General features: G+C 46.2%; 4 protein-coding genes across 9 annotated transcripts; 2 read left to right on the top strand and 2 right to left on the bottom strand.

Moving 5' to 3' along the window:
• The first annotated feature begins 695 nt into the window (after positions 1–695).
• PCBD2 (pterin-4 alpha-carbinolamine dehydratase 2) lies at positions 696–59305 on the top strand. Of its 5 annotated transcripts, none has more exons than XM_044227235.1 (5): positions 696–866; positions 4009–4140; positions 51501–51581; positions 52808–52951; positions 59148–59305. In XM_044227235.1, the coding sequence occupies exons 1-4, from the start codon at positions 783–785 to the stop codon at positions 52901–52903; spliced, it is 393 nt and encodes a 130-aa protein (XP_044083170.1). In that variant the 5' UTR covers positions 696–782; the 3' UTR covers positions 52904–52951; positions 59148–59305. The 5 variants fall into 5 exon arrangements, with proteins under 5 accessions (XP_044083170.1, XP_044083176.1, XP_044083161.1 ...); XM_044227241.1 differs by lacking the exon at positions 59148–59305 and adding an exon at positions 54232–54258; XM_044227226.1 differs by lacking the exon at positions 59148–59305 and adding an exon at positions 53419–53602.
• Positions 29797–30639, bottom strand: LOC122891497 (60S ribosomal protein L11-like). The gene is made up of 2 exons (XM_044227206.1): positions 30354–30639; positions 29797–30118 (listed from the first exon to the last, which is right to left on the bottom strand). The coding sequence occupies exons 1-2, from the start codon at positions 30637–30639 to the stop codon at positions 29871–29873; spliced, it is 534 nt and encodes a 177-aa protein (XP_044083141.1). The 3' UTR covers positions 29797–29870.
• CATSPER3 (cation channel sperm associated 3) lies at positions 51528–86938 on the top strand. 2 transcript variants are annotated; one of them, XM_044227184.1, is made up of 8 exons: positions 51528–51581; positions 59148–59301; positions 78410–78649; positions 83069–83251; positions 83924–84064; positions 84382–84501; positions 85372–85529; positions 86459–86938. In XM_044227184.1, exons 1-8 carry the CDS (start codon positions 51568–51570, stop codon positions 86562–86564), a joined length of 1116 nt encoding a protein of 371 aa, XP_044083119.1. In that variant the 5' UTR covers positions 51528–51567; the 3' UTR covers positions 86565–86938. The 2 variants fall into 2 exon arrangements, with proteins under 2 accessions (XP_044083119.1, XP_044083129.1); XM_044227194.1 differs by lacking the exon at positions 51528–51581 and adding an exon at positions 57097–57218.
• Positions 86939–102471: 15533 nt separating this feature from the next.
• On the bottom strand, positions 102472–107653 carry PITX1 (paired like homeodomain 1). Its single transcript, XM_044240806.1, has 3 exons — positions 107488–107653; positions 105015–105247; positions 102472–103016 (listed from the first exon to the last, which is right to left on the bottom strand). The coding sequence occupies exons 1-3, from the start codon at positions 107651–107653 to the stop codon at positions 102474–102476; spliced, it is 942 nt and encodes a 313-aa protein (XP_044096741.1). The 3' UTR covers positions 102472–102473.
• Between the last annotated feature and the right edge of the window lie 9271 nt (positions 107654–116924).

The following is a 116924-nucleotide window of genomic DNA, read 5'->3' as shown; positions in this document are numbered from 1 at the left end:
TAAAAAAAAGGTGCAAGTAAATATACTAAAAGCCAGTAAATTGTATGTGACATGTCAAAAAAAAAAAAGGGGCAAGGAAAAAAAGAGTAAGAATAAAATACTAGTAAAATACATACATAAAAGAATCCACCTCTTTGGGGGCGGAATCCTGTGACTGTCTACGTTCATCACCGGAGCGCGCATTGTGCGCTGCTCTTTAGCGAGCATGAAGAGCCGAGTTTCCAGACTGGGCCAGCACCGATGAAGCACCGTGCCCGAGGCCTCAGCGGCTAGGCAGGCCCAGCAGCACCCACGGCTCCCTGCCTTACATGCCCAGACCCGAGCTACTGTGGTTCTCTGCCCTCCGCGAGCGCGGAAGGGACTGGTTCCCACCCACCCACCGGAGCCCATTTCCCCCCGTGCCCGCCCGCAAAGTGCCGCCACCGACTCGGGCTCTTGGCCCCACCGCCTAGCAGGGACCCAGCACCGACTGTCCTCGAGAGAGCGGCGAGCCGGAGCCCGGACACCGAAGAGCCCACCGGGGGTTAAACCTAAGCACGCAGGCGGAAGAGCGGCCGGCGCGGAGCGGGACCTGAGAGCGCGGGAGCCTGCGGCGCCCGCCCGCCTGCTGCCAGCACGGTCCGCGGCCCTGAAGCTCCCGGGACCTTCCGGGGCGGGCCGCGCGGGCGCCTGCAGGACCAATTGGCCCGCGGCCGGGGGCCACCCGCACTGCTCTCGGCTCCCGGGCGGACGCCTGCGGGCTGCGGGCAGGCAGCACGCCGGACAGCCCTGGGCCGGCGGCCATGGCGGCGGCCCTAGCGGCGCGGGGGGCGTCGCGGCTCCTGCTGGCGACGTTGCGGGGTCGGGGCCGGAGCTTCTCTGCCACGGTGAGTGCCGGGGCCCGCGGTGCGGGAGGAGGGCGAGGCCCCGCGGCGCCGGCTGGTGGCCGTGGGGGAAGGACCCGGGCCGGCCCCACAGTGGGCCCGGCTTCCGGTGTCGGACCTCGGGGAGCCGCGTTCGGACGCCGGGCACCTGCCAGACGCCTGGCCGGAGACAGGGGCTCCGCAGCATCATCGTTTGTCGTTGTCTGCGAAGCTGCCTGCCGGAAGAAAACCAAGGACGAGTTTTGTGTAAAGAAAGTACAAGTAGCTGCAAAGCTGTCTGACGCTGAGGGTCACTTGAAGTGACTAAAGGCGCGGCGCGCTCGCCGAAAAGCCGCTGGCTCAGCGCGGAGTTAGCTCACTTGTTTTGCTGAGATGTTTGGGAGGAGTTAGTAACAAATTATCGTATTTGGGGGAGGCAAATCTATACTTCTTTCTTCTTCCGCGGGGAGTTTCGTCCTTTTTCTGGCATCAGAAATTAATATATTGGGATACATTAACTGAGGGGAAGCTTTAACACGCAGCACCACCTAGTGGGGAAATGTTGTATCAAATTTCGTGTTTCATCTTAAGAGGCTGGCTGGAGCCCCTTTGCCCTTTGCAAGTCTTTAATAGGACACATTGAAGATAGCTCGATGGTGGAGGAAGCTGAATACTGTTTCGTGGCCACTAAGGTGAGAGCACGAGTTCTGTGCTTACTGTCACCTAAGCGTATCCCAGGGTACACCTGTACCCAAGGTGCTGATGATTAAGTAAAAATATGGGGTTCAGAGGAGTGAACAAACAGGATTTGAGAGGCTGCCACGTGCCAGGGTCTAATGCTGGGTGCCTTCACATTCAAGATCTCCTTAAATTTAACTCTCTCAAAAAAATCTCGGGGCGCCTGGGTGGCTCAGTCGGTTAAGTGTCTGCCTTTGGCTCAGGTGATAATCCCAGGGTTTTTGGATTGAGTTCCATATTGGGCTCCCTGCTCAGCAGGGAGTCTGGTTCTCTTATCCCTCTGCCACTTCCCCTGCTTGTGGTCTCTCTCTTTCTCAAATAAATAAATAAAACCTTAAAAAAGTGTCGACAGGTAGAGGTTGTGATGCCCCCACCATAGACACGAGATACTGGTATTGAGAGAAGCTAAGTGGTTTGTTCAGCATCCCCATAGCTGAAAGTAACCAAGTGAGGCCTTGGATGAAGTTTGTTCTCTCCAAATCCTCTCTACGTTTGCCTATCCCCATCCCCATCTCCCACAGAAAAAAAAAGAAAAAAAAAAGCCCATCATAAAGGGTTCTGCAGAAGGTGTGTCTCCAAGGGGATCATTTGTGTTTCGTAGATGAAGTTGCTCCATTTCACAACCCTGGACACGGTCCCTGTTCTTGGGCAGACACCTGTGGTAAGCACAGAGCCCGTACCGTTGCCCTCTTTGGGGATGTACATGGCAGAGAATGTGGAGGAAAACAGCGCAGGGGCTGTGTTTCACTCACTCCAGGTGACTGCTGCACTGCCCACAGCATGGTTAAGAGTTTTCCTGGCAGCTACTCAGAGTGGACACATAATTTAATTTCTTTTCCATACTTTCCTGAGTTGTCTTAACATATTTAAGTGACTAATAAAATTTAGATTATTTCCTATAACAGGTCACGGTAAGAGTAATGGATGTTTTGGATCTTAATAGTTTAAGTGCTTTTGATAACAGGTCTTCAAATGTTTTTATTTAATTAAGAGGGTTTTTTTCCCCCCCTCTTTTTTTTTCTTACATTAGTTATGGAGAAGGGTGGTTGACCTAGCAAGGAAGAGAGACAAGAAAATTGGTTCATTAGCAACCTTTTTTCCTCTTCTTAGAATAAGTTGTCCTTTTTTTTTTTTTTTTAAGATATTAGTTATTTATTAGCAAACGTGCACCAATGGGAGAAGGGGGAGAGGCAGAGGGAGAATCAGGCTCCCCACTGAGCAGGGAGACTGGTGTGGGGCTTGATCCTAGGACTCTGAGATCGTGACCCGAGCTGAATGCAGATGCTTAACCGACTGAGCCAGCCAGGTGTCCCAGAATAAATTGTCTTAAAGTAGTTTTACTTATTCTGCCGTTTTACTTACTTTAATGTCAGTGATGAACAATTTCAGGGTTTCTGAAGTGGGAATGAGTTGTAATTTCATGGTAGGGGATGCAGCTAAGCCCCCAGTTGCTGTTTGATGAGGAGCCCTTTATAATATGTTTTGTCTTTCTGGGTGACAATCCCTTTCTTACCTGAGCCTTCAGTAGCCCTGCAAATAAGTATGATCGGAGATATTGGTTGGCATTTATGCTGGAGCGAGAGCTAAGCTCCTCTGACTTCTGCTAGAGTGTCCTCTCCTTTCTCTGGCCATGATGTATAGAGTTCTTTCAATTAAAAAACAAATTTCATGGGAAGTGGGGGCATGTTAGCCAACAGGACTCTGGGTTTGTGAGTTTCATCACCAGGGTGAGTGTGGGAACAAGGTGGACAGTGCTCTGGCCAGACTGGGGGAATTTGTCTTACTGGTATCCTGGAAAAACTCACTGTACTAAGGCAAGGGCTTTTTGCCTGTGGTGCAGGGGATCTGTGGACCCCCAGAAGTTATTATCCAAAATCCTGTGTTAAGTGTGTGATTGTGTTTTCCCCCCTGGAGGTTAGTTTTCATCAGAAAGGGGATAGTGCACCCAGAGAGTTAAGAGCCATGTGAATAGGCAGTGAAGAACACCAAGGTGTGTGGGACTGTCCAAAGAGCAGTGGACCAGGAGTATAGAGCCCTGAGTTCTAATTTGGGACCTGACAGCGGACTTGCAGGGTCTCCTTGCATGGGTATGCTTACCGTATTTCCCACATCTGGGCATGCTGGCCATTAGTAATACAGTCATGGTAAGATGACCAGTGGTAACGGCTGATGGTTGTATCTGTGATAAACCAGAGACACAGAATTGTTAAGTGTGAGGCAACAGTAAGTGTGAGACACCTTAGCATGGAGGCAGCTTATTTTGTATGGAGCTAGCCTCGTTGTTTATTTTTTGAGAACAGAGGAATCCAAAATGGTCACTGATTGTTGCCCTTAAGGTATTTTTCTGCATCTCTCATAAGGGAAAGGGCTATGTATTTGAGTTTGACTGAACCTCTACATTTCAGGTATTATGTGTGTTCTTTTATAGGCAGCAGATGCTCACCATTTGACAGCAGAGGAGAGGAACCAAGTTATCCTTGACCTGAAAGCAGCAGGATGGTCAGAATTACATGAGAGAGATGCCATCTACAAGGAATTTTCCTTCAAAAATTTTAATCAGGTAAATATGACATATCCTTGCTAGTACCCTGGTCTGTCTGTGTCCTCTCAGTCTGCAGCTCTTTAATACTACTGGTGGTCTGGTCCCGTGTGTATCCTTAGGAAGTCAGTGACAGCTGCACTGTCCTTGGGGACAGGTGCTGCCATCCAGCTGGGTGAGTCCCAGCTCTAGGGGAAGGGAGAGGTTTTTGTCATCTGGAAAATCAGATTCTGAACCCTCTGGTTTGGTATGGGTTAGGACATTTAGTTTCCTTTCAAAGTTTAAATAACATTAAAAGGATGTGTGAGTTTCTTGTGTGCGTCAGAAGAGGGCTTGAGGAACAGCAGTAGAGAAACATACACCTGCTCCACTGATTTCCCCCTACTTTTCTTGGATGCTTGTCAAGTTTTTTTTCTCTGTGTACATGTATTTCATTCTCTAATTCAAGCCCCAAGCTGCACGTTTTTCTCTGATTGGCTCGTTTTACCCCAGCCCTTGCAGCTTTTCTTAAAAGCTGACCTTCCCCCTTGAAGACTCAGCTTTAACAAGGTGACTGTTCCATTAGAGCCCCGCCCTGTTTAGAGAGTCATCTCCCATGACTTACCCTGCAGCTCTTACCCCACAGCATTTGTACAAGGTCGGTGCTTTTGACTATTTCATGTTTGTTCAGTGAGTTTGGTAATCCTCTGGACAGATTTACTGTTTTTATTTATATTAGGTGTCAGCATCTAGAAGGCAGAGACCATGTTTGCTTCAATAACTCTCTATTGTAGCTAACACAGTTCTGGATACAAACAGGCATTTGATAAATGCAGACATTGATTACAGTGTTTGCTAGTTTCTGGAAGGGTGTGTGAGGACCAGGTTTCCACCAAACAAACCTTCGACATGTTTTCCTAGGAAATGCCGTTGGCTCCACTGAGCTGCATGCCCTCTTCTGCTCTCCATCCATCTGGCTGCCAGCCTTCTGCTTTCAGTCTCCAGCTCCTGAGGAGACCTAGACCAAGCCGGCTCCCTGTCCCTGCTGCCCCATGTGCTCGACAGCTCTTGTCAGGGGCTTAGCACTCTGTGGCTGGTGGCAGCGAATCCCATTGGTACAGTAAGCTCGTGCATAAGCTCTAGGTAGCATTTTCCGGGCTTATTAAAATTCTTACATGTGTACAGCCTGACTTCTTTAAGCCTGGGCTAATTTATTGGGCTTGAACATGTGGCTTAAAGTATTTGAGTAGCATTGCCTCAGGCTCTGCCCAAGAGTCAGTCATCCAGCCCCCGCTAACCCTGTGCTTGGGGCGACTTTCAGAAATAGGAGGAAAGAGAAGCTGTGCAGGGCATCCTTGATTAATTGTAATACTATTCATTGGGACGTTTTATTAATTTGACTTAAAAAAATTTTTTTTTAAATTTTCTTCATTCAGCTTTTAGGAGAAAGAGGCAGATGACAAGAAAATCAGGGAGTGTATTCAGAGAACGAGCCCTGAGATCATCTCCTGGGGTCAGTTTTCCAGCTGGGTCTCTTAGGGCTTCTGCATGTCCAGTGGCCGGTAATTGCAGCTGATGTCGTGACACCTGTCATTGCCCACCCGCCCAAGATCACCAGGACCACCCCTGGGCTTCCTGGAGCAGGTGGGACTGAATTGCTTGTTGCAGCAAGAGGGAGACTGAGCGTATCAGGGAACTGATGGTGTTGGGAAGATAGTTTGGTCTGGCTTGGACACTGTCAGGAAATGGGCAGTTCTGTGCTTCAGTATTTTAATCCATCTTACCTGTAGGGAGGGTAGACTAAAGTGGGGCCAAAGCTGAAGTGGGCAGAGAAGCAACACTCACTCATTAGCTGGGAGAGGGGGCACGTTTGGTGTTTTGTGGTGTGGACAGGGTTCATGTTTTGTCTGTGTTCACTTAACCTTGTACTTGGTCTTGTTTTTGTTTGAATCCATCCTGCTCGTGGAGTGGCCTTGACTGCTGTTCGTGTGTAACCTCAGGGCCTTGGTGTGCCTGCCAGGCCAGCTCCAGCTCTCAGAGTTACCTTTCCCTTTTTCACAGCCGATGCTTACAGTCATGACCCTCTCTTCCTCATAGATGCTCACTAACCTTTTATTTAGGACAGAAAAGATCCCTCGTCTTTATTATAAAACAATAATAGGAAACGCTAAAATAGGATGTTGTACATTAAGAAAATGTCCCATTGCAACTTCTTTCATCTAGTGTTTATTTTCTAGTCTTTTTCCTCTGATAGAGTTTATCCACAACATAGTACTTTTCATGCAGTAATGGTTTTAAAAACCAGCTTGACTTTTATTGTAAAAATGGTATTTATTCACTCACCAAATATGTATGAAGCATCTTCACTGTGCCAGGCACAATTCTAAGCTCAGGTAGTTCTGTTCTAGTGCAGAAGATAGACAAGAAGCAAATGAGTAAATGGCAATGAAGAGAAACGTAGGATTCCTCATATATATATACATATATATATATATTTAAGATTTTATTTATTTATTTGTCAGAGAGAGAGAAAGAGAGAGATAGCGTGAGCGAGCACAGAGTAGCAGGCAGAGGCAGAGGGAGAAGCAGGCTTCCTGCCAAGCTAGGAGCCCGATGTGGGACTCGATCCCAGGACACTGGGATCATGACCTGAGCCGAAGGCAGCTGCTTAACCAACTAACCCAGGCGTCCCAATTCCTCGTATATTTTGAAGAAAGAACAAACAAGACTTGCTGTTAGATTGGATATGGTGCGGATGGAGGGAGAGTCAAGGATGATCCCAAGGTTTTGAGTCCAGTGGAGGAACTGAGGGGCAAGGGAAGTAATGCGTAAGTAAAGGCAGGAATTAAAACATTGGCACTTGTAATCTAGCTGGTAAGGAGGGAGGTGGGGCTGTGATGTGGGAGATGGTGAGGCAAGAGGTGGGGCAGTCCATTGGTATAACCTTCTTAGAAGGTAGTTGGGGAGTGTGTATCCGCTTTTATTTTTATTTTATTTTTTAAAAAATGATTTTATTTATCTGACAGAGATCACAAGTAGACAGAGAGGCAGGCAGAGAGAGAGGAGGAAGCAGGTTCCCTGCTGAGCAGGGAGCCCGATGAGGGGCTCGATTCCAGGACCCTGGGATCATGACCTGAGCCAAAGGCAGAGGCTTTAACCCACTGAGCCACCCAGGCACCCCCCGCCCTGTGTATTTGCTTTTAAATTCTTTTTTTTTTTTTTTTTAAAGATTTTATTTATTTGTCAGAGAGAGAGAGGGAGAGCGAGCGAGCACAGGCAGACAGAATGGCAGGCAGAGGCAGAAGCAGGCTCCCTGCCGAGCAAGGAGCCCGTTGTGGGACTCGATCCCAGGACGCTGGGATCATGACCCGAGCCGAAGGCAGCTGCTTAACCAACTGAGCCACCCAGGCGTCCCGTGTATTTGCTTTTAAAATGCACATACCCATTGTCCGAATCTAGAAATTTATCTTCTAGGTATTATCCTGTGTGTGTGCAAAATGGATAGTGAGAATGTTAGCCTAGAATTTTCTGTTGTGAGGAGGCATTTCCATGTGCGTAGGCACAGTTCCATGAGGCCAGGTCTCTCTTGGTGTGGTCTTGCCCTTAGCAAGAGTTGGGGAGGCCCCATGCCCCTTGTGTTCCTGGCAGTGGCAGCACCTCTCCTGGCCTCAGCTTTGGAAACTGGAGGGAGCTGCTGTCCGAACTGGTCACCTCTTTCCCTTAGCGGAGTTCAGCCCACACTGGATGTCAGTATATATTTTTAAAAGTCTGAGCTGAACATACAGCTAAAAATTCTGTTCTTTTTTATCTTAATAGGTTATGGACATTTACTTAAAATAATTCTTACTTAAAATAATTCTTCAGGAGGAAGGTTGCACTTGCTGGGTGTTACTGTTTTTAAAGGGCTTGCTAATGTAGTATGTGTAATGAAATGGTGTCACAAATTTGCGTTAGAATTCATTTCTCTTATCACTATAGGCAATGAACCATACCTTTTAGAAACATTTTTCATGGGTGCTTGGGTGGTTCCGTGGATTAAGTGTCTGCCTTCCGCTCAGGTCATGATTCCAGGGTCCTAGGATCGAGCCCCAAGGTGGGCTCCCTGCTCCGTGTAGAGGCTGCTTCTCCCTCCCCCTCCTCCCGCGCCTGCTCTCTCTCTCTCTTTTTTTTCTCTCTACCTCTCAAGTAAAATTTTAAGAAAGGAAGGAAAGGAGGAAGGAAGGAGGGGAGGGAGAAAAATTAGTGACCCTGGGTGAGAGACCTAATTCTCAAAGCTTTGGGTTGTTCTAGGTTTCACTATAACAATAAGTAGCCAGCAAAAAATACAGTGGAACTTTTTTTTTCTTAGTGGTTTTATTCTAGGATATGGTTAGTTCCAAATGGTCCGCATTCATTTGATAGCTCAGATGGGTGCAAATATTTAGAGGCTGTAAGAGCAGAATTCCCAAGGGGTTCTAACAGTGTTGGTGGCCGCCAGGGCAGAGGTTGTGTGGCCAGGAGCTACTGAGTCTTCCTGGGGGAGGTGTGGAGGGTCGAGGGGCAGCATGATGGGCACGGCGAGGCTCCTTGAGCCATCAGAGCATAGTGCTGCCTGGACTTGGAGCCACAGGTGTCTGTGCTTGGAGTGCTTGGACTCACACAGGGTGGGCTTGGCATTTGTGAGGGTGTTTATGAGCGCTAGATGCTTTTCTTCTGTTCTTGTAGAGTTAAGGAGGGAGAGGTCTCTCAGAGACAAACTGATTCTTAGGTGTTTGGCAACTGCAGGGTGCCTGAATGGAAAGAAGAAGATGTCTTCTTAGAAACGTGGGGTACATGTCTTATAAAGGTAAATTGTATTAGGTGTTATGGGTCGGGTCAAGTGGGAAGCTTCGAATCAGGTGCGGTTTGAAGCTTTGGAGGTAGGTACGGAAGAAGGCTCTGGAACCCAGGAAACAGCTATCCCAGATGCCAGCAGGTGGAGCCCTCCTGGGCAGGAGCTCTGAGTGGCTGTGCAGCAGCTCAAGCCCCTGGGGACTGTTCCTGTCTGTCTCTCCCTGAGGGATGCTGAGCCTCCCTTGTTCAGGGTGGAGAGGAGCGAGTATCGGGAATAGGCCAGAAGCCGCCATGGGACACTGTACCTGATTTGGTATCTCTTGGGTGAGTGAAGAATTCCAGGAGAAGGCCACAAGGAGATTCCAGTTGGTAATGGAGAACACTTTTTTGACTCAGGAGAAGGGGACGCAGCCTTGCCACAAGGACCTGGGATTCCCTGCATTCCCAAAGGAGCTCCTGTGCCGGCCAGGGCTGCCTCCAGTGGACTGGCCCTTGAGGCATTTGATTTTCTTAGAGTGCTCATAGGAACTGGTTTACCCTCAGCCCATTTTGACCTACAAAAATGGCCCTTTTCAACTGCATAGCTGGTCTCAGGTATAGCTTGCAGGCAAGGCCCGAGCTTCATTTGTTTGGCCGCTTGTTCTTCACGTTGTGGTTGCTGTAACTGTTGCTGCTGAGAGGGTGGGGCGCGGGGAGGGGCCCCCTGAGTGGCGGGGCCGTGAGGGTGGGGTGCCAAGGAACACCATTTCGTGCATCTAGCAGCAGTAGCACCATATGTGAGTTTGGGGTTGGTAAAATCTTTCCCTTCCTGTGCCCTGGAGCTCCTGCTGTAGAGCTGTTGAAAGTTACTGTTGCTCACTTACTTTATAAAAATGTTTTATTGAGGAATTTGATAATAGGCTTATGGTTAACATTTTGAAACACTTAGTGAAGTCAAAAGCTCAATACCAGAAGAAAGACAACTGTTAATGAAAATCTTAACAGTCCTCAATGGGACACGGCTCTCAACAGTTCTCGTTGTGGAAGAATTAATTCAGGTTTCATTGTTCATTGTTGTAAGCCAAAACTCGGTGCAAAGTTCTGAGTCAGTAATGCAATAATAGAAATGTCACATCTGAGTGCTCTTCAAAGTGGAAACGTACCCTGCTTGTTGAAGGTAGGGGAACACTCCCAGGAGGGTGTTCCCAAGGCTGATTCATCATGTAGCTTAGAGAGTGTCCTTTGCTGTTACCATAGAGGCTCCTGTCTGTGTGTCTGGGAACCAGGTCAGGTGAAAACCTGTATGCTTATTGCACACGGTGGCCTTGGCGTCACTCATCCCCACTGATGGGCTCTGTGGCTGCCGTTGACTTGAAACCTCAGAAAGCATCCTTCGTTGTCACTGGAATGGAGAGCAACACATCTGAGCAAACTTTACCTAACGTTGGAGGAGCTAATTAAAAATACCTACGTGGTGGGGCACCTGGGTGGCTCAGTCGGTTAGGTGTCTGCCTTCGGCTCAGGTCATGATCCCAGGGTCCTGGGAACGGGCTCCGCATCGTTGGGCTTCCTGCTCCCCGGTGCTCTCCCTCCTTGTGCTTTCTAGCTCTTTCTTTCTCCCTCTCAAATAAATAATAAAATCTTTAAAAAAAAATTTTCTGTGTGGTGTATTCATGCTGGGCTCCCGGGAGTTGTGGGCAGGTGATGCTCGTGGTGTCGGGCGGTGGCTGGGACAGCAGTGTTGGTGTACTTCAGAGGAGCGAAACTAGAGACTAATGTCATTGGGCATCTTGCTTCTGCTGTTTATCTCATAAAATGGGTTTAGGCCCTATGTGTATTTGTGAAAACACATGTAATGGACAGACAAGGGGAAATGTAAAACAGGTGTCCAACACGTAAATATGGCGCCACGGTGTGGCGTGAAAACACTGGGGCTGCTACCCCGGCCTTTCATAAAAGTGGACTTGCAACTGCTTCGCGTTTTCTTAGTCGTATAGTAAATCTTCTGTTTACAGAACGTAGCCAAAGTATTCTGTGAAAGTCAAACAGCCAAGAAATAGAATTTCCTCAGCAGTCTTTGTCTTGCCCTTTTACAGATGGCGTAAAATCAGGTGTGTAAAAAATAAAAAGCAGTTTGAGCTGACGTGAAAGGTATTTCAGATTTATGCTTTGCAGATGATATTGGTATGATTAATGCATTCATTGCTTTTTTTTATTGCTTTTCACAGATAATGTACATGATGCATGGAAAATGTTGTGGGTTTAAATCTTTGCCAGCTTTAGACTGTGAATATCAACAGATGTTATCATATAAGTACTATAGTTATTATAAAGTAAAAAATTTTTCGTGAAATGCATTGACATAAATTTCATTTATGTAAATTGCTTTCATTAGTACAAAACCTTAGCGTAGCCGTTAGGGTTTGTGAAGCACTTTAAATGAGATTAACTTGGTATAATGTGGTCAGAAATGGGTTGCTTTAAATTTAACTGACAAGAAAATAACACTCAAAAGTTAGCAAATTACCGAGGCATTTGTTTTCTGCCTGCATTGCTGGGACTGCTTAAATAGGTTGAATATGAATTAATAACAATGGACTGCCGGCTCAGTAATTACAGAAAATAATTTAAAGGAGACCTCAAATAATAACTTCAATGTATTTTGGTCTTGCTCTTTTCTGTTCTGTTTTTCTTGAGCTTACCAGCCTTTTGCTTCAATACAGCCATTGAAAACAGTGTCCATGTTTGCAAAGAGTTTTGTCTATAGAGTTTGGGCACATTAGGGCTGTGATGTAGAAACTTATATTCACTCTTTCAAAGTATGGATCTTGGGTATGTGAAGGAGCAGCCTCAGCAGCTGGTCATCTCTACCTAGCAGCAAGTAGAATGGTGCACTACTGTTTCTGTGGCCGGGGGGGTGACCAGGTACCCTCTGCTCCCAGGAGGGAGTCAGCCCCCAACTGTGGACAGGTGGGAGAGGAGCTTCTTCCATGGCTTGGAGGTCTTTGTGTTCTACTCTTTGCCCTACATCACTGTAAACAGAACAGCACGTCGTCTCCCCCATTTTGCAGATAGTTTACTGTTGTATTGCCCTTCCGATCCAGGCTGGAATGGGCCATTTTAACTAGTTCACTGAATTTCCCAGAAGGACCCTGAACCAGACCGAGACCGTGAGATTGCTTGCGGTCACTCTGGATCATGTCACAGTGGGTGTCACACTCACATCTCTGATTCCTACAGCAACATGTTTTGATACCACAGTGACACAGAAAGCTGTTTTGTTTTTACCTTTATTTTTTTTTTTTCTAGGAGATACCTTTTTTCCAAGGACTACCTGTTGGATTACTTTCTACCTTAAAAGGGTTTGACAACACTTCCCTGAGAAAGGCACTATTCACCAGCTAAAACAAACAAAGCTGTACTTGTTCAAGAGTAACCCAGGTATCACTGTTGAGCAATCAGGTCATTGAATTGTATTGTTAAAATCAATCTTATCAAAACAGCCATCGCCGCTAATGAATCTGTTTGCTCCTATGCCCTCAGCCGGCAAGGCAGGATTGTGGCCTTCTACTGTTATCATTCATCTGATTTCCAGTGCCCTGTCCTCACCATTGCAGCCCTGGCTGTGGACGCATGCCAGGCACCTGGAGAAGATCCAGTTAGGGCTGGGCAGGGAGCTATGTGGTCTTCCCACTGAGAGCCACAGAGCCTACCTCTGGTGGGATCAGGGAATGTAGCGTCGTCTTTGAGCTGGTCACCCCTGAGGGTCTAGCTCTACTCTGAGCGTGGAAGGAGGATAATGTAAGTAAGGTACAGGGGCGCCTGGGTGGCTCAGTGGGTTAAGCCGCTGCCTTCGGCTCAGGTCATGATCTCAGGGTCCTGGGATCGAGTCCCGCATCGGGCTCTCTGCTTGGCGGGGAGCCTGCTTCCTCCTCTCTCTCTCTCTGCCTGCCTCTCTGCCTACTTGTGATCTCTCTCTGTCAAATAAATAAATAAAATCTTTAAAAAAAAAATGTAAGTAAAGTACGATTCCATTTCTGCACCGAAGACCTTCTAGGTTTTTGGGTTTTTTTTGAGATTTGATTTTATTAATTTTTGAAAGATTTACTTATTTATTTTAGAGAGCACAGAGGGGAGGGGCAGAGGGAAAGGGAGGGTCTTAAGCAGACTGCACTCAGCGCAGACCCTGATGTGGGGCTCAGTCTCATGACACTGAGATCACAACCTTAGCTGAAGCCAAGAGTCAGACAGGCTCAGCTGACTGTGCCACCCAGGCGTCCCAGATTTTATTTTATTTTATTTATTTATTTTTAAAGATTTTATTTATTTATTTGACAGACAGAGATCACAAGAAGGCAGAGAGGCAGGCAGAGATAGAGGAGGAAGCAGGCTCCCTGCGGAGCAGAGAGCCCGACGTGGGTCTCGATCCCAGGACACTGGGATCATGACCTGAGCCGAAGGCAGAGGCTTTAACCCACTGAGCCACCCAGGCGCCCCCCAGATTTTATTTTAAAGTAATCTCTACACTCAGTATGGGGATCGAATTCATAACCTCAAGATCAAGAGTCACATGCTTTCCTGATTGAGCCAGCCAGGTGCTCCAGGACCTTCCAGTTTTATTGGGGAGGTAGCACATATGAATTATACTAGATAGTTGATTTTTTAAATTTTCATACTGATGAGGCACTAAAATGTGAAATACTAATAAACGGAAGGTTTACTCTAGCATGGCTGCCTAGAGAAGGGAAGTTTTGAGTTGGTCCTTAAAGGTCTGACAGGTTGGTATTGCCAGATTAGAAAACATAATGGAGGATCCTCAAAAAATTAAAATAAAACTACCATATGTTCCAATAACATATATTGTGGGACTGTATCCAAAGGAAATGATCCAAAAGTAACTCAAAGAGGTATAGGCACTTGTTCAAGCACCATTATTTACAACAACTAAGACATGGAAGCAACCTAAGTGTCCATTGACGAGTGAATGGGTACAGAAGTTGTGGTCTATATTATATGTGGGAAACCCTAAAGATTCCACCAAAGAACTACTAGAACTGATAAATGTATTCAGTAAGGTTGCAGGATACAAAATCAGTGTATATACAGAAATCTGTTGCATTTTTGTACACTATAATGAAGCAACAGAAAGATTGAGAAAGCAATCCCATGTGCATTTACACCCAAAATAATAAAATATCTAGGAATAAACTTAGCCAAGGAGGAAAAGACCGTAGTCTATAGACTATAAAACACTGATGAAAGAAACCGAAGATGACACCAACATATGGAATGATATTCCATGCTCATAGGTTGAGAGAACAAGTATTATTAAAATGTCCGTACTACCCAAAGCAATCTGTACATTTAATTCAATCCCTATCAAAAGACCAACAGCATTAGGGGCAACTGGCTGGCTCAGTTGATAGAGAATGTGACTCTTGATGTCAGGGTTGTGAGTTTAAGCCCCACATTGTTTGTAGAGCTTACTTAAAAAACAAGAACAACGGCAGCATTTTTCAAAGAACTAGAACAAATTTTAATCCTCAACTCTGTATGGAACCACAGAAGACCCTAAATAGTTAAAATAGTCTGGAAAAAGAAAAGCCTGGAGGTATCACAAGTCCAGATTTCAAGTTATACTACCAAGCTGTAGTAATCAAAATAGTAGGGCACTGGCACAAAAATAGAAGTGGAATAGGATAGAAAGTCCAGAAATGAACCTGTGATTATATGGTCAATTAATTTTTTAAAAAAATTTTATTTATTTATTTGACAGAGATCACAAGTAGGCAGAGAGGCAGGCAGGGGGTGGGGGAAGCAGACTCCCTGCTGAGCAGAGAGCCCGATGGCGAGGCTCCATCCCAGAACCCTGGGATCATGACCTGAGCCGAAGGCAGAGGCTTTAACCCACTCAGCCACGCAGGCACCCCTGGTCAATTAATCTTTGGCAGAAGAGGCAAGAATATACAATGGGAGAAAGACTCGTCAACAAATGGTGCTGGGAAAACTGGACAGCTAAATTCGAAAGAATGATACTGGACCACTTCCTTCCACCGTATACAAAAATTAACTCAAAATGGATTAAAGACTTAAATGTGAGACCCCAAACAGTTAAAATCCTAGAAGAGCACAGGCAGTAATTTCTCTGACATTAGCCAAAGCAACACTTTTCTTGATGTGTCTCCTGAGGGAAGGCATATAAAAGCAAAAATAAACTATTGGAACAACATGAAAATAAAAAGCTTCTGCACAGTGGAGGAAACTGTTAACAAAACTGAAAGCCTACTGAATGGGAGAAGATACTTGCAAATGACATACCCTACAAAGGATTAGTTTCCAAAATACATAAAGACCTTATAAAATTCAACACCCAAAACCAAATAATCCAATTAAAAATGGGCAGAAGACATGAACATACATTTCTTCAAAGAAAACATCCAGATGGCTAACAGACACATGAAAAGATGCTCGGGATCACTCATTGTTAGGGAAATACGAATCAAAACTACAATGAGATCTCACCTCCCACCTTTCAGAATGGCTAAAATCAACAACACAAGAAACTACAGGTGGTGAGGATGTGGAGAAACTTGCACTGTTAGTGGGAATGCAGAGTGGTGCTGCCACTCTGGAAACAGTATGGAGTTTCCTCAAAAAATTAAAAATAGAACTACCCTACAATCAAGTAATTGCATTACTGGGTATTTACCCAAAGAATAAAAACACTAATTTGAAAGGATATCTGCATCCTTATGTTTATTGCAGTATTATTTAAAATAGCAAAGTTATGAAAGCAGCCTAAGTTCCACTGATAGATGAACAGATAAAGAAGATGTAGTACATACCTGTTATAAATTGTTTGTTTATAAATGTGTATGTATATATATATACATACACACACACACACAATGAAATCTTATTCAGCCATAATCTTGCCATTTGGAACAACATGGATGGCATTAGGGAATATAACACCAAGTGAAGTAAGTCGGTCAGAGAAAGACAAATACCATATGATTTCACTTATATATGGAATTTACAAAACAAAACAAATGAACAAAGGAAAAAAAGAAAACAAACCAAAAAACAGACTCTTAACTTGAGAGAAAAAACAGATGGTTACCAGAGGGAAGGCAAGTGGGGGAGTGAGGGGAATAGGTGAAGGGAATAAGAGTACACTTACTGTGATGAGCACTGATACATAGAATTTTTAAAAACTGTCTTGTTTATTTATTTATTTATTTTAGGGGGGGGTAGAGAGTGGGCACTGGAGCAGGGGGAGGGGCAAAGGGAGAGGAAGAGACCCTTGAGTAGACTCCCTGCCCAGTGTGGAGCCCATCGAAGGACTCTGTCTCACGACCTTCAGATCATGACATGAGCTGAAACCAAGAGTAGGTAACTTAACCCACTGAGCCACCCAGGCACCCGTACCCTAGAGTTATTGAATCACTATATTGTAAATCTGAAACCAATATAGCACCATATGTTAACTATACTGAAATTAAAATAAACATTAAAAAAAAGATGTGGTATATATTACAATGGAATATTATTCAGTCGTTAAAAAAATGAGGAAACCCTACCACTTGAGGACGTTATGCTAAGTGAAATAAGTCAGAGAAAGATAGATACTGTATGATCTCACTTATATGTGGAATCTGAAAACAAAAGGACTTACATAAAAAGTGATCAAGGCTTGTGGTTACCAGAGATGGAGGGTGGAGAAAGAGGGAATTGGAGAAAGGTGGTCAATAGGTACGGGAAAAAAGAAAAAGTCTGATAGGTTTTTTTGAGTGAAGGGGCTAAGGAAGTATGTAGGTCAAGGACGGGGGCGGGGCACGTCTTATTTATTTGTAACCTGTTGGGGAAATGAGAGCCCTAAGTGTGGTTCAGTGAGATGGACTGAAGATTAGAAAGGTGGGTCCTTGTGGTGCTCTCTCTCCTGAGTTTAGTGTTTCAGGTTTAGAGTATCTGAAAACAAACTTACCTTTCTTTCCTCCAACTTGCTTGTTACTCTCAGCAGTGCCACCATTTTCTTGAGCACCTTGACCGAAAAGTGAAGAACTATCTTGGTTATCAGTTACTGAGAACTCAGTGTCTTTCCCCAAGATTGTGCTCTAGTCTGGGTTCACCTTGTCTCCCCCTTGAGTTCCTGTGTAAGCTTACTTACAGCCTTTTACCTCCCTTCGTGTGTTGGTGTCCATGTTGCTTTGGTGTGACGAAGTTGGTCTCTACTCAGAAAATCCCATTTCCTTCCTATTTTATCTTACAAGACATCATCATCATCATCATGTTCTTCTTCTTTTTTTAAGATTTTATTTATTTACTTGACAGAGAGAGACACAGTGAGAGAGGGAAGATAAGCAGGGGGAGTGGGAGAGGGAGAAGCAGGCCCCGCCGCAGAGCAGGGGGCTCTGATGTGGGGCTTGATCCCAAGACTCTGGGATCATGACCTGAGCTGAAGGCAGCCTCTTAATGACTGAGCCACCCAGGGGCCCCAAAACACCATCTTCTCAGAGGTTTTCTTTTCTTTTTTTAAGATTTAGTTATTTGAGAGAGAGAGAGAGAGAGCATGTGAGGGTGTGCATGGGGGGTGGGTGGCTATGGGCAGAGGGAGAGAATCCCAAACAGACTTTCTGCTGAGCGCAGAGCCCAACTCAGGGCTTGATCTCAGAACCCTGAGATCATGACCTGAGCTGAAGCCAAGAGTCAGATGCTTAACTGACTGTGCCACCCAGGCTCCCCTGTTCAGAGGTTTTCAGAGCTGCCCACAGGCTGGCCCTTAACCCTACCTCTCATAATTTCTCTGCCAGAGGCCTCTTTAGTCTGTTAGAGATTAGAACTAAGAGGTCACTTAGTCATCCTCACTGAAGAAGTGGGGAGACAGGTTCAGATAGAGGGAGCAGGAAACAGTGGCAACGCTGGAGCTGGAGCCAAGACCTCGAGCATCTTGGTTCATTTCTTTCCTACCTTTATTTAAGCTGTTCTTCACCTTCTTTATTCCATCCCACCTATCTTTTTTTTCGTATGTCTGCATCTCACCCACTTCCAGAAAGTTTTTCCTGACATACACCCAGCACTAATAAGCTATTACTTAGTCTAGGCACTGTGCTAGACCCCGGGGGTGCAGTGATGAGCAAAGCAGATATTGTCTCCATTTTCATGGAGCTCACTAGAAATTGGAGAGGAGGGAGAACATAAATAAAGCAATGACTGTATAATTGCAAGTTATGATAAGTGCCATGAAGGAAAATCCTAGTAGCTAATGCTTAATGAACACCTAAACCTTGGGCCAGGCACTGTTTTGTAAGGATATTATATGTGTTTATTCACTTAATCTTCACAAAACCCTGTGAACTAGAGACGGTTTTCCTCATTTTACAGATTGGAAACTGAGGTTTAGATTAAGTGACTTGCCCAAAGCCCCACAGCTAGTCCAGTGGACTTGGAACTTGACCTCAGGCAGTTCCCAATCACTTGCCAACCATTTGCCAGAATGGATGCTGCACCTCCAATAGAAAAGACTGTTATGAGAAAGAATAATGGTTAAGACCTAATTCACGAAAGTTCTCTCTAAGGAACTGAGAAGCTGATGCATTTTCTCCCCCCTACTACTTGGTCCCTTGAGGCATTTTATATGCACAGATGTATTACATTCCTGGGAAAAGAATCCTGGGATTTTCCCTCCTATGTTTACTTCTTGATTCTCAGTGGTCCATGATGCCAGCTGAGGTTGTCAGTACAATGAAATCAAAAGGATGAAGGCAGGTTATTTAGCCTTTTTTTCTTCCTTCCTCTCTTTGTAGGCTCCACAGCCAGCATGGATCCCAGCACTGGGCTTGAACTCAGGACCCTGAGAACCAGACCTGAGCTGAGATCAAGAGTTAGAGGCTTAATTGACTAGCCCCTCAGGAGCCCCTATTTAGCTGTTTTTCTAGATCTTTGAGTTGTACATCAGATCTAGGGCTGATCACTCCTCACTGATTTGACCTGCCCCTGAGGTTGACCATTTCCTGATTGACGTGGTTATCCATGACCTCTAATTCACCAACATAACTATGCTTCATCTTCACAGTCAGAAACCCGACAATGACTTTGGAGCACAGTCTAAGAAGAAAGTGGTGTTTGCCTCTCCTTTTGGCATTGTTGACATACTTGAAAGCATCTGTGAGGACATCCACAGGCACTATGACAGTGGCAAGCAAAGATGGTGGGAAGATGACTAGGGAGTCAAGTGTGAGGTACTATGGGAAGCAGAAAGGTTGTCATGAGACTCTCAGAGGGGTGGAAAGGGAAGGATGATATCCTGAAAGTAGAGGAGGGAGAGTGAAGGACTGATGCCTTTTCTTAGAGGATGGAGTGGAAGAGGGAGGGGGCAAAGGCCATATAGGGAGAATAGTAAGGAGCTTGTGCAGTCATCCAGGTGAGACCTGTCATTAGGGTGGACCCAGCAGGGGGCTGTGGACTGTGGTAGTGACAGAGGACAAGCAGAGAGCTAGAGGGTTGAAGCTGTATTTCAGAGCTCACATGATCAGGGACTAGTGGTGCCACACATACCTTTTATAAAGGGAGCACCTGAGATTCTCTGACTAGGGAGGAGTGGTGATAGGTGAGGAGGAAGAAGAGAACGGAGTGTTAAAAATGACTTCTAGACGCGGCACCTGGGTGGCTCAGTGGGTTAAGCCTCTGCCTTCAGCTCATGTCAAGATCCCAGGGTCCTGGGATTGAGCCCCGCATTGGGCTCTCTGCTCAGCAGGGAGCCTGCTTCCCTTCCTCTCTGCCTGCCTCTCTGCCTACTTGTGATCTCTGTCTGTCAAACAAATAAATAAAATCTTAAAAAAAAAAAAAAGACTTTTAGAGGATCTGGGGGGTCAGAAGTGGCATTCATTAAGCTGGGGAAGTATGGGAGGGGAATATGGTGGGGGTCCTGAGATGAAGTCTTCTGGTTGGAACATTGTTAAGTGTGAGTTGCTGGGAGATACCCAACTTCAACTTAAAAGAAGATAGTTTTATGTCTGAGTTAGGGACTTAGAGTGGAGGTCTGGGTTGTGGGTAGCTGGGAAGTCTTAGGTATGTGTGTAAAAAAGCCAAGGTAATGGAAGAGACCACTCAGGCAGAAAGTGTAATGTGAGGAGAGAAGAAAGATCATGATGCAGTCTGTTTAGGGGTTGGAAGGAAGAGCAGGAGCTGGCAGAAGACTGAAGAAGACTTACTAGTGAAACAGGAAGACAGTCAGGCCCCTACTCTATCACAGAATCCTAATGATGGTGTTTTAAAAGGGAGGAGGAATCAGTTGTGCTGAGAGTCCAAGTAGTACCAAAGGATGACCACTGTATTAAGTAGCATGGATGTCATCAATGACATCTGTGGTGAGGGTGGCTGGATGATGCTGTGGTACAGGCCAGCCCTGGCAGGACTCGGAGCTCAGGTGCCTTATACAGACCTTCGTATCCACAGACATTAGTATTGTTGGTTCTTCCATTCTGGGTTGTGTTGTTTGTGGTATTCTTTCAGCCTTGTTTTGAGGTTGAATCGATGAACATTAGAGCTCGAAGGGTTGAGGCAACCAAGGCTTAGGGGTGAAGTAGTTTGCCCACATTAACAATGAACTGGTGGGAGAATTAGAATGTGACTAAGTTCCGATTAGATCTTGCAGCCGGGAGATGTAGCTACTCACCTTTGTCTCTCCCCACCTAAGAATCAAGCACCTTGAGGGCAGAGACTCAGGTTGTGCTGGTGTATATTTCTCACAGTACCCAGCCCAGTGTTACGTACGTGTTTTGCTTGTTTGCTTTGATATAGATGTATTTGATATAGATGTATTTGATATAGACTTACATGTATCTTGAATGCACAAGGTCCCTTGATTGGGTTCACCATAGGTGATCCTAGCCAGTGCCCTTGGCCCCAGGGAGTTGTGTTTTTCATCTCTTTGTCTCCTACAGGTTATTTATATACCTAAAATCCTTTCTCACCAGGGACTTGTCCCCTCCCTCTTTTCCTTACTCTTGGACACAGATGGTTCCTAATGGTGACTGGTGGTGTTGGTGGCTAAGTAGTTGAGTATGATGGGATCCTCTGTAATGGCCTGCTGGCGCTTCCCAGAACAGAATTGATTGTGTCTTTGTGCAGCTTGCGGTTTGGAAGTATCAGAGAAGGAAGTGGGGCCCTTATAGACGGGCATGCCTGCAGACGGGCATCTGTGGTAAATTGCCTTGAATAATGAGGGATTGAGGTTAGCACTTGGAATTTGGGCTCCACAGCTTCAGCCACCCACAACTTTTGTCTTTTGTGAATTTCGGTGTGCTGAGAGCTCATGGAAGAGTCTTGCAAGCTTCCACAAAGTGTCTTGCTGGGAGACTGTCCTAGGCCTGTTGACTAATATTGATTAGGCATTCATTTTTGTTTCAGGACAATTCTTTTAATCCTAGATCCTTTTTTTTTTTTTTTTTTAAATTTTCCGTGTTCATTGGTCTACTACTGTTGGTTGACTTTTTAAAAAAATAGTAGCTTCCTGGTGTTTTAGGTAGAAAAATTTATAAATTCATTGGGTACATTTTTCAGGAATTACTTTTAGAAATTTTAATTAAATGAAAAAGGTTGCTTTAGGGTCGTTCTATATACAGATAACTTTTTTTTTTTTAAAACAGATTTTATTTACTTGAGAGAGAGAGGGAGTGAGAGAGCACGTGCAGGGGGAGGGGCAGAGGAAGAGAAAGAAGCAGACTCCCCACTGAGCAGGGAGCCTGGGACTCGGGGGTTTATGATTCGGGGCTTAATTCGAGAATCCTGAGATCATGACCTGAGCGGAAGTCAGACGCTTAACTGATGGAGCCACCCAGGTGCCAGTGTATATAGGTAACACTCAGTGTTGTGTTATTTACCTGAAATGTAGTCACACCAGTTGTCTTTGTGAGTTTGGAGAGTCACAGAAATGTTTATGAACTAAGGAGTGTTTGAGCATCTAGTAGGTGATAGTGGGTCTCTGTTAGGGACCTGGAAGATGATGTAGCTTGCTTGCTTCCTTCCTCTTCTTCCTTTTTTCCTTCCTTCTTTTCTTCCTTTTTCTCTTTCTTTCTTTCTTCCTTCCTTCCTTTCTTCTTTCTTTCTTTCTATTTCACTGAAGCTTCCCAGCATTCTTACAGGGTTAGGTGTTGTAACCCAGTTTGGTCATGGTGGAAAGAGGGAAGTTAAGGACCCTGCTCAGACTTAACAGAGGAAGGAGGCAGTGGGTTTCCCTCCCAGGCCGGGCTTCCTGCCCTAAGGCCAAAGCTCTTGTCTAACACAGATCTGGATTTTGAAGGTTTGTGGAATAATTCAGGATGTGGATTGCCTTTTTGTTTCCGAACGTCTTAGACCTCTGAATGAACAACTCTGCTGTTGAGTTCAAAGTTGAATCTGTTTCTTTGTTTAGGATAAAACATCTATTTTGGAGGGCCTATAGGAGGCTATATTTTGAAGAAAAGAGAAGCCAGGTACTGTTTGACTTTTGACCTGTAAATTGCTATATGGCTCCCCATGCCTTGCCCTGATAGCATTCATTTATAATACTTGATCATTCAGTTATTGGCCCTAAGTTGACTCCAGATGAAAGTCAGCTTGTACCTGGAGAGGGAAGTCACTTCCAGATATAAGGTCTGCAGAGAGCAGCTAATTAGCAAACTTTACTTGGCAAATTGGAACTCTGTGTAGAGAGGGTAAGCTTGTCTTGCACTGAGAGACACCAGCTTTCTGAGCCCCTGATCATAGCTGTGGATACAGATGTGTAGAAGAGAGGGCTGTTGTACTTCTCAGTGTCTTAAAGTGAGATTCTGCTATTGAGGACAAGTTTCTTCCATCTTGCTGTTTACTTAAAACTGCAAGGTTTCACTTGAAGGGTTTAACATGTATGCATGGCTTGTGTACCCCACAGGCATCAGCCAGGCCCCTCTCGCTCTTCTGGGAACGATGGCTACCAGTTACACTCGTGTGGTATGTTTAGCTTGTTAATAAAATACAACTTTTTTTTTTTTTTCCTGATGGTATACTGTGTTTTATAATTTGGAAAGCAAAAAAAGTACAAAGAAGCAAGATGTACTTGTAATCCTTTTGCCTGCTTAAAAAGCAGTATACGTGAATCTGTATTTTATGACTATGTACATAGGTATGTATGCATATATATTTGGGGTCATGTCGTAGATGTAGTTTGCTCACTTGCTTTTTTCCCTTCGTGTATAGGGAACATTTTTCTCTGTCAGTAAAATATTTTACTTCATGACTTTTAATGGTGGGATATTTATATAGTATTCCATTGCACAGAAAGGCCATATTTAGTTCAACCAGTCCCTTTCTGCAGTGACTAACCATCTCACAGATGAGGCTTTGTGAGCTACCTTTTCTAAATGATCCATATTCTTGCTTCCAGCTGGTCACAGAAGCATCAGGGAGTCATACTGGGTTCTTCTTGTTAAAGATACTCAGGGTCTTGATGCCCTCGCAGATCAGGTTTGGATCCAGTTACTTGTTTAAAAAAAAAAGAAAGAAAAGAAAAGAAAAGAAAAGAAAAATCATCACCTAGATTGAACTGATCTCTTGAAGCTAAAAAATCAAGCCCTTTCAAGTTACTTGAGAAGGTCAGAAGGAAAATGTTATGTTATAGGGCTTTGTAGCTACCATTCTCACAGCTTAGTGCAATGATGTAGGGAATATTTTCAAAGAAATTTTTCTCTTTTAGAGAATTCTTTTTCCAGATAAAGAAGGCTTGTTTAATTCAGGAAGAGTTATTTCATAGGAAATTAAATCTTTGTAAACCCTCTATCACATTTCCACACTTGCCAGTTCTCTGGCAAATGGTGGCTTTCAAATGGCTCAGGAAGGGTTTCTGAAAAGGAAACAATCCCGTGTTTTCTACATACTTGTCTTTTAACTTTTGAGTTGGAGAGGTAAGAGAAACTTGTCTTCTCTCTCTGTATTTGTGGGTGATATTGGTGGGTTTTAAACTCAGAATGGTAATTACTTGAAGTGATTTTTCAAAAACTTCACCTGATGAGAACGTTTTCTTGGGCATGATGAATGAATCCACATAAGTTTAAGAACCCAGCCAGTGATGTTGCCCAGGCACTGGAGAGCTGCTGCTGCATGGAGATCAGTAATTGTCACATCTTGGTTTGGTATGCTCGGTGGTGTCTAATCACGTCGCGTTCTGGGGAACCATGAAAGAATTTTCTTTTCAAGTCTTCTTGCATCATTTTTCTGACATTGATCAAAGGTTGGAAAACCAGCATTCTGTGTGTAGCCAGGGCATTCATAACTGTCTTACGTTCTTAATCTTTGGCTATTTGGCTGAAATATATCTACGCCTCTTACATATTGAAAGCATAATATCCTTTAACCTATAACTGCAGAGTTAAAATGAATTTTATGTGAAATATTTAGTTGTGGACCACATCTTCAGCGTTTTATATGCCACAGTGGTCTTGTTTTTTTCCCTTCCATTGTCTGATAGTGAGGTCATTTTCAGTCCTCTGAGAAATTCTATTCCCAGCCAGATGCGGCTCATATATTAAAAGTAGCACCTGTGGCTAATATCACAGCAGCTTACCATAAATTTACATGGTAACTAGGATTATATCTGTCAAGACTGTTAAAAAACATCTAGATTTAATTTGATTTCCAGTATTGTAGAAGCTATCCAACATTTTGCTTCATAACTATATTTTAAAAGTTAAAAATCACTCCATTGTTAAGTTTTATAGCACTCCTAGTGCCCATTAAGTTGATTTGTTCAATGGAGGTCAGAGTAAAGCAACTTGGCTACATTAAGATCGGAAACCAACCCATTTGTGACAAATTTAGTCCTTTCGTGTGAATCTTCTCAACGTCTCCACATTGATTGGATTCAGGTGGAACTTATGTCAGTAGCATTTAACCTCAAAAGAATGAGCGATGTGATTGGGTTGTTGTAAATTACGGAGCATTTTGCCTTTGCTTGTTTGAATGTGGCTGTTGACTCTGTGGCCTATGCCTGCCTGCCCCACTGCATCTGCCTATAAATGAGTAGTGTGGTTTTACAGACATCTTAGAAAATTGGGGTGTGTGCCCTCGCCCCTTTCCCTCCTCCATGTGACCCTTCCTAAACTGTTTTATTCCCCATTATCCTTTGAGTCATCTCCCACATGTTATGATTTGTGCACCTGCAGTTCTAAAATTGTTTTGGGGTGTCATTATATCATGTTGTTCACCAACTTTCCAGCATTTATGGATACAATAATGATTCACTGTAAATCACAATAATTTACAAGTTACAGAGAATCTGCTTCTACAAATAAGAATTGAATGATAAATTTCTTCAGTGTCCTCCCATTTGAATGTGGGTCCTTAAAAAGAAGCTGGTAACATATTTCTTTGTATTTGTGAAAACTAACTCACAGTCCAGAACTGAATAATAATAATAATAATAATAATAATTTTAAATGGTTTTGGTAAAGATTTTGTTTATTTGAGAGAGAGAGAATTGGGGGGAGAGTTAGAGAGAGAAGCAGACTCCTCTCTGACCAGGGAGCCTGATGTGGAACTCGATCCTGGGACTCCAGGATCATGACCTGAGCCAAAGGCAGTTGCTTAACCAACTGGGCCACTAAGGTGCCCCCTTTTTTCAGGTTTTATTTATTGATCAAAGAGAGAAAGCACAAGCAGGGGGAGCAGCAGACAGGGAGAAGCGGGCTCCCCACTGAGCAGGGAGCCCCATGTGGGACTTGATCTCAGGACCCTGGGATCATGACCTGAGCCAAAGGCAGATGCTTAATGACTGAACCATACAGCTGTCTGTCCAGACTGAATTAAAATATAAGTTCAGCTTTCTGGACATTCACTATTTTAACGTGTAAACGAATATAAGCCATTAAGAAATAAGCACCGTTTCTGAGCAATCCTCTTGCTCCTGGGAGAGAGGGAGTGTCCTAAGTGTTGACCCTGTGGGTTGGTGGCATGCAGCACTGCAGCATGGGGTTCCTGACCCTGAGTGGGCGTACCCACATTAGTTTGGAACTCAGTGTGGAGGCATTTCTGCTTTGTTGCTCATCTTTCTGGAGGGACCTTTGTAAGCTTCTTTGAGCTTGAGCCTCACTGATGAAGAAGAAGGGTAGCCAAGAATAATTGGGCTGAAAATGTTATGGTGAGTGGAAGAAATGATTCTGAGTGAGGGCAAAATTATACATTGAGTGTGTTACCTGGTGTAATTAGTTACTTAACAGTATGAAAAAATGCCGTAATGACCAGTTTGGAGCCTTGTAAAATATTTTTTTTGGTGAATCATGACGTCTCTTTCCTGTGTGTGTACCTATGATATACTCAGCTCCAGGGTAGCTGGCAGGGCAGTATCTACTCAGATGTCTGTGGAAAAGAGGGGTGAAGAGGGAAGACGGGTGTGCCCAGCACCAGTCTCTCACAGCCTTTCTTGGCTCTGTAGTCCTCTACCTCCTTTCTGTACTAGGTCTTCATGGTTGGCCTTTCTCTCTTCTCCACCACACTGTAGGCTCCTGGCAGGGGGCGGGGGGCAGGGACAGTGTCGCAGGCCTAGGGGCCAGGGGGTTGTTGGGGACAGAGCGGCAGACTGGTATATTTGAATACCCAGTACTTTGAGGGGCAGACTGTTGAGGAGATCCCAAATCTTCCCGATATGTTAAAGGTTTCAGATTGTGTATGGAAAGTGGAAATATGAGGAATTATGCTGGCCACTAGTTTTTCTCCTCCATCTTCTACTGCCTTTAGAAGCCCGTGTGTGGTTTTGTTTTTAAACATGTCATTTGATGTTCTGAAGGGGATAGGAATCATGAGAGTGCTGGCCATGTGGCCACCTTGCCACAGAGCCTCTGTCAATATCCCTAGATTTAGCCTAAAGAGGGCCCAACAGCTGCATCTGTCCGGCACCAGAGAGATACCACCTTAGAAGGGTGATTTTGAACGGAAATAAAGCTTATTTTGGAAGACCTTATTGTCAAAGATAAGTATTATTTCCTCTCAACTCAGAAATGAGTTAAATCCTAAAATCACTGAATTGAAGTGCACAGTGTTAGCTTTTATCTCTTATTAATGTCGTGTTGCTGGAAGTGGTTTAGATATGGGAGAAATGGCGAATTTAAAGTCAAATGGGGGGCGCCTGGGTGGCTCAGTGGATTAAGCCGCTGCCTTCGGCTCAGGTCATGATCTCAGGGTCCTGGGATCGAGTCCCGCATCGGGCTCTCTGCTCAGCGGGGAGCCTGCTTCCCTCTCTCTCTCTCTACCTGCCTCTCTGCCTACTTGTGATCTCTATCTGTCAAGTAAATAAATAAAATCTTAAAAAAAAAATAAAGTCAAATGGGCCAACTTGATAGCTCAGAGTATGTATGAGGTACTCTTGCATGCATTGGCTTAGAAGGCACTTTGAGCCTGATTCTTTCATAAGTTAACATCTCATGTTGAGGAATGAAAGCTGTGGTAAGAACTGGATTTTTATTTAGAATTTTGCTTTAAGCCATGCAAAACAACATTATATAACTTTTTTCAGATGATAGTATCTAAGTGAAGTTTAGATTTCTAGTAATGAAATCCTTACTTGGCAAATTTTGGCTATTATAATATAGTTGCTATTGGATAGACAAGTAGATTTTACATGAAACATTTTTTTGCTCATTATATCAGCCGACATTCATTTTTTTAGTGACACACAGGTTTTCCTTACCAAATTATTAAAAAATAAGTTTAATTTTTAAAATACGAAACTTTGTTACAAGCCCATGTCATCTATTTAATATTGTAATACCCTGGGTCTGTAATTAAGAATGGGCTCTGTTGACCAGGGTTGGGAAGAGGCACAGAAGAAAGTCACAATACATTGCCTATTTACAAATTAACCATTACCTGCCAAAAGCACATCAGACCCACACAGCGGACATCCGCTAATCCAGTGGTTAGCCGTTCCGGGCTCTAATGCACACTGTTTTACACGTTAACGGTTTTGAAGTTCCAGGCCAGAGCTGACCTTTCACATGTGCTCCGTTCACAGTAGGAATCTCCACTCACTGCTTCCTGTCAGAGTGGATTATGGTGACACAGCCCAGGGCTCACTTTGGCTGCAATTAAGTTTTTGATCAGAATTATTTCGTTCACAAACAATCACATTTGTTAAAATGTTACATCTGACCTGAAAACCACTGGCAGCCTCTCAGTTTATCAGTGTGATGTGACTGTAATTCTTCATTTGTTTTTCATAAAATGGCAAACCCTCTCATATATGTTGTTACTATTTTTTTTTTCTTTCGCTGGTTTCTGCCTTTCATTTCTTTGGGCTTGGAAGGAAACTATGTCTTGAAATTAGTACAGATCTACCCATAGACTTTGGGAATTTGAATGGAATTGTCTTTGGTGCAGAACAAAATTATCCAATTGAGCCAAGACTCAAACATTATTTCCGAAAATTGTTAGTGGTGGTTCTGTTTCTCACACGAGGAAACATTTTAGCTTTGTGAGCGTTGGGGCTCGAGCTTTTGCTTCTTGGTCTGCAGTTTCGTGCCCTCCGTGCCGACCGCATTGCTGCCTTGCAGTGTTTATCGTCACGCACATCTCAGGCTCTGGTCCTGTGGCCACCGACCTTGGGTACCACACTGGAACCCGGCAGTGGCTCGGTGAGCCTCTCCCCTCTCATGGAGCTTTGACTAGCTCTTAAAAGTGATTTTTCTCACTGAGAAGTGGCAGCAGAGATATTCTGAGGTAGCTTTTCCACTTACTGACCGCTTCACCTCTGTAATACGGGGGGGCTCTCAGTGGCACCCTGAGTTTTACTGCTGATTTTCCGGGTTGGGTGGTGTCACCCTTTCGAGAAGCCCCCACCCTTTGGAGCAGAGACAGTCACATGGTGCTTTTGGGTGTTGGGTGGGATAGTTGGGAAGCCCAGGACTGGAATTTGGATTGGCGTTTGGCTAATGGAAATGAACCTCTGAATTAATGCTGGTAGAGGCTGGGGGGCTTGTGCTGAGGCGGTGCAGGGCAGGGGGAAGGGATAGAGTTAGCAGGTTGTGAAGTTAGGAATGCTTGAATGCTGTCTGAAATTCAAGCATTAGGTTTAGAAAGTTTAATTACTTTTAATATGTATATTTAGAATGCTATTAAAGGAATTTATTACCAGGTTTTAAATTATTGCGTTAAAGCCCAAACCATTTCCCATTTGCTTTGAAAGAACCAGACTTGTTACTAACTCATAAACTCACAAGTGGCAACAGAATGGTGCTGCATCAAAAAAATCTGTTTACCTCTAATTTTTTAAGCTTTTCAATGAAGTAAGGGCTACCTATACTTGTAAAAGCCAAAGGCTTTATTTAAAGGGAATGTAAATACTTGTTATATTAATATAACTTTTATCTTCTCTATCCTTAGTTGTGAGCAGATTTTTCTTAAGTTAAATCTATTTTTTGTTTTTAAATAGAGGAAGAGGGGAGGGATGAGGGAGAGAGAGGGAGAATCTGAAGGAGGCTCCATGCCCAGTGCGGAGACCAGTGCAAGGCTCAATCTCACAATCCTGAGATCATGGTCTGAGCTGAAATCAAGAGTCAGATGCGCAGGAGTGCCCACCTGGATGGCCTTCGGCTCCAGTCATGATCCTGGGGTCCTGGAATTAAGCCCTGCATTGGGCTCCCCCTCTGGGGGTAGCCTACTTTTCCCTCTCCCTCTGTCTGCTGCTTTTCCAGCTTGTGTGTGCATGCTCTCTCTGTCTAATGAATAAATTTAAATCTTTAAAAAAAAAAAAAAAGACACGTAACCGACTGAGCCTCCCAGGTGTCTCAAGTAAATCTATTCTTCAAGTGTTTTTTAGTCTTCAAAAAATCACATTTGAAATATACCTGATCATATTTACTGTTTAAAGGATATACATTTAATGAGAGTGCTGAATAGTATTGAATTTCTTTTTTTTTTTTTTTTTTACATTTCACTGAAAAGTTTTTATTGGCCTTTTGGATAGAAACGGGAATTTATTTGCCAGGAAGGATGATCCCATCATACTTCTGCTGGAACCAGCGCATGGCCTCCTCTTTGCTGATTCTGTGTTTGGCCCCAATGCAGCCTGTCCTGTGCTTCTTGTCTGCGATGCTGAAACCTGGCCTACCCAGCACCACATAGAAGTCCAGGCCGTAGATCCCAATGCTTGGGTCATACTTGATACCCAGATCGATGTGCTCCTGGATCCCAAAGCCAAAGTTTCCAGTATCAGAGAAGTTATTTTTTCTTTTTTTTTTTTTTTTTTTTTAGATTTTTATTTTTTATTTATTTGTCAGAGAGAGAGGGTGAGAGAGCGAGCACAGGCAGACAGAGAGGCAGGCAGAGGCAGAGGGAGAAGCAGGCTCCCTGCCGAGCAAGGAGCCCGATGTGGGACTCGATCCCAGGACGCTGGGATCATGACCCGAGCCGAAGGCAGCTGCTTAACCAACTGAGCCACCCAGGCGTCCCGAAGTTATTTTTTCTTAACTCATACTCTCGAACCTTTAGACCCTTCTCCAGGATTTCTTCTGCCTTGGCCCCACGGACTGTGCAGTGGACAGCAATCTTTTCATTTCTCCTGATACCAAAGGATCTAACCGTGTATCTAGCTTTGGAGAACACGGGGGTCTGGCCTGTGAGCTGCTCCAGCACCTTGGCTGCCCGGGTCAGTCTGTCTCCACTCTCCCCCACACAGATGTTGAGGCAGAGCTTGCGGATGCGAAGTTCCCGCATGGGGTTCTCCTTTTCACCTTGATCCACCATGGTGGAGAACAGGAAGAGAAAGTGAATTTCAAGAGAATATACCAACTTAGAACTTTCTCTCTCATTGGTCGATATTGTTCTGCTTTCTTAGAAAGTGGTGTATGGACAGTGGCCAGACAAGATTTATAACTTTACTATAAGCTTATCTTGATACAATCATTGATATTTTTCTTTCTTTTTTTCTTTTTTCTTTTTTTTTTTAACTTTTTTAAGAGAGTTTATTTATTTGACAGAGATTACAAGTAGGCAGAGAGGCAGGCAGAGAGTGAGAGGGAAGCAGGCTCCCTGCTGGGCAGAGAGCTCAGTGCAGGGCTTGTCCCAGGACCCCGAGATCATGACCTGAGCCAAAGACAGAGGCCTCAACCCACAGAGCCACCCAGGTGCCCCCAGTCACTGATTTTCTACCATTCAGGTTTTTTTTTTCCCTGAGATTGTGGAAATTTTAGAACTTGATATCCATAACCTGTTATGCCCATGTAACATGTGTGGGTCATCTGAGTCCTAGGAACCTTCATCGTCTTTGAGGGGGTTTTAGCTGAAATCTTAGGCATTCAGGAGAAAGAGTAATGCCTCACCTCAGTCTGTGCCAAAAAGCAGAGACTGCTAAAATCCTATCCTGCCTCCACCACATGTAGATACAATCTCCAGGCCCAAAACCTTCATTGCATGTAAGGAAGGCAACAGATGAAACATGTAAGAAGGTTCACAAGTGCTCTTTGTGGAAAGACTGGGACAGATCATTATGACTTGTGGTCTACTCTCCCAATATATGGAACTGAAAGATAACTTGGATACTTAACTACCTCAAAGTTTTACCAAATCTTGTAAAAACACTTCTGAGGGCCCAAATAGGTCATTTATGCCAGAAAAAAAACTCTAGATTCTTCCCAAAGTAACATGAAGAAACAAACCTTCTAAAATAGCATGTTTGCTGGCTTAGGGAGACCCCAAGTCTGCGCTCTGAGAATAATCTTTTTTTTTTTTTAAATCATCAAGGAATACATCACTTATCTCTGTATTCTGGTCATCATATCACCCAGTGGGAGGAACCCTGCCATCCTTGGTCTGCCCCCTTCCTGCCATGGTAGGGAAGCCAAGGCTGGCGGGGGAGGAGTAAGTATTCAAGGTGGGCATGCTAGGTTTGTACTTCAAGCACACGTTTTCCTTCTCATTTTCTGGACTTTCTGTATCACAGGACGACTCAGGCACTTTTCCATTAACATTCTGCAGGGCTCAGAAGGATTTTTTTTTTTAACTTTTTTTTTTTTTTTTTAAAGATTTAAAAAATTTATTTGACAGAGAGAGACACAGTGAGAAAGGGAAGCAGGAACACAAGCAGGGGAAGTCGGGGGAGAAGGAGAAGCAGGCTCCCCACTGAGCCTGGGGCTCTATCCCAGGCATCTGGGATCATGACCCGGGCTGAAGGCAAATGCTTAATGATGAGCCACCCAAGCGCCCCCAGAAGGATTTAAAGTTAAAGCAGAACATCTCTTTTGTAAAGAAAATTAATTCAAACTCGAAATTGCAAGGCATCCTTTTCTGAGCCTTGGGGATTAGGGCCAGGTAACCGCTGCTGTCCTTGCCGGCCTCAACCCTGTTGGTCTCATGAAACGTGGCTCTCTGGATGCTCCATATCTTTCAGAACCACCCTGAATTTACTTCTGACCTCCTGCACACTCTCCATATTCTTTTGTGTTTGGATTTGGAACTGCTTACAATTGTCAAGGTTTCCATGAAGAATACATCTCAGAACACCAGGGCAGGCATGTCCCCCAGATTTGCCCTTGGTGCCTGAGGAAGATTAGGCGGACCCAGGGGTAATGGAGACTTTGACCTTATGATGATGGTCTACCAGCATCATAATTTTGAAAGCCTAAGACACAGATCATCTGAGATCTGTACTCTTTTCTCTAAGCACTAGAGACAGAAATACATAACCACAGTTACGCATGCTGACTCCTCCTTTCCACATCCCATCAGTGAGTGGTCCTCTCCTGAACAAATAGGGTAGCTGGGCATGAAGATTGGATGGTACGCCCCAGGCACATGTGTGGCTGGAAGAAGTATCCGAGGATAAGAACTTGGGTCCCATAGAAATTTTGGGAACCTTTCCACAGTGCAGACTCTCTGTAGATTGGAAGATTGGATGACAACGTCCCTGTCGTTTCAAGTTTGGTGGGTGGAGTTTTTGTTTTTACAGGTTCAGTTTCTCATGGGTTTGGCATAGTACCTGAGCTAATTGGTTGCTTTAATAGGTGCTCAGCTAAAGAGGACTTTATTGTGTTATCTAATGTTGTCACCGGGCGCTGAGAACAAGGATTTATTTATTTATTTATTTTATTTGACAGAGAGAGAGAGAGAGGAGGAGGAGGAGGAGGCAGGCTTCCTGCTGAGCAGAGAGCCTGATGTGGGGCTTGATCCCAGGACTCTGGGATCATGGCCTGAGCCGAAGCAGAGGCTTAACCCACTGAGCCACCCAGGCGCCCCGAAAAAAAAGGATTTAAAGAAAGACTACTCATTCATTCCATAGACCCCAAATTATATAGTTACTCTTCCGGTTTTGCTCTTAGAACTCCACAGTGTATTGGTAGAGAATTCAAAGAGTCTTAATGTTCAGAAGGCCTGGCTTAAAAAGAGCTATTAGGTGTCCCTGTCTCTCTCCTACATGCTTGAGCCATGTACCTGAAATAGTTTCTCAAAGAGAAGATTACCCATTCTCTCTGAGATTGTGTGGCTTCTAAAAAGAAATAAGACCATGGGGGTAACTGAAAAATCAGTAGGTTGTTTTAATGTTATAAGAAAGTTCAGGGTACACAGTGTCATGACAGTTGAGGGGGAAAAGGCACAGGAAAAAAATTTTTAATAGTTTTTCCTTTTTCTAAAGTTTTTGTTATGTTTAATTTTTCCCTTGTAGTTACACTTAGAAAAAAGGAACTATAGAAAACTGGTTTTTGCTCTAATTAGCTTTTAGGTAAAGGAGAGAAATGGAAAAAGTATAACCATCAGGGATTTGTCCTAAACATACACATGGAGGCTTTGGAGTTGGACGTACTTGGATTCGAATCCCAGCCTCACCTTTTGTGAGATGTGTGGCTCTGGGCATGTGACTTACCCTCCTGGAGCCTCAATTCTCTCTTCTGTAAAATAGGAACGATCAACCTGCTGTAGTTATTAGCTGCTCTTCTTTTTAATTGAGCATTACTGTGTGTGTGAAGGCACTGTGATCTGTGATTGGTACACCTCACCTCCTTGTGTCCAGATGGAGTCTTAACCCAGCAGGTCATGTAGCTTGCTCAAGGCTTGGGTACAGAGCCCAGGTTTTGGGTTCCTAGACTAATACTCCCTCCATGTGTTGCACTGCTTCTCAGATAGTAGATGGTTCTTTGTTTTATTTTTATTATGTAAAAAGATTGTATTTATTTATTTGTTAGAGACAGAGGGAGCACAAAGCAGGGGGGGATGGCAGGCAGAGGGAGAAGCAGGCTCCTCACTGTGCAGGGAGCCTGATGCTGGGCTCGATCCTAGGACCCTTAACTGACTGAGCCACTCAGATATCCCTAGTAGATTGTTTTTAAATCTTCTGTTCCTCTGAAAATCAAATAAAATTGTGAATAAGTTGACCAAGTTTATCCATTCCCCTGTTGATGGACATTTTGATTCTTGGCACTGCTCATTATTACTGTCAGTTCTATAACAAGCATCCTTGTGTCTCCTTGTGTACAGATGTGCGAGCTTCCTTAGGGTAGACATCTAAAAATGCAATTGCTGGGATTCCTCTCTGGGGTACAGATTCTTAACAAAGTTAATGTACAGGATTGTGAGAAGTCAGGGCTTGGGGACAGTCACATTGTAGCTCATCGACAAGGCTCTTCATCGTCAGAGAAACCTGTTTTTGCATGAGGCTGGAGAAATCCATAGCAACCTAAGTCCTCCTGGCCTCAGAGCCACGTGAGCTGATTTTGAAGTGGTTCGAGAAGTGTGGGGCAGTGTACATAAAGTGCAAACATACTGAAAACAAGAATTAGCAAGTGGGCTCTCGGTCCAAGGTGTGAGTGCCTTAGGGCGAGAGACCACTTTTTACCAGAACTCACTGTTGGTTAGTGCTAACTGATAATGCCATCAGTAATAGTAAAGGTTTATAATTGGTCACCTTAAATTTGTACAGATATGCACAGTGTTAAATTCAAACCCAAGTTACTGAATGTCTGTTTGAAAAAGGCTACTTTCTGTTTGATTTCACAAAGTATATTTTCTGTTGAATTTCACAAATCAGAGGGCTCTAGGTTGTGCCAAAAATGTATCTGCTTGCTGTGTCCATTCCCATACCCATCTCCATGAGGGACAGCTCTGGTCAGGTTGGCTCAGGTTGTGTGTGATCTGGGACTGGTGGCACTGGGTCAGGGTGTCGCAGTGTCCACTGCCGTGGGGCTGGGTGGGGATGCATGTGCCTCATGTCTGCTAACCCATCTCCTCCCATTGGTTTTTAATCATCTCCCTGCTTTCAGTGGAGGAATCCTATTGTACCCCAGTCTTGATAGGCAGAGATAATTATATATATTTGCCTGGGTAAGCAAATCGATAAACTTGCAATAAAGTGTATCAGACCATTTCTTTGGCAGGACAGGCAAGAACAGCTTGTGAAGCAGAGCTGTTTCCAATGGAGCATGAAAACCTTTGAAAATTCTCAGTAATAGCGGAGAGCAGTATTTGAAACCATCCTTAAACAATTGTTTGTTTTCCTCTTCCCCAACCAAGTTTATAAAAATTTGGTCAGACAGGCGTTTTGTTTTGTTTTAAAATATTTTCAGGGAATTGTTATCTGTTGAATGCACATGTGTTCCTGCACTTTTTCTTTCACGACTGAAACTTTAAACCCTTCCCTTAAGTCCCCCTGAAAAGGCTTGCTCTGCCCAGTAAGGTTTGCATCTGTGAGAAGGGTTGAGGGATTTGGGCCCTGGAGAAACCTCGCAGTCTGCAGTCTGCAGTCTGCACCAGAAATGGCCGAGGTCCTGCTGTGGGGGCTCTTTGTCTTTCTCTTCCACCAAGATGCCTCGCCCCAAAAAGACATTGGTTAATTTGGGCGTTCCAGTTTAGTTAATCAGATCATGAGTGCCTGTGCACATAGCAAGAGGCATGATTGAAACATTTATAAAAATTTGGCTCATAGTAAGCCCCATAATTTGTTTGAAAGAATTACCTCTTCAGTGACTTTTAAAAAAAAAAAAAAAACCAAACCTGAAGATTGTGGTTTATAACACCACACCTGGTCCAGATTGTGCTGGTTGAATCCATATTTGCTTCGCTGTAAATGATTTTGAGGGTGGAATTCCTGGATTGTTTTCTGTCTTGTAAGCCCTTGACATTGTACCGGTACCTGTGTGTGCACAAACCTCCCGACATGGGAAAGGCCAGCTTAGACTTCCACTGAAATGCAGGTTGGCTGCCTTTATTCTGCATGTTCCTAGAATGAGGAAATGATATGACAATAAACAGAAATGCCCTTGCTGAAGAGAGAAGGGAAGCTGGTGTTTATCTGGTCAGGTGGTTTAGATTAGCCATGATGCGGCTCTGTATTATGTTACTTTAAATCATTGTGTCCCAACAGGACATAAATTATGAAGATTGTTACAGTATGTTTCATCCTATGTAAGATCAACAAATTGGAATAATTTTTTTATAGGAAAATCACAGTGCTTTTGGCAAGGCTATTGAAGCCTTTAATTTGACTTGAGTATTTCTAAAATATTACTGCCTAATATATAAAGTATGATTTGCATAAGGTATGAAATAATAAACTTACAAGAACGAAAGAGAAGACTTTCTCTTTAGGAATTGCTTCAAGTGGCACAGCGCTTCCACTGCATCAGTATCTCTCTGTTTTCTTTGTCCTGGGGTTTTAGAGCCAGTTCTTTTCCTCTGCTGGGATTGCAAGTGAGTGTGCGGGGGCTTGGTGCAGAGATGGGGCTTTGCTGTGTGCTGCCTGCCGGTCAGCCCTCACGTGCACAGAGACTGCAGCAGCTCTGTGCTGGAACTGAATGGGAGCCTTCTCAAGAGGGAAAACAAACTTGCCCATTTAGATGCATCCAGGAAAACAAGCCGTTTCCCCCCACCCCACCCCAACTCAGGATATTATGAATGATTAAAAAAAAAATACCCCAAACCCAAAAAAGCCCAACTTGATCAACAGCCGAAGCTAAGATTATTTATATAGGAGTACGGCAGAAAGAATTGACATAAGTAATCATTTGTTCTTTTAAATGTTTCTTCTGTTTGTTACTGTTTCCTGAATTACTGGCCTACTTGGTGAATTTTTATCACAGACACTTAAATGTTTTCATTTGTGTCGAGGATGCAACTTAGTTGATTTGGCCACACAGAGTAAATCCTCTAGATTCGGGGGGAAAAAAAATGGCATAAAATTACTTTGTGTAGGATTCAAGCAGACTGGAACCTTTTTCGTGTCGCACAGTAGCATGCAGAGCCCTCTGTGTTTTTATGAGATCTTGCACAGCGATATGAAGTAGTGCAGTCTCTGATTTACAGGGATGAGGGGAGGTGAGCAAGGTTTAGGATTTGCTCAAGGCCATAGAACGAGACAGAGCTGGGATTAGAACTTTTCAGGATGAGATGACACCATCCGCCAGACCTTCTGAGTCTTTTGATACCAAAAGCAGGGTAAGTGCTAAGTCTGTTTTACTCTCTGTGTGTCTCCAGCCCGGAGTTTGTTCTTTAATTCTTTAGTAATAGGGTTTAAAACACAGAAACGAATAAGTCCCTAGTTTCAATCCATTAACCATAGGAAGGTTTCTCCTTAAGCCTCTTCATAACAGGTTGAGGATAAATTCTGAATATATTTGTGGTTTGCTTTAGCTCAGTGTCTGAAGACTCTGACAGGTTCAGGGACCTTTCCAAGTTCACAACCTGTGTGTGCACATTGAAACAAATAAATACAGACGACTTAGGAGATGGATCTCTTTCCTCACCGGCTGCTTCTGCATTGGCACTGTTTTCTGAGAAGGGGGTCTGGCAGACTGTTTGGTTGAGGTGATGCATTGCAGCCATCTATCACTGGAGGTCCTCTGCCAAATTATCAGGATGTCTGATCAGGCTTGAGGATTTTTGGGTGATGTAGTTTTCCCACAGAAAATATTGGTGCATGTTGCCAAAACTCTATTGAAAAACTGTTAAAAGGAGGATTGATCCCATTTAGAAGTAAGCAGAGGAAAGACTAAGTAGGAATTTGTTGCTGTTGTGACAGACCTCTTTATACATTCAGATATTTTGTGATGCAAAGTGACATGAGGCTCTGCTTTACAAAATGTGTACTGCTTGTAGAACATGTATTTTCTGTACAATTCAGCCAAATTAGGTATTGTTTTGTTCTTTAAATTTTTTTTTTTTCCCCTGGAGTCCCACTCTCCCCGCCCTGTGCTGGGGGAGTGGGTATTCTTTCTGCCACAGAAAAAAGAGCCCTTTTTTCTCTTCCTTCAACCCTTTTAATTATTGCTGGCGGATCTTGACTTGCAGTTTAATTTAAAATACTCCAGTTGGAGCAGAAGCTTTTTAGCCTTCTCTCTGTCTTTTGAAACTTAGTTACAAGAATAGGGCAGAACAAGTTCATGTCAGATGTATATTGGAATTTCACAGTGTGAGCACTAGTTGCATCTAATTGCATCTCCTAAAAGGAGCCAGCTGAATGTAAAGCAGCAAAGATCAGGAGAACACTGCCATTTTGCCTATTATTTGATTTCTAAAAATGTCTTTGGCCAGATAGTCCATATATCTTAGTGGTTAGGACGCATAACGTTGAAGCCTAAGAGTATTTTTCTATATAAGTGTGAATTTTTATAAACTTTATAATGATGACAATGCCAAGGAGCATAAATTCTTATTATTTAAGAATTTAATTCATAAATTCTAATTTGCTAAAGCAAAACAAAAAACTCTGGGGGTCTTTGCCATACCTCTCACCTCATGAGACCCCTGAAAGCTAATGAATAGGGATTATCAGCTGATTAGGAAAGACAGCCTCCAGCAGGACGTTTCCCAAGCGGCTGGCTGGCTGGCCGTGGTGGGCAACTATAGGGAACAGGGAGGCATCAGAAGTTACTGGACGTTAGGGAACTCCACGTAAATGGCTTCTCTGGTGGATTCCTGTTGGAGTGATTTTGAAACCCGTGTTTCACTCAGCTTTAGAGGGAAAAGACAGACAGGAAACTGGTGAAAGGTGCTGAATCCCAGAGAGCAAAACTGAAAGATCGTGAGAAATTTTAGAAGGAGCTCATCAGTCAGAGCTGTTGGTATGCTCCATAGTAGCTGCTGTTGATGTGGGAAAATGTACTTTACACTTAGGTGCAGAAGAATTCAGAAATGAGTCGTGTCTTTTCAGGGATAAGATATTCTCAGCCTGTGATCATCTTGTCCATAATGCTTCTTGGGCACACATCAGGTAGATGATATCTATCTAATTAGAGGACTTTCCCTAACAATGGAACAGAAATGATGGGCTCTTAGGTAAAATTGTGGGTAGAGGGGTTGATGTTGATTCAACTCTGCTGCTTGGAGAAGAATGGATACTAGTAGGCGTCTATTCCGCCAAAGACTAGTCTTTCTGGCCTGGGAATTCAGGAGGAATTTACTTATGTAATTATAAGTCCTCGTTCTGCAAAAGAAAACTGTTCTGCACCTTGCTTCATTTAACAGTGTATGTTGAAGGTAGTACCATGTAATTAGCTAAAAGCTATCTTATTTTTCCATATGGCTGTTTGGGATATTATGGTAATTGCCAAAAATGGTGACTTAAGAACTTCTTTTCTGTAAGGCTCTGGAATGTTACGGTCCTGTGAGCACAGCTTTTGAGGGCTGTGTGTAGAAGTGAGCGTGCTGCCTCACAGGTAGTGTACTTACTACCAGCAGCGGAAGGGGCGCTGGGTTAGCCTAGGGCACAGTGGAGCCAGCTGCTTGTTTCCTACCTTGTGGGCATTGTCTCTAGTGCCCTGGGGAAGCCAGTTTTAAGATCCGAGCCGGATATTCTTGGCTTGAGTTATTGGAGATGTCCCGCTCTGAAGTGCATCAAGGAGGTGGCGGCTAGATCTGGGGCCTGGGATTAGTGGGAGTGGTGACTGTCCCCAGACACACATACTGGACAGCCTAGGGGGCGGTCCTCAGGTAAGGTCTTTAGTCTGGCTCCTCAGGGACACAGGAGTCACCTGCTTGGCTGCAGAAGCTCACTGTCAAATTACCATTTCCACTGGAAATCTTTCTGTGAGGATACCCAGTTAGAGAAACAGTTTTCAGCATGTTTTGGATTTTCTCGTCCTTGCAGGGGTGGATTTCTTTGGTCTTGAATGGTTCTTCTGCTGGGTTTGGAAGGGAATTCTTCCTGTCCAGGCTTCAGACTCTATAGAATTAAAGTGTTGTTCATGATGATAATCACTAGCATTAACTGAGCTTCTGATGGAATGCCTGGCACATACTCCATTTTTACATTTTTACATGTTAGGAAAGTCAGGATAATTTCAAATGTGAAGTGAGCTTTCTGAGGTCACATAGCTAGGAATAATAGCAGCGCTAGGATGTTTCAGTCTCTGCCTCTGACCCTACCGTTTCTGCAGTTGACCAGTGTGCCCAAAACACGAGTGATATTTTGGAGAAGAAAAGCATGGAACAACTCCATCTTTGGTTGGGTCTGTTCCTCACAGTTCTCGAGTTCCTACGGAAGAGTATTCTTCTGTTGCCGGCAAATTAGTATCTGATGTTCCCTTTGCAGTGGCTGGAAAGGTTAACTGTTTTCCATGAGAAAGTCGTGGTGAGTCATGTAATATTCTGGGGCAAAGTATGCCTTTCCTTGGTGCACCAAGCAGTGTTTGTGTGATCGATCAGTCACCAACGGGAAGGTCCTGTCCTATGACATGTGCGTGCTTGGCAATGATCTTGCCATGCATTTTGCTTAATAATTTTCATTATTTTTAATTAAAGTTGAAGAAGTGCAGACTCTAGCTGAAATTAAGGTAGGTTGTATTGCCGGAATCTGGTAATTACTTTAATTGATCACAAGATAGTTTCCTTGATCACCAATTAGACTAAATTGCCGATCATGTTTCAAGACGTGAAGAAATGCCCAAACTGATTTATGTAATAGTGTTTTTATTTCTAATCAGATGTAAATATCATTTCCTTCCATAGCAGTTGTGTTTTATAAAAGAAGAGTTATAGGCCTACAAACATAAAGGTGATTCATAAACAATGGAGTTCTAATTCATTGAATTAGTAAAGGAAGTATTTAGAGGCTTAATGGAGATTGTACTGGGGAAATTACTTTGGAGTCGCTGGTGCTCATTTTCTTAGTGGGAGATATGTTCTTTTTTAGTGCATAATTAAAAGAGTCTATAATCAAAATATAAAAGGCAGCAGACTTAAAGAACTTATATCAAAGAGAATTGCTGGGAGTAATGAAAGATTCGTATTGTAAATATGTGCTAGAAGTTAAGTCTTAGAACTTTAATAAGCCATACATGCTATTTGGACTGAAGCTGCGTTTTAAATTCAGGGTGCTGTTAAACATTTCACAGATTGATACACGGTTTTTGTTTTGGTTTTGTGCATCTGATAGTCTTTCATATTTTCATGGAATAAAATGAAACAAAAGGAACTTTAAGAGAAGTTAAAGTTTCCTAGGAATACTTGATTTGGGGTTCATGGAAAAATCTTTTAATTGCTGATGGTTTGGAGATTTCCAAATGACAAACTTCATTGGCCCAATTTACCATGATTGTAATGCTTACATTCCTTAACATGGCAGAGTGACTTAAAAAGTCATACTTCATCATGCATTCATTGACTTGTTCATAAAATGTTTGTAATTTGCAATAGAGGAAAGACTGAAACTATTATCAGCCATTATATGTTATTTGTTGGCCATATGTTTGTTTGAAATGGCCGTGGCTCAGCAGAACATGGCTCACGGACAAACTATGCTGTAAATTGGCACTAAAAACCCACCTAAGCAGGTAGGCGTATGTTAAGAAGTTAACATCAGCCAAAATATTTTAATATGAACCAGGTTACATACATTGTAGTATCTCTGTTCCCCTTAGAGTGAGATCTTCATTTGCATGGCATCTTTGTTTTTTCCCCCAACTAATTTTTAAAAGTAGAACAGGTATTTAGTGGCACATTCAGAGGCACCAAAGAGTATAGTAAGTCCTTTGTGGTCCCTGATCTCAACCACGAGTTTCTCTCTCCAGCCACTGTCACTCCCAGTTACCGATCTCTCATACGTGGTTGCGGAGATATTAAAGCATATAGTGTCCTCTCCTTTTTACAATGCACAGACTATTGTTATGCATTTGTTTTTCATTTAGTAATATATCTTGGAGGTCTTTCCAGCAAATAGTTTCTTCATTCTTCTTAATGGCTACATAGTATTCCTGTGATAAGTGGACCATCCTGTATTTAATCAGTTTCTTACTGATGATCCTTTGGCTTTTTCAAATCTGTGGCCCTTACAAGCTGTGCTGTAGTGACTCGTTTTTTAAATTTTTAAAAAGATTTTAGTTATTTATTTGTCACAGTGAGAGAGAACGTGGGGGCGCGCAAGCAGTCAGAGAGGCAGCCAGAGGTGAAGAGGGGCAGGCTCCCCGCCGAGCATTGTGCCTGATGCGGGACTCGATCCCAGGACCCTGGGATCCTGACCTGAGTCGAAGGCAGAGGCTTAACCCACTGAGCCACCCAGGTGCCCCTGCAGTGACCCATTTTTTAAAATGATATTTTAATTTTAGAGAGAGACCATGAGAGAGGATGGGGGTGTGGGGGGAAGGGCAGAGGAAGAGGCAGAGAATCCCAGCGGTGCTCTTTGTGGAGCCCCACATGGGGCTCAACCTCCTGACCTTGAGATCACTACCAGAGCCAAAACCAAGAGTCAGAGGCTCAACCGATTTGCCACCCTGGTGCCCCTGCGGTGACCAGGCTTGTAATTCAGGTATAAATGTGCCTGCAGGACTAATTCCTAAAAGAGAGATTATGTAGCTGAAAGGCACAGGCGGTTTTTTTTTTGTTGTTGTTATTGTTTTTGTTTTTAAGATTTTGTTTAGGCGTGAGCAAGAGCCAGGGGAGGGGCACAGGGAGAAGCAGACCGGTAGGGACCGAGCAGAGCTCTATCCCAGAACCCTGAGATCATGACCTGAGCCAAAGGCATATGCATATCCAGCTGAACCACCCAGGCACCTCTGGCACAGACATTTTTTATTTTGGTGGATATTGTCAAATTCTCTTCCAGAGTAATGATGTATAAGTGCTTTTCCTCCTGCAATATTATCAGATTTTTTGATCTTTACCAAACTGATAGGTTTAACTTAGTTTCCCACCCTGTGCAGCTTTCCTGAGGTATAGTTGATGTAAAAGTTAGTATTAATTTGTGCTTCTTTTATCATGTAGGAGTCTGAGCAGTTTTTATGTTTAAGAACCATTTGCTCCGATTTGTCTCCTTTTATCTCCTTTGCCCATTTAAAAATTTGGTGGTTGATCTTTTTCTTATTAATTTGTGGGAGTTCTTTATATGCCAAGGAAATATGTACTGTAAATCCTGCCTGTTGTTTGTCTTTTAATTTTTTTTGTTGGTTTTTATTGCCATACAGAGAAAAATTTTAAAATAGTAAGAACTACCCATTATTTCGTAGTGTTTTAAAGTCTTCTGCCTGTAGAATTCATATATGTCTTGCTAAATTTACTCCTAGATAATTTTGGGAGCCACTTTAGATGGAATCTTTTCTTCCAAGATATTTTTCTACTTAGTTATTGTTTGGATAAAAGGCTTTTTTTTAAAAAATTCTTTAATAGGAATCGTCTAGTGTTTTCCTTTTAAGAATAATATTACCTTTTGGGCTGAGAATATATTCTATTTAAAGAGGTGTCCAACTTGGATTCTTCCTATCTGCTGCTTCTATGAACAGTGATGACTATCCATGTAGCCAATTTTGGAATGTATATTTTGATGCTGTGGTTACATGCTCCTTTATAATCCTCCAAATATAAAGCAATTTTTGTACTCCTTACTTGTTAAAAATAAAGAAAACAGTTGATAACCACAAAAAAGAGAGGCCCATAAATTCTTATTTTATAAGAGATTTAATAAATAAGAAATATTGAATTTATCAAATATCTTTTCAGGATTTATGGAACTCATATAATTTTTCTTTTGATTTATTGATATGTGAGTTATATCAATATATTCCTTATATTGAACGTTCCTTGCATTCTTAGAATAAATCCCATTTGCTCATGGTACTTTGCTTTTTTAGTGTATTGCTGGGTTTTGTTTATTAAGATTTCACTTAATATGAAACAACCTGTACTTTCATTGTTACATGCTATCTTTGAGGGAATTTGGGGATAGTGTTATGGTAGTTTATAAAACTAATTTGAAAATGTCTTTTTCTCTGCTCTGGAACAGTTTAATTAGTGTAGAGTTAACTCTGCCTTCAAGGTTTTGTAGAATTTCTCTGTGAAATGACTAGGAACTGTTACTTTTTGGTGTCACTCCTGTTTATGTTTTTCTCTTCTGGGGTCAGTTTTGATAAATTTTTTGGATAATTTTTATTATAGAACTATTTTACTTATGTTTTGAAATTTATTTGTATAAATATTGCATTTGTTTAAAAAAATTTTTTTAATGTTTTGAAATTTCTTTTATCTGTAGTTACTTCTCTATTCTCATTTTCTCTTTGGTTTATCTGTGCTTTTTCTACCTGCCTTTTGTTTGTCTTTAAATGGAGTAACCAATTATCTGTTACAATTATTTCAACCTTTGGATTTATTGGTTCTGACATTTTTTTCTTTCCTGTTCATTTACATCTGCTGTTCTCATTATTTATATTCATTCTTGTTCTCCCTAAGTTTATTTTTATTTATTTATTTTCTTTCACATTCTTAATTTAAGTATTTAAGGGTATTTATTCTGATTATTACTTTATGTGTGTCCTGTATGTCCTGCATACATGATTAATTTCTATTCAGTTTAGGTTTTGATTTCTTCTGTGAATTAAGACTTTAAAAGAAGGATTTAGGAACTTTTCCAGGGGGGCGCCTGGGTGGCTCAGTGGGTTAAGCCTCTGCCTTTGGGTCGGGTCATGGTCTCGGGGTCCTGGGATTGAGTCCCGCGTCGGGCTCTCTTCTCGGTGGGGAGCCTGCTTCCCCCTATCTCAGCCGGCTGCTCTGCCTACTTGTGATCTCTCTCTCTCTCTCTCTCTCTCTCTCTGTCAAATAAATAAGTAAAAGCTTTTAAAAAAAATTTTAAAAAAAGAACTTTTCCAGGTAGTACTTTTTTTTTTTGCTACTTTTGCTTTGTTTTGTTTTTAATTTTAACTGAGAATGTTGTCAGCACTATTTCTTCTTTTTGAAATTGAGATTTTCTTTGTGGGCCAATATGTGTTCCGTGTCTGTGAATGTCGAGTAGATATTTAAAAAGATATTGTCTTATTGTTTAGAGTTGAAAGTATATAGTTGGATCTACTTTTTTTTTTCTTAAAGATTTTATTTATTCGACAGACAGCGATCTCAAGTAGGCAGAGAGGCAGGCAGGGAGGGGGGGCAGGAAGCAGGCTCCCTGCTGAGCAGAGAGCCTGATGCAGGGCTCGATCCCAGGACCCTGGGATCATGACCTGAGCTGAAGGCAGAGGCTTTAAGCCACTGAGCCACCCAGGCGCCCCAGTTGGATCTGCCTTTTAAATGATATATTTAAGTAGTCCATATTCTTGATTTTGTTTAGTTACTGTGCCATGGGTTAAGAAATGGAAATTAAAGTTTCTACTATGGATGTTTCTGTTTGTCTTATATTTCCTGTCATTTCTGCCTCATTGATTTTGATGCTGTGTTACTTGCAGTATAGATACTCAGAATTATTCAATTTTCATTGTGGATATACTTTTATAAGTTAAAAAATTTTTTTTACATTTGCCTGTGTTTTTTTATTTTCAGCAGTTGAGTTTTGCTTTGTGATCTGTGTAAAGTTACCTCTTCTTCTTCTGTTTTTCTCTTTAAAGTTTTATTTGCTTAATCTCCATGCCCAACATGGGGCTTGAACTCACAAGCCCGAGATCAAGAGTTGCATGCTCTACTGACTGGGCCAGCCAGGCATCCCAAGTTTTTTTTTTTTTCCCCCAATTTATTTATTTTCAGAAAAACAGTATTCATTATTTTTTCACCACACCCAGTGCTCCATGCAATCCGTGCCCTCTGTAATACCCACCACCTGGTACCCCAACCTCCCACCCCCCGCCACTTCAAACCCCTCAGATTGTTTTTCAGAGTCCATAGTCTCTCGTGGTTCACCTCCCCTTCCAATTTACCCCAACTCCCTTCTCCTCTCTAACACCCCTTGTCCTCCATGTTATTTGTTATGCTCCACAAATAAGTGAAACCATATGATAATTGACTCTCTCTGCTTGACTTATTTCACTCAGCATAATCTCTTCCAGTCCTGTCCATGTTGCTACAAAAGTTGGGTATTCATGCTTTCTGATGGAGGCATAATACTCCATAGTGTATATGGACCACGTCTTCCTTATCCATTCATCCGTTGAAGGGCATCTTGGTTCTTTCCATAGTTTGGCGACCGTAGCCATTGCTGCTATAAACATTGGGGTACAGATGGCCCTTCTTTTCACTACATCTGTATCTTTGGGGTAAATACCCAGGAGTGCAATTGCAGGGTCATAGGGAAGCTCTATTTTTAATTTCTTGAGGAATCTCCACACTGTTCTCCAAAGAGGCTGCACCAACTTGCATTCCCACCAACAGTGTAAGAGGGTTCCCCTTTCTCCACATCCTCTCCAACACATGTTGTTTCCTGTTTTGTTAATTTTGGCCCTTCTAACTGGTGTAAAGTGATATCTCAATGTGGTTTTAATTTGAATCCCCTGAGGGCTAATGATGATGAGCATTTTTTCATGTGTCTGATAGCCATTTGTAGGTCTTGATTGGAGAAGTGTCTGTTCATATCTTCTGCCCATTTTTTGATATGTTTGCCTGTTTCGTGTGTGTTGAGTTTGAGGAGTTCATTATAGATCCTGGATATCAACCTTTTGTCTGTACTATCATTTGCAAATATCTTCTCCCATTCCATGGATCAGGCATCCCAAGTTTTATTTTAATCAGTTGGAATATGGATCTTTACATATATTGATTGAAAAGATGTTTGGTCTTATAAAACATGACAGAACCCATATACTTTTTTTCCTCCCTAAATTGAAATCATGATGTGAAATTGTGTTTTCTATTCTCTCTCTCTCTTTTTTTTTTAGGATTTAAAAAATTTATTTACTTAGCAAGAGAGTAAGAGAGAGAACATGAGCAGTGGGAGGCGGAGGAGCAGAGGGAGAGGCAGACTCCCTGCTGAGCACAGAGCCCGATGTGGGGCTGGATTCCAGGATCCTGGGATCATGATCTGTGCTGAAGGCAGATGCTTAACCTACTGAGCCATCCAGGTGCCCTGACTGTGCTTTGTTTGCTTCATTTTAATTGTGCTTTCTTTGACCTAATTGTGAATTTTTTCCATTATTATTTTTGTTCTTCTTGTGGATGCTGTTATACCTATAATTCTACAAGGTAAACTTAATCTTGTTTCTTTAGATAACATTTCTTTAGATAGTGGTCTCCCCAATAAGCAGTGTCAAAATTAAACTCATACTTTCTCTTACTTTCCCTTCACCATGCAGTTTTGTTACAGTATATTTTTAGTTCTAGTGCTTAGTTTTACACCTTGAAATATGCTTTGGATCTTCTAGCTTTCAGGCTTTTTAAAATTTCATCTACCATCCCCATTTCTTCTCTCTTTTTTTTTTTCCACATCTTTTAATAGTTTATAACATTTGCATTCTATTCAGTGACTACAATCCCCACATTGTTTTAAGTATAATCCTAGACCTGAGTGAATCGTTCACTGCTGGTAAGTTTTATATTGTTACTCCATCCATCTCTAGTTACCTGTATTTCATCCTTTAGTAAAAGTTTCCTTGGGGCGCCTGGGTGGCTCAGTGCGTTAAAACCTCTGCCTTCGGCTCAGGTCATGATGAGTCCTGGGATGGAGCCCTGCATCGGGCTCTCTACTGGGTGGGGGAGTCTGCTTCTGCTACCCCCTCCACTGCCTGCCTCTGCCTACTTTTGATCTCTTGTCTGTCAAATAAATAAAATCTTTGGGGGAAAAAAAGTTTCCTCAGTAGGGATGAAGGGGAATTATTTCCTGAATTAATGTCTTTTAAAAATTATGTCTCTTGTAGTAGTTTTGAAAACCGTTTAGCTGGGTATAAAATTCTTTGCACTTTGATTTCCTAAAGTCTTTATAGGCACTGCTTCTCTGACTTCTTTTGTTCAGTGCTGGTATGTGGAAGTTTGAAGTCAGCCACATTATTTTCATTCCTTGTAGGTGAATTGTTTTTTTTTTGACTAAATGCCATAAGGATTTTTTAATCTTCAAATTCCCTAACCTCAGTATGATGTCTAGAAATGGTTGAATTCTTCCAGTCTATAGAATGAAATATTTTATTTCTAGAAAAAAATTTTAAATTATGTATCTCATTTCTTTCTGTGTTTGTTCTCTTATTCACTATAGTTACATGTATATTAGATGTACTTTGTGTTCTCTACTTATTTTCTAATTCTTATAAACTCTTGCTGACTTCTGCTTCATTTTGTCTATTAGTCCTGGCCCCGCAGCTTCTTGCTGGATTGTTAGTGGTGTGTATTCTGCCTCAGGCTCTTTGCAGTTTTCATTGATGACATGGTTTTAGAAAGCCTGGAGTCTTAGCTAGCTTAAGGCCTGTAGGTTCCAACTGGCTTCCTGAGAACAAGTAGCTAGGGCTATAAAAAAGAAATCTTGGGAAGAAGGGACAGATGCTTTTCACTATCTCCCAGTTTTGCTGTTAAGTAATACTCTTTCTTTATTAATGCCAGATAATCAAAATTCCCTTTTGAGGTTTTGCTTTTTTCCCTCTCCTATCCTCTCATTTCAGTTCCTTGCAGAAATACTTATACTTTAATTTGAATGTGTTTTGTTGTGAATGTTTTTAATTTGTGGATTTAAAAATGAATATTTTGGGGACTATTTAGTTCTGTTATATGGAAGAAGGATTATGAAATTTTCTTCTTGTGCCCAGAGCAGGAGCAAGTGTTCTTTCCCTTGGGAAGAATTAGGAGTAGATCCTGTGTAAGTGGTTTATCAGGCTTATGATATTTTGTTAAATGCAAGTGTAGATGACAGTTGAAGGGAAATATGTAAAGCTGAGGAATACATAAGTTTGGAGGATCTTTGAAAGTATCTTTTTTTTTCTTTTTACATTTTATGTAGATATGGTAGAAGGCTATTTTATTTTATTTTATTTACTAGAGAGAGAGCGAGAGTGAGTACAGAAGTAGCCAGAATGGGAGGCAGAGGAAGAGGAGAGGCAGGCTCCCCACTGAGCAGTGTGGGTCTCATTCCCAGGACCCTCGGATCATGACCTGAGCCAAAGGCAGATGCTTAACCGACCGAGCCACCCAGGCGCCCAAGGTTTTTCTTTGATCAGTGTAACTCTTCGGATGTGGCTGTTCTCTCTCTTTCTAAGTAGGCTCCACACTGAGTGCGGAGCCCGTTTGTAGGGCTCGAACTCAGCACCAAGAGATCGAGACCTGAGCTGAGATCAAGCGTTGGATGCTTAACTGCCTGAGCCACCCAGGCTCAGGAGTGTTCTCTTTTAAGCCCTATCTGTGATAGAGTAGATTTTGCTAACGTGCTGATAGCATGCTGGTAATCAAAGCTTTGAGGAACACTTATGACTCTGTTCAAATCATCCCCTTGATCCACTTGGTTCTTGGGAATAGTAAGGGATGCCAAGCCTCACTTTGGACCTTTAGGATTGCATAGTTCAAACAAATTGTGAACACAGAACTTGGGTAATGACTGACTTTGCCCACCTAATATCTTGTCATTAAGGTGTTTTCCCCAGGCAGCGTGTATCAGGGTGTTACCTTGTAGTGTGTGATCTCTGTCTGGTGTGTGGGTTTGAGTATTTATGGCATGTGGGATAGGAAAGCACCATTCTTCTGGGAGACAGCAACTGGAGTCTTAGAATCTTAAGGCTATGGGAGGGCTTTTCACCTATCGTTACATTTTGTGACAATGTGTGTGATGCATATACCTTGTGCAGCCTTGCCAGAGCAGCATATGGTAGCAGTATCTGCCACTACTGGTCTCTTACTCGGGGCCAAGTGCTATGCTAAGTGCTTTTATAGCCCCATCTCATTTTTTATTAGGATGAATGCATTAGCTTTTTATTATTATCCTCAGTTTACTGAACAGAGAACTGAGGCTCACACGACAGGCTGTAGCATGGGAATTTGAATTCAGGCCTTCCTGGCTCAAAAACCTATGCCCTTAATGACTCTATTACCCTTTCTCAGAGATTGTGGTTAACTTTTTTGGAAGTCTTAAAGCTAAACAAGAATAAGGCACTAGAGGCAAATAGACTAAAAAATTCTCATTATACATAGTTTAATGCAGGTTAACTCTGAATAATTAAAAGACTTTCACATTTGACACAATCTAGAGATCAGAATATGAGATGAGAAGAGGAGGGGGGGTGAATATTGTTTTCCACTGATAATTCCATGCATGGATTTTGCTTGAATGTTCTTCCTTATCCTGACAGAGAAAAACCTTCATGCCTTTAATTAAAGACCAAAATGAGAGTCTTTTTCCTAAATAAAATTATTCTGACATAAGAACCATTATGAATAACATAGAATGGTTTAAAATGGCGTCTTCCATACCTCTCATTCTTAACTTGGAAATGTGCTCTAATGTCAATTTGGTGATTCAGAAGACATAGTTCAACTACCATCACTCCAGCTTTTCTGGATAGGCGTTGTGAAGTTAAATATTTATTTATGTGGCTACAGTGGTTACTGCCCTGTGAATTCCACTGTAAATTTGTAGTTACTGTACCATTACCTTAGAGTCTCACCAAGTATTTCTGCCTTCTGGACACAGTAGAGACAGACTCTCCTATTGTTTGCAATTACCTTCATAAAAATTGGAAAGCAAGCAAAAGAGAAAAAGCTTTTCATCCTCTCAGGACAAGTTTGCCTTCTGATTAGCAAAATTAGGTTTGTACTTTCTCTGTGGAATGAAGATAGAGCCCTACAGGTCCTCAGTTAGGTGTGTGCCTGAGTCCTCCATTCCCTGCTCAGGGAGGAGCGAAGGCTTCCTTTTCCACAGGGCACGGGGACAATAGCAAGGAGACCCCGAGCAGGCAAGGCAGACTTCCCTGTTTGACTCTAGATGTAAAAAAAAAAAAAAAAAAAAAAAAAAAAAAGTCTCTTATCCCCCTCCTGTCCTGTCTGGAAGCTGGGATGGGAGATGTTGTTCAGTAAGATTTTTTTTCCATGGTCTTGGGATTGATGCGTTAGTTAGCAACCCAGCAACCAAACACAAAGGGAGTGGGGATACATGAAAAGTAGCCCCTAAGATTTGGGGCCAGGTAGTGAGATCCAGGGCACTTGGTTGAAGGGAAATTACTCCTGTGCTATTTTGGCAAGTCTTGTCCTGAGGACAATTAAATAGTCCAGACAGGTCACTGGGTGAGACCAATTTCCTGGTTTGTTTATTTGAGCCTGATTGTTTTTCACCATTGAGCAGCAGGTCACGGTCCTGCTACACCGTTACCCCAGCTCTGTGGAGAGCAGTCCCCTTCCTATTGGATTTCTCCAGGTTTCCCTAAGGATCTGAGCCTTGTCTTTATCTGGCTGGATTGTTCTGGTCTCTCTCTCTTGCTCGCAGGTCCAGAGTAGAAGGCTGTGCCACTAATCACTTTCAGCTTTGTCTCGTGCAGGCATTTGGCTTCATGTCCCGAGTCGCCCTGCAAGCCGAGAAGATGAATCATCACCCGGAATGGTTCAATGTGTACAACAAGGTAACCAAATTGCCTTATTTGGGGATCACCTGAGCTATGGAGTTTGAGAAACTTTGTTCTTCCTTGTTATCCGAGCAGAGCAGCCATGTGTCAAGTGTGATCAGTAGTGCTTAGGAAAGCATCTCTTACTCTTTCCTCAAGGATCCCTGGATATGATTGCAAATTAGTAACAAATTTGCCAATCTGCTTAAGACATCAGTGACCAAACTCTTTATTTTCATGCTTGTCCTCTACTGGAACTAATATGAGCCATTTGGGCCAAGTGAGGCTCCTGAATTAAAATGTAGATACATGTTAAACCCTCCTAAGATAAATTTTTGAAAGTTATGGTAGCAAATAAGAGAGATACGGCCTTATTTACCTTACTGAAATAATTATGCTCAAGAACTGTGCTTTAAAGACAACTGTTTATTAAATTCTACATTCTACATAGGAACTGGCCTTCTTAGGACAAAGAGCAGGCTAAAAAGATTTTAAGTAGTTTTTAAGGGGGCTCAGTAAGAAGAATCATGGTCTCCCCCACCCCCACCCCAAATGTCCTTGCCTTTATGGTCATATGCCATTTGAAATATCTTGTCATCTAGATTTCTGTGTGGTTCTGTTTTCTCTTTAAAAAGTCTCTTTGATAAAGAGAACATTCCCTCATGTACTTGTGATTTATTGGAATAGTTCAGAATATGCAGGTACCATGATAAACTTTTCCTTCCTACTTGCCTCTCTTTGTCCATAATTTTGCTTGTGCTTTTTAATTGATTTTTCAAGAAGCCACAGTGTTTTCCTCCACCCCACCTCCGACCCACTTCCCTAATTTAGAAATGGGCTTTTCTGAATGTAGTTGCTAAGATACTACATTTGATAGCTTGGTCTTTCTCAGTGGCCTGAAAATAGTCATGTAATTAAAGTAATGGGAGTTAAAATGAAACCTTAGCCCCTCTCTCTCTCTCTTTTTTTTTTTTTTTTGAGAGACAAGATTTCAGATTCAGGCCACTGAATTGTCCTTCACATGAGAGGACCTTTTTGTCCCTGGGCAGGTGCTGGGCCCAGCCTGAAGCAGACTGTGTACCTGGAGTTCATTAGGTTTTGGAAATGCTGTGCTTATTCATAACATAGTATTTTGTAAATCATTTAATCTCCCCAGTTGTCAGATGTGAATGTTGAAGAATAGATTGATTTCTGAACCACCCAAGACGAGAACCATGAATTGCAGCTGCTTCTGTGTTTCTTAGGTGCAGATAACCCTAACGTCGCACGACTATGGTGGACTGACCAAGAGAGATGTGAAACTGGCCAAGTTTATTGAAAAAGCAGCCGCTTCTGTGTGATTTTTTTCTAAAATGCGTGTCAAACCTGGCGCACGTCTTAGCCATCATGTATGTGGAAGGCAGTTCACATGAACAAATTCGCTTGTCAGTTTAAGCTTACCTTTTGAACAGTGTTTAGTACAATCAGTGCTTAATTACAAAATGATTTAAATTTGAGCCTGAGGATTTCTCATTATTTCTAATCATATATATAAGGTAAACCAACTCAGGGAATTACATTAGTAATACTCAGCGGGAGAAATAGCATTCTTAAAGCCCAAAAATTGGGATGGGGGAGTATGCACACATTTTATAACCCAGAAATTCAAGTGATGATGGTGACTTTACCAATACATTGTGTTGGAGAATAATTAGAAAGTAGAAGAAGAATGGTGAACTCTGTAGGTAAAGGGTTTTAACACAGCTATAACAGTTCTTACGATGCTGAAGTTGATTTGGAGTGTAGCTGCTTTTTAAGTAGTTAGATTACAAAAGTCACAGAAAATGGGTAAGCTATCTTGTTTTATCTTTTTCAGAGAGGGAGTTGAAGGAGAAAACAGTGGCCTCTGGGGCAATATAAGGATTCACCGTCACAGTGACCAACTTGCCAGATCATTATTTGACTTTCTGCATTAGGAGGAACTAAGGGTCATTTTTTTTTTTTAAAGTTTGTATTTATTTATTTGACAGACAGAGAGAGAGAGAGAGCACAATATGGGAAGTAGCAGGCAGAAGAAGAGGGAGAAGCAGGCTCCCCACAGAGCAGTGGGGAGTGATATGGGACTCAATCCCAGGACCCTGGAATCATTACCCAAGCCAAAGGCAGTCGCCCAACTGACTGAGCCACCCAGGTGCCCTAAGGGTCAATTTTTTTTTTTTTTCCTAAGGGTCATTTAAAAAAATCATTTGCAGTTTGTAACTCCTGAACTGAGGGTCTACATGGCCACTAAGTTAGAAGCTCCTGAGTTTTCAGGGCGCCTGGGTGGCTCAGTGGGTTAAGCCTCTGCCTTAAGGTCAGATCATGATCCCAGGGTCCTGGGATCGAGCCCCTCATTGGGCTCTCTGCTCAGCGGGGAGCCTGCTTTCCCTCTCTCTCTGCCTACTTCTGCCTACTTGTGATTTCTCGTCTCTGTCAAATAAATGAATAAAAAAGTAAAAAAAAAAAAGAAGATACTGAGTTTTTATCCCGTAATGAGCTCGATTTATATTCTGTGTGTCACTGATAGGAGAAAAATGGAATGTAAAGTAATGTAAAGTAATCTGTTACTTAAAAATTAAAATACCAGTGTTCTTTGAAGGAACTCAGGAATGTACTTATTATTTTTAAAGATTTTATTTATTTGTTTTAGAGAGAGAGAAGGAGAGGGAGACAGAATCTGAAGCAGACTCTGCATGGAGTGTGGAGCCTGATGTGGGGCTTGATTTCACGACCACGAGATCATGACCTGAGCCAGAACCAAGAGTCAGACACTCTGCTGACTGAGTCACCCAGGTGCCCCAGGATTGTACTAATCTTTTTTAAAACTTAATTTAATTTTTGAAATATTTTACTTAATTTATTTGAGAGAGAGGAAAAGCATGAGCGGGGGGAGGGGCAGAGGGAGAGGCAGACTCCCTGCCCAGCAGGGAGCCTGACGCAGGGCTGGATCCCAGGACCCTGAGATCATGACCCGAACCAAAGGCAAATGCTTAGCCACCTAAGCCATCCAGGCACCCCATGGAATGTACTTAGTAATAAGATTGGAATATAAATTTAGGGGAACCTGGGTGGCTCAGTGGGTTAAGCCGCTGCCTTCGGCTCAGGTCATGATCTCAGGGTCCTGGGATCGAGTCTCACATCGGGCTCTCTGCTCAGCAGGGAGCCTGCTTCCCTCTCTCTCTCTCTCTCTGCCTGCCTCTCCATCTACTTGTGATCTCTGTCTGTCAAATAAACAAATAAAATCTTTAAAAAGAAGAATATAAATTTAAAGAATAAATACATATATAAATATATAAATATATATATATTTGTCCAACGAAGGTGTGTTAATCTCTTGAAGCATTATGGTACCAGGATTTAACAGAGATCATCTCTGTGTAATTCACCTTGTTTCAGAGACCAGAAAAATCCATATGTTAAAACAAGCAAACATTCCCCTCCCTACCCAACCGGGGCCCCAGTCAGAGAAACCATATGGAAATGGGACAGGGAGTCTGAGCTCTCCAAAGCCCGTTCTTGGCTGGGTCTGTTGGCTGGGGAGAGACAGGTCCTCTCAGTTTGCCCTGTTCATATGGAGTACACCCTCCATATGAAGAGGGACAAGAGCCGCCCAGTTTCTGTGGCTGCCAGGAGATGCGTCATTGGTGCTTCTTAGAAATTTGTTTAGAGGAAAAGGCAAAATTTTTTTTTTAAAGATTTTATTTTATTTTTTATTTTTTTAAAAGATTTTATTTATTTATCAGAGAGAGATAAGAGCGAGCACAGGCAGAGGGAGAAGCAGGCTCCCTGCTGAGCAAGGAGCCCGATGTGGGACTTGATCCCAGGATGCTGGGATCATGACCTGAGCTGAAGGCAGCTGCTTAACCAACTGAGCCACCCAAGCATCGTGAAAGAATTCTCTACATCCTTAATCTCCTCTCTGTTTCTCCCCCAAAGAGTGCTTTGATGCTCCACGAGGGAAGGCATGGAAGTAGACCATTGGTGTTCCCGGAGATGGACTCTCATCATGCTCAGCGAGCATGAGGGTCTCTAGTGCCATTCACTTGTATAATTCTACAGCATACACCCACCAAGGGCCTTCTGAGTCCCCCAACTTGAGTAGACACTGATGTACTGGGGCAGGTGGAACCAGATTCAGGTGAAGGACTAATTCAGGCTTTCTCCCAGCAGCTGCGCCAGGAGTCTGCTGTGGGGATGTTGGGGCATGAGCCCAGAAGGCATTAGGGCCCATATGACCAAAGGAGGCAGTAGGAGGTACAGGAGGAGCTGATCCCTGGGGGACAGAATGTAAAGTGGGACGATGAGGCTAAAGTTTGAATCTTGGGGCTATGAGTTGAAGTGATTCTTAACGCTTCACTGTTGACGATTTTAAATGCAGAAATTGAATAAATAGGATGTTGTTTCCCAGTTTAGTGTATTGGTTGCCTACAAGAGTGTTTTCCTACCAGGAATAGTAACATACACTTGTTCTAGAATGCCTGAGACTACAGAGCTATTTTGGTGGTTACTTGCTTTTCTTAGAGCTCAAGAATTTATGTTTCCAGGAATGTGACTAGTTTAGCCACTAAAGGTTTAATACAATGGAGGGCTACCCAGATCCCTCTGTCTAGATTTGCCTTGGAAGCCAAAGGGATTAGAAGAAGGAAAGCAAAGAGAATAAGTTAATCCCAAGAATTGAACAGAGCAAAAACCCTATGGCCCTTGTACTTAAAATATCTTGGCCCCACAGGCTCATCTCCTATGCTCTGTTCAGGAGGGTCATATATACACATTACAGGCTTCCCATAAGGTAGGACTGGGAGTGGATGACCTTCTCTTTTCCTCCTTTTTCTTGTGTTCTAGCCCTAAACCCATCAACATCTTTTCTGTCTATCCTGATGTTTCTGGTCCTGTGCCCCAATGTATGCTCTTGGCTCTTAGAACCCCAGAATACTTTGCTTTTTCCTCTTCTATGATGCTTAACTTAGTCTTAACACATTATTAAGGGATTTTGTGGGTACTTCTTTTTAAGATTTTATTTGTTATTTGAGAGAGGGAGAGAATGAGCAGTGGGGAGGGGCAGAGGGAGAGACAGAGAGAGAAGCAGACTCCTCAGGGGCTGAGCATGCGGGGCTCAATCCCAGGACCCAGAGATCATGACCTGAGCCAAAGGCACACGCCTAACCAACTGAGCCACTCAGGTGTCCCCCAGATGTGGATTCTTTTTGAGAGAGAAATTACTTTTTTCTGCTCTAGCTCTGGTATCTCCCAGGTTCAGCTTGGAGCTTCACAGTTCCTGTGTACTTGTATCCCTTTCACTGATCTGAGGTGCATAGTCTCCCTGGGAAGACAGGATCTCAGCACAGGAAGTATTTGACTCTGGGGACCTGCAGGCTAGTAATGCACTATAACACCCAAGAATGATGTCATAAAGCGGGAGTTCCTTTTGTGGGCCCTGGTCTGTGGCCTCTTGGAATCTAGATGCCAAGGAAATCCCTAAGCAGAGATTTTCTGTTTGGATGGTCAAAGCAAGGAATAAAGATTGGGAATTTGGATAATGTCTCAACAGTTTCATTACCAGAATGATACAAGAGTCATTTCGAGCTCGCTGTTGGATAATTCTTCAGCAGAGTTCTGTGCGAGATTCAGGAAATTTCAGTAAATATTCTTTATTTCTATTGCTTGTTAAGAAATGAGCAGATGGCAGCTTGGGAACAAGGTGCCAGTATACTCTTAGCTTCTGGGTACACTCACCCCTGTGCTCTCACTGGGGAGGTTGGTGAAGGCTCAGCCGAACAGTTTGCTGCTTTGGCTTTAATATCGTGACTGGTTAGTTAAGTCAGTGTTCAGTCACGGTCTTACTTGACCCATACACTGAATTTGATTCTGTTTAGTCCTTTTATCTTTTTGTCCTTCTTACTTTGCTTTTATTAGCTACTGTGTTAGAAAATTTGAAGGAGGGGCGCCTGGGTGGCTCAGTGGGTTAAAGTCTCTGCCTTCGGCTCAGGTCATGATCCCAGGGTAGTGGGATCGAGCCCCACATCGGGCTCTCTGCTCATTGAGGATCCTGCATGCCCCTCTCTATCTCTGCTTGCCTCTCTGCCTACTTGCGATCTCTCTCTTTCTGTCAAATAAATAAATTAAAAAAAAATTGAAGGTCATTGCCCTCATCTCAAAACAAATGATGAAAACTATACATCTTGTTTTTTAGATTATGAAAGTATATGCGTTCTGTATTTATTTACTGTTAGGAGGAGTGTGTCCATTTGTTACATATAGTGGGAAAAAATATATACTTTTTGAGAAAAATTGGAAAGCACAGATAAATATAATAACCAAGGAGAAGATTTACTGTAAGCTTGCCATCATAGGCAGACACTGTCAGACATCATTGGCCGGTGTCCTGCTCAGTTTTTTTCACCTGTTCTTGCACAGTTGAAATAATACTGAGTAGAGAATTTGGTATCGTATTTGTTTTTGTCTTTTGCTATCTGGTGGATCACAAACATTTTTTAAGCCATGAAAAAGTCGTAGGCATATTTTGGTATCTATGTAAGATTCCGTGAGGTGGATGGCCATCTGTACTTAACCAGTCTTTCTTGTTGGACTTTTAAACTGCTTCCAGGTTCTTATACTGTAAGTAAAGCTGGGATGAACATGTTTGGCCAAAGCCACTTCATTCCAGATTGCATTCTCTTGGGGTAGGTTCCTTGGATCAGAGGTTAAAAATAGTTCTAAGGCTTTTCAGAGGGGCTGGCCAATTTCCACACCCCCTGGCAGTTTATGAGAATACCTCATCACACCACACGACTGCCAACATTAGATAATATGACATTTAAATCTTTGCTAATTTTATAAGCCAAAATAATGGTTGGACCTAATTTGCAACCTCCCTTCCCTGTTAGTAATGCTACTGAACATTTTGGGGGAAGTTCATTACCATTTGAATTTGTTTCGTGAAGTGACTGATTTTGCCTGTTTTTTTTAGGGTGTCCAGTTTTTTTTTTTTTTAAATCACTGATTTGTAAACACTTATGTAGGTGATGATTTGATTATTACCAGTTTTTCCTACTAGACTGACAATATTTAGTTTTGTTCTCCTTATATCCACAGTGTCTGCTGTCTGCTATCTTGCCTGGTATTAGTAACCACTCAGTAAAAATTTATTGAAGGAGTTTTATTTTGCTTGAGAGGGACTAGGAATCATTCCCGCCCCCCACACCACCCCGAGGTTTAAGAGAAGGAACTAAGGAACTGAGTGGGAACAGATCAACTCAGAGGTCATCATACATATTTTAGTGGTCCTTCAATGTTAGCATTGTGTTGCAGTTAAGAAAAAAACACACATTTATTTAAGTCATCTCTGCACCCAATGTGGGGATCAAACTCATGACCCTGAAATCAAGAATCGCTTGTTCTACTGACCGAGCCAGCCAGGGGTCCTACAATGTGTTGCAGTTTAAAAGTATATTTAAATTTATATTCGCAGAGGGGAGAAAGCAGGACCTAGTCTCACAAAAAGTGTGTAATGTTTGGGATCTAGTTCTGTTGTAAGATAATCATACCTCTTATTCAACTTTTTGACAGGAGGAGAGATACTCAGTGCCAGGCATTTGTGAAGAGAGTCATAATGAGTCGTCTCTTTAAGATAATTATGATTAGCACCGTCTCCCTGAATGCCTTTTTTGTGGTCTTGTGGACTGATTATAATACAAAATACAACTTGTTCAGACTTTTTGAGGTAAGCAGACAAAATGAGTAAAGTCTCTTCTGTTTCATCCTTTTTATTTGTGAAAACATTATAAGATTTTTAAGGCATTTTGTTCAAGAAAATTTTCCATAAGGGGCGCCTGGGTGGCTCAGTGGGTTGAGCCTCTGCCTTCGGCTCGGGTCATGATCTTGGGGTCCTGGGATTGAGTCCCGCATCGGGCTCTCTGCTTGGTGGAGAGCCTGTTTCCCCCTTTCTCTCTGCCTGCCTCTCTGCCTACTTGTGATTTCTCTCTGTGTGTCAAATAAATAAATAAAATCTTAAAAAAAATTTTTTTTTTCCATAGGAAAGCTCTAAGGACTTAAAAAATATACTCTAAAATCTGGAAAGATGGTAACAATATTAGCAGTGGTAATGTGGTTTTTTAATCTCTCTGAATTTTCTCCTAAAAAAAAAAAAAAGCACCTTGGAGGGTGCCTGGGTAGCTCAGTCAGTTAAGCGTCCAACTTTCAGTTTTTGCTCAGGTCATTGGATCTCAGGGTCATGAGACAGCCTTGTGACAGGCTCTGCATTTGGCAGGGAGTCCGCTTGGGATTCTCTCTCTGTCCCTTCCCTCTGTGGGTGCATGTTCTCTTTCTCCCTCTAAAAATAAATAAATAAAATCGGGGTTGGGGGGAAACGGAGCAACTTGGGAGCAAAACCAGAATCCATGGTCAGCATAAAAATCAAAACTAGTTAAAAACATATCCTTACTATAAGCCCCAACTGCACAGTATTAGCCTCTGAGGGAGAGGAAGCAGAGGATGTTCAATAAATATTAGTTGGAAAATATGGGCTGATATGAGAACATATTTTTTTATTAACATATACTGTATTATTAGTCTATAAGGTAGAATTTAAGTAAACTTAAAATACTTAATTTAAGGTAGAATTTAGTCATTCACCATTTGCATATAACACCCAGTGCTCCTTACTTCAAGGGTCCTCCTTAATGCCTATCATCCTATTACCCCATCCCCCATCAACCTCCCCTCCAACAACCCTCAGTTTGTTTCCAGTAGTTAAGAGTCTCTCATGGTTTGTCTCCTTCCCTGTTGTCTTATATTATTTTTCCTTCCTTTCTGATATATTCATCTGTTTTGTTTCTTAAATTCCACATGTGAGTGAAATGATACTGTATTTTGTCTTTCAGTGACTGACTTATTTCACTTAGCATAATACCCTCTAGTTCCATCTACATTGTTACAAATGGCAAGATTTCATTCTTTTTGATGACTGAGTAACATATCCATATAAATATATATATAATTTCATTATATGTATTATATACATTATAATTTCATATATATATATATATATATATTTTCTTCTGTTGATGAACAGTATTTGATATTGGGAAGGGTGTTGTTAAGTCCAGTACTGGGTTAGTGCAAGAGGTTCCTGGTAATTCCTGAAGGACCTAAAACAGTCTGCATCTTGTGAACTCTGAAGACTGACCAGCCAGAGTTCCCTTCAGGGATATCCCCCATGATCCCCATCCGCTTAGAAGAAATAAAGGGAGTGGAATAAAAATTGAGCAGGGGAGAGACCCAGAGATGAAGGAAGAGAAAGTCTAGATAAAATTGGAGGAGGGGAATGGAATGAAGAAACCTTAAAAATCAAGCTAGCATGTCTTTAAAACAGAAGAGGGAGCTACATGAAGTCAGAACCATACCTTCTAAAAGTTCAGGAAAACCAATGTCATAGAAAAAAGTATATTATAAAGAGATTGAAGTAAAATCCCACACAATTATTGTGAAGTGAGAAAAGAGAATATATTGGAGAATAATATCCCTGTAGATGGTAGAAGCCCACCACAAAGACATGTCCACAAAACAGATAACAACTGTAGCATCTTATTTCAAAACAAGGTAAATGTTTAAGAAAATGATATGAAAAAGGAAAGAACAGAGGCAAAATGAAAAGACTCAGGAAAGAATTAGAAATAAAAGACATTTCAGAAATGAAGATGTAGCTAAGAGCAATTAACCACAACAGGTAATAGCTTAAGAGACATATTGGATTAATGGAAGAGATTTTTATTTTTATTTTTTTAATTTTATTTATTTATTTTTGAGAGAGAGAAAGCGAGAGAGTGCACAAGCTGGGGGAGTGCAGAAGGGGAAGCAGATTCCCCGCTGAGCAGGGATCCCGATGCAGGACTTGATCCCAGGACCCTGGGATCATGACCTGAGCCAAAGGCAGATGCTTAACCAACTGAGTCACCCAGGTGCCCAAGGAAGAGAATTTTAAAATCAATCAATAATGAAGAAATAAAAAGAATTCAAGAGAAAATAATGAATATTGAAAATGGGGGAAGGGGCACCTGGCTGGCACAGTTGGTGAATCATGCAGTCCTTGATCTCAGTGTTGTGAGTTTGAGCACCATGTTGGGTGTAGATTACTTAAAAATAAAAATTTAAAAAAGTGAAAAGAAAAAAGTTGTAAAAAAAATGGGGGGAAGAAAAGATCCAACATAAGGATCACAGGAGTCCCTGAATTTGAAACAGTAACAAAGTAAAGGGATGGAACAAACAGAAACCTATAATCTAAGAAATGTTACCTTAAATCAAAGAACTGAAGTTCTATATTGAAAGAGCACACGTTACACACCTGAGAATATGTATTTAGAACAACAAGCACTGAAACATTCTACTAAAATTATTGGACTCTAAATGAAGGAGGGTAGAGGAAATTATGAGCATCTGGGCAAAGAGGCTGCTAAGGAAAGGGGAAGTATTGGCAGACTTTGCTAACACTTTATGCTAAAGAAAAGCAACATATTTAAGATACTTCAGGGAGGAAAATGAACCAAGAGTTCTAGATCCATTAAAACTGATGAAATTTCAAGTATAATGCACACAGAGATAAACTGTCATCAATCATGAAAACCCTTGGGTGGTGATGTTCCCTTGAGCCCTTCCGTCAGAATATGGTAAAGAGTAAGTTGAAGCCAACCAAAATGACTAGAGACACATCAACGTTAGGATGAGTGATGAGCGTTAAATACAATTATTGGTAGAATTAATCCTAATTGTGGGCTAACAAGGAGAGAATACACCATAGAATGAATCTGTCCTCTGATGGTGAAGATACAGTATGACTCAAACATGGTGGAGAGTGGGGAGAGTTAATGCCCAGAAAATTTTAAACCATTTTTAGGAGTCAAATTAGTGGAGATATATTAGAGTAGTATCATTTTGAGACTGTTGTATGTATCATATGGGATAAAGTAGATGGGCAAATGTGGGACAGTTTCATTCTCTTATCCTCTCTGTTCTTGAGAATCAGTATACTCATGGAAGAAAGGAGAAACAGAGGTAATACAGACAATGCTAAGTAAAAATCCTCCAATTTGACATTAAGTTGGAAATATCAGGATAAATGACGAAAGTATTTTATCCTTAACCATGAAAGACCTAAACATTGACCACTCCAGAAGTTACACAGCCATAGTGCTCACAATTCATGTGATTTTGAAATGCCATTTCTCACTGAAAACAAACTAGGGATTTTTAGAGAAATGATTGACCACAAGCCAAGGCAAAAAACATACCAGAGGAGTAAGGAATATCTTGTCATATTAGCAAGGAAGATGTCAAAGATTACGGGGGGTGTGTCAAAAGGACTCAGGAGACAACTTGAAGAGGCTGCTACTAGCGGAAGATGGGACACTTTGAGCTTTGATAAGGATGATAATTAAAATGGATTGGAATGCCTCAAATAATCCATAAGTTAATAATGATACCAAAAACTAACTGGTCACTTTTGGAGGGTAATAAGGAGCTAATTTTTATCTCTAAAACATTAAGAGAAAGAATCAAGCATTATTGACCTAATATGAACCATATTACTGAGTAACCATACAGTCAATAAGAGAGAACTCTCTTTATAGAAATATCCTAGTTAATAAGTGAAAAAGGAAATGATAAAATTAGAGTATCACTATTTTCAGCCTCTAGTGAAGAAATGGATCTAGGCAATGAGAATGAGTAGCCGCTACCATCATCAGAAGGGAGACAAGCAGATATATGCTTGCTATGAAAGAACAGAAGCTATGATCTTGCTAAAGAGATGAAACCTGAATCCAGTCTAGTCTTTGGATCTATCTACCTGTTTCTGGAACATAGAGGACAGGGGAGCATGCTGAGCTGCATCATGAGTATGTAGGTAGCAAAATCTAGACTGGGAAGTTCTACCCGTCAGAATGCCTGGATTCATCAATAGGTAAATTGAAAGGAAAAAAAGGAATGGAAGACTTAGAAGACACCAAATTTAAACAGATTTTAAAAGGCAAGACTAAAGTAGTAGTTCCATGGATGTATACATGTGTTCCTATCTATAGAGAAATCCAAGAAGTGATGACTATGAAAATCAGGATAGTGGTTAATTTGGGGGAAAGGGAGGAAGTTGTAATTGGGATGGCACACGTGGAAGGACTTGTGGGATAGCTGGTGAACAAAGTTGTATTTCTAGACCTAGGTTGGTAGTTACAGTGTGTGGGCCATGTAACAGTCCATTAGGCTATATATTTGTTTGTGTGGTTCTATATGTATGTTCTGTTGTATAATAAAATGGATAAAAATGTACTCTGTCGTCTTTTATGGTAAATAACAAGTTTCTTTCTTGGTGGTGAAAATGGTCAACATTAACCCAGCGTGCAGTTATGAGGCCATGGAGGTAGGTGGTGGAGGATCCTAGTCAATGCATGAAATGCGCCAGTGTCCACTTGGCACCACATCTCTGAACCTGTCAGTGTGGCATTGCACTCCACAGCATTTGGTAATGGACCGCAGAGCATCATGTTAGGTATGGCACTTGATAGGAGTCAGGGGAAGAGCTGAGTTGAGAAATCTAAATCTTTGATTACCCTGCAGAAGGCCATATGGGTCACATAACATACCTCCCGTAGCAACCCGGTTTGCAAGCCTGGGGGAAATTCTGTGCTGTGGAAGGGGTGCAGATTTCAGTGTTAGAGAAATCGGGGTTTTTGGCAAGTTACTTAATCTCGAAATTGTTGCGCTTCAACATTCATAAAGTGATGTCATTAATGTACACAGGGTGGCCGAGGTCATTGGATAACATGTATGAAAACCGTTGATCAACTGTGAAACTAAGTAATTATTGCCATTTTGGAGAATCTCAATGAAGGTATCAGGAAAGTCCTGAGAAGGCCCTGAAATCTCACCTCTGGAAAATCTTGAGACTCTGCAAGCAGGAAATGAAGGCTAAGGCAGAGATGTAAACTGCTGGACTATTAAATGTCTGCTGCAACGCTCAGAACCTCATGGCAAAGGCTGGGAGAGTTAATGTGTCCAGGCATTTATAGAAATATCTGCCCATTCACTAGCAGACCATTAAGTTAGCTGAGTGGGTCTTTAGCCAGACATGACAAAGAATACAGACTTTACAGAAGTACTTCTGGAAAGTTTCTTCTAAAAAAATGGCAACAATAAAATTCTAGGGAGAGGGGGTCATCTGATTTCTAAGGTTCCACTTTTATGTAATTTACAATGTCCATTTTCCAACAACAACAACAAAAATCTCAAAACATACAAAGAAACAAGAATGTAAGGCCCCTACACAAGCAGATAAAAGTACAGTCAATAGAAACTGTCCCCGAGGAAGCCCATCTCTTTGGCTTACTACACAAAGGTTTTTAAATTGGAGATTGTAAGTATGTTCAAAGGACTAATGAAAAAAAATCCTATCTAAAGATCCAAAGGAAAATATGAGAGGAATGTCTCAACAAATAGAGAATATGAGTAAAGAGAGAAATTTTTAAAAGAGCCAAATAAAAATTCTTCAGTTGAGAAGTACAATAATTGAAATATTCATTAAAGGAATTCAGTAGCAGATTTGAGCTAGTGGAGGAAGGAATTGAAAAACAGAAAGATAGGTCAACTGAGATCCTCCAGTGTGAGGCACAGAAAGAAAAATGGACTAGGGGGTGCCTGGGTGGCTCAGTCGGTTAAGAGGCTGCCTTCAGCCCAGGTCATGATCCTGGAGTCCTGGGATTGAATCCTGCATCTGGCTCCCAGTGGGAGCGTGGGTCTCCCTCTCCCTCTGCCTGCCACTCCCCCTGCTTGTTATCTCTCTCTCTGTCAAATAAGTAAATAAAACCTTAAAAAAAAAGAAAAAGAAAAATGAAGGACTGAAAATGATCAGAGACATGTGGAACCTCATCAGATAAACAAGGCATCCCAGGAGATGAGAGAAAGGGCAAAAAAATTGTAAAGGAATAATGGCCCCAAACTCCCCAAATTCAATGGAAAACATTAATCTACACATCCAAAAACACCAGCAAACTCTGAGAGTAGACTCAGAAATTCATCTAGACACATCATGAACAGACTGTTGAAAGTCAGAGAACTTGAGAGTATCATTGGAGGAACGATTCATCACATACAGAGTATCCTCAGTAAAATTAACGCTGATGTGTCACCAGAAACTATGGTGGCCAGAAGGTAGTGGGATGTTGTATTCAAAGTACTGAAAGAAAAAAAAATTTCCGCATCCAGAAAACCCATCCTTCAAAAATGAAAGAGATGAATGATGTCAGTGAAAATGGTAGAGTAGGTACTCTAAGGGTCCATCTGTCCACAGAAGTACCTGAAAAGGGACAAAAACTGTCAGAACTCTGGAAAATAGTCAAAGATTTATAGCAAATGAGTGAAGATTGAATCAAGAAAGTCAACTTTTACTTTTTATTCTTTTTAAAATATTATTTTTTAAAAGATTTTATTTATTTGTCAGAGAGAGAGAGAGAGCACAAGCAGTGGGAGAAGTAGGCAGAGGGAGAAGCAGGCTCCCCAAGCAAGGAGTCTGACAAAGGACTTGTATCATGGGATCATAACCTCAGCTGAAGGCAGATGCTTACCTGACTGAGCCCCAGGCATCCCAAAGATTATTTATTTTAGAGAGAGTGCAAGCAAGTGCAGGGGGTGGGGGGGTGAGTAGAGGCAGAAGAAGAGAGAATCCCAAGCAAACTTCCTGCTGAGCATGGAGCCCAACCCAGGACTTGTCACAGGGCTCTATCTCATGACTGAGATCATGACCTGAGCTGAAACCAAGAGTCGGATGCTTAACCAACTGTGCCACCCAGGCACCCAAGAGAGAGTCCGCTTTCAAAAGATAAAACTTTACAACATTTTATTTTGTCCCTGACCCAGTCCCCTCCTCCTCCTGGTGATGGCCCTGAAGATGGCAGCCTAAGTTCTCATTGTGGAATTCTGGTCTCCTTGGTTCCAGAAGCCATAGAACAGACTTTGTTCTTAAAGAGTTACGTTGTCTCTTTTGACCTGTTTGAGGGCTGCCTGAAGGACTGATGCAAGGCAATTGCCTTTGTTTTGCCTGACTTGGAACTTTCTCAGCACAGAAAGGTGACTCTGCAGAGAGCATTTCTTAAAATTGAGAGATAGATGAAAAACTCACCGCTATCTAGGGCAAAACAACAACAGCAGCAACAACAAAAGACCAGTTGACATAAACAAAGGACATGCTGAATGCCTTGAAGAAAGTCCAGGAGAGTGAGTCTTCAGAAAATGAAGGCATTAACAAACTTCCATGTATGTGGTAGAGTTTAGAGAGCCCTAAATGCCCAGGACAGGGTATATGTTTGGAAAAGAACTAAGAAGACCTCAAGTTTTCACCACTGGTTGATATTTAGGCTCAGAACAAGTAGGGAGTGAAGGCTAAGGTAGAGTTAGAAATGACTTGGCTAAGCATTGGAGGAGTTCTCCAACACAGAGCCGTCTGCAAAGACTAAGAGACGTTTTATCCTTTGTTTCCCTCCTTCCCTTCTCTGTCTCCCTCTTTCTCTCTCTTTCTTCCTTTCCTGTTCCTTCCTCCCTTCCTCTTTTTCTTTTTGCGTGAGGTATTTAAAAAAATCTCTCCTTAAGCACTAACTAAAGGAAGACACTTCAAAGACCACACCCATGGCAAAGAATACAGTTTTAAAAAATAATTTTAACATTTTATTTTTAAGTAATCTCTGCATTCAACATGGGGCTTGAATCCTGAGATCCTGAGATCAAGAGTCACATGCTGTACCAACTGAGCCAGTCAGGCACCCTGCAAAAAACTGTTGAGCCAGGCCACTAAACAAACAACACTACCCACAAAAAGTAACAAATTGAGGAAAGGGAAGAATCTGATTTTTTAAGGGGGGGGGACAGAGCTCTAAGGAAACAATTATTATATACTATTGAAGCTAAGGTTGTATTAATTAAAAATAGATTGTTACAAGTTTAAGAGCTTAATTGTAACCATGAAAAACACAATGAAAAAGTATACAGAAGAATGAGAAAAGAATCCAAGTGGTACACTACGAAAGAATCAAGCACAAAAGAAAGTCATAATGGAGGAATTAAGGAACAAAAAGAATGGGACGTATATAAAACATTACAAAATGGCAGAGGTATTTCTTCTTTATTAGTAATTACTTTAAATATAGAGGAATTGAGCTCTCCAATTAAGACAGAATGGGTTATTTTTAAATAACCCATTAAATAATGGTATTTTTTTAAATACCTCACTGTGTCTCTCTCTGTCAAATAAATAAAATCTTTTAAAAAACCCAAAATCCAAATATTGGGACACCTGGGTGGCTCAGTCATTAAATGTCTGCCTTTGGCTCAGGTCATGATCCCAGGGTCCTGGGATTGGGTCCCACATTGGGCTCCCTGCTCAGTGGGGAGCCTGCTTCTCCCTCTCCCACTCCCCCGCTGGTGTTCCCTCTCTTGCTGTCTCTCTGTCAAATAAATAAATTTTAAAAAATCTTTAAAAAAATTCAAATATATGCTGTCTACAAAGAATTTATTTGAGATCCAAAAATACAAATAGGTTGAAAGTAAAAGAATGGAGAAATATATAACATGCAAGTAGAAATGAAAAGAGAGTTAGGTTGGCTGTACCCAAATCAGACAAAATAGATATTAAGGCAAAAACTGTTATAGGAGACAAGGGCATTATATATTAACAGAAAGGTCAATTCACCAAGAAAACACAGTGATTTTTCTCAAATGCACATGAAGCATTCTCTGGGATAGACCATATGTTGTGCTATAAAGCAAGATACAATAAATTTTAAAATATTGAAATCATGCAGAGTATTTTTTCTGACAACAGTGGAATGAAACTGGAAATCAATAACAGGAAAACTGGAAATTTTTCAAATATATGGAAATACTCTTAAATAACCAACAGGTCAAGGAAGAAATCACAAGGGAGATTAGAAAGTACTTTAAGGTAAATGAAAATGGACACACAGGGGCGCCTGGGTTGTTCATTGGGTTAAGCCTCTGCCTTCAGTTTAGGTCATGATCTCAGGGTCCTGGGATTGAACCCTGCATCTGGCTCTCTGCTCAGCAGGGAGCCTGCTTCCCTCCCTACCGCCCCCCGCCGAGGCTGCCTCTCTGCCTACTTGTGATCTCTCTCTCTCTGTCATAAATAAAATCTTTTTAAAAAATTTTAAAAAAGAAAATGAATACACAACTTAACACATAAGGAATATAGTCAATAATATTGTAATAAGTTTGTATGGTGACACCTGGTAACAACACTTACTGTGGTGAACATTTCATAATGTACATAAACATCAAATCACTGTTCTACACCTGAAACTAATATTGTATGTCAATATACTTCCATTAAAAAAAATAATAAAACTTACAGGATGCAGCAGAAGCAGTGCTCAGAGGGAAATACATACCTGCAGATGCCTGCATTAGGAAAGATAAAAGATCTTAGTTTAATAACCTAACTTTAGACCTTAAGGAACTAGAAAAAGAAGGGTAAACCAAACTGAAAGCTAGCAGAAAGAAGAAAGTAAAAAAAAGATTAGAATGAGATAAAAAGACAAGTGACAAAATCAACAAATTCAAAATTTCATTTTTTGGAAAAGATTGACAAAATCGACAACTTTAACTAGATTGAAGAAGATAAGTGAAGACTCTACTAATAGTAGAAATGAATGTTGAGACATTCCTACTGACCTCAGAGAAATAAAAAGGGTTATAAGAGAACACTATAAACAATAGGCTGCCAACAAATTAGACAACCTAGATGAAATGGACAAATTCCTAGAAACTTACTAACTGCAAAACCGACTTAAGGAAAAAATAGGAAACTGACATATTAGAACAGTCCTATAATAAGTAAAGATGTTAAATCACTAAGCAAAAACCTCCCAATAAAGAAATGCCCAGGACCAGATGGCTTCACTAGTTAATTTGCTCCTGCATTTATGTATGTATGTATGTATATGTGTGTATGTATGTGTGTGTGTGTGTGTGTGTGTAAGAGAGAGCACAGGCAGGGGAAGGGGAGAGGGAGAGGGAGAAGCAGACTTGCTGATGAGCAGGGAGCCCAACTCGGGGCCCAATCCCAGGCCCCTGGAATTATGACCTGAGCTAAAGGCAAATGCTTAACCAACTAAACCACTCAGGATCCCCTTCCCTCTGCATTTAAAGAAGAACAAACACCAATGCTTCTCAAACTTCCAAAAAATAGAAGAGGATGGGACACTTTCAAATTAATTACATCAGTCCAGCATTACCCTGACCCCAAAGCCAGAAAAAGACATCACAGGAAAAGAAAACTACAGACGGATATTCCTTATGAATATAGATGCAAAATCCTCATGGAGATAGTAACTGAATCCAGTAGCCTATTTTAAAGGATTAGACATCATGATCATGACACCATGATTCATTACTTGATTTATCCCTGGAATGCCTTCAACATATGAAAGTCAGTCAATATAATATACCAGTAGAATGAAGGAAAAAATAAAATCCAAGTTTGTATCAGTTCTTGCTAAAAAAGGATTTGACAAAATCCAATACCCTTTAATGATTTAAAAACAAACAACAAAACAAAGCAAACTAGAAGTAGAAGGGAAATTCCTTAACCTGATAATGGACATTTATGAAAAAATCCAGTTAACATCATGCTCAGGGGTGAAAGACTGGAAATCTTTCTAATCTAACTAAGATCAGGAAAAAGACAAAGATGCCTGCTTTTACCATTTTTAAAAATTATGCTGGAAGCCTTAGCCAGAGCAATTAAGCAGGCAAAAAAAATGGCATTCATATTGGAAAGGAAAAATTGAGATTATCTTTGTTTGCATGTGACTTGATGTTATGTATAGAGAATCCCAAATAATACACACACACTCACACAACTATGAGGACTATTAAACAAATTGAGCAAAGTTTTTGACACAAGATCAACAACAAAAATCAGACATATTTCTGTATACTAGCAATGAACAATCTGAAAAGGAACTTAAGAAAATTTGACTTACAAAAGCATCCAAAACAATAAAATGCCAAGGACTAGATTTCACCAAGGAGATGAGAAATGGGTGTCCTGAAAACTATAGAACATTGGTGAAAGAAATAAGACCTACATTAATGGAAAGACATCCTGGATTAGAATTCATGGATTAGAATACCTGTTAAGACTTGTTACAGGGGTGCCTTGCTGGCTCAGTTGATTAAGTGACTGACTTTAGCTCAGATTATGATATCGGGGTCTTGGGATTGGACTCTGCATCAGGCTCTGCATTCAATAAGGAGTCTGCTTGTCCCTCTGGCCCTACCCCTGCTTGTATCTCGGTCTTGGTCTCAAATAAGAAGAGAGAATCTTAAAAAAAAAAAAAAAAAAAAAAAAAAAAAGACTTGTTACAAAGACTACCCAGAGTGATCTAGAATTCATTGCAATCCCTATCCAAATTTAGAGAAAATTTTTTCTTTTTTTTAAAAAAAGAAACTGGGGTGCCTGGGTGGCACAGTCATTAAATGTCTGCCTTGAGCTCAGGGTATGATCTCAGGGTCCTGGGATTGAGCCCCCGTGTCAGGCTCCCTGCTTGGCAGGAAGCCTGCTTCTCCCTCTCTCACACCCCTTGTTTGTGTTCCCTCTCTCACTGTGTCTCTCTCTGTCAAATAAATAAAATCTTTAAAAAAACCCAAAATAAAAAAAGAAACTAAAAAATAGATTCTCAAATTCATGTGGATGTGCAAAGGGCCTTGAGTAGCCAAAACAATATTGAATGTGAAGAAAAGACTTGGAAGACTTGTACTTTCTGACTTCAGAACTTACTACAGAGATATTGTAATAAAAACTGTGGTACTGACATAAGGATAGACATAGACAAAGAATATAATTGAAATTCTAGGGATAAAACCAAATTAAGTATGGCTAATTGATTTTCAACGAGAATGTAAGACCATTTAGTTGGGGCAAGAAGTCTTTTCATCATATGGTTCTAGGATAACTTGATATCTACACGCAGAGAATAACTCAGATGCCCACCTTACACTGTATTCAAAAATTAACTCACAATGGATCAACATCCTAAATATAAAAGCTAGAATTCTTAGAAGAAAACACAGGGGTAAATGTTCATGACCTTGACCTCAGCAATAGATTCTTATGTATGACACCAAAAGCACAGGCAACAAAAGGGAAAAGCAGATTAACTAGATCTCATTAAATGAAAACATTTGTGAGTCTTAGGGAACTATCATGAGAGTGAAAAGATAAGCCACAGAAAGGAAGAAAATATTTGCACATCATGAATCTGATAGTTAATATGCAGACTATACAAAGAGCTCCCACAACTCAACAATAACATCAACAACAAAATAACCCAATTAAAAAATACCCAAAGGACTTGAGTAGACATTTCTCCAAAGAAGATAAGCAAACAACCAATAAGCACATTAAAAGATGTTCAAAATCACTAGTCATTAGAATGAGAAATGCAAATCAAACTCACAATAATATACAACTCTGCATCCTAATTATTACAGTCATTATAAAAACAAAAACTGTGAAATGGAGAACAAGTGTTGGTGCTGTGGATGTGAAGAAATTAGAACTCTTGTGCATTGTTGGTGTGAATGTAAAATTACGGAGCCACTCTAGAACACATCTCAAAAAGTTAAATGTAGAATTGCCACACGATCCAGCAATTCCACTTCCAAGTGTATACGCGAAAGAATCAGAAATAGAGACTCAAACATATTCTTGTACACCAGTGTTCACAGCACCATTGTTCGCAGTAGCCAAAAGGTGGAAGCAAATCATGTGTCCATTGGCTGATGAATGGATAAAGAAAATGTGTCTATATGTAAAATGGAATATTATTCAGCCTTTAAAAAGAATGAAATTGTGATACACACTACAATGTGGATAAACCTTGAACACATTATGCCAAGTGAAATAAACCAGGTATAAAAGGGCAAATATTGTATGGCTTTATCTGCATAAAGTAGTTAGAAGAGGAAAATTCATACAGACAGGAAGTAGAATTGAGTTTTCTGGGTGTGGGGAGAGGAGAATGTGAGGTTACTGTTTGTTGGGTTCAGAGCTTCTGTTTGGGAGGATGAAATAGTTCTGGAAATAGGTGGTAGTGATGGTTGCACAATATTGTGAATGCACTTAATTCCACTGAATTGATTGTATATCTAAAATTGTATATCTAAAAATGGCTAAATAGGGTAATTTTCATGTTATGTATATATCTTACAATAAGTAGAAACAAATGTTATAAATACTCAAAACTAACCCCCTCCTCACTGAATTTTACATTTTAAAATGACAAATTTTATGGTACATGAATTATACCTCAATTTAGAAAATTAATGAGCTGACCTTTTGGAAAAGAGGAACAGAATAAAATCAAAAAGAAGGAAAAAGGAAGGAAACATAGAAGAATAAAGGAAAATAGAAAAAAGGAAATAATAAAGGTAGGGACAAAAATTAATGAAATAGAAAGCAAAGATTCAAGAGAAAGTATTAACAAAGCCACAGTTAGAGCTTAGGAAACAATTATGAAATAACTTTGTTCATGAGACAAGACAAATGGAAGCTCTGAATCATGTTAGGGTTTGGGTTTTTTTTTTAAGATTTTTTATTTATCCATTTGATAGAGAAAGAAAACAAGAGTATAAACAGGGGGACAGCAGGCAGAGGGAGAAGCAGGCTCTTCACTGAGCAGGGAGCCCTATTTGGGGCTTGATTTCAGAACTCTGGGATCATGACCTGAGCCAAAGGGAGACGCCTGATTGATGGAGCCCCCAGGTGCCCCTCATGTCAGGTATTTAAAAGGAAAATTACAGATACAGTAGATGTCAGTAATCTAATAATTTTATGCTAATGAATTTGAAAACCTAGCTGAAATAAGATATTCTAGAAAAAATTTACAAAACTGATTTTCAATAAAAAAGCAAAAACTTGAAATAAACTTTGTATGTCCTTATATTTTCTTTAATGGCTATAAAACATTGAATTAGTAGTTAAAACTTTACCCCCGAGGGCGCCTGGGTGGCTCAGTGGGTTAAAGCCTCTGCCTTTGGCTCAGGTCATGATCCCAGGGTCCTGGGATCGAGCCCCGCATCGGGCTCTCTGCTCAGCAGGGAGCCTGCTTCCTCCTCTCTCTCTCTGCCTGCCTCTCTGCCTACTTGTGATCTCTGTCTGTCAAATAAATAAATAAATTCTTTAAAACAAAACAAAAACCCAAAACTTTACCCCCGAAACCTACGAACTAACCCAGACTAGCTAGTTTTACCTTCATGGAAGATACCATTCTAAACATATACAGTGATTAGATAAATGAGTATATCTGCCTTGCCCACAGACAGTTCATCTTGTGAGGTTAGTATAACTTCCATGCCAAACTAGACAAGGATAATATGAGAAAGAAAAATGATACCAAATTATATGAACATTAACACAAAAATCCCAAAGAGAAAATTAAGAAACTGAATTAGAAAATGGAAGAAAAAGAGTATATATATATATCATTGCCAAGTTTTTCAGAAATTCAAGTATTAGAAAAATCCACATATTTTATTAACCAGCGTAAAATATTAAAGGAGAAAAAAAAAGCCCATCAGATAGTTTCAAGAGATGCAGGAAAAAATATATATCATGAATATCCTTTAAGATAAAAACTTAGCAGGGCACCTGGGTGGCTCAGTTGGTTAAGGATATGCCTTTAGCTCAGATCATGATCTTAGGGTCCTGGGATGGAGCCCCATGTGGGGCCCCCAGTTCAGCAGGAGTCTACTTCTCCCTCTGCCCCTTTTCCCCACTCATGCACTCTCTAATAAATAAATTTTTAAAAATCTAAAAAACAGGGAGATAAAAGCTTAGCAAACTAGGAATAGAAAGGATTTCTTTTTAACCCAATTAAGGGTATCTATGTAAAACTTGTATCAAAATTAACACATAGTGATGAAACTTTAGCAGTATTCTCTTTCAAAGTTCAGAAAAATAATGTCATTTCTGCACAGAACCCCCAAAAGAATCTGAAAAAAATTGTTAACTAATAAAGTTAATACTAATTAATAAAGTTATTATAAAGCCCAGCAAGTTTGCTGGTTATATGATTAATAAATAAAATTAATTACATTTAATATATCAGTTATAAAACAGCTCTTCTAATGGAATATGAAAAGTACTTTGACAAAAGACTTAATAAAATCTAATAAATCAAAAAAAAGATGTGTGATTTTTTTAAAAAAGATTTTATTTATTTGAGGGAAAGACAGCAAGCAAGAGCACAAGAAGGCAGAAGGACAGAGGGAGAAGCAGACTCCCCGCTGAGCAGGGATCCCAGCATGGGGCTTGATCCCAAGACACCAGGATCATGACTTGAAGTAAAGGCAGACACTTAACCAACTGAGCCCTCCTGATGCCCCAGATTTGTGTGATCTTTTAGGAGAAAATAATTCAAATATGTGAAGGTTTAGCTGATGCTAAAATTTAGGGAAAAGAATGAAAGAGAAAAAGCAAACGAGATGACTTTGAAAGTTTAAAGGGGAGAGAAGGCTAGACTTAACCAGATAAGCAGACTGTAGGGCTTTCGTAATGAAGGCAGGGTAGAGGCCAGGGCAACAGGCAAGAGGGAAACAGATCCTGGTCTGGACAGAGACCCTGCACCTGTCAGGGGGCGCTGTGGGCTGGTGCCAAAAGGGCACCTTCTGCAGGAAACAATACTGGGACCATTGGTCGTAGGTATGGAGAGAGCATATTACTGGATCTCTGCTTCATGGCAGACACGACTGGGTTAAAGACCCAACCTGAAAAGTGACACTTCAAAATGTTTAGAGAAAATATAGAATACAAAATCTCAGGAGGGGATGGTTTCTTTTTTTTTTTTTTTTTTTTAGGAGGGGATGGTTTCTTAAAATACAAACTCTGTAAGTCATGAAAAACAAACTCCGTAGGTCATGAAAAAACAGTTTAGTTCCTTTGATTCCATTAAGATTTTAAACTTCTGTTCATCAAAAGATCATTGAAAATGTGAAAATAAAAGTCAGTGGAGGAGAAGATATTTGCAACACATCTAACAGGTAAAGAATCAGGATTCAAAATATCTGGAAAAATTCATTCTTTTGCAGACCACTAAGAAAAAAACAAAACAATCCAGCTGAGAATTTGGCAAAAGATAAGAAACAGGCAGTTTACAATTAAGTGTATAAAAAGATGTCCAGCTTCATTAATTATAGAAATTACATAAAAAGATACCATTGCATATTCATCAGACTGACAAAAATGGAGAAGTTCCACAGTGGGAATCATTGTTAAGCACGTGAAGCAGTAGGAACATTGTGGGATTAAATGGGTACAATAACTACAGAAAACACTTCTCACCATGCAGTCAAGTTGAAGGTGCTCTTATCTTACAACTCCTTAATTCCACTCCTGGGTCTGTACCCAAGGGAAGCTTTACACATGGTTATGTGTAAATATATATGTGATATATACCGATTACTCACCCTTTTTGTACTGTTGTGCTGTTGCAATAGTAAAATTTACCAACAAGCCAAATATCCCCAGTGGGTAACTAGATAAATACAGTATTTTCATGAGTGGTATTGCTACATAGTAGTAAAACCACTAGGTTTTGCGTAAACTAGTTTTACACATATCAACATAGATGAATCTCCTAATGTTATTTATTTTTAGAGAGATTTATCCATTTTAGGGCACTTGAGTGGCTGAGTCATTTAAGTGTCTGCCTTTGGCTCAGGTCGTGATCCCAGGGTCCTGGGATTGAGTCCCGTGTCAGGCTTCCTGCTCAGTGTGGTGGCCTGTTGCTCCTTCTCCTTGCTTGTGCAAGAGAGAGTGAGTGCATGTGTGTATGGGGGGGGGTCCTTGATCTCACAACTCTAAGATCATGACCTGAGCTCAAATCAAGAGTCAGATGCTTAACTGACTGAGACACTCAGGTGTTCCAACATAATTTTAAATGGAAAAAACTCAACAAATTGCCAAGAGCACTTCAGTGTAACATTATGCTGTTTGTTGTGATGTCTAAAAAAATGCAAAAGAATGCCATGTACTTTTGGGGATACATATGGTCCCTGAGGGCTACACAGGAGGCTGCCTGCAGTGGTAATAATATTTTATTTCTTAAGCTGGGTGGTAGTGTGTGATTGTTCATTATATTCTTTATGTCTTTTTATGTATCTTAAATATTAAGTAGTAGTTAAAAAAATAACAATGTATATAAATAGTTGCCAGTTAGGGGGCCACAAACATAAGTAGGCAGGACAAATAAAAATCCCAACTGCCCTAATATTATCGGAATGGATAGTTGTGGCCTCAGTTACATCTTCCAGTGGCAGCATCTGACGTATATTTAAAAGGTGCTCTATCTCAAAAGCCTTCCTGTTTCTCTCCAGAAACTCTCTCCAGCCCATTTCAGTGCATCCCAAACTCATCCCAGGGAAAGCATCACTGCTGACCCAGTTGCTCTGTCTCAAGCCCTAGAATCTTCCCTGGCCTCCTGTCTTCCCTGTGCACTCTGAACTCCAGCAGCAAGTCCTGACTTGGCAGCCTACAAAAGACAGGCTTTCCCCTCTTCCCTTTGATGCCACACCATCCCCAGTCCAGTCCGGTCTAACCTCCCCTCTAGCTGGGTAACTGGGAGAAATCATTCTCCTGTTCTCTGATTCTTCCTCCCTAAGCACCCCCCACCCCACTCACCCTTCTCATCAGCTCCGCACTAGTCACTTTTCCATGGAGATCTCTTAAAAACATAAATTATCACTCCCTTGCTCAGAATCCTCCAAGGTGGAGGTTAAAATTCAAAGCTCTCACCAGGCCTACCCTCTGTGGCCTGCCCCTTCGGTGGCATCTCCCACCCTCCTCACCCCTTTCTGTTCTAGCCACGTGGATCTTGCTGTTCTTTGAGCAAACCCTTTCTCACCTGAAGGCCCTTGTACTTGCTGTTTGGGAACTTTGTCCCAGATTTTAGCATGGCTCCTTTCCAAGGCCTCCACTCACCACCTTTTCTAAAATAGCTGCCACAACTCTCCCTCCCCAACCCAACCAGCCCTTTCATCTCCTTTGGCTGTTTCCTTCACTCTCCTTCCTTCCCACCTGGGGTCATATTATTTCCGTATTTGTTTGAGCCTTCATTTCTGTCTCCCTCTACTGAATATTTTCTGTCTAATTCGTTGTTGTGTTTTGATAATAAGGAAAAAGATCACTCAGGAAGTACCTTTTGGTAAAATCAAAGCCACTGGGGTTGTAGATGCACGAGAAGAATTTGAATAAGGTTATTTCATAAAGTATAGAAGTGGGAAAAAAGCAGAATATTCTGCTGTTCTAACTGTTCTAAAACAATTAACTGATTTTCAGTATTTGTGATGAATGGGTAAATATTAATAGATATTTGAGTATTTCATCTCTTTTCCTAAAAGTTTGGAAATTCAGGTTGGCCAGAAACTCTTGGGATCTTTTCTTTGGGAAAGCTTACATTCAGGTTACCTCACATGCCCAGTTGACTTAGACTTACTTCCAGTCAGTCTGTCGTTCTCAAGCCCCCTGGGTGTGACCTAGCCCCAGTTTCGGGCTGCAGGGAGGGAAGCTGCAGAACGGGAAGAGAATAGGGCCCACCGTGTGTCTGCTGTGTGCCTGCAGCTCTGCCTGGGTTTCTCTGTCACGTGGTTGACTAGGCGTACCCTCCGCCTGCTGAGATGCACACAGCCGGTTGGGCCCCTCCTGCAGGGAGAGCGAGGGACGATGGGGCTCTGCCGCTTGGCCTGACCCTCTGATCTTCGGCACCCCCCCCCCGCAGGTCTCCGAGCTGATCTTTGTGTCCATCTATAGCTCTGAGTTCTGCATGAAGCTCTATGTGGACCCCATCAACTACTGGAAGGACGGCTACAACCTGCTGGATGTCATCATTATCGTCACTATCTTCATCCCCTATGGGCTGCACAGATTCAAGGGCAAGCACTACCCCTACCTCAACATTGCTGACGGCATGCAGTCCCTGCGCATCCTCAAGCTCATCACCTACAGCCGTGGCATCCGGGTGAGTGACCTGGGGCTGCTGGGGGCTGGAGGTGCCGGCCATGGGGCCTGTCTGCCCACCAGCCCCCGAGGAAATAATCCGTCTCCCCCGACCATCCAGTTATGGAGCCCTACTGTAGGGCAGGTCGCTCCTCACCCATGTTACCTCATTTCATTCTAAAACAACTGCGGAAGAGTGTCCTTAGCTCTGTTTCACAGGTGAAGAAATCAAGACCCACGGTCACGCAGCAGTTAAATATCACAGCCGAGATTTGAAAGGTGTGGCTGACTCCAGAGGCCACGCTAACTTTTCCTTTCTCCCATGCTACCAAAGGGACAGACTTGCTTACGGTACAGGCCCTTCGAGCTGCATTCCCAAGAGTCTCCGGCACCTTGGTGGCATGGGCCACTCAATTCCTATTGTGTGCTTTCCCCATACAGCTAAAAATCTGCTGCTTCTCCTGACGGAAATAGTAGCCTTACTTTGTTTAAGCTGCTCCAGGAATGGGGCTCCTGCTAGAAGTCATGGGGTGACCAGTCTTTGTTTGGCTTGGAAGGTTTCATAGCTGACCCAGCCCGCCCTGAAGCATCCATCCCAGGCACAGTATGTTTGCCGTGGCTCTGTGCCCTGTGTCCGTGCTTCTCCAGGAAAGGGCGGCCTTGGCTGCATTTGACCAGCTTGGGTATGTGTTAGCCTGTTTTGCTGAGAGATTGCCCAGCCGGGCGTCTGTCTGGAACCTGGGCCCTACACTTAGCAGCCCCAGGCTTGGGGGACAAGACGAAGACTGCATTGAAGAGTTCCCCTTGGCACAGACCCCCGTTCATTCATTGTATGCTCTCATGTGGTCACTTGGCCCCTGGAGCCCCTCCCAAACAGGACTCCTGCCTTCTTCTTCATGGTGAGACTTCTGGAGAGAGGGGGGCGTAACACCTACTCCCCACTTCCTTACTTGTCATTTGTACCCTGGCTTCTTCCCTCCATAGGAACTAGCCTCTCTGAGGTAGTCAGCAACCTCCTCGTCACCAGGTCCCCTGGCCAGTCCCACTGGCACCCCGTCACTGCCCTTTCTTGGGGTTCCTCCAGCCTCTTGAGCTTAACATTTTGGGTGCATGCTGTTTTCTCAAGACTGTACCCCACGTTCTTCTCACCTGCACCCCACTCTGCATATCCTCTTGGGTGATCTTTCCTACGTTTCAGGGATCATCACCTGCCCATGCTTCTCTCTGACCTTCAGACGCATGGCCTCCTGGACGTCTCTCGTGCTCCTCAAACCCAGGCCATCTGAGCTGTATGTCATCGCTTTCCCCCACCCCCACATCCCCAGACCCTGGCCCATCCTTCTGTGTTGTGTCTTTACATAACAGCCAGGTTGTAAATTTGAGTGTCAGCATTGACGCCTCTGTCTCAAAGTCCTGTTGCGTGACCTGCTACGTAGTTCATGACCAGTCCTCATCTTTTCTCCATCACCACCCAACTTTGTCAGGATTCCTGCACTGGCTTCCCACACTCCTTAGAGAGCCCTGGGGCAAAAATGCTCCCCCCACCAGCTGGGGGAGAATTTTTTTTTTAAATTTTAATTTTTCAATTAACATAGAGTGTATTATTTGCTTCAGGTGTACAGGTCTGTGACTCATCAGTCTTACATAATTCACAGCACTCACCATAACACATACCCTTCCAATGTCCGTCATGCAGCCAGCCCATCCCTCCCACCCTGCTCCCCTCCAGCAACCCTCAGTTTATTTTCTGAGATTAAAAGTCTCTTTTGGTCTCTTTTGGTTTGTCTCCCTCTCTGGTTTTGACTCATTTCACTTTTCCCCTCCCCCTATGATCCTATATCTTGTTTCTCAAATTCCTCATATCAAGGAGATCATATGATAATTGTCTTTCTCTGATTGACTTATTTCACTTAGTGTAATATACTCAAGTTCCATCCACGTCATTGCAAATGACAAGATTTCATTTCTTTTGGTGGCTGCATAGTATTCCATTATATATATATATATATATATATATATATATATATATATATATCACCTCTTCTTTATCCATTCACCTGTTGATGGACATCTAGGCTCTTTCCGTAGTTTGGCTATTGTGGACATTGCTGCTATAAACATTCAGGTGCACATGCCCCTTCAGATCACTACGTTTGTATCTTTAGAGTAAATACCCAGTAGTGCAATTGCTGGGTCATAGGGTAGCTCTATTTTCAACTTTCTGAGGAACCTCCATGCTGTTTTCCAGAGTGGTTGCGCCAGCTTGCATTCCCACCAACAGTGTAGGAGGGTTCCCCTTTCTCCGCATCCTCACCAACACCTGTCGTTTCTTGACTGGTTAATTTTAGCCATTCTGACTGGCGTGAGGTGGTATCTCATTGTAGTTTTGATTTGTATTTCCCTGACGTCAAGTGATGGTGAGCACTTGCTGGGGAGAGTCTTCAAAGGGTACCTCAAATCACGGCAGCCTTCCTTTCAAACCTGAGAGTGGCTCCCCTTATTTGTAGGCTAGAAATAGACCCTATAATGTGTCCTAGAAGCGGGGGAAGGGAGCATCAGAGGTGCCAGGCACTGGAGTCTGTGGCTGGTAGGGATGGTGGTAAGGCAGGTGGACAGAAAAGACGAGAGGTCCCTGGGAGGTGGATGCTGGGTGATAGGCATGTCAGACTGAGGGACAGTCAGACAGTTGGGAGCATGGCTACTTTTTGCAGGTGTTGGGCACCAAGGGAGCAGGAGCCGAAAGTGGTGTAGAGGTCAATGGGGATGAAGGAGTTAAGGGACAAAGAGGCTGGGGGTTGGTGACAGCCTCCCGGTGCTCGTCTCCTCCTCCCTGGAGCACCTCGCTCTCCACACATCTGGGCTTGGGCAGGCCCCTTCTGTGGACTACATCCCAGGGCAGCATTTCTCACGAGATCTTGTCTCTTCCCTTTTTAAGTAGTTCTTGGGGAAGAAGCTCTGTCTCTGTCTCACAGGGAGGGAGGCAGTTTTGTACATCTCGCCTCTGGAATTAATCCCAGACACTGATTTTCTTCCCCCAAGTAGAGGGATGTGTTCCCCTCTGCAGGCAGCTATTCAGCCAGTCCATGTGGAAGGCAGCGCCAGGGCTCTCCCCTTGTCTTTCTGCTTCCCAAGTTACCCTAGACTAACGCTTCACTGTCCCGGGGCGCAGCTCTCTCAAGTGCCTCCATTCCTAGTGTGAAGCCAGTAAACAGCTTCTTGACCTGCAAGGGGGGGCCTTGGTAGGTGAAGAGCTACACAGCAAAGGGCTTGGGAGTTGGTCCTAGCTCTGCTGCTGTATTGGCCAAGGATTTTTGCTTTTCTGAGCCTTTGCTTCCTCATCTCAAAACATGACAAGTGATAATGCCCACTTGCCTTGAAATAATGTCTGGGGCAGCATCTAGGTAAGTGACCATGTCTTGAGCACCAAGTGTATGCAAGACTGGGGCGTGGAGAATGAATGACGAAGAGCCATATGCTGTGCTCCCCAGGAGTGGTGAACACAGTGGGAGGCAAGACATATGAGCACTTTCTAGAGGAAGACTGAGGTCATGGGATGGAGACCTGTCTGTGGAGTAGGACCCAGAAAGAACAGGAAGCAATATCCCTCTGAGCCTTCATCATTCCCACTCCCAGGGTAGCTCCCCTATTCCTTCTGTGCTTGGCAGAGCATACAGGGCTGGCTCTTAACTGAGAGGCAGAGTGGGACAACTTGGGATGACCACAGAGGCAGGCTGGGACTCAAGTGGAGTTGCTAGTGGTGCTGATGGGGAGACACCCAGGCCTGAGGACCATCTCCCCATGGGGGACTGAGGGCAGAGGTCAGATACTGCTCAAAACTACTGGATTGGTCCAGCCCTCAGTCTGGGTACAGTTCCCATTCATCCACCTGTCCATCTATCCATCCATCCACCCACCCACCCACCCATCCATCTACCCACCCATCCATCTACCCATCCACCCACCCATCCATCTGCCCATCCACCCACCCATCCCCCTACCCACCCACCTACTCACCCATCCATCCATCCATCCACCCATCCATCGATCCATCCATCCACCCACCCGTCTGTCTGTTCATCCATCCATCCACCACCTGTCCATCTATCCACCCACCCACCCATCCATCCACCCACCCATCCACCCACCCACCTAACCACCCATCCACCCATCCATTCATCCATCCACCCATCTACCCATCCATCCATCCATCCACCCATCCATCCATCCATCCATCCATCCATCCATCCATCCATCCACCTACCCATCCGTCTGTCCATCCATCCATTCACCCATCTATCCATCCATCCATCTATCCATCCATCCCTTTATGGGGCCTGGCACTGGATGCTGGGACCAGCTGGGGTCTGGGCAGACTGGACCTGTCCGCTGAGCTCCACTCAGCCTGGCAGCCTGGCCTAGCCCCCGTGCCTCTGCCTTGCAGACCCTCATCACTGCCGTGGGGCAGACAGCCTACATCGTGGCCTCCGTGCTCATCCTGTTCTTCGTCCTCATGTTCATCTTCGCTATCTTGGGCTTCTGCCTATTTGGAACTCCAGACAGGGGTGACCTGAATAACTGGGGGAACCTGGCTGTGGCCTTCTTCACTCTCTTCAGCTTGGCCACGGTACTGAGGGAACAGGGGTTGGGGCAGTGGCCTTAGGAAGGGGGTGCCAGCTGGTGTGGGTGTGTGGACAGCTTGGGCCTCACATGGGATCGTCCTCATGTTCAGGTACTTAGCTGGGCTGGCCTTCCAGAGCTAAGCAGATGCTGGGGCCCTGGCCAGGGGTCCATTCCTCTCTCTGATCTTGTGTCTCCCTAAAGCATTCCCATTTGACCCACAGGGTCGTAAAAACTTTCAAGGAGTTCTCAAAAGATAATTCATTTGGATCAAGTTTACTTTAGAAATGAAAGCCATGTCACGTAGCATTTCTGGGACTAGGCTGTCACAACTCCACCCAAAATCGGTCTGCAGTGCCCAAGTCCAGAAGGGTAGACTCTGGGGTCTTTGCATAGGAGGGCCTTGTAGAGAGGCAGTGTATTTCCTGGAAGGATGGAAGGCCTTTGGGAAAAGAGCCCCCAGGGCACCCTGGCTAGTAGTGTCTGTACCCCGTGGAGCCTTGCGTCCCCAGCCACCATGCATAGACCAGGGTCATTGGCTGGGGGTGGTGGTGTGGGGCTGATGTGAAGGCAGAGCCAGCCGCATCCTCAGTGGGGCCAGGGCTGCTGTAGCCCAGGGAATGGGGAGGCCTTCCCCGTGGGGCCTTGGCACTCGGCACACCATGCCTTGCCCATGCAGGTCGATGGCTGGACAGACCTGCAGGAGCAGTTGGACAATCGCAACTTGGCTCTCAGCCGGACGTTCACCATCATCTTCATCTTGCTTGCCACCTTCATCTTCCTCAGTATGTTCGTGGGTGTGATGATCATTCACACTGAGGTGAGGCTGCGCTCATCAGGGTGGCCGGGTTGGCGCTCACGTGGCAGGCAGAGCCACAGGCCCCCATCTCCGGGGTGGGGGTGCGTGGGGAGGGGGTTCCGTGGGCCCTCCCTTGCCCAGCCCTGCTCTTCTCCCTGGCCAGGGCATCTCCCTGCCTCGTGCTGGTGGTCAGCAGGACAGGGGCCTGAGGAGTCCTTGCAGCTGTGGACGGCAGCTTGAGTTAGGGGCCGGCCCTGTATGGTGTCACCCCTGCTGAGGAGCCACACGAGTCTAGGGAAGAAGAGCCTGTATCTTCTCCCTCTCTCCCCCCTCTCTAGGCCTCCTTTAAGAAGTTCAAGCTGGACCTGATGGCTGAGAGGCACATGGCGCTCATGGGAGAGAAGCAGGTGATTCTGAGGCGGCAGCAGGAAGAGGTCAGCAGGCTGATGCAGATGCAGGTAGGCTGTCGCCAGGCTGAGGGGGGGGCAGGCCCATGGACAAAGGGGGCCTTGGGGCCCATGCAGGCAGCAGGTGCTGTCAGCCCTCTCTGGTCTTAGGGAGGGCAGGTTCTGATGCCCTGTGTTTTCCACAGCTGGGCTTTATTCTCTGTATTTTTGTATCTCTCTGGACCTCTTAGGGAGTTGAGGACTATAGATATCGTTTCTCCCTTCTTCCTGGGCACAACTCCACTGCCAGGCCCTCTGTCTGGAATGCTCTTGTTACAGAGGCCCCCTGGCCGCTGGGCAGCCATAGGGGGCCCATCCACTGCGTTGGGCAAGGCCATGGAGGTCCTGACAGGTGCTCCTCAACTCCGGTTTTTCTCAGGTGGAACAAGGATGAGCACAGCAGGCTGGAGATCTTCCGTCAAGAGGGATATGCCTGTGAAAGCCTGGGGGCAAGCCTTCTTTTTTCAGCCTAAGCTCTCTGACCTCCTCAGGCCGGGCACTGAGTGCTCTGCTGGGTCCTGAACCCCTGTTCCCTCTCCCCTCCCCCATGCAGCCAGTGCATCCCTCCTGAGCCCCTTCTCTGAGCTGGAGTCATCTGCTTGTCTTGACTGTGCCTGAGTTTGTGCAGGGTGGGGTGAGACCACGCCGAGCCATGCTTAGGCTCTCACTTGTTCCTTTCTGTGTCACCTGTCCTCATGTCAGTGATGGTGGCTCACGAGGCTGCTGCGGTCAGGGGGCTGAGACTTGGCCCTCCAAGTCCAGCTGAAGCTGTGATTCGGCACAGGGTCTCTCCTGGGGCTGGGGTCAGGCCTATGCCTGGGCCCCTTGTGAAGGATCCCTGTGCCTTCCTCTTCACTGCCCTCTTTATGCTATCCTCTCTAGAAAAATGCTGACTACAAAAGTTTCAGTGAGCTCGTGGAGAACTTCAAGAGGACCCTGCAGCACACTGACCCCATGGTCCTGGATGATTTCGGCACCAGCCTTCCCTTCATTGATGTCTACTTGTCCACTCTGGACAACCAGGACGCTACAATCTACAAGTCAGTACCCGCCCTGCTGCCCCTGATCCTGGGAGATGGGGCCTCTCCTAGTCCCTAAGCTTCCTCCGGGGGGCAGGGTGGGGCACGGCAGGTGCCTTGGGAAAGCAAGGGGACGCTGCTCTGCTGAACTGCAGCCCTTCCTGGGGCTGCTGGCCCCCATGTGTGCATAGGCCTGTGGCTCAGAGGCCCCTGCTTCCCTGGCCCTCCCCAGCCTGCTCTCACTGGCCCTGTAGTGCTGGGCCCTGGACTCTTCAGGGTCTTCCTCACCACCCCCTTTCCAGAAGTTAGCAAGGCAAGAGCTCAGGCTCCTGGCCTGGTGATGCCATGACATTCCTCTGTGACGCTGGGGAGGTCTCTGCCCCTTTCCCACCTGTCACACAAGAGCCAATGCTACAAAAGCAGTGTGTGAGGCTTTGAGTTGGCCCAGCACAGGGCTGTGCTCTGTGTGCATTAGCTGGAAGGAAACCTGGCCATCACTGAGCAGAAAGGCGGGGGCACAGCTGCTAAGGAGTCATGGTGAGCTCTTGAGTGAGGACGGGCACCAGTAGGCTGGCTTCATGACAGAAGCCCCCTGGAGGGCTTCATGGCCTGGAGGAACTCAAAGGACGGGGGTCAGAGAACCTCCACGTTTGGCTTAAGAGTGGGCCAGGCAGTGTCTGGTCACTGCCCCGTAGTCACCTCATTTACAGCTCAGGATCTGGCGTCTCCAAGCTGACATATGTACTGAAATACCTTACTCGGGGGTCATGGGTTGAGCAGTGGACCTGGATTCCAGTTGGCCTGATCTGGCCTCTACAGCCCTTGCTCTTCCCTGCACCCACAACGACCAGGCAGGGGAATCCTGGGGGTGGGCATGCGGTGGGGTGGGGGGGATCAAGGGTCATGGAGCCCACCCCAAGCCCAGGCCCTCCCCCTGGTCCTACCTCCAGGCTTCAGGAGCTGTACTACGAGATTGCACACGTGTTGAGCCTGATGCTCGAAGACTTGCTGCAGAAGAAACGGTCCCAGACCTCCGAAAACTCTGAAGAGACATAGGAGATGTGGACACCCAGACACCAAGGGGTCTTGCAGGCTGTGACAGGCCCTCGTTCAACACAGGCTTTTTGAACTGCCCTCTCTGAGTTGCTTAAGCTTATGGTACTGCCCTGCCACAGGGGATTGGGCCCCGGTAGGCACCCATGAAGTCCAATTGCCCGGTCTGCTCCCCCCTCGGCCTAGGGGGTGGGGAGAGGATGCTCAGGACTTGCCCTTGGCCAGACAGCTCATCCAGGGGCCACACTGGCTCTCTCCTCCCTTGACCTCAGCAGCAAGGACTCATTGGGCTCCTGGGAAAGCCATCAGAGGACCCCAGACCAAGAAGGACCTCCAGTAGCCCCCTACATGTATAATGGCTCCTTTGAGCTGGTGCAGCCCCACTGATCTTGGAACTTCTCAAAGTAGGTGCATAGAGAGAAATGCTACTCTTCCTGCTGTGGGGCACCCACAAAGAGCCACCCTCTTTGGTGGTGGCTCTTTGTGGGTGCCCCACAGCAGGAAGAGTAGCATTTCTCTCTATGCACCTACTCCCGTGATGACCCTTGTTTGGAAGTTGGCTCTGCTTTTCTCTAGGCTCACGGTGGTTGTGATCCCTCAGTGGGTGCAGGGGGCACCTCCCAGAGGGGTCAGAGGAGCAGCAGTATTGGGCTGTTGCCCCTTGTATGGTCAGTTAGGACTTTTCACTTGAAAGGTGGCCTCTTCTTTGTCCCTCCTGGCCACATGACTAGCAGAGTTGCCACCCTCCTGACGCTCCCTTGATCCAGCCGTGATGGAATTTTCTAAAGGCACAGGTGAGGCAGGGTTGGCTGACACCCCTTGTCCCTGACTGGCCAGGCCAGAGGCCCTGTGGTGCCCCTCTGCTCCCATTGCTGGGGGCTGTTCTCGAGGCCCGTTACTTTAGCAGGCCCTGTCTGACAGAGGGAGAAGGGAGTCCTGGGCAGAGCTGGGGTGGGACACCAGCACATACAGTTGAGGGAAAAAAGCCCCAGACCCACTGGGGAGTTGGGTCAGTGGAAAACACATGGGGTAAAACTGAGAGTGGTTGGACGAAGGGCCCCCTGCATGGACCCGTGGTCTGTGGGCATGGGTGACAGCTCCTCCAACGCCACGGAACAAGTGCACTTGGAAACCTTTCCTCGTGGTTTTGTTCATGCATCCGACTACTATTTACTGAGCTGTGCCAGGTGCTGTGGTGCTGTCATGAGAAAACCCACAGTCCAGTCCTGGTCCTCTTGGGGACTCGGTAATCAGAAATCCAGCCAGACTGGATGAGAGACATTTCCTTGAGGAAGTGATGGTTGTTTGCCTGCAGAGAGCATGCGTCTTCTAAGAGAGTCAAACCATTGCCATTTGTAAATGTTCACACTCCCATCATGTAAAAATGTGGAAGAGGCTTGCCTTGAAGTGTGAGACCTGTCACCATGCTATTGGGGAGCCCTCTGAGGGCGGGAGAGGTAGCCTCGTTCTTTCTGGAGGTGCAGAAAACTTTATGCCAGTGCCCTTAGTGGAGAGGGAGGGTACTGAAGTATGCAGGACATGTGAACCCTCCACGGAGTGGGGAGAGGCCCAGGGCTTTATGTCTGTGGTGCCTGACCCTCAAGGCTGGGGGCTTCCATGGGCAGTCTGGGGTTGTGGCCCTGCCTGTAGGACAGGCAGGCCTCAGGCCACAGCTCTGGTTCAGACCTGGGGCAAAGCAAACACAGCCCGCTGCTCACACTGCTGTGGACACTCTTGGCATTGCTGTGTGCCTGTGTTGCTCAGGAGAATATGAAAACACATTCCCCTGCTCTCACCAGGAATCCCGAGAAATGCCTTAAGCCCCTGGAAGTGAACAAAAGACTAAAAAAAATTAGCCTCAGAGAGGTAAGTTGGAAAGTGCTCCAGTTTTGGAGCGGGGAGGTCTGGATTCTGTAATTGGGTGACCTTGGGCAAGGTGCCAGATCTTCTGAAAATGCAGCTCTTTCCTCTGAGAAATGGGTTGATAAAACTGACCCACTCTGAGGACAGAATGAAATACGTGTGAGAGCGTGAAGAAGGCTGCAGGCAGCTGTGGCTGGTGCTTCCTTCGGCTCAGCTCTGCTTCTGCTGGGTGGCCAGCCGCAGCGGGCCATGCCGGTCAGGGGCCGAGAAGGCCTGGGCCAACGTCAGGGTCAGGGAGGACAGTATGGCACCCGAGAGCAGGAAGCAGAAGTCAGGAGCCAGGAGCCAGGATTGGGGGTGGGCGGTAAAGGGGTCTCCATGGGAAGCTGGCATGGAATGAGCTGGAAGGCGTGGGTTCCCACAGGGAAGCCCTAGGCACAGGGCTCTGGGCCACAGCGGGGAAGGCAAGCTGCCTTGAAGGGCACAAGCAGAAGGCTGTCACCAAGCAGGAAGCCCGGAGAGGGTGACGTGCAGAGGGCCAGCCCAGCACTACTGGCAGAACAAGCCAGCGGGTATTTTGGCGCAAAGTCCCAAAGCAGTGTTTCTGTTTGGCTCTATTCGTCTGCAGAGCAAACACTGGCAGATTGGAATTCCCACTTGGGCTCTCACCAACTCAAACAGGCCTGGCCACAACTTTCAATTGATTTGCTTGGGGCAGAAGTGCTCTGCCTGCCCAGGCCTGGCTGTGGAAAGCAGGACCCTTCTCACTACCTTCCAGGCCTTGGGTCCAGCAGAGCTGTCCCCACATGGCTTTTTCATCTCCATCTTGGCAGCCTAGTGGTTTGGTAGCTGCACTGGGATGCAGGGGACGTGGGCTTGAGTCTTTTTGGGTCACACTCAGGCCTTCCCCTAGCTCCTGTGGGAAGGATCTGGAATCTAAGGCTGGAGGTATTTGGAAGGTGGCCGGATTTTTTTGTTTTTGTTTAACTGCTTGTTGATTCCACCAGCAGGAAGCACTCCCTATATGATGGAGATCCAGGCAGGGAGTGAGAATATAAACTCTCCTATTTATTCCAACAGCCCCTAGAAATCCTACACAGAGATGCTGGGAATTGCACACCTTGTGTTTTCATCAAATGTGGGTGAGACAGGCCATGTTCTAATTCAAAGAGCCCTTTACCCAGTCAGACTTTGCTCTCGGTGGTCTCTTTCCCCGTTTTGGTCTCTGTCCCTGGCCCAGCTTGCCGGGGCCTGCTCTCTTGGTTCACAGGCTCTCAAGAGAGAGGATGGCTCTGAATTCTTAAGTAGCCTGCCCAGAAGGGAGAGGCAATGGCTGCCAATACGAGTCCAAGTGCTTGGGAAATGTGGAGAAGGGGGTAAATGTGACAGAGACAGGTTTATCACCACGCGAGTGCTCCGCTCCTATCCACATCCCACCACCCGGAGCTCTCTCTGTGCTGGTCCATCCCACGCTTCACTGTCCCCAAGTTCTGTCTTTGATTTAATGTAGACTCTGGGTGACATAGTGCTGGGGAATGGGGGAGAGACAAGATGGATCAGGAAAGGGAGGGGAGGGGAGCATTCGTCCTCTCTTGGTCTCCTCCATGATGGAGAGCCAGGGTAATGGGCAAAACAGAGAACAAATGAGGAGACCATCCAGGTTTGATGGGTCTACACAATCAGGAGCTGGGACAGGGAGAGAAAAAGGAAGTAAAAGCCGAGGGCCAAGAATCAGAGGCTTTTACACAGAGGTTCTGACCTAGCTGGAGCATGAGGCTTGTGAAGTGGAGAAATGGGGACGACAGGTGTCCTTGGGGAGTGAGAATGGAATCCTCCCTGATGTTCTTTGAGAGAGGCAAGTCATGGTTGGAATCATTTAAAGATGATTTTTGGTTGCTGACTGTGCCTTTTAAAAATGGCAGCCCCTGAATAGATTTGACCACATAGAATCTGGATTATATTTAGGGGGCCCAAAGATCATGTGGTATAATAGAGACCTCTCAGGCTAAAACTGGGAAACGTGACTAGGGGTCTACAAACCCCCACCTGAAGCCCGACCTGGGTTCAAAGGCCACTAGGTGAAGCACCCCCGGGGTTGGTGGCACCACGTATGGCTAGCCCTTTGCAAAACAAAACCAAAGTTTCCAAAGGAAGGTGTGGAAGAAGCCCAAGGGGGATGAGAATCTGTTCCAGAACTCTTGGGACACTGGGGACTGACTCCAAGCTCTGTAAGCTGGTGGTGATGGGACAATGACGTTCTCATAGCAGGGCCCCCCCACTGGCCCACAGGTCAGCACATGTGGCCCTTGACTCCCTCCTTCCCCAATAGGACCTTGACGCCTGGAATGGCGGTGTGAGATGAGAAGACCTCTTCACCGAGGACGTGTCCAAGCAGAGTTCAGGCCCAGGCTCTGAGGGTACAGCCCATTCGCATTGTTGACAGTGGAAACATTACCATCTATTTTGTTGGCATTTCTGCCTCCAAGATACTTTCACATACACCATCCGAATCATATCACAACACTTAGGTGTTTTTCATGATTCCCATTAAACAGGTGGTAAAACTGAGGTTTGGAAAGGTGACGGAGCGCCCCCCTCCCCTTAGTCTGTACAAGTAAGGAGGAAGAGCCAGGACTCGCAGTTATGCAATGTGCATTTGCAACACTCTCGCGCAAAGCCGTGCGCCAATCTTGTAACCAGTCGTTAGCTCCATTTTACAGGTGGGTCAGCAGGCCCCCACAGGGACCATCACTTGGCAGGGATTGTCCTTAAATGGCAGAGTCAGGATTTCAATGCAGGCTACACAGGTACCCTCTGCTCCACAGCCTCCCAGCAGCCTTAGTCTTCTTTCCAGAGCGATTTTTTTGAACGTTAAAACTCAAGCCATGTTTCCCTTCCAAGTGGGGCCGTAGTCTGAAGTCTGCTGGCCCAGCAGCCCCTGGCTTGGCCTTGGGAGCCTCAGAGATGGAGGAATGGTGCACGCAGATGGGTTGTGACTCCGGCGCCTAATGGGGAAATTACAGCCTGGGCCGCCTAGGGTTTGGCTTACAAGTCACCCTTCAGTGGGTTTTAGTGAAGCTGGCCCACACCAAGGCTTGGCCAGCAAAAGGGACATGCTGGGCGGGCAAGAGCTCTGCAGACGGGAGGAGCCCACCTTGGCAGTGCCTTATAGAGTAGCCCAGCTGTTCCTGCACCCAGAAAGTTGGTCTCTTGGGTGGTGACCTTGAAGTCAGTCCTTTCTGGCTCTCTGCTCCCTCACTGCCGCACCTGCAGATAACTCATTAACAAGGATAGAAGCTGTGGACACCCAAAGGGGGCACTTGGTGAATCTCTTGTCTTGAGTAGCTGGCTTTTCCCCTAACCCTGGAATGAGCGTGCCCAAAAGGAGTGGAAGTTGGCAGATGGGAAAAGCCAGTTGCAGAACTGAATGTACACGACACAATCTGTTTTTGTGTTTGTTTTTGTTTTGAGGAGGAGAAATAATTAAAACCACATATGCAAAGTGGCCATGAGCTATCTGTTCTCTTTCAGGTGGCAGAGGATAGACAAAAGCTAGTACTGGCCAGTATCTGGAGAATGGGTCCCCTTGGCCATGTCTGGCAGTGGCCACAGGCGTGGCCTTCGTGTCAGCAGGAAAGGGGTTTTATGTGCATGTTCCTGGGGCCTGGCACATCTGCTCTTGGAGTTACCCTGATGTGCCCAATGACTAGTGCATAGGGACGCATGGAGAAGGATGTCTGCAGTCGCCTGCTAGAGGAGAAACACAACAAAAGAAATTAGGACGTTACCCCAATGCCCACTGGTGAGGATGCTGGTTAAATGATTATGAATATAGACATGTGGTCCTTAAAAATAGTACTTTTTGGATAAGAATAGATGTTCTTGATACTATCCTAAGTCCAAAAAGTGGCTTCTCAAGCAATGCATGGCAGGATATCCTTTCTGTAATATTAGGTGCACACATATAATATATGTGTAAACGCACCTGTGTACAGATGGAGGGATGTCTGGGAAGTTATCATCAGTGATGTCTCGGTGGTCTTGACTTTGGTCCACATGCTTTTCTGAACTTCAGAAATGTTAAGAATGGCTATGTATCCTATAATCAGGGAAAATCACACAGTGTTCACCTGGAACGAAATGCTAAGCACAGAACGAAATGTTAAGCACGGGATGTGTGCACCCACACCTGTGGCATGTGAGACTCAAGGAGCTTTGAAGGGGTGGGCAGCAAGCTCAAGAGAAGCCAGGCGTTCACCATGAGTAGTGTGTGCCTGTGCTCAGTACCAGCCTTGCTGACTCAAAGGAGTGCCAGCTCGGGGAATAGAGGAGGGGTCCCGGGCCAACCATGTATGTGTATGTGTGTTTGTTGGGGGTGGGGTAGTTCATGGAAATCTGTCCTTTAGTAGATTGGGTTTATCCATGGGGACAGAGAGGTATGTGCACGGAAGGGCTGGAGTAAGGGTGGGGATAAGCATCCATCCCAGCAAGTCCTAGAAAGTTCCCAGAGAAGCCACAGGCGGGAACAGTTTGGGGAAACCCTTGCTGGGCCCTGCCACAGCCTGGCAAGTGGCCAAGCGGCTGGCTGCTTCGTGGCTGCAGTGTCTTGGAGGGTTTGCCCAGGACTTTCCGTGAAATCACTGGGACGTTAAGCCCTTGGTTCAATTAAATGGGTTAATATGCTTTGTCTGATTCTGATGACTAATAATAATATAATGTGATAAAAGCAATAATGGTGCTATTAGCTGCGGTCATTTTCACGTGCCTGCACTGTCCCAGGCACAGAGGGGAAGGTGCAGCCTGCCGTCCTGCACACTCCGGCCTCATTTTCCTCTCATAAAACCCCATTCTTCAAAGCCTTCCCAGCCCCACTCCCTATATCCATTTTCAGGACAAATTACCAACACTTAAAAAAATTGGCCCATTTTGTGTGAAAGCCAAGTCCAAATTACTGTTACTTTCCCCTTTATGTTTTGAAATTTAAAAATGAGTAGGGGTGGGGCGCTGAGCTGGAGGAGCACGGGAGATGAGAGGAGGGAGAGGGGAAGGAGGGAAAAAATGTATGAACGAAGGAGAAAAAATAAGCCTTCTTGTTTCAGTAAAAATGTATTTCTGGAATGATGTTTCAGTTTACTCAGGCAGAAAAATTAGAAATGGTGTGCTTATTAAGCAGGCTAAGTAAGCATGACTATTTTTAGTAGTGTAGTAAAACCTTGGTAATTTGGACCTCTTTAATAAAGATTCCATGATCACGCTGGCTGGCAGGCACACCCTACATGCATGTGTGTGCGCGCACGTGTGTGTGTGTGTGTGTGTAGGCAAGGTAGGAGTGTAGATAGGCTGCTGAGTTGGAGGACCTGCATGTGGCAGAGGGGGTGCAGCGAGGGGACACAGGGGAGAGGGATAGATTCCCTGCCTATGACAGCCGTTTTTTAAACTCTGAGCCCTTTTTGCTTAGCAAAAAAAGAACATCACAAATGATTCTCCTCTCTGAACATTCCTCTCAGCACCTATTAATTTGACCTCCATTTAAAGAAGAATGTGTTTGGAAACAAAAAGTTCACTTCTGTAAAAATCTGACAGTAAAGGTTTACTTGACACTTGTCACACTGGCTTGCCCCTAAATGAGGCTGAATCCTGGTGGTTGACACGTCATTGCAGGCAGGTGATGACTGACACCTTCGGGGTGAGGATAAGGTCCCGAAGGCATGCCACTCCCCGCCCTGAGGATCACAGATCTTGGTATTTTTAAAGTAATATCTTTTGTTTCCTGTCACTTTTACAAAAGTAACACATGCCCAGTGAAAATAGCTTGGAAAGGACAAATGAAAAAAAAAACCCTCATTTCCCACCACCCCCAGGGTAGCTGGTATTAACACTTTGTGCATATCCAGAAACTTCCCTGTGCACATATAAGAGCAAGAATGGGATAGTGCTTAAATACTGTTTTATAGCCTGTCTTGTTTGGTTTTCTGGCAGAGAAGCTCAGTTAAAAAAAAAAAAAAAGAGGCAGCAGCAGACCTGTTATTTAATATTATGCTAAATTGATAGAGAAAAATTATCCGTACCAGTTGTTCTCTCTTGGCTGCAGAATAGACACTTGGTAAGGGAAGTGTCCTGACTGGGTTCCCACTGCTGCGCTTCATGAAGGGATGGAGAATGGGTTGAGGGCCACGAGGGAGGGTCAGCTGTCCGGGGGGTTTGCGTGGGCTGCCAGTCAAAGACAGCTGCAGGGAATTGTTTTCCGATCAATAGCAGACCAACAGTGGCGGTGGCCTTGGCCCTTGAACGTCCTGGGCTCTAGCCTCTCTGGAGAAGGTTGGGGCATAAACACAGATACATCTTTTAAAATAAGAGTTGTGATCAAATACACATGTTGTGAAATTTACCACTTTAACCTTTTAAAAGTAGATAGTTCAGCGGCATCAGCCTTATTCAAATTGTTGTGCAACTGTCACCACTGTCCAACTTCAGAACATTTCTGTTCTGAAACTTGGTACCCATTCAGCAATGACTGTCCTTTCCCCCCTCCCCCTGTCCCTGGCAACTACCGTCCTATTTTCTGTCTGCATAAATTTGCCTACTTTAAGTACCTCAGATGAGTGGAATTCCAATAGTCATCCTTTTGGGTCTGGCATATTTCACTTTAGTATAATGTCTTCAGGGTTCGTCCATGGCAGGTATCAGAATATCCTTCTCCCTTGGGGCACCTGGGTGGCTCAGTGGGTTAGAGCCTCTGCCTTTGGCTCAGGTTGTGATCCCAGAGTCCTGGGATCGACCCCGTGTGGGACTCTGCTCAGCAGGGAGCCTGCTTCCTCTTCTCTCTGCCTGCCTCTCTGCCTACTTGTGATCTCTGTCTGTCAAGTGAATAAATAAAATCTTAAAAAAAAAAAAAGAATATCCTTCTCTTTTAAGGCTGAATAGTATTCCATTGTATGCATGGACTCCATTTTTTCCATTCATCTGTTGATGGACAGTTGGGTGGCTCCCACATTTTGGGATTGTGAATAATGCCGCTATGAGCACGGGTGTACACGTTATCTTTTGGGGTCCCTGCTTTTGTTTCTTTTGGGGAAATACCCAGAAGTGGGAATTGCTAAATCATATGGTAATAATCTGTCAAATTTTTTGAGGAACTGCCATACTGTTTTCCAGAGCAGCTGTACCGTTTACATTCCAACCACCAATGCACACGGGTTCCAATTTCTCTACGTCCTTGCTGACACCTGGTATCTTGTTTTATTCCTAATGGATGTATAGTGGTATCTCACTGTGGTTTTGATTTGCATTTACCTAATGAGTAGTGATGCTGAGCATCTTTTCATGTGCTTATTGGCCATGCATCTGTCTTCTTCAGGGAGATGTCCATTCAGATCCTTTGCCCATTTTTGAATTGGGTGGGTTTTTTTTTTGTTTTTTGTTTTTTGTTATTTTTTTTGGTTGATCCAGTTTAAAGCCAAAAAAGATTTATTTATTTGAGAGAGAGTGGGTGTCAGGTCCAGAGGGAGAGAGAGAGAGAGAGAATCCCAGGCAGATGCCTGGCTGAACGAGGAGCTTATTGTGGGGCTCAATGTGGGGTTCCATCTCGGGATGCCAAGATCATGACCAAGAGTTGGATGCTTAACTGACCGCACCACCAGGTGCCCCTGTCGTCTCACCTTGAAAAGCCGTGCCCAGAGCAGCCTGTGCTGAGCGCGAGGAGTATGTGCGGGTGAAGGAAAGAGACAAGAGAGAGGAGAGAGGAGCAGGGAGAGGGAGAAGGGGCCAGGATCTGTTTTGTGGACGGCAGCCCCTCAGTTCTTTCTTTTTTTTTTTTTCAAGATTTTATTTATTTATTCGACACAGATCACAAGTAGGCAGAGGGAGAGAAGGAAGCAAGCTCCCTGCTGAGCAGAGAGCCCCGATGTGGGGCTCAATCCCAGGACCCTGAGATCATGACCTGAGCTGAAAGCAGAGGCTTAACCCACTGAGCCACCCAGGCACCCCAATCCCTCAGCTCTCTTATTCAGCAAATGTGCCGTGAGTATGACCATGTGCAGACACTTCTCCAGGTGCTGCTGTCCACACCTGTTAGCCTCAGTGTGCCGACTCTGTGGACTCTGTGACAGTAGCCACCCTGCCTAGCTGCCGGTGCCCTGCCTCTAGGAGGCTCTGTCCACATGAGTGAGTGCTGTGGGCTCTGCGGTCAGGTGGGGACCTGAGTTCCTAGAAGCTGGGTACTCTTTGGACAGGTTACATGACAGGCCTGAGCCTCAGCTTCCTCATCTATAAAATGAGATGAGGAAGAGAAATAAAATATGTCCAGTGCGCAGCAGGGGACAGTGCAGTGTGAAACGGGGCCACGGGATGGAGACAGCCAGAGCAGCTTTCCTCCACCCCCTCCCGATGCAGCTTCCGGCATCTTGACCTCCTCCTCAGCAGTGTCTCTCTGCCCTGGGTCACAGCACCCCCATCCTCCAGCCTGGCTGGGCTCTGGGGGCTGAGTCTCCTGAAGTTCTTATAGCCACTCAGTAGGGGGACACCTGCTCTGGGCAGCACCAGCCAACTGGGAGGCCGGGTCCAGGGCCCTGCGAAGGCAACATGGAGAGTGTGAAGAATCGGGTTCCTGTGGTGAAAGCGGCAAGGAGGCAGGCCGGCAAGGGGTGAGAGGACGCCTAGGAGAGCTTCCAGAGGGAGGCAGACTAGAAGCACATGTCTAGGAAATGCGAAGTTTGTAGTACTGAAAGAGACGGAGTTTGGATTTAATGGTTGATATTCCAGGGTCCTGCCTTCTCCAGAAAGCTGCTCTGTGCCCTCACCTGCTCACTCCATTCTGCTGCCAGCATCCCGGGGCTTCCTCAGTCCCCCTGTTATTTGTGCCCTCTGCTGCTTTCCTCCCCATAGCCAAGTGAGCTCAGTGCAGGCAAATCCTGGGGCCTGGGGCCTTTTCTTTCTCTCTCCCAGAGCACACCTGAGCCCAGCTTCTTGATAGGAATCAACATGAATTATAATTTTTTTAAGGTTTTTAAAATTTATTCATTTGAGAGAGAGAACACACAAGCAGGGGGTGAGGCAGAGGGAGAGGGAGAAGCAGTCTACCCCCTGAGCCAGCCAGGAATCCCATGTGGGGCTCGATTCCCAAGACCTGGAAATCATGATCTGAGCTGAAGGCAGATGCCTAACCATCTGAGCCACCCAGATGCCCATATAATTGTTTACCCTTCCCCCCATCCCCTGCTGCCCAATACAGATGCCAAGAGAGTACCCAGTGCATGGAGGGGACCAGGGACCTGGGTACCAACTCTGTCCCTCATTCACTGTGGCATCACAGGTGAGCTATTGATTCTCTCTGAGCCTCAGTTTCTTCCTGTGTAAACATAAGGAGCCCCTCCCTCCCCCGAGGAGGGAGTGCTGGAATTGCTATCAAGTGCTTCTTGGGGTCTGGCACTCAGGAAGGGCCGGATGTTAGCTATCAGTAAGATCTAGAACACAAAAAGAAGGGTCCAGGCCACTTTATCCCACATTGCGGGGAGTCCTTAGAGGACAATTCTAGAGTGAGGGTCTCCTGTGCTCCCCGGGCTCCTCTGTCAGAGTACTCACTACCTGTGGGCCTCTCCCCAGGCCCAGGGGACAGCAGGGACTGGGCCTGGTTCCACTGGGCCTCCCAGGCCCTGGACCTAGGACACTGGGCTGGGTTCCTGTGGGTCCAAGTCCGGAATGGGTCCCCAGGTGGGATGCAGTGGGGAAGGCGGTCGGTGGGGCTGTCACAACTCACATCCATGACACCCAGCGAAGCCGGAGGGAAAACCCAAGTTGGGCTCCAAATGATATTTTCAGAAAGGACCCATTGAGAAACTTAGAGAAGTCCTATTAATGTGGAAAGCAGGGAACAAGTCCCTCAAGGGGAGCAGCAGGACATGTCCCTTTAGTAACAGCAACACAGCCACCACCGTCAGTAATAACTCTACGCCAACCCCACAACTAATGTCTTACATGTTATCTCCTTTAATCCTTCAAGCAACTATGTGAAGTGATTGTTATTCCCTTTTATGGAAGAGGAAACAGGCTCAGAGACGTTGTCTCTTGTCCAGAGCAACTCAGAGGTGGAGCCAGAATGCAAACCCTTGCTCTCCAAGACCACAGCGAAGCTTACTCGGATGCCAGAGCTGAGTAACTGGCCCAGAAGATGGGGAGGTCGGTGGGCACGCATCATCCTTCCTCTGTTTCCCACACTTGTTCTCTCCTGACGGAGGCCCCGCTGGTCGGGAGCAGCAGGCTCGGGCACGTGGTGCTGAAGGAAGACACACAGCCCACCTCCAGGGCCTGGACTCCTGGGCCAATGCCCCCTCCCAGGCAGATCTGCCAGCTGTGACTTCCCCTCACCTTCTAGATGACTCTGGCAGCTGTCCTTAGGGAGGCCATGGCCCTGAGGGCAACCTGCAGCCTGGCTGGGTCCCTAAAGCTAGGGGAGGTACCTCGGTTCCCCTCAGTGATCAGGGACTCTGGTGGTGGTTCCCTGTAGTGCCCGCAAACCAGAGCTGGACACCCTCCTCTGGCCCACCTGTTTCTAATTCATAACCGCTGTAAGCCTGCAGCAGCCCTTTGGGGCTTTTGGCACCAAGCAGGGACCAAATCTGCTTTCCTCTTTCCTGGGGTTAGTCCCCAGTAGCCAGGAGAAATCACAGCCCCTTCCAGGCCAGACTCCTCCCCCTCCCCACCACGTTACTCCCAGTGCCGCTGCTGCACATGGGACAGCCCGGTGCTGAAGCTAGAGTGGCCACGGACTGGGCTGGAGCCCACTCCATCGCTTCCTGCTGTGGACCTTGGCCAAGTGACCTGACCTCTGTCAGGCTCAGGGACCTCATCTGGGAAAGAGAGAAAGGGGACAATGAGAATGCTTCCTTCTAGGGCTGGCATGCAGGTAAGGGGGCTGACCCAGCAGTGTACCCTTAGCCCTGGCCCTGGGCCCTGGGCCCCAAACGGGCTGAAGAAATGAGAGACAGAGCCACATCTGTGGAACAGCCAACTGAGCACCCTGTTCAAGGCAGAATTCTCATTTTTTTCTGACTCACAGCACCCTGTTCTTTTTCTTCAAAAGCACTCAGCCCAGTTTGTAATTATACACATGTTTGTTTACTTGTCCGTGAGAGCCTGGACTGTCTGTTTCCCAGCGCTCAATCCCGAGCGCCAAGGGCAGGAACACAGTAAATGTGGCGTGAATGAATGGCACTCCTTCCCCGGGGCTTCTTGAGGCAGAAGACAACTAGGGCTTTTTGCTTCTTTCCCCAGAAGATTGGACTTTCAGAGCCCCACATATTCCTCAGCCTTCCTTCAGAGATGATCCCGTGGTAGTACAGCTGGGAGGGCTGGCTGGTACTCCTCTCTGCAGCCACCGACAGCGGGGTCGGAAGAGGTGGGCAGAGCCCACTATAGGGTCTGACACTGACCTTGTTGGCCATGCTCCTTGATGGGTGACGAGGTCGTTCTGGGACTGCTTCTGCCCTGTCACCCCTATCTGCAGCTGCTTGGTCTGGGACCCCAAAGCCACACTGGAGCCTCTGCCAGAGCCCCTTGTCGGCCGTGTCCCCTGAGGCTGGGCCTGAATTTCAGGAGAGGCCTCTCTGCCTTTTTCCTCCAGTCCCATCTCCTAGGTCTCTCCTGCCTTCTGCCCTCAACTGAGACCAGGGCCCCCCTGGCCTTGGCAGATGTGTGAGGCTGGGGGAGGAACTTTGAGTCCAGATGTGGCTGTGTGTTTATGTTTCCAGAGAGTGAGGGGTCGGAGCTCTGGACTGGAGCCGTTGGGGGAGGAGGGGTGGTCTGGCTCCAGCCCCCTGCCCCAGCCTTCCCTCCTCCCACCTCCCTCCTCTGGCCTGTGTATCTGGCCCTGTCCTCAGAGCCCCACACTGTTAAGTCCTACAGCATCAGGCTGAGCCATCCTCCGGGAAGAACCCTTCCTCACTCCTCATCTAAAAGTGGGAAGATCAGTGGAAAGATGCTTTTGGAATATAAAGATTGTTGACTCCCTGTGACCTTGGCCCAGTTGCAGAGCATGGTGAAGTCTCGGTTCCATCCCGTGTATAATAGGGACAACACTCCTGCCCTCAGAGGCAGTGCTGACCTGGTTTCAGAATGTGTGCACAGGGCTCTCCAGCTAGTAGCTGGTGATTAGGCCTATGGCTGGGCCCCCCTCCCATCTGGGGTTTGCCGGGGGTCCAGCTCCAGGGCAGCGCCAATCCCAGTCACAAGGTGAGTCTAAAGCAGAATACCAGCCCCTCCTCCCTCCCCCACTCCAGCTGCAAACATTCTCTTTTGCCATTGGAAGTGAAGGGACTTAAGGGAAGCAGAATTTTACAGGCACTTTACAGGCTGGTCTTGTTCAGTAGTTTCCAAAGCCTGGGGAGGGTGGAAGCGGCATCAGCCTCCTTCCCATACCTTGGGGTGGAAGGGAAGTGAGACATTAGTTCCCTGCGATGGACACTTTCTCCAGCACAGCCTTGCCAGTTGCCCCTGCGTGGGATTTCCGCGGGGGCGGGTGGGGGGGGAGCTGAGGGAGGCCCTGGCGGATCCCGCATCCTCAGTTCCCCTGGAACAGCTAGGGCAGGGCTTCAAGATAGGAGTACGGGGGCCACAGGAGAAAAGGCAACTCCAGGACTAAAGGAGCTTTCAGCGGCCTTCACCCCGACTCTCCGGGTGGACAAGGGCCACACAGCGTCCCAGGGCTTGGGGGTCCCCGCCGACCCAGCTTGGAAAGAGCCTGCAGAGTCGGGCAGCCGGGGAAGTGGGGTGCTGGCTAGGGCGGCCGAGCACAGAGCACAGAGCACAGCGCGGAGGCTGTGCCGTCCAGCCGGGGAGCACCTGGTGGGCGCGGAGAGGGAGTTCGGAGCTCCGGATGGGGCCCTCATGGAGTCGGGCAGAGCAGGTCAGGAATCTTGGTGGGAAGAGAGCACCTCCCACTCCACTAGGAGGCGGCCCCTTGGCTCCTCTCTCCTTACCCACAGGGCCCACGGTGGCGCCGTTCCCTTTCTACCCGCCTCCCTTCTCAGTGGAATGAAGCAGTCCGGGCCGGCAGTGGTTAGCACGCTTGTACTATGGTTTTAATAGACGTACATGGACAAGTCGATATAGACAGATTTATAATTCTATACAGTCAGTCCGACATACACAGGGACGCTGTAAACAGGGGCGCGGGCCGGAGAGCGGGTGTGCAAAGTGGGCGCGGCGCGGGGGGGGGGGGGGCCTGGCCGCGCCCCGAGCTCTCCCGGCTCGACTCTTGCACGGCAGGCGGTGAGGAGGGGGGGGGCTCTTCGCCGGGCCAAGGGGACCACTTCCTAGCCAGGGAGCGGAGTGGAGGGTCCGGGCCTGTGGCGAAGCTGGGTGGGGGTGGGGGTGCGCCGGGGGTGCTCGGAGATGAGCCTGCCCCATTCTCCCGCCGCGTCCGCACCGCCAGCTGGGGCTCCGTAGCCTTAAAATAGGAATCCGGTGCTCGCGGCTGCGAGGGCACGCGGGGCACGCCGGCGCCGCGTGCAGCTCCACAGCGAGTCTCCGAACCCAGGCTGGGCACCGTCATCCCCGACCCAACGCCCGCTCCAACTCGGATCCGAATCGAGCTAAGGTACGCTCGGCCGGGCCCAGCTTGGAGGGGGCGCCTCGGTTCCTACGGGGCCGAGGCCGGCCTGCGCGGGTTCCGCGCGTCCAGTTCGCAGGCGCGGCAGGAACGCGGGCTCCCAGGGCGCCCTCTCCGGAACGCCGGCCTCCCGCCCCGCGTCCCCTCCGCGCAACGGTCTGCCCGGCCCGAGGGAGCGAACACACACCACCCGCGCCACCCGGAGGGAAATTGCAACTCATCCGTTTTTTTCGCAGCACTTTTCTCCGACGTGTTTTTGTTTTGTTTCGTCTCGTTTGGGAGGGCATAGTGGGGTCCAGAAAAGCAAACACACAACCAGCCCGGAGGTGGGGAGGTGGGGAGGAGAGGGCTGCGCTGGCGCAGGGGGCGCGGCGTGGCGAGGTCCTCCGCGCCGCCCCCGGCCCGGCGCCGCGCCTGCCGCGGGCCCGCGGGGCCTGGCCGGGCGGTCAGCTGTTGTACTGGCACGCGTTGAGGCCCGAGGCCGGGCCCTGCAGGCCGCCGTAGCCGAACGAGGAGTGCTGCTTGGACTTGAGCCGCAGGCTGGCCAGGCTCGAGTTGCACGTGTCCCGGTAGACGCTGTAGGGCGAGGCGGGCGTGCCGTACGGGCAGGCGCCTGGCGACATGGCCGAGTTAAGCGAAGAGCCGGTGAGGTTGTTGATGTTGTTGAGGCCCGAGTTGGGCATGCCGGGCACGGCGCCGGGGCCCATGCTCGACGGCATGGTCATGGAGGAGATGGAGCTGGGTGCCGAGAACATGGACTGCGACGACAGCGGGCTCATGGAGTTGAAGAAGGTGAAGCTCTTGGTGGAGAGCGGCGCTGGCGCCAGGCTCTTGGCGGCCCAGTTGTTGTAGGAATAGCCAGCGGCGTACACGTCCTCGTAGGGCTGCACCAGGCCGCTGAACTGCGGCACGTAGCCGCCCTTGCACAGGTCCAGCTGCTGGTTACGCTCGCGCTTCCGCCACTTGGCTCGCCGGTTCTTGAACCAGACCTGGGGGAGGGGGCAGGAGAACGGTCAGGGCTGGCGAGGGCAGGAAGGCCCCTCCACCTCCACCCCTCCACCCCATCCCTCCGCTGCCTCCTCCTCTCAGAATAGCGTCTCTTTTCTTCGTTATTTCCGCCCCTGCGGCCGCGCTCCTTAATGGTTCCTTTCCTGTCCCCAGAAAACATTTCTCTTTTCCCCATTTCTGATCTATATCCACTCCCCTAAGTTAAATCTGATGGCTTCTCCTAGTACGGATTGATCCTCTTTTGTTTTAGCAAATATTCGTTTGCTTTTTCCTCTCTCAACCAGTCCATCTCCGGCCTTCTCCCCAGAAGGGGCCCCGGTCTATCTCCTAAATATTCCGTTCTTTTTCTTTGCCCTCTAATGTAAAAGGTATTTTTCTTCCCTGAAATGCAGGGTCTTCCGACTCCCTTTATTCCTTTTTTCACTTTTTTCATTCCTCAAATAGTCTGTATCCATATTTATTGGGAACATTTGATATTCTCATTTTTGCCCTAAATGTTTATTTTCTTTTGGTCCACCCTGCTCTCTGAACTCCTTTCTTTTCCCTCAGTCCACTTTCTCCGTTATCCTTCATTTTTGATCCTTTTGATTCTTCCCCAAATAGTTTTCCCCATCTTTCCAAGTATCTGACCGTTACTGTTTCTCTTAAATAGTTGATTCTTTATTTTTCTCAAACATCTGATCCTTTTGCCCTCCCTTAAATATTTAATTTCTTCCCTGCCACCTAAATATATGCCAAATATGTTTCTCTGCAAATATTTAATTTCCTTTCACTTCTTAACTAGTTTCTCTCTAATCTCCCTCCACTTTCTCCCACAAAATTTAGTAAGAACTTGTTCTTTACCAACTCCTGGTTCTTGCCTGTCCTCTTCTACACTCCTATGCATGCCTTCTATCCTCCGAAGCCCTCCTCCAGCCCTGGGCTGAGTTTCCTGAGCGAGCCTGCCGGACCCCTGCATCTCAGCCTTTTCTAGTCCCGGGCACTGACATTGCCTGATTCCACCCCACACCACCCGAATCACCATAAACCTGGGCAGGATTAGTGAGTTCAGGATTACTGAGTGCTGTCTTCACTCGTGTCCCACTGGGCTGGCCAGCCTGATGGGAGGGGCGAGAGCTTGCGTTATAGCAGGGAGTCAGTAGGCCAGGTAGCACTTTGAGCTCGCTTGGGACGTCCTCCCAGTATCTGATTAAATATTTGCGTACTCAGAAAAGAAATTATTCTTTTGCGGCTCTGGCAACATAACCTCTTCGCTCTTGATTTCACTGGGAAGGGAAAGGCGAGGAGAGGGAGGGTGCAGTCTGGTCACGGGTCAGAGATCTTACATCTCCAAAGGGACTCGGCCTGAGGGTCACTCTTCCACCAGAGCTGCTCCTCCTTCACCTGAACCCAGCCCCAAAGGAAAGGGCAACAGGGAAAGGGTCCAGCTCCCTACTGGCTGACTGGCTGGAGGAATCAGGCGGGGACTATGCTGAGGCTCTGGAGAAGCAGCCTGTGTGGTTGGGATCACTGCCCCAGGAGTTTCTGAGCCTCCAAGCCTAGGTACTATTCAGGCCTCTGCCAGGTGGCTAGGCAAGACGTGCCTTTCCCTTTCGTTTTCAGGAGAAGGTGCCAGCAGCTCCGAGGTCCCCATCAGTGGGAATCCTCTGTGCAGTCTAGGGCGGTCATATCCGAGTGGGCCCAGGGCCCACTGCAGCACAGGGGAAATCCCCGCTGGGGCCACAGATCTTAGGGTGAAGCCGCAGCAGAGTCCCAGGGTCAGGTAGGCTGCCAGGCGGTGAGGGCACTAACCACCAAAGGGCTTAGCAGCAGCCAGGGAGACGGGGCCTACAGTGTAATCTCCCACGGAGGGAAAGAGCAGGTCTGAGTGGTGGGACAGAGACAAAATCTGAGCAGGGTCTAAAGCTTTCCGAGGACGGCGGCAGAGGTGGCCAGCAGCCCTCCGCTCCGGTCGCCTTAGGCGCACACGCTGAGCTCACCCGCACGCGCGGCTCGGTGAGGTTGGTCCACACCGCGATCTCCTCCCGCATACTCATGTCGGGGTAGCGGTTCCTCTGGAACGTGGCCTCCAGCTCTTGCAACTGCTGGCTTGTGAAGTGCGTGCGTTGCCGCCGCTGCTTCTTCTTCTTGGCCGGGTCCTCCGCGCCGCCGCAGCCCGTGCCTCCTGCGCCGCTGTCCTCTGGCCCTTTGACTTCTCCGCTGCGCTCCTTCTCTGAATCGGACAGGACAGCCCAGTCACCTTGGGCTTCTGCCCTTTTGCACCCATCCCGGCTCCACCGAAGCGCCTGCCACCAGCGTTGGCATGCCCTTCCTCTCGCCAGGAGTCCTAGAATTGTCCCCAGTGAAAGAGCCTGCTGGGGGCCAGATCGTCAGTAGTCACCTTTGGTCTGACGCACTCCCGAAGAGCCCAGGAACCGGAGGCACAGGCTGAGGTTCCTGGCCGGGCAGAGCCTGCTCTTGCCGCTCCGCTGGGGCTTGAGCCCGACTGGCTTTGTCACCCGCATATATATGAAATTTTGAGGGCTCTTTGGGGTGCCAATCTGGAGGGGTTCTGCTTTTCTGAGCCAGGACCAAATATTTCCAGCCTGAAGCTAGTGGCCCCTCCACCTTCTTCTCCCCAGGGCTGTGTGGGAGCCACATGGGCAGGCACAACACAGCTGTGCTCCGGGCCTTTGCTCCAGGCCTCAAGTCCAGAGGCCCAGAAAAAATCCCTCAGGCGGCAGCCCAGACCAACAGACTGTCTAGGTGAACTGGGGCTCTAGCCTCTCACTCTTTCCAGCTACGCAAAACACGTTCAGTCACAGACACATGGAAATAAAAAGACAAAATTTAAAAACAAAACATAGAAGCCCAGATAAACTCAATTCTATCCTAAAACCATGGAAAGGCTCACAAAATCTTAAAAATAGGTAGGAACACAGCAAATGCAAATTAAGAAGTCTGAAATCTCCGTGCAAACACACCCCTAACTAAATACAGTGCTGTGGGTGTAAAAACTCCAAGCAGACACAGGCATTTATTTCTCTGGGATTAAAAAAAAAAAACAACAATGTACTGTTGTAGATAGATTTTTAACCCCTTCCTAATAATGCCCTTTCTAGAGATAATTTTTAAGTCCCAGGGAAATACAGCACTATAGAGCTAGATAATTTATCAAAGTAAAACCGCTGCAAATAGATTTTGAAGAAAAAAAAAATCCCGGAGAAACGCGCCATTTTGGATTGACTTTTAAAACATCTCCCCAAGAATAATGTTGTATGTAGAGATTTTTTAAATTCCAGAGAAATATGCCTAGTGTAGTAATTCTTTCTACACCGAAAATTAAAGTTAAAAAATTAAATATATCCACGTAGATTTGGTTTTACAAAGAAGTCTACCGCTGTATATTCCTCTGGCTTTTAACAAATAAAAACCAACCAAAGGCCACGCTAAAAACTCTTGAAAACAAAAGTACAGTTCCGCGTTGATTGTTTCCTAGCCAAGCAAACAGAACTTCTCAGAGAAAGTCACTTAGGGATGCAAAACAGAAACAAATAGAGATTAAAAACGCGTAAAGATACACTCAGCGGTGGATTAAGAAATGAGCACAGCAGAGGCGCCCACGGAGCAGGGAGCTCTGCCCGGGCGACGTCTGCCGGAGCCAAACGGGGACCCCCGGGGCCGGCACCCGCCGACGATTAGCCGCGCTACGTAGCCCGCACCGCCCACCCGCCGGCCCAGCTCGCAGCCGGCCTGGGGGGGAAAGCCTGAGCTCCGACAAAAAGGCAGCGCGGAGGGAGACGCGCACGAGCCGAGTCAGGGCCCTGGCTGGGCGGCCTGGCAGCTCCGGGGTCCCGCGGCGCACGTGGGGCCGGGCTCCCTCAATGGGGGGGTCCTGCCGGGTGCGCACCCCTTGGCCCGTTCGCTCTCGCTGTCCTCTGCCTTCTTTTTATTTGCGGTTGTCCACCGCCGCTCCCCTCAGTTTGTTTTCCTGACTTTTTCCGCCGCCCCTTCTCTCGGATTTCTCCCTCCTCAGTCTGTCTGTCGGGGTGTGTGCCCCCGTCTCTGTCTCTCCCGGCACTTTCTCTCTCGTCCGCTGCCCCATTCCCTTCTCGATCTACACCTCCCCGGCGGTCTGAGCGGCCCCTGGGCACCCAGTTACGCAAACGGATTTTTCTTTTCCTGTTCTCTTTGCTTCTAAACAAGAGGGGCTGTCAGTCCGACCCTCCCGTTGTAGGTTCGTGCATCTGGCGCGTGGGGACCGGGTGGAAGTAGAGCACTGAATTTCGTTTTATAAAGCGCGTAAATTTACGCGTTCACCCTCAGGCCGAGAACGGGAAAAGAAAAGGTCCTGACGCTCCTGGGTGTAGAGGGAGCCTGACCGCGCGGCGCCGGCTCCAGGCCCTGCTTCCCGCTCCCCGCTCCGTGCGCCGGGCTCGGCTCGGTGCGCGCCTCGCGGGGAGCCGCGCTTACCTGGCAGCTCCGTGTCGGACGATTCGCTGGCGGAGTTTTCCAGGGGCTCGCGGGGGTCTGCGGCGCGGGCCAGGTGGAAGGCAGGCCCCATGTCGTGCGGCGGCGGCGGCGGCCGGAGTCCCTCCGGCAGCCGCTCCAGGCTCATGCCCCCCTTGAAGGCGTCCATGGAGGCGGGTACCGCGGCGGGCGCTCCAGGGGCCGGGGCTGGGCGCGCCCGGCCGCCCTGGCTGCGACCTGCGGGGACAAGAGCACAGCGCCTAACTGGCTGCCCCCCAGGGCTGCCCGCGCCCGCAACGACGCCGCGCCCGCCCCATGGACCGCCCGGGGCTGCGGGGCCAGGCGGACGGCAGCGGCAGCGGTTTCTCGCGACCGGATGCCCGGCTTCGCGCTCCGCGCTGCGCTCCCGCCGCTCGGGCCTCTGCCGCCCGCCCGGCCCCGGCTCTGGCTCCCGATCCGGGGCCGGTTTCTAAGGCTCCGGACGGCGCCGGCAGAGGCTGTCTTAAAGCGACAGCGCGCACCGCCAGGTTCCAGCAGTCCCTGCGCCAGGGGTGGTGGGTGGGGTGGGCCTGGGTGGGAGGGGGCTGGGGAGGGAGTGAGCCAGCGAGCGAGGGAGCGCGGGCGGAATCCAGCCCCGAGCCGCCCGCCCTCCTTTGCCCGTGCCCTCCCCTCCGCAGCCACCTTCCCGCCGCCTCCCCGCCCCCTCCCTCCACCCACCCCCCCGCGGCCTCCCCGCGCCGCTCCCTCCTTCCCCGTTGACACACCGACTTCTCCCTCGGCCGCACAAAAGAAACGCATCTGGCCTCCAAGTCCCGCGTGGCTCGTGCCCACCTCAAGCCCCAAATGACTTGTTTTGCTCAGAATCAACTCCTGTCTGGGCCGCTTCGAAGTCCCCAGCCCCCGGCGAGAACAACCCAGGATGAGAGAATGTTCCCTGAGCAAGATCGCGAGGAGCGGGCGCCACCGAGCCAGCGCCAGGGCGGGGGCAGAGCCCGGGGCCCGTTCCGGCAGCTCCCAGCGGCGTCCTCGTCGAAGGGCCGCCCGCCCCTCCTTTCTCGGCCTCTTCTCCCGGGACTTGAGCCCAGCTGAGTGACAGCAGCCTGCGTTCTAATGGGCCCCCGGATGCTGCCTCCTAATTAGCTTGGACCCTGTCCTCCAAGGCTGCTTCTCAGGCCTCCCCTCTGCACCGCAGTCAGTTTTCTGGGATTGGGATAGAACTGATGGCTTCTAATCAGATGAAACGTTTCTGTTGGCTCCAGGCCTCTGGCGAGTGCAGCGGGAGACCCCAAGAGCCCCACCAGGCCCCGTAGCCTCTTCTGTAGGGCTCCCTCCCCTTGTTTTGCGCCAGTTCGGCCAAATCAGCCAGGCCCGGGCCTTGGCAGCTAGGGGATTGGCTTCTGCCCCCTTCAGGGCAGGTTTGCAGCGATCTGGGGCCTCTGCGTGGCTTCCCAGAGAGGCAGGCACCTGGCCTGCGGGCGAGGCCAGGTGCCTGCCGTTTGCAAGCCCTGGGTCTCCAGACCAGGAAGCCTACCCTCTTTGAGGTTCTCTCTGGTACAGTGGTGGCTGAGCTCAGCTCAGTGGGGCCTCCATGGGTGCAGGCACAGACGTTCCCCTCCCCACCCCAATAACGATGCCCTTCTGGAGTTCTACTTCAGTGAAGTTTGTTGAAGGATTTTGCCGAACAATTGTTAGCCAGCCCTGAGACCTCAGAGTCTTGAGCAAACAGAGGGCAGCTAGGTTGGGAGAATGTGACCCTGACCTGTTCCTCTGACCACAGCTGGACCCCAGACTGCCCTCTGCCCCTCACCTGCTGACCAACTTCCCCAGATAGGAGCAGCGCTGGGCAGGACAGCACCCCGGTGGAGAAGCACTGCCCTGCGCCTCACCCCAAGGCCTGGTGCATCCGCATCTCTTCCTCCAGGAAGGTCTCTGCTTGGGACTGACTGTGCAGGCTGAGAGATCTGCGATGTTCTGCAGGTACTGCCTTCTTGCCCTCACCCTGGCTTCTCACCAGAGGGAGACCCACAGCCTCAGGCTGAGCTGTTTGGCGAGGATTGCAGGGGTCCATGGCTGAAGGGTAGAAACAGGCCTGCTTCTCACTCCCTGAAGCTTAGCCCAAGGCCCCCAGCTCGGGGGCCCTGGGAGAAAGCATGGCTCCTTGGGGTCTGGAGCACTTTCTCAGTGGTGCCTGTGGCCGCAGGGGCAGAGTTTGGGTCTGAGGCCACAGAGGGACCATGTTCCTCAGGGGGTTTGGTTTTGGGGAGATTCTGCAACTCCTGCCTTTTCCTCCCAGAGGGGAATTTCTCTAAGTCGTGTGTGTGTGTGTGTGTGTGTGTGTGTGTGTGTGTGTGTAGGGGGAGGATGGCAGAAAGGGGGCCTGGGAAGTATGGTTGTCCTGCATTTGCCCTCAGCCCCATCTTTTACCACATTTCGCAGTTGCGGTTGCGTCTCCTGCAGCAGCAGGTAACTCTTTTTAAGCACAGCGTGTGACCCAGCCTGCCTGGGCACAGGCAGGACTCAGGAGCACACACACACACACACACACACACGCATGTAGCACGTACAATGTAGGTGTGCGGCACACACAGATGCACACGTACTCAATACGCACCCATGGGGCTGCATCTAGTCACCTAGGCATGCCCACAGCTAGACCTCTGGGTTCCAGAACTCTGCTCAACGCAAAATCAGGCTGGTCGGGGATAGGAGCTATGTTCTAAGGCTGCCAGGTGTCAGGCCAAGGTGGGGAGCACAGTGGCCGCTTGGGTGGTGATGGGGAATGAATGGGGCACCTCTGGGTGTCCAGAGGTTGAAAGCTCTAGCCTTCCACTGTCCATGGGGTGTAAAGAGACCATCTTCCACGGATGAATGGAGCGTGTTCTGTGACTCTGAAGCTCTAGCTGGTCCGTCTGAGGGGCTCGCCTCCTTCACTGTTGATGCATTTAATGCGTTTATCGAGCACCTGCTGTGTGCTCCAGTGGACCCATGCCTCTGGCAGTGATCTAGGCAGTCACAGTAGTCCCTCTTTTTGGAAATCTTGATGCCTGCTGTGTGGACCACCAAAAGGCCCTCAGTCAATTTCAGGGTGAAGCTCCATATCCCCAGGGGCCCAGAGGCCTAGAGAGGGGGGTGGTCACTTCCACTGCATAGCACCCCCCCCCAATGCTGAATGAGCACAGGGCGAGGAAGGGACTGACAGGGAGGACATCCTGGCCAGCCAGGGTGTTGGCTGGAGAATGGACACGGACAGTTTCTCTTTTTCCCAGCCTCACCCTCTGCCGGCTGGGCACTCTCCCAGGCAGGGAAGGGGCTTCAAGCACACGCACAAACATGCATCACACACACAGGACAGGACGCAGCTCTCTTTCAGGAGTAAAAGCAGGGGTTCAATGTTCTCCCCGCTTTGCCATCTGACCTTGGGCAAGGCTTGGCTTGCATTGTGCCCCAGTTTCCATGTCTGACTCGGGACTCAGCAATTCCTACCTGTTGCTTCAGCTTCCAGCTTGCTTGGTGATGGGGACGTGAGGAGAGGAGGAAGAGGGCTTCCTGGAGCTGGAATCATGTGCCCTAGTTCCCATCCCTTCAGGCCACACAGAGCTAGCGATGAATCTGTGACTTTCAGGAAATTTGGAGGCTTGGAGTCCTGGCTGGGTTGAGTGGAGAAGCCTAGGCTGTTGTGGGGTTTGAAGTACTCCCCACAGGGACCTTTCCTGAGGTCGGGCTTGCTCAAAACAGATTCTGTGCCCAAGAATGGTTCAGTAATCTTATTTGGGAGGAGTGGTTGGAGGGCCCTCACGGAGGGCATCCTTTCGCCCGCTTATGGGGGGTGCCCTGTCCTAATCTTTGCATTAGAATTGAGGGATTTTAGGAAAAAGGAAGGAATGTGCCGTGGCTTGCCCTCGGCCATCCAAGACTCTCTGGGACATTCCAACCCTAAGCCTCTTAGGCTGTGGAGAAGTTCAAACTAGAAAACCCAGTTTTGGGAGTGCATCTGGGACCACCTACCTCCTTCTGTCTGCTCTACCCCCTCTCCAATAAAAGCTCTTGTTTCTTTGAATACAAGCAATTACTGGGTGAAGGGGGAAAGGGGTGCTCAGGTGGGGCAGGGAACCATCTCACTGGATTCTCTAGGTTTCCAAGGATCCCAGCTTGAGCCTTCCTGATACCTGGGCTTCCCAAGCCTGTCCTGGTGCAGAAACCTGGGATGTACTCAGGCAGGATGGCTGAGTGGGGTGCCTATGGGAGCATGGAACTCGGAATTCTGGCACCAGCTGGCAGGGCTGGCCTCATGGCTCACAGAGTCCACTCACGGGTCGTTCTCTGGTTCCTGAGAATGGCTGAGCCAAGGGGCGGAGAAGGCTGGGCGAATGGCCGAGGCTGGTCACGCAACTTGGGAGCAGAGGGTCAGCTAATGCCATTACCCCAGCCTCCTCTTCCCAAGACCTGCTTTCCTGAGAGAAGGGCACTCTGAGTATGGCTGGAGAAGCAACAATGCTTCCCCTGCACCCCAGAGTCCTGGCAGGCTGGTCTCCATGCCCCCGTCTGCCTCTTTTCCTTTTCTGAGCAGAGATGAAGAGTTCCAAGCAGTATGAGGAAAGGGGAGGGAGTCGGCGAGTCCCCCCTCCCCTGCTGCCTCTGCAGCCTGTAGCTTTAACCATTACCCTAGACCTGTGTCTTTGGCCAAAGGGGCAGCAACCTGGGACTGCCTTCCTCTGGGCCCGGTGGCTGTCAGAGGCCCCTGGGTTGCCAACAGAATACCCAAGCCTTAGTTTCTCAGAAAAGTGGGCTCAAATATTTTTAGATTCAGGGAATTCCTGAATCTGAAAACCTTGGAACCGGATTCCAGCCTGGGGTTCCCATTTCTGCGATGCCGGCCTCGGGGCCCTCGCTTGACCGCGGCCGAAACGGCTCAGAGTCGGCTGGTCAATTTCAGATTTCCAAGACCCGGTTCTAGAGAAGCGGCTGTGTGCCGGGGAACCCTGCGTGAACAACCAAACCCCGGAGAAGCCGCGGGAGTGTCTTTATTGGATTTTGCGAAGAGCATTTGGGGTTTCTGTCTGGGTAAGAAAAAGCCCGACTCTTGCGGGCGAGGGCAGGCCGCCGTGGGCTGGGGGCGTCTCGGAGCACAGCGGCGGGACGTCGGGGTCCTTGGTGAAGAGAGCCGGGGCTCTGGCCGGTGTCTGTTGCTTTTCTGCGGCATAGCCGCCCGAAGGGACCAACGAACCAACGAACGAAGCGGTGTCGTTTAGAAAAAATACCCTCTTGACGCGAAGCTACGGCTCAAGTCCCCAGGCGTGCAGAGGGGCCAGCGCTTTTGCTCGTGCTGGGGCCCCCATTCCGCGGCTTAACGGGAAGCGGCGGGCGGCCCTCTCGCCTGCCCTTTTTCCTAGAGGTCCCCAGAGGCCTGCGCCTCCGCGAGGGGCTGCGAAGGGCGTCCGGGGCTGTGCCCTTAGCAGGGCTGGGGCCCGCGCCCCCCGGGGCTGCTGCCCTCTTGGGGTGCCTAGAGCCAAAGCATGGGGTGGGACCGCCAAGTAGGTGAGGCAGCGCTCCGCGACGGCAGCTGGGCCAGTGCGCTGGGCTCAGGAGCGAGTCCTTGCGCTGCCTCGATGGCGCCCGGACTCCCGGGCGGTGCGCTCAGTCCCGCGCCACCCACTGGACCCCACAAACGCCTGGAGCAAACAGTGCGGAATCCGCCACCGCCTCCCTGCGCCCCAGCACCGCGGCGACCCAGCGCCCCCAGCCCAACAACTCTTACCCCACGCGGGTTGCGTTGCGTGTGCGGCTCTTCGGCTCCGGGCTCGCTAGCCACGGACTCCGCCTGAGGTTTCGACTTCGGCTGGGGCCCCGGATCCAGCTGTGTCTCCAGCAGTGCGCGCAGCTCCGGTGCCCGCTGGTTCGCTACATCGCTCCGCGCAAGGTCCAGGCAGCTTCGGCTCGGCCCGCTCCTCCCGCCGCCGCCGCCGCCCGTCGCCCGCGGGGAAGGCGGGGACACGGGCCGGGGAGGCGGGAAGGGGGGAGGGGAAGCGAGGCGCTCGCCTGGACCAGCGGGGAGGGGCGGCGCGCCGTCCTGCAGGCTAGGGGTCCGGGCCTCCCTCGGGGCTCAGTCAGAGGTCGGCGCGGGTCGCCGGCGGGGTCTGAGGCCGGGGAACGCGGGCGGAAGGGGGACCCGGGCCACATGCGGACGAAGCCGCCCTGGGTCCTGGCCTGGCCTCTGCGCACTTTTCCTCACTCAGCTCAGTTCCCCACCTGGCACACAGGGGCCCAGGAAGACCTCGGTTTGACGGGTTCTGTTTGGAGTTTCCCCTGGTCCTGCCTGGCGCGGGTCACACCGGGGTTCTAAGATTCTACCTTTCCCCTTTCCGCTCAGCCTGCGAGAGGAAGCTGGTCTTGCATTTTGGCAGGGAGTGTCCGCGGCGCAGGTTTTGGCGGCCAAGGAGGTTTGAGGTCCGACCCCAGAATTTCTCTGTGGGTGTTGGAGGGGGGGTGTTGTTACTGGGGAGGGGCGAACGCCCGACCCCTGCCCTGCTTGGAGGATAACCCCCCTCCCTAATTCTCCTCCGGGGCTGGGCTGATGAGCAGAGAGATCAACGCTACGGAGCCGGAGCCGGAGCGCAGATGCATCCGTGGCCACTTGCTCCGTCCCTCGCCCGCACACCCTCCATCGGTAGCCCCCGTATAAGGGAGGACTCTATCCATGTGGCCCCGTTGGCCTCTTCCTGGGAGATGGGCAGGACTCATGGGATCTGGGTTCCACCCGGTGTTGCCCACAGCCAGATAACCCCTCTGGAAGCCTCGTGGGGGAAAACAGTTGGCTGACCCAGGCTCCTGCTTTCCCCAAGCCCCCAGTCTGAGCCTACTGCTGCTGGGGCCCTGCGATGCGACAGGGTCCCGCAAACCAGAATGTCGGGGGACCACCCTGGGGGGCAGGAGCCGCTGAGATGCCCTCCGATGGCCACGGGTCTCTGGGGCTGCCGCTTTGGCTCAAGGTGCCGGGAGATGGCACTGTGAAAGCCGGGCATCAATGTTTCATGAGGTGCAGTCACCAGCGGCGCCTTCCTGCCTGGTTTGAGCCGACAGCTGCCGCGGGAGAGGCCACGGCCCCGCGCCCGCTCTGACGCTCTGACGCTCTGCTTGCCCGCGTCTCCAGGGCCACCGGGAGCGGGATCGCAGAGACGTTGCAAACTCGCAAAGCCTACCCAAGTTCGCAGATTCCACACGTTCTGGGCCCTGAGAAATGGCCCCTGCCCCCTGTCTTACTGTTTCAGGACTCCTAGCCTCCCCTCCATTGTCAACAGCAGGAATGCTTCTCCGGTGGCTGCGGTGGCTCTGGTGCACAGAGGATCATAACGGTTAAGAGCCAAGTCCCCTAGCCCACAGGATTTCAGACCTGGACCTGGAGGTGGCCCTGTAGTCTTGCAGCTTGGACACTGCACTTCAGGAATTCTAGCTTCTGCTTCTCCGCTGCCGTGATATTGGCTGTTTTATGTGTGAAACTGGTCTGCTGGTGGATCTGGCCCTGCAGGCTGCTAAGCTGAGACACTTCCGACCTTGGGGCAGCCTTCCCAGAGACCCAAGGTGGCCTAGTGTCTTTGGGCATAAAAGCAACTGCTGGGCCCTTACTCTGCACAGAGGGTGTGACATCCGTGTCTAGCTGGAGTGGCTTTCATTCTGGCATCTGCACTGGGAAATCAGACCTTCCTACCCCTGCACACCAGCAATTTTCCGGGTTTTGTTCCCAGCAACCGCAGGGCATGTGTATGTGTGGATATCTGTGTGCCCTTGTTTACAGGGAAAACCTGTGGTGCCAGAAAGCTGCCTCCGAGACCCAAGGGCTGGGGGTAGGAATCCTGTCTGTGTTTTTTACTAGCCATGTGGACTTGGGCAAATCACATAACTTCTTGTAGTTTCAGTGTTCTTACCTGCAAAATGGGAATAAAAAGAGTTTTGGTTTCATGGAGAAATCTGCGAGATGATGGAGAGAGGTGCGGCCCTGCCGGGAGTTGAGCAGCTGGGCCAAATGTTCCAATGTTAATGGTGAAACCTGCCAGGTTGCTTTGCTCTTTAAAATAGTTTGCTCTCACTTTTGTTTCCTTCTTTGTGCTCTTGTTGTTTGAGTCAGGCAGGAGCAGGTCCCTTCTCTGGTTTAGTAGGCCTGCCCCTCATGCCCTGCTTAGCTTCTAGGAAGTTTCAGACCAGGGAGACTAGGCAGGTGGGTTGGGGTGAGATCAGGCCCCAAAGGCCTGGAAGTTCTTCAAGAACTGGGGTGGGTCAAAACACTTTTTTTTTTTTTTTAATGATCTTATTTTCACTTCCTCCAAAAAGAAATTTTTCCGATTTCCCTTCAGGTTTTGACATCTTGGGGCACATACATTTCCTCTTCGAAGGCAGAGGGATCAGGCTTCAGAGAGAGGAAGGTTGGAGCTAGATCGACCAGGAACAGAAGTAACACAGTCCCCGTACCCCAGTATCACGTTTGCGGTGAGCTTCCAGGGACCTAATCACGAAAGATCAGCAGAACTCCTGATGCATTTGCTTTGTTTTTCCTTCCAAACTCATATACGTCCTCAAATCAGAAGTTTTTGTCCCCAGTACAAAACTCTGGGATGAATTTATCGCATGGCTTCATATTAAACATAATGGGCAAACATCTTTAGTCACATTTGTGCAGAAAGGCATATGAATTCTTCCCATAGTTTCTCATCTCCATATCCAGCGAAAGTAGGGAGAGTGTCCTCTTTCTCCTTCATAGCGCTTATTGCACTAGGATTGATACCAATATCTGTGTAATTACTGATTGAAACCCGTTGCCCCTACCACTTCTAAGGTCTCTAAAAGCGGGGCTGAGTCTCTCTTGCCAACCACAGATCCCTCCCTAGGGTGGGCCAAGGGATTTGTTGTGCTGATTGGTTGGGTGCAACTCACATGCCCAAAGCAGAGCCAATCACCTTGTGAGGAAGAGTGGTTCAGGGTTGTGGTTGGCTAGGCCAGGGTCACAGGATCCACCCCAGAAGGCTGGGAGGGGGAGCTCCCCCATCTTAAGGAGCACACTACCCCAAGAATCCTGGCTGCTGTCCTGAGCAAGTTCTCTGAGCTCCTTGTGGCAGGGAATGTGTTGGTTTTCGAAGAAGTCCCTGCACTGTGAAGGTTCTCAGGGGGCTGCTGATGGTGTTGATAGGGAGTCCGCTGCAGTGTGATGGGGAGGAGTTGGCTTTGTTGGGACAGTCTGAAGTCCATCAGGATTGTTCCTGCATTCATCTGTATAAAGAGCTGGAGGGCTACCCGAAAGTCTGTGGGGGTGAGGCTCAGTGTCTACTGACTCGTATCTAGGGATGGATCTGCAGAGCAAGGGAGGGATATTTTGGTATTCTTTCTTACCTGTGAGGAGGAAATTAGAGTCTCTACAGATAGAGAGGAACCCCTATGATCAGGTAAGATATTAA

Source organism: Neovison vison, chromosome 1, assembly GCF_020171115.1.
Source record: "Neovison vison isolate M4711 chromosome 1, ASM_NN_V1, whole genome shotgun sequence".
In the NCBI taxonomy this organism is placed as follows: domain Eukaryota; kingdom Metazoa; phylum Chordata; class Mammalia; order Carnivora; family Mustelidae; genus Neogale; species Neogale vison.
Note: the sequence above shows the minus strand (reverse complement) of the source record. Positions and strands in the feature narration are given on the sequence as shown.

Excerpts from the sequence above, each read along its gene's own strand:
- CATSPER3 (XM_044227194.1), top strand. The coding sequence starts at position 57,118 with ATGTCTCAACAGTTTCATTACCAGAATGATACAAGAGTCATTTCGAGC. Across the intron at positions 57,219-59,147 it reads GCGAGATTCAGGAAATTTCA|GAGGAGAGATACTCAGTGCC; the intron begins GTAAATATTCTT and ends ACTTTTTGACAG. Across the intron at positions 83,252-83,923 it reads CTCTCTTCAGCTTGGCCACG|GTCGATGGCTGGACAGACCT; the intron begins GTACTGAGGGAA and ends TTGCCCATGCAG.
- PCBD2 (XM_044227235.1), top strand. The coding sequence starts at position 783 with ATGGCGGCGGCCCTAGCGGCGCGGGGGGCGTCGCGGCTCCTGCTGGCG. Across the intron at positions 4,141-51,500 it reads CCTTCAAAAATTTTAATCAG|GCATTTGGCTTCATGTCCCG; the intron begins GTAAATATGACA and ends TGTCTCGTGCAG. Across the intron at positions 51,582-52,807 it reads GGTTCAATGTGTACAACAAG|GTGCAGATAACCCTAACGTC; the intron begins GTAACCAAATTG and ends TGTGTTTCTTAG.
- PITX1 (XM_044240806.1), bottom strand. The coding sequence starts at position 107,653 with ATGGACGCCTTCAAGGGGGGCATGAGCCTGGAGCGGCTGCCGGAGGGA. Across the intron at positions 105,248-107,487 it reads GTCCGACACGGAGCTGCCAG|AGAAGGAGCGCAGCGGAGAA; the intron begins GTAAGCGCGGCT and ends TGTCCGATTCAG. Across the intron at positions 103,017-105,014 it reads TCACCGAGCCGCGCGTGCGG|GTCTGGTTCAAGAACCGGCG; the intron begins GTGAGCTCAGCG and ends CCCCTCCCCCAG.
- LOC122891497 (XM_044227206.1), bottom strand. The coding sequence starts at position 30,639 with ATGGTGGATCAAGGTGAAAAGGAGAACCCCATGCGGGAACTTCGCATC. Across the intron at positions 30,119-30,353 it reads AGAGTATGAGTTAAGAAAAA|ATAACTTCTCTGATACTGGA; the intron begins ATAACTTCGGGA and ends AAAAAAGAAAAA.